Genomic DNA, 144,179 nt, shown 5'->3' with positions numbered 1-144,179 from the left:
CTCTAAATTTTGTTTCGTTTTGGTTTGGTTTTTTTTGTCAAGGCTATCCTCCCTTCTCTATTTGTATCATTACTGTCCTAGTAAATGTCCTCCTCATCTTTCAGTAGTCTCTTACCATCTCCCTGACTGTGGTCTTGCCTGTCTTAAATTTAACCTTCTCACTGCAGCCAGGATGAGTTATCTAAAAAGTAAGTCCAACTCTGATGGTCTAAAAACTGATTATCTATGGAATAAATCTCAATGCTCTTCACATGGCACGACCTGGCCCTATTCTACTTCTCCAGCCTCACTTGTTATGACTTGTTCCAGTTACTATTGCTGTGTGACAAGGTACCCTATAATTTAACAGCTTAAAATAGCCCTCTTATTATGCTTACAGATTCTACGGGTCAGGAATTCAGATAGGACCCAACAGGGACTGCTTTTCTCTGATCCATATTCTGGGGATTCAGTTGGGAAGACTCACTGGCTAAGTTGATGAGAAGGCTGGTGGCTAGAAACTTCTAAAGACTCATCTCATATTTGTTTGAGTGACTCAAATCAGAGTGCCTACATGTGGTTTGATTGGTTTATGGCATGGAGGCCTTGTGGAGTTAGGTTTCTTAGAGTATGGTTCAGGGCTCTGAGTATGAATGGTCCATTGAACAAGGTGGAAGCTGCATGGCCTTTTATGACACAGCTTTGTGCATCACACAGAATCACTTTAGCAGTTCTCTCTTTGTGAAAGCAATCGCAAGGTCTGGTATAATAAAGAATATATCTGGTCTTTGTCCCTGGTTCCTGGCACAGAGTTTCAAGAATCCTTGGAATTTTCTGAGGGATTAGAGTGTCTTTTGTTATTCATAATGACCCCTCTTCAACCATATCTGAATTTATGCAGTGAGGTAACTCATAGTGGGGCCTCTAGATAGCTTTAGCATGGGGGCTGATTGACAGCAAAACCAACCATGTGATGAGAGGGTTGGAAATTTCGGTCTCATCCCCTGACCTCTCTAGTCCCTCTTGGAGGGTAGAGGGACTAGAGAGCTTCTTGGTTGGTGAGCATATTGATGTACTGGGAGGGTGACATACTCTGAATTCATGGGACCAGAAGCTCTAGTGCTTGGGACCTTTGCCCCATGTACCTGTTCAACTGGCTGTTCATTTATATCCTTTATAATAAAATGGTAATTTAAATATAGCACTTCCTTGAGTTTTGTGAGTTGTTCTAGAAAATTATTGAAACTGTAGGGGATCAGGGGAACCCCTGAATTTGTAGCCAAGCCTATTGGTCAAAAGTATAGTAGTCTCTAGCACCTGTAGCTGGGCCCCAAAGTAGGGGCCATCTCATAGCACTGAGCCTTTTAGCCTATGGGGTCTGTGCTATATCTGGGTAGTTAGTATCAGAATTCATTTGAATTGTAGGACACCTCATTGGTTTTAGAAAATTGATGTTGGAAAGTGCAACCCTATCCAGATTCACATTAGGGGACATAGACTCCCACCTTTTGATAAGACGAGAATGAATACTCCTCATATGTTTTTCCAGCTTTATTGACAAATTGTATTACAATTTATAAAGTGTACAATGTGATAATTTGATATACGTATATATTGTAAAAGAATTCCTACCATCACATTAATTAACACATCTATCACCTCACATATTTATTCACTTTTTTTTTCTTTTGGTGAGAACACTTAAGTTCCACTCTCTTAGCAAATTTCAGTTATACAACACTGTGTTATCAACTCTAATCACAATGTTATACATTAGGTCCTCAGATCTTATTCATTTTATAACTGAAAGTTTGTACCCTTTTACCACCTATCCCTCTTTCTCCTATTCCCCATCTCCTGGCAACCACCATTCTACTCTCTGTTTTTATGAGTTCAACTTTTTTTTTTCCAGGTTCTACACATACGTGATACCATGCAGTGTTCATTTTTCTGTTATGGGTTATTTCATTTAGCATAATGACCTTCAGATTCATCCAAATGGCAGGATTCCCTTCTTTTTCAAGGCTGAAGAGTATTCCTCTGTGTGTGTGTGTGTGTGTGTGTGTGTGTGTGTGTGTGTGTATCAGTCACTTTTTCTGTATCCACTGATCTGCTGACAAACTTATGTTGTTTCCATACCTTGGCTATTGTGAGTAATGCTGCAATGAACATTGGAGTACAACTCTCTCTTCAAGATAGTAATTTTGTTTCCTTTGGATATATATCCGGGAGTGGGATTGCTGGATCATGTGGTAGTTTTATTTTTAATTTGAGGAACCTTTATACTGTTTTCCATAGTGGCTATACCAGTTTACATTTCCATCAACAGTGTACAAGCGTTCCCTTTTCTCTACATTCTCACCATGATTTCTCTCTTGTGTTTTTGATGACAGCCATCCTAAGAGGTATGAGGTGATACCATTTGTGGCTTTGATTTGCATTTCCCTGATATTAGTGATGTTGAGCACCTTTTTGTAGCTGTTGGTCATGTTCATGTCTTCCTTGGAAAAATGTCTATTCAGGTCCTTTGCCCATTTTTAAATTAGGTTATTTGTTTTTTCTTGCTGTCAGTTCCAGGTATATTTTGGATATTAACTGCGTATCAGATATGTGGTTTGCAATTTTTTATCCCATTTCATAGGTTGCTTTTTCATTTTGTTGATAATTTCCTTTGCTGTGCAGAAGCTTTTTAGTTTGTTGTAGTCTCACTTGTTTATTTTTGCTTTTGTTGCCTTTGCTTTTAATGTCAAATCAAAATCATTGCTAAGACTAGTATCAAGGAGTATACCCACATGTTTTCTTCTAGTAGTTTTATGGTTTCAGGTCTTATGTTCAAGTCTAATACATTTTGAGTTGGTTTCTGTATATGGTGTGAGACAGGAGTCCAGTTTCATTCTTTTGTATGTGGCTATCTAGTTTTCTCAACACTGTTTATTGCAGAGACTATCCTTTCCCCATTGTACATTCTTGGCTCCTTTGTTGTAGATTAACTGACCATATGTCCATGGTTTATTTCTGGGCTGTCTATTCTGTTCTATTGATCTATGTGTCTGTTTTAATGCCAATACCATACTGTTTTGATTACTATCGCTCTGTAATATAGTTTGAAATCACAAAGCATGATAACCCCAGCTTTGTTCTTCTTTTCAAGGTTGCTTTGGCTATTTGGAGTCTTTTGTGGTTCCATACAAATTTTAGGAATGTTAGCTCTATTTCTGTGAAAAATGTCATTAAGAATTTGTTAGGAATTTCATTGCATCTGTAGATTGTTTTGGGTAGTATGGACATTTTAACAATATTAATTCTTCCAGTCCATGAGCATGGGATATCTTTCTACTTATTTGTGTCTTCTTCAGTTTCTTTCATCAGTGTCTTATAGTTTCCAGTGTACAGATCTTTTACCTCCTTGGTTAAATTTATTCCTAGGTCCTTTATTTATTTGATTGTAAATGTCATTTATTTCTGTAGAATATCTTTTCTATCCTTATTTACCTGGTTAATGGAGGACAAGGACTATGTCATCCCTCTTTATACTCCCAATAAAATTTAATAAGAGGCAAAAGTCAGTCATAATTTAGTTTATATAGTTTGATATTTAGGACTTTGTGATTCAAATGCTGCAAATATCTCTAAGACATGTTAGCCGAGATATCATAACTATATGGTATGCAAGTAACTACTGTCCCCTCCTCTGTCTGTGTAGATATTGTTAACCAATCAGAACACTCTACCCACTTAGGTCCTAACTTGACCTCAGAATATTTTTCAACACAAATTTCAAAAAGATTTTCCCAACTTCTTTCCTCTTTTTAATCAGAAAATAATTTAAATTTTCTTAATGATTTGACTTTTATATCAGTTGATGTACTGCTCTTAAATGTGGTATTGGAGGAAATAGAATTGGTAGGCAAAACAAAGAAGGAAACCATAACTGATTGGATATTAATTACATGCTACACCATTTACCTGCATCATCTTAAATTCTATCAACGGGTTTTTAACGTAAGTTTTGTCCCCATTATACAAATAAGGCGACTGGAATTCAGAGGATCAGAATCATTTGCCCAAAGTCACACAGCTGGCAAATATGATACAGGATTTAAACATGAGCAATTCTGTTTCAAGGGTTCCTCCATTTGTCTTTCTTTGGAACACCACCCTACTCAATCACTGTGCCTCTGAATAAAACAACTATCTCCCCTGCTTCTCACATGACTGCTGGGCACTGGTGCCTTCCTCAGGGTGCATTAGTGACAGTGAGGTTATTAAGAAGCATGTGGTTCCTTTTCTACCCATCTAACTTCCTCCTCTGACTTAGTCCGAGTAAGGACTAATTTTCTAATTTTCACAGAGGCAAAAGTAGAAGTAAGTGGAGCTAAGCTTTAATGCCATCTCCTGTCCTTTTCCTCTTCAGATCTCAATAAGTTAAGAGATGTAGGAATTTAATGGTTACTTTCTCATCCCTTCAGGTAATGGCTAGCAAGGAACTGTCGTATCAGTAGCAGCATTGACCAAGTCCAGGCTCTGTTGCTTTAGGATTCTCCAAAGAGAGAGAAGGTCATTGGGCTTTTGCTTCATGAAGTTCCCTGGATGTTATCCTGACTCTTGTTGGAAGTGCCAGGAAGCAATGACTAAGCTTCCTTACTATATTAAACGTAATTAGAGATTTAGGAGCTGCACCACTCAGGCACAAATCCTTTAAAAATTATGTATTTAAATAAATATATGTTTATATATTTTATATTGGCTAAGCTAACCCTCCCATTTCAAAAACAGTATTGTCACCTCAGCTCGCATTGCTCTATTATGATCAGTGGCACTGAGCAGCTTTATATTCAAGGCTCACGAGTTTCAATTACTTCAGGAGACAATGTGGTAACTGAAGATAGAAAGTCTCACTTCAGAGTGGCATTCACTAAGAATTTCATTCCATGGGGGATAGTCCAGAGGAATCTTACCAATATACTTTCCTTCTCCAAAATATGGGGTGCACATATAGTCAGTGTGTGTGCTTGTGTGTCTGTGTGTGTGTTTAGTGACTAAATATTAAAAAGTGCACGCATTGTACATTTAGACACTCTCTGCTGTGATCATAAAGCATCTTATACAAATATCTATCAGAGCACTTAACTGACTGAGTTGTTACTCCCTATGTATCTACTCATTTTCTAGATCTTAAGCTTTTAGAGCATTTTTGAAGTAGTAGTATTAGTATTAGTAATAATAAGAACAACAACTTATTGAGAATGGATCATGTGCCAGATACTACCCCATCTATACCTATTCATATATTTTGTCCTTACAACTGACCCTTTGATGTAGATACTATAAGATCCCAGCCATTGAGGAAACTATGAGGATAGTGGTAATTCTAATGGACAGAAACTGGGATGGGCATAGAGGAGTATGCCTATGGGAGATTGATTACCCTCCAGTTAAAAACACTCAGACCTAATTAGCTGTATATATAAGCCAAGGACTCAGGTGGCCAGGTCTAGAGCCGAGGTGTAAATAAAGAAGTAGCGTGTATATCTGAAAGAGTATGATCATTTGGGTCAGGCAAATCTGGTTTTAAGTTTTCTTTTGAAGGCTAGGAATAAAACCAATGTGTAAAAGTGGCAAATATTAGAAGCAACTTGGAGAATTGTTGCAAGAATTAGGATACGTGCCATTACTAGTTGATGCTAATTATTAGCGGAATAAGAATTTTTTAAAGTTTCTAGGAATGAAGGTATAAGGGAACATGAGGCCAAGGACTCAGTTGTGTTATGGGGCTCTCCATGTGTGGAATAGTAGGAAGAAGAAGAAATGCCGATGGGGACAAAAGAGTAAAGAGGCAGAAAGAAAAGCAGAACAGGAATTTGTTCTGGGAATCTAATTCTTTGGTCAGGATTATCAAGATTGAGGAATATGCAAACCAAGGTCATTGTGAAGAATGAAGTCACCTCTGAGAGGGAGGACCATTCTGATATAATTGGGACCACAAATACAAACTCAGAAATATTCTGATTTTTCCACAGACCCAATAAAATAAAGACCAGGATTCCTAGGAACCAGGGCTCAGCAAAGTTAACTGAAATATGAAGTTACATAAGGAGTAAATGGCAGAGAGAGAGCTCGGGCCTAGGTTTGTCTGAATTCACGTCCATAAGAATGGGGACTTCCAAAGCAAAACCCACTAGTGAGAGATGTGAAAATGATGATTTTTTTCCCCCTTTTCTTTAGAAGTCATGCCCAGCCATTGAGGCCAGCAGCTATTATGGAACTAACATTTTGGTAAACCCCTAGTTAGATTCTTCTGCATCTTTAAAAAGCCATAGATTAAACAAGGAAGAGATGCTATAGATCAGTAAATTTACACGTTTTATAATTCCTGGGTCCTGCTCAGCTGCAGTGTTCAGTGAATGCAAGTGCAGTAAATACTTGGTCACAGATCCCATTTACATAACTATAGCCTGACAATGCAGGGAGTAAGAAAGTATCATTTTCTGTATCCTTTAGAATTACATGGAAATCAACAAGATCTTTCTTTCTTTTTTAAATAAATTTGTTTATATATTTATTTATTTATTTTATTTTTGGCTATATTGGGTCTTCATTGCTGTGCGTGGACTCTCTCTAGTTGCATTGAGCTGGGGCTTCTCTTCTTGCAGAGCACGGGCTGAAGGCACGCGGGCTTTGGTAGTTGTAGCACGTGGGCTCAGTAGTTGTGGCTCGTGGGTTCTAGAGCACAGGCTCAGTAGTTGTGTCACACAGGCTTAGTTGCTTCACGGCATGTGGGATCTTCCCAGATGAGGGCTTGAACCAGTGTCCCCTGCATTGGCAGGCAGACTCCTAACCACTGCACCACGAGTGAAGTCCCAGCAAGCTTTTCTTTTTTCCTCAACAGTGGTTATGTAAAACAAATATTTGTAATAATTTTAAAAAGCTTGTTTCAGTGCAAATATAAAGCAATTTATAAGACAAAGGAGACAAATAGCTAAATTAAGACAGTTGAATGATTATTACAATGTACACACACATGAGCTCAAAAAGTGTGGTTAAATTGGACACTGAAATCACAATAAAAGATAATTTTATTGCCAAATAATTAAATCTCTTTTTAAGTGTACTTTTTTTTCTATACAAGCAAATTTAAAATCTTAGTAAATCTTTTTTTTTCCTCAGAAAAATATTTGCCAGATTAAGTCTTTATCCTCAGCATGCAGAGTTTTCATAATTGTTTGGCTATTTTTGTTTATAAAAATGTCCAGTAGAGGCCACACCTGATTTTGCAGATCTATCATTTATATGCTGTGGGCAGGCAGGTAAAAGAGTGAAGTCATGAACTTCTGCCGCTTACTGAGTAAGAGTCATAGTTAACATTTACTGAGCATGTACTAAGTGTCAGGGACTCTGTGAATGCTTTAAGTGGATTGTCTACTTCAGTTAACTCAATGAATTAAATATGAGAGAACTGAAATGTAGAGAGACTAATCTAATTTCCCAGAATCAAATAATAAGGAAGTGGGTAGGCTGAGATTCAAAGCAGCTATAGAGTCTGTACTCCTAATCAAGGGGTTACATTCTTCATTTTCTTATCAAATTGAAGACAACTTGTCAGTCCAGGTCTTCACACCCACTGGTTGCTAGACTAATGTAAACTTAACATTGAAAAAAATCTGGTAGCTCTTAAATTTACATCTATGACATTTCTCCCTGATATATTTGGTTTTTCTAACAGTGGAAGATATTTGTTAACGAACTTATATTGTCAGTAACTGACAGCTTTGTAACAAGATGGTTTATTATTATTAACCATCATGGCAACAACAACAACATTAAAGAACAAGGTAGTAACACCTAATATGTACTGAGCATTTACAATATGCCAAGAGTGATATTTAAAGAACATCTGTGGTTTCTGCTTTTTCTTTGGGCATTTGCTACTCCAACCAGTCCATATTTAAAATGCCGGGAGGAGCTTCAAGTGGCGGAAGAGTAAGACACAGAGATCACGTGATCTTCCTCCCCACAAATACATCAGAAATACATCTACATGTGGAACAACTCCTACAGAACACCTACTGAGCACTGGCAGAGGACCTCAGACTGTGACCAGTCTGGCATAGAACCTTCTTTTCTTCCTCCTCAACGTCTTCCATTCCATGTCCTCTAACCCACTGAACAAACGTGGAGCTCTGTGGCTCCTGATGTCACCTCTAGAGGTGGTCAAACAATTCCATTTCGAAAAGTCATTTCCAGAAGACATTTCTTTTCTACGGTTTTTTTAAAGAAACAAATGGGCATTTACAAGACATGTGACTTTAACTATCATACGTCGGTAACCTCTTCACATCTAGAAGGCCTATATGTAGCGAAAAGTTTTCGAAAGGTTGGGGGGAAAGTTGAGAGCAGCTTTTTCATATTATATACACAGGCCTTCTATAAACGGCCAGTAAATCTTCCCAAAGGGTGGCGGGCACTTCCTATTGGCCACATGTGGTACGTGATTCTACCATTTCTATCTTCCAACATCTAGGTCTTGGTAGAACGAAGACCAACCGCCCGATGACCCGCTAATGTTCCACCCGTCGTCGACCGCGGCTCCGCTTACCTTCCGGGCCCGTTAAGGCCTTTGTCTGTCGTTGTCCGGACGAGGTGAGGTCTTGTCCAGCTGGGACAGAGAAGTCACCTCAGGTGCCAGATCGTGCGGGCTCCAAGGCCTAAGGGTGGCTGAGCTGGCGTACACGTAGACCCCCCCTTCCCGGGCCCTCGAGGCTCTAACGTTCCTCCGCAGCGTTCCAGTGGCCGCCATTCTTCTCGCCCTGCCACGCCCGACGCCCAAGAGCGCCACGTTCTCGGTGGCCTGCCGGAGGCTTCGCCTAACCCCTGCAGCGTGAGGTCAAGAGACCCGGCGGTAGGTGGGAACTGGGCTCCGAGGGGCCGCCGCCATTAGGTCGCGGAGGTGGGGGTGGGGGAGCAGTTCGTTGCTGCTTCCGGGCTCGAGCACTGCCAGTGGGCAGCTGAGGCGAGGGCTCTGGGGCTCGGCAAGACGCAGCCTGAGCCTGTCCCGGGGGCTCCCCAGTTCACCCGCCGACCGGAGGCCGGAGGGCCTGGAGGGCCCCGGGCTAGAAGGCAGCGATCCCCTTCTCACCACGTTCTTTGCCAGAACTGTGGCACAACTTTTTTGAGGGCAATTAAAATTTTATATCTAAATAGTCTTCACCCCAACAATCCCATTTCTAAATAACTATTCTATAGAAATTAATGACCAGGCTCACAAAAATGCATGTACAAGGATACTCATTGCAGCAATGCAAGTAACAAGAAAACTGGACATAATCTAAACATCGTTCAATAGGGTCATTATTAAACTGTGATACATTCATACTATGGAATATTATGCAGGAGTTTAAATGAATGGGGTAACCCTCTATGTACTGGGAAGGAAAGAAATCTAAGACGTATCATGAAATGAAGGGATCAAGTTGCAAGGATGTTACTTATGTAAAAAGAAGATAGGAAAAAGCACACAAACCTATTTGGCTATCTGTAAATATGTATGTACTCAAACGTATGGAAAAGAATCTGGAAGGATTAATACTAAACTCAAAGTAGTAGGTGGGGGATTAGGGCACAAGGAGGGTTTTCACTATACCTGTAATTTCATTGTTATATATTGAGAATATAATCATGTATTACTTGTATAATAGAAAATAAGTTTAAATTGTCTCTTACTGGTTTTAAAGAGGTCCTGCCAAACTTGATTTTTAAAATAAACACAGAATTTCAATCATTATCTTGCTTTGGGATATGGAAGGGGAAATACCTTTTCTCACAGGTATTGACCTCAAAATTCTGAACCAAGAAGGATCTTATAATGCAGTTAGCTTTTTTTTTTTAACATCTTTATTGGAGTATAATTGCTTTACAATGGTGTGTTAGTTTCTGCTTTATAACAAAGTGAATCAGTTATACATATACATATGTTCCCATATCTTTTCCCTCTTGTGTCTCCCTCCCTCCCACCTTCCCTATCCCACCCCTCTAGGTGGTCACAAACCACGGAGCTGATCTCCCTGTGCTACGTGGCTGCTTCCCGCTAGCTATCTATTTTACATTTGGTAGTGTATATATGTCCATGCCACTCTGTCACTTTGTCACAGCTTACCCTTCCCCCTCCCCATATCCTCAAGTCCATTCTCTAGTAGGTCTGTGCCTTTATTCCCATCTTACCCCTAGGTTCTTCATGACTTTTTTTTTTCTTGGATTCCATATATATGTGTTAGCATACAGTATTTCTTTTTCTCTTTCTGACTTACTTCACTCTGTATGACAGACTCTAGGTCCATCCACCTCACTACAAATAGCTCAATTTCGTTTCTTTTTATGGCTGAGTAATATTCCATTGTATATATTTGCCACATCTTCTTTATCCGTTCATCTGTCAATGGACACTTCGATTGCTTCCATGTCCTGGCTATTGTAAATAGAGCTGCAATGAATATATTGGTACATGACTCTTTATGAATTATGGTTTGCTCAGGTTATATGCCCAGTAGTGGGATTGCTGGGTTGTATCGTAGTTTTATTTGTAGTTTTTTATTTTTTGCGGTACGCGGCCCTCTCACTGTTGTGGCCTCTCCCGTTGCAGAGCACAGGCTCCGGAGGCACAGGCTCAGCGGCCATGGCTCACGGGCCTAGCCGCTCCGTGGCATGTGGGATTTTCCCAGACCGGGGCACGAACCCGTGTCCCCTGCATCAGCAGGCAGACTCTCAACCACCGCGCCACCAGGGAAGCCCCCCTATCTGTAGTTTGTGAAGGAACCTCCATACTGTTCTCCATAGTGGCTGTATCAACTTACATTCGCACCAACAATGCAAGAGTGTTCCCTTTTCTCCACACCCTCTCCAGCATTTATTGTTTCTAGATTTTTTGATGATGGCCATTCTGACCGGTGTGAGGTGATATCTCATTGTACTTTTGATTTGCATTTCTCTAATGATTAATGATGTTGAGCATTCTTTCATGTGTTTGTTGGCAGTCTGTATATCTTCTTTGGAGAAATGTCTCTTTAGGTCTTCTGCCCATTTTTGGATTGGGTTGTTTGTTTTTTTGTTATTGAGCTGCATGAACTGCTTGTAAATTTTGGAGATTCATCCTTTGTCAGTTGCTCCATTTGCAAATATTTTCTGCCATTCTGAGGGTTGTCTTTTGGTCTTGTTTATGGTTTCCTTTGCTGTGCAAAAGCGTTTTAATTTCATGAGGTCCCATTTGTTTATTTTTGTTTTTATTTCCATTTCTCTAGGAAGTAGGTCAAAAAGGATCTTGCTGTGATTTATGTCATAGAGTGTTCTGCCTACACATTGCAGTATAAAAACCATGTGATCATCTCAATAGGTGCAGAGAAAGCTTTCAACAAAATTCAACACCCATTTATGATAAAAACCCTGCAGAAAGTAGGCATAGAGGGAACTATCCTCAACATAATAAAGGCCATATATGACAAACCCACAGCCAACATTGTCCTCAATGGTGAAAAACTGAAACCATTTCCTCTAAGATAAGGAACAAGACAAGGTTGCCTACTCTCACCACTATTCCATGCTAGAGTTACAGGCCCAAGAATGAAACAGCACAAGTATCCCAGTTCTCAGGGGATTTACAAATATATGGAAATAAGTATGTAAGTATAATAAATAGATATAATTTCAAGCATTGCTAAGTACTTTGGAGAGAAAGAAAGCAGGGAAAGGAGAGTAAATCAGTCCCAGAAAGGCCTATTGTTTGCATTATATATATAGTTAAATCAATAAAACAAACAAACAAACCAACCCTGAGCCCTCTCAATTTCCTAGAAGTTACAGAGGTTGAGAGAAGGATAATTGTCAATAATACAGAATCAGGAATGAATGTGAAATTCAGAAGATTGCCTTAGACCAGAACCCTGGTCAGAAGTTAGACATGGATCATTCTTAAATGTTCATTCACGCCTGGTTTTGATATTTTCATGGTGTGAGAAAGTTTTAGATCTGGCTTTAACTCTGATTCCCCATATTTTTAAAATTTTTTCTTCAGTCAAAATGGATATTTGGAGTTCTACAGATTAATGTATTTTATTTCAGTTATTCAGTTATTGCTTATTTGAAGCTCCTTTTTGGGTAATTTTCTGGTGACTGACTCATTCTCAGTCTAAACTTTACTTCTAGGCTGAACTTACCGTTGTTATTTTTAACATTTCTACTATCCTGTCATCCAAACAACTTCACAGAAAGAAACCCTATTAATTTGAAATACATACTGTTTGGTTACGCCCTGTCCTAGCATGATATTCAAACTCCAACCAGTCTGATATGGGCATCAGCCAATCAGAGAAGACAGTGCCATATAGAGTTGAGGATCAGCCCCATCTCTTTGCTGTACTTACTGAATCCTTGTCAGCGTTCAAAGTTATAGTTAGTATATGTGAGTTCCACTTTTGTGTAGCTTTTTTCATATACCATCATTTCCTGTGACGTTTGTATATCATTTATGGTATATACATACAGTTTTGTTATGCCATATGGGGAGGTAGAGTTTTTTCCTACCTTGGAAGGTATGAAAAGGATTAGCATACATGTCGTTGGACATATTGATTTGTTTTTTTTCTTTGTGGATCATTTGCATGGAAATATGAAACCAGTACTTAGAGGTGAGAAAACAGTCTTAGCACCATCTGTTGACCATTCCCCCTAACATGTATTCTGACAATCACTGGGATTCCTTCTAAAATGGTGAATTTCAAATTGAGGTCAGGGTCTTTGAAGCATGCTCAGGGCTCCAAGAGTTCTTTGTGGGAATTGAAGTCTTTTGTGTTTTTGTTTTAGTGATCTCATACAAATGTGTGTGACTATATTCTGTATAATATGAACCACCTTAATAACTGAGTTGCAGAGTTTCCAGGTAGTAATATTTTAATTCTCATAAGCTATGAGTAAAGAATTAATTTATGAGCTGGAAATAAGCTATGAGATGGAACTAATATAAATATGTGACCAAGAGACACTGTGAGTGAAAAGCAGAACGTTTAAATGCAGAACTCAGTGGAAATAGCTTCACAAGGCAACATAGCCTGTGCTCAGATCCCCAAGGCTTCTGAAGGATGTACCACTGTTAATATCACATGCAAGGAAGGGGATACTTCCAGGCAAGAGAAACCAACCTTTGACATCTTATAGAGTTTCTTCTGTACTGGCTCTCTCTACCACTCCCTCACTCCACTCTTGGGTCACTGGCTATGTGCCTTCCTGCTTATCAGCTTTAAGAAACTGGTGCAAAACACCACCCCCTCCTCCCTGCAGTATGTTCCTAGTCTTTATTGTGAGACCACTTGAAGCAAAGGGGTTAACATTCCTCGGGCAGACCCAGGGGTCAGGCTTGACTGTGAATCGTTTCTGCTCCCTTCATTCTGCATTCTGGAGAAATATTTGGCTGGATCTCTCAGTTTCCTAATTTATTCTTTAACTGTCATTTCTGCTGCTCATATACTGAGTTTTTTAAATTATTGCTAACACTTTTCATTCATATATTCTTGATTAATGGATGCACTATCTGCCTACATCTGTCTGAGGGTAATAATTGTGCTATCCTAAGATCCTCTTGTGCTTTGTTAACTCTGATTCATTGGCTATAAGCTCTTATGTTTGTTTTTGATTTCTGTCCTTAATGGAGTTGGCTTTATCACATTGTTTGGTCATTCCTGAGTGTAATTCATCTTTGTAGTTGAGATTCTACTGCGTTTGTTTCCCAGCTTTAGGGGACAAGTGAAATGAGCTGTTGGGGCTTATTACTCCCAATGGGTTCCCCTGAGAATAAGGCAGAGGTGGGAGGTGCCTTCTTGTGGCTAGTCAGGGAGTGCATACCTTTCTTTCAGGGTTCTGGGACCTTGCCCCCTTTCTAACACCAATTGCTCCTGCCTAGAGGAAGACACCTTTTGCTGCCTTGATCAAGGAGGGAAGATGTGGGGTTGATGTGTGCTGTCGGCTGCTCCTACCGAACTATTCCAACTGATCACCCTGTAGGCAGCTCCGGGACGTTTCTGGTAGGGGAGGTGCTCCCACACATTGAGCTAAGGTTGTGATTTTTAAGTTATATCTTTTCTATCATTCTTAGGGATTTTGGTGGAAGTTGAAGGGGTGGAGACTTGACATGTTTCAATCTGCCAACTTGAAATAGCACAACTTCTTAGGAAACAATTTTGTATCCCTATTACATCCTAGACAAACTCAGGCAAATATGTATCAGGATACAAATATAAGAATGTTCAAAGCAGTATTGTTTTTAATAAATGAAAACTAGAAAAAATCTCAGTATACACCAACTGTTGAATAAATAAAGTGTGATATAATCATAATTAGAAGTCATAGACTTCATCAGAAACATAATGCAAGCCACATAAGTAATCTTAAATTTTCTGGTAGCCACTTAAAAATAAAAGTAAAATGAAACAGATGAAATAAATGTTAATATCTTTTACTTAACCCTTATATCCCAAATATCATTTTAACATGTAATCATTATATACATTATTAATAAGATATTCTATGTTTTTTTCATACTAAGGATTTAAAAATATCCGAAGTATTATCATATTTACATTTAATCAATATAAAAATTAATGAGAGAATCTACATTTTTTTTTCCATACTAACTCTTTGAAATCACAATTTGGTTGCTAAATTTTATTACAAATACTTGATCAATATTTAGATTGCATAAAATTTACAGTTGAAAAAGTAGTATCACATATGCAGATTGTTGCTAACATAAACATTTTCCGATAATTACATTGCGTATCTGTTTTTTAAATTTTAAAATAATTGAAATTAATTAAATTAAAAATTCAACTCCTTAGTGTCATTAGCCACTTTCAAATACTCAGAAGCCTCATGTAGTTGGACATGCAACACTACATACTACAGGCAAAACTAAAATAATTTTACAAAATAATGTTGAATGAAAGAAGCAATGTGGAAAACAATACATATAATATGATTCCACTTATATAAAGTTCAAGAAGAAGGAAGACTAAACTATGTTGTTTATGGCTGATAGAGAAAAGGCAAAAGTAAATTTAAAAAGCAAGGCAATTATTCTTAAAGTCAGGATAGTGGTCCCCTCTAGGAAGTCAGAGAGAGGGTTGTGATTGGAAAAGGGCACATGGGGGGCTTCTGGGATGCTGGCAGGATTCTTTCTTGACATGAATGGTGTTACGTGGGGATCTGTATTGTAATTATTAAACAGTTGAACAGTTGTTCAATTTAATTATTGAACAGTTATGTATATTTTATTCGCATTTTAGTTTTCAAAAATTTGTTATGGGGATAAAACCAGATGGCTTCCTTTGCCCTGATACAGTTGTGTGGGGGACTTCCCAATAAGGTTTGGGGAAAGAGAGGAGGGAAGAGCAGCTCTGCAACGTTGGTGCCACCCAGAGCTGGGTTCTAACAGAGACTTCGTGGTCTAGAGAGTAGGCTTTAACTATATGATTTGGTGGGAAGAGTGGGTGGTGTGTGTGTGTGTGTGTGTGTGTGTGTGTGTGAGACGTGAAAAGAAGGTTTAAATGGAAACAGAGCAGAAATCACCATCCCTAAATCAAATAAGAATTAGTTTGTTTAGGTGGCACCATTACCCAGCTTTCCTCCACATATAGGTGTTAGTCCTATGTAGTATATAGTTGTAGTTATTTTGCATTTTGATCCAGAAATAACCTTTTCATTTTTCAGAATTCTCAGTGAAAATGATTTGACTGAATTACATAAGAACTCATTTGAAGGCTTGCTATCCCTCCGATATTTGTAAGTTAATCATATTTATTTATGAGTTCTTACCTATAAAGTAGATTATCTATAAAGTAATTAAGGGGTTCAAGTTAGATAATCTCTTCAATTTTTTCTAGCAATACAATTCTACAATCCTGTGAGTCTGTGTAGGGCCCCAGCCCATCACTGGCACTAAATATCTCCTATTCATTTTTAATTTTTTAATTATACAGACAAGGTATAGATAGAAAAATACACTTTAGTTGTAGAGGAAAAGTGGTAATGATGTCTGAGCAATTATAGGCTCCCATATGAACCTTGTTATATAAGTGTTCATATAGTCTCCATCTGTATTTACATTTTGTTTATGACCTGTGGATCAAATCTGGCCCACAGTCTGTTTTTATACAGCCCATATGTTAAAACTGATTTTTAAAGGGCTGTAAATGAGAAAAAAAAAGAAACAAAGAAAAATATGTGACAGAGACTGTATGTGACCTGCAAAGCCTAAAATATTTACTTATCTGGCCTTTACAGAAAAGGTTTAAAAAGTTGGTTTAGTGAAATGAGAGGAATTAAAGTTAACCTCAAATTGTCACCTACAAGACAAGAAAATATAGAACACTTAGATTAATATGAATGCCATTAACTCCTAACTTTGATAATTTAATCTAAATTAAATTAACATTTAAGTATTAAATATTTAAGCAGATGAATTATGTAAACTGTATTGCCAAGGGACTTTCCTGGTGGTGTAGTGGTTAAGACTTTGCCTTCCAATGCAGGGGGTGTGGGTTCGATCCCTGGTCAGGGAGCTAAGATTCCACATGCCTCATGGCCAAAAATGAAAACATAAAAATAAAGAAGCAATATTGTAATAAATTCAATAAAGACTTTAAAAATGGTCCACATCAAAAAAAAATCTCTTAAAAAAAATCAGTATTGTCAAGAACACATTAAGTTACCAAAATAACAAACACTTGTTAAGGATTTTAATGCAGGAAGTGTGATATTAATATTAAGAATGTTTAAGATGATGGTTAAGTGGTATATTTAGAAATGCTCACACTAAATAAGCATCTCAGAAATGCCCCTAACAAAAATCTCTCCAGCCTTTTTATTTCTGTTTTTTGTGTTTGTTTGTTTTGTTTTTTGGGCATGCCACACAACTTGTGGGGTCTTATTTCCCTGACCAGGCATTGAACCCAGATCCCCAGCAGTGGAAGCGCCGAGTCCTAACCTCTGGATCACCAGGGAATTCCCTCTCCAGCTTCCTTATCAAAGAGGAAATGCTTGCCTAGTATTTCTTTTAATTTAGGGATAAACAGATAACTGTGTTTTTTGCTATAAAACCTCAGTTTTTGTCCTTTGTCCATGGCATCCAAAGTTGTGTATGTCATTAATCTTTATTAAGTGAATGAATGATCCTCTTTAGCAAATCGATTCTTCTTGCAAATATAAAAGGCTTAAGGGAAATGGGTATAAAGAGCCCCACATGACCCTAAAAATAGTTCGTTTAATTATCAAGGCTTCTAAGCCTTAAGGGACAATCACCTTTATATTAGTCTCTTCTCTGCCATCTGGGCTCCAAACCTTAGAAACACAGTTTGGAGAAGAACAAATAAAATAACTGCTCAGTGGGCTAAGCCCTTCATTACTTCTACTATGAAATACTTTATAATCTGATTATTTCATGTTAGCATAAGTATTCTCATTCTTAAAAAAAATGCCAATCAATAAAAAAGCGAAGAAAGAATATGCTAATACGCACTATGCCTAGTGTTGTAAACATGAAAATGGGTAAGACAGGATTCCTTTTAGCAACTCATGATCTCACAGGGAAAAAAACATATAATAAGCTCAAACCATAATCACAAAATGCTATGGAGGCACAATGAAGTAATAAAACTACATTTATTTTAAAACAGTCATTTCCTCCTTCTCTCCACTCCCCAGCTATTCGTTGATTTTATAAATATTTGAGTTTGCTTTATGTCCACGTGTTGGCTTTAAATATGATAGACGATGCACATAAGCAGGATCTAGTCCATACTTTGAAGGAGTTTATGCTCAGAGGAAATGGGTTGCAAAAATAGCTATATTTAAAGAAAGAAATGAATATGTGCAATGAGTACTATAAGTTGGTACTGGAGCACAAAATAGGGAAAAAATACTTCAAATTGGATCAGGGAATATATTACTAGAGCAATGCTGTTTAAACGGGACCTTGAAGGGCCATTTGGTATCAATGACAGACATCTTGGGAAGAATAAGCTTGCAAAAGGAAAGTGGGAGAAAGACAAAGCACAGGAGAAATACTCTTGAGTACCTGTAGAGTACAAGTGGGAAGAGTAGAAGATTAGAGCCAGAGCATCTAGAGTTTTGGAGGCCAAGCCAAGGATAACATGCCAAGCTAGCATGTTACCACAGCAGTGCTTTAGGACAACCTTTAGCCTGCAACAGAACCAGCCACTTGGAGGGCTTGTGAAAACACAAGCTCCACCCCCGTAGTTACTGATTCAAGAGGTCCAGAGTAGGGCTGAGTATTTGTATCTTCAATAATTCACAAGTGATGCTGGTATTTGAGAACCACTTACAGAGTGTTAATCTGGCGATCACATGTAGGATGGCTTAGAAAGGGAGAGGGTAGAGATGGAAATATCAGTCAGAAGACAGTTATACCCATCCAGGTGAAATGAGCGACGAAGCTGGAATCAATGGAAATAAGATAGTCAGCTATAGTCAAGAGTAGGTATTTTCGAATAAAAGTCCATATGATAGAAAGTGTAATACGGAATTAAATTTACATATTAATCATAGGAGTAACTTCCTTTCAAGTTGTGTGAAAGGGTATCTTTTATTTCTTTTGGTAATGAATTGGCCTAGAAAAACAGAACTATACTGGGAAGTGTGTAAATATAAGAATATTCCTTTTAATATTAGAAATTATAATGATATATAGAGATAAAATCTTTGAGCTCATAATCTAGAATTTGATCAGACCACAAAAGGTGGAATCTAATCAATGCTTCTGCTCTCAGGAAAGGTTACCTCCAAAATTTATTGATCTATAGTTGTATTTTTAATTTATGAACATCCTGAAGGTGAGACACTTAAGAGAGGTGAAAGCAGGGTTAGGGGCTCTGGAAGATTCAAATAGTAATTCCTAAGGTTTGGAGTTTAGACCAAAGCTTCTTATTTATTATTATCATTCTAACCTCTACTAGTTATTCCTACTAATTAGATATCTAATAGCTAATTGAGGCAATATTTTCCTTTTACATTTCCTAGAAATTTTTCCTGCAATAAAATACCGTCTACTGTACAACGTACATTTGAACCACTACCTTTTTTGCAGTTTATGTAAGTTACAAATATAACTTCATTATATTTGAAATTTTTATAAAGCTTAATTATTTATAAAATTAATTTATTACTCATTTTGATTAAAATTGCTGCTAAAATTTTGTAGCAAATCCTTTTTCTCTCTAGCAAAGATTAATGTGAGAAATATTACACAGGTCAGATGAATAATCATAGAGCAGTGGTTCTCAACCAGGGTGATTTGGCACGTAGGTGACATTTGGTAGTGTCTGGAGACATTTTTGCTTGTCAGAACTGTATATGCTACTGGCATCTAGTGGACAGAGGCCAGAGATACTACAAACATCCAACAGTGTACAGGAAAGCCTCCGACAGCAAAGAATTATCCAGCCCAAAATGTTAATAGTGCTGCCTTTCTAGAGATATAAGGATCACTTAACACAAGTATTTAATGAGCATTTACTAGTTTGTATCTAATGCACCCCATATATAATCATGAAAGTATAAATCATAATATCTTCCACAGTGAGATTACTTTAGTGTATGGAGGGAGTACTGATGTTATGTTTCATCATATATAAATTAGAATATTTGCCAAAGGATAAATGTTCTGAAAGAATACATATTTTTCTTCTTCTTTTGCTGGTGTCTTTTTTGGTAGAAATCTTGGTTGCAATTTACTCACAGAACTTAGATTTGGAAAGTTTCAGGCCTGGCATGGAATACAGGTATTATACAAGTTGTAAGTGAAATAGAAGATGAATGCATGTAAAAAACACTGTAAAAAAATCATGCAGTTATTGGTTAGCTGGTGTAAGCTCAGTGTGAATTCTGGAAAATATGTCTTGAGAGCAATTTATTTTCCTTTAAAATTAGGAAACTAAGGTACAAAGAGGCCAAGAGACTTGTTTAACTCATATATATGAAACACCCTGCTTTCCATAGTACTGATCTTTGGTACAGGCAATAAAAGGCACCGAGCAAAAACACTCAAATTAGCATTGTCATGGAATCCAACTGATGCCTCTCCAATATGCGAATGGTCCATGAGGTTCCACTTTTGAATTTAACTTTGATTCCTGCTAATGTGCAAAGTTCCTAACTGCTTAAAATGTATGCAACACAGAGCTGCAAAGAACTAACTATTAGCACCGAATTCTTCAGGGAGCAAAAGATGAGGGTGCTTCTCCAACCATTATTAGCTCTTTTAAATGATAAAGCAGAAAGAATTCCTGAACACCCACCACAGGCTCTCCCCAGCCATCCAGAACATTATTTTTCAAAAAGCATATATCTCTGAAGTGAATTATCTGTGGTCAATAGGAACGTTTGTAGTATGGGAAAAGACATTGTTTGTGTTCAGCTATAGTGTGAAAAATACGAAGAAAATACATTGCTGTAGCCTAATTCAATATACTTTCTTTGCTGACTACTCTTCAATAAGAAGTGTGGGTTTTACACCCCTTCATTTCAAAAATTCTGTGATTTCTCTTGACACAGGGAAATGATAGTGGGTACTTTCAATGGCCTGAAGTTGATTTTAGACTCAAGGAAAAGAGCTCTTCTACACCTGACTTTGGAAAAGACTCTCTTAACCTGTCTTGTGAACAGTTTCACACAGTTCACACATTTTGGGTTAATGAAGGTGTTGAGGCGTGTCTGGAGCTGGATTAGCAATTCCTGCAGATGTCTATCTTTAGCGCCCTCCTTCCTTTCCCTTGTTAGTTTGCTGATGCCTACCTTGGGGAGAGAGTACCAAGGGTCAGTTTTTCTTTTGCCAGCACACAGGGGAGCAGGTTGATGAGGTCCCTTCACCAGGAGGTTTTAGTAGCGTCAATATAACGTCATAACCTCACCACCTTTCCTAAACATCCTATAACATCAAGACTTCCTTATAAGAATCAGAGTTTCACTATAGTTATGTAGGCAACACGGCAAAATACATTGTGGAAATAAAAAAATAATCAATCACAGTTTAAAAATTAATGAATTCATTCAGAAAACATTCACTGAGTGCCATGCCCACTGTGTGTCAGCACTGTCCTAAGTGCTGCGGATACAAACATGCATACGCCAGGGACTTTGTCCCCAAGAAGCTTTCATACTGGGAGGAGAAAGACGGATGTTGATGGGAAGACATATATGAGAGCCATTCTAGCATCTATGCAGCGGGGTAACAAGGTGAGGGAGGGGGTTGATGAAGTAGAAAATGGGTGGTAGGTTAGAAAAGATTTGTAATGGAAGAGGCAGGAACTTGTTCCTTTTGAATTTGTGTTCCTCTTAAATGACAGAAAAAGTTAGTGAAAGAATCAGAACTGTCTGGTGTTGGAAATAAATTAGTACTGTACTCCTAAAACTCGTTCACAGTTACTTTAAAAAGATTGTCACAGTATAGTAGTCTTTGTTTTGGGCTAAGTCTTTCTAATAGACAAAGGTAATTTGCTTCAGGAAATATTTGCCATAGTGATATATAAACTTTATTGCATCTCTTTCCAAAGGCAAGCCACCAAAGGAAGATGCCACCCTCGAGTTAAGTCATTTTACTACCTACTATGACATATTACTGGGGTGTTTATAAGTTGCCTGTATTAAATAAGTTTGAAAAAGGGCCCCAGATGAGGTGGATTTATCATGCATACAATGAGGCTTAGGCTTCAGGGCTCCTCACTTGCATAGGTTCCTTCCAAGATATTGAGCGGGGTCCTAGCAATTTTTGTATTCATAACTTTGCATGTTTTTATTAGATAGAATTTCCCGAAGTACATGAGGTACAGGCCCCACAAAACCTTGATTCATCACCAGTTTTCAGGTAATTATAAGTCTGTAGGTTTCTAGAATCAAGCATCTATGATATTGACAAACATCAGGTGAAGTAGTTAGCAGTGTGGTAGTCTATTTTAAATCCGAAATCTACCTCAAAGATGAGCCAAGAGCTTATTAATTAATAAAGTACCACTTTTTGAATGGTGGTAGTAATCATATCTCTTTCCGATAAAATCAGGAATGAAATATATTATGGAAAACCAGCAGTCGTTGATAATCCTAAATGTTAACTTTACTTTTTTTTCTGACTATAAATTGTTTCTCCTTCATTCACCTATGCAGGTCCCGACTGATGACTTATTTTTAAAAATTCTTTTAGTCACTTCATTGGTTCTAACAATACAAGCTCCATGATTTTAGAAACTGAAGGACTCTACAATGTACAAAGGCTATATAACTTAACCAGACAGAGCACATTCACATGCTTCCTTTTCTGTGGTACATCAATATTGTACCTAGAACATAAGCACTAAGGGAGAATAAGAGGAAGATCAAAGCCTTATCCCTATTAAATTATTTACCCCGTTGTTGAGAATATCAGTGAGGGAGGTGTGGCCACACTATGAAGGCAAATTGAGCTGCGGTCACAGAGCCGCCGTAATGCTCCTCCCGACAACTAGTATTGGTTTCCTTTAGATAGCTATGTACACACAAAAGCTTACACACTTCAGTGTGCTGTCATCACTTTTTGCTATGTACTAGTATCCTGGCAGCTTCTCAAATTTAGAAAGGCATAAACATTAAAAACAAAAATAACTTGGGTCTGCCCTTCGGGGTGATTCAGGGTGGCTGTTTTATTTGTAATAGTTCAAAATTTTGAGATTGTCACACCTAGAAACTACCATACTTTTCTTCTCCCAACTGCATCTTATTCTTCCCACCTGTAGTATTTTCTCCCATTCTATATGTTTATTCACTTTCCTGATAGTGTCCTTTGAAGGACAAACTTTTTAATTTTTATAAAATCCCATTTATCTATATTTCCTTTGGTTGTTTGTGCTTTTGGTATCATATCTAAGAAACTATTGTGTAATGCAAGGTCATAAAGATTTAGCCCTCTGTTTTCTTCTAAGAGTTTTATAGCTTTAGATCTTACATTTGGATATTTGATCCATTTTCAGTTGATTTTCATGTATGGTGTGAAGTGTAGGAATCCAGCTTCATTATTTTGTGTGTGGATGTACTGTTGTCCCAGCATTATTTGAAAAGACTGTTCTTTCCACATTGAATTGTTTTGGCACGCTTGTTGAAAATCAATAGACCATACATATGAGAGTTTATTTCTATACTGCCAATTGTGTTCCATTGATTTACATGTCTGTTCTTATTCCAGTACCACACTGTGATTGCAGTAGTTTTGAACTGAGTTTTGAAACCAGGATGTGTGAGTCCTCCCACTTGTTCTTTACCAACATTGTTTTGGTTATTCTGTTTCCTTGAATTGCCATATGAATTTTAGAATTAGCTTGGCAGTTTCTGTGAAGAAGTCAGCTGGGATTTTGATAGGAATTGCAATGGAACCATAGGTCGATTTGGGAAAGAGTGACATTTTAATAAGATAATCTTCCAGTCCATGAATCCAGTATGCCTTTATATTTATTTAGATCTTCTTCAATTTCTTTCAACAGTTTTGTACATTTCAGAGTGAATCTTGCCCTTACTTGGTTAAATTTTACCCTAAGTATTTTACTTGTTTTGATGCTGTTACACATAGAATTGTTTTCTTAATTTCATTTTTGGATTACTCATTGCTGGTGTCTAGAAATAATATTGATCTTATATCCTACAACCTTGATGAATTCTTTTATTAATGCTAACAGTTATTTTCCTAGTTTCCCAGGAATATGTCTTGTGGTCTTCCAGTTTCCCAGGAATACATTGGAACATTTCAAAGTCTCCATGGACATCTCATTCCTCAGCTTTTCTCTTGAAGCTTCTCGGTTGGGCTGTTTATTGCCCCAAACTGTTATCCATTGCCTCATGCAACCGCCATGTTAAAATATTTGCTTGAAAATGTTTTCCAGAAATGCCACCTGAGGAGCGGCTTTTCTCACCAGACAGCTCTCGGTCAGGTCAAAGGAAAGCCTTTCAAGTGATGTCTTCCAGGGGACCACCAGACATGTAAAACAATGACAGTTCTTTGGGAATGAGGCTTTGACAAAAGGCCCTCCCAGTCCATGCTGCTCCTTCTGGTACCAGGGATGTGGGCTGTTTTTCCAAGGCTACCACTGGTATGGAGAGCAAAGGTCAAGAACAAGTTAAAGCAACACAAATCTCATTGTTTTTACCGAAATTAATTTGTTTTCCTTGAAGAAATTGCTCCCCCATGTGCTGCAAGCCTGTTGGTTAAATTTCCAGAGTTCAGAAGAAGTTGATTCTGATTTTTGCCAGTTTTGTTGTTGTTTTTGTTGTTATTGGTATTGTGACTTCTATGGAGGGATGAATTTTCCGATATCTTTCCTCCATCATTTTTACTGATTTTAGTGCAATATTTTTAAAAATCTCTAAAGTCTCAATGACCATAGGCTAATTAAATATTTATGATGGGAGATGATTAAGGAAAAAATAAATTAAAGGAGAAATAATAAATAAAAAGAGAACATAGAATTCTCATAGAGGCTTTCCCAGATGGGTAGATGAGTTTGAAATGGTATTTATATGTTTAGTGCTCTCAAAGTTAAGGTTCAAGTAACAGATGTATTAACACCCGCCCCTTTTTTTTTCATTCAGGTTAAACACAGGCTTTAGCGTCAGAACTGAGTTCAAATTCCAGCTCTGCTTCTTACTAGCTTGATGACTTAGGACAAGTTATGTAACTTCGCTGGACCTCAGTTTCCTCATTTGTTCAATGGGGTAATATATCTATCACATAAGGTTACTGTGAGGATTAACTGTTAAATGCTGATCACAGATGCCTGGCAACCCAAAATATATTAGTTTTGATAATTATCTTTATAATATTGTGCACAAATATGCTAATAATTCTTGAGTAGTGTTAACCTAAAGTCAGATATTCTTTTCTTTCTTCCTGTTTCTGTTTTCTTCCCCCCCCCCGTATTTGTTGTAAAGAACTACGAAGAAAAAAAAAGAAAGAAAGAACTAAGAAGAAAATGTATTCCAGCATTTTGGAATACAATTTTGTTCCCCACGATTAATTTGTTTATTTTATTGATATATAAACAAAATGTTATTTATTTATTCAGCAAACATTTATTAAATACCTGGTAAATATTAGCCACTATGTCAGGCACAGGAATAATAATGAGAATAATGTGTGGTCCCTGCTTTCAAGTTGCTGACAATCTAGGAGACTGACAAGTAAACAGGTGATTACATACACAGTAACAAAGGGTATGACAAGGATACACGTGGAACTATGTGACGGGAGTATGGCTTTTACCAGTTCCTCTTGGATTTATCTCTGCTTCTTTGGCTCCAGAACCAAGGAATTAGTCCTATTTTTGTCTTTAACTGGGTAGTTTAAATCATGAAATTTTAAAAAATTTGTAGAGATGAAAGAAAAACCCCTTGAATTATGGAGGACACTAGGAATAGTACTTTTTACAGAGCAAGAGCCTCCTACCAGCATAGTCACTTCGAGGCTTTTGAACCTGAAATGTTCTTTGGCATATTTTTTCTTTGCTAGCCATGTTTTTTCTAATTTTTGTTTGTTTGTTTGTTTCTCTTCTCCACTTTATCATCTGGAGACCTGGGTCCTTCCCAATGAAAGAGTGTTTTACAGATTCTAAGGGTGATTTATAGGTAAAGACAGAAAATGATTTTTTTTTTAACCTTCAAGTTCCATACCAAAAAAAATGAATATAAGCTTTCATGGAAGTAAATGAAAATGCAGATAATTTTAATTCCATTCCATTTTTCAGAATTCTCAATCGTAATCCTTTGACAACAGTTGAAGATTCTTATCTTTTTAAATTGCCAGCATTAAAATATTTGTAAGTATTGCAACAGTTTCATGGCTCATGAAATAATTTCTGCTCTTTTTTGCTTTCGTCAAAGACTGAGTACTTTGGCTGAAATGTCATAATTTAGATTTTAACTGGGTTATTGAAAATAAGAGTTATTGGCAAAGAAAAGGATTAAGAAAGACTATATATGAATAAGACAGCCAGCAGAGAATGAGAACAGTGTTGAAGAACACATATAGTTATGGAAGATGTAGGTGCATGTAGGAATATTATTTATCCCAGAAAGCAAAAAGGAATAAGGGGTACATTATTTTTTAAAAAGAGTGATCAAAGAGGTAGATGCAATTGAAAATGAGAAGTTCGGATAAAAAAAATTATTCTGCTGTTCAGCACCAAGGTCATTAATTTGATGATGCAAATTTAAATTTCTTGAATACGAGCTCTTTGGAATTATCATCTATGTCAAGTCAGAAGCCAAAATTGAAGTAATCACATGTTAAGTATCTTTTTAAGTTTAGAATTTTTGTCTTTGGGTTTTATATCAAGCATGTTTGGGCTTCTCCTTCGGAGACATGGGAACAACACAAGTGTCACTTACAACAATTGAAGGCATCCTCATGATGACCCTTGAATTGGAAAAACTGTAAGTTGATTTTTCTGACATTTATTTTCACTCAATTATTTTTTTTTTAGTTTTCTTTTATTATTTTCTTAAGTCAGATTTATTTATAATTTTCATTTAACAAAATTCACTATTTTTAAATGTACAGTGTGATGTGTTTTGACAAACGTATAGTTCTGTAGCCACCACCTCATTTGAGGTAAAGAAAACTTCTGCACTCTCAAAAGACCCCTTATCTCCCTTTCTAGTCAATCCATCCTCCTCCCACTACCACCCCTTGGCAACCACCAATCTGATTTTTGTCTGTATAATGTTGCCTTTTCCAGAATATCTAATAAATGAAATCATGTGGAATGTAGCTTTTTGTTTTTGGCTTTGTTCACTTAGCCAGTCTCTTTGGAAATTCATCTGGTTTGTTGCACCTGTCAGTATTTCATTCCTTTTTATTGCTGAGTAGTATTCTAGTTGTGTGGATACACATTTGTTTATGCATTCATTATTTGATGAACATTTGAGTTGTTTCTAGTTTTTTGGCTATTATAAACAAAGCTTCTGAAAACACTCACATGTGTGTGTGAACATATGTTTTCATTTCTTTGGGGTAAAATACATAAGTGTGGGATTGCTTCACCGTATGCTAAGTGCATATTTAACTTTTTAAGAAACTGCTAAACTTTTTTCTAAAGTGCCTGTGCCATTTTGCTTTCCCACTAGCAGTCTATGAGAGTTGCAGTTTCTCCACTTTGTCACCTGATCATTATATTTGTTTTTTAAAAAAAATTAGCCTTTCTAGTAGGTGTATAGTTCCATCTCGTGGTTTGTGCCACATTTTGCATTTCTGTAATAGCTGATGATGTTGAGTGTCTATTCATGTGCAAACATCTTTTTAAATGAAGTGTCTGTTAAAATACATTTTTTAATTGGATATTTGTATAGAGTTTTAAGAGTGCTTTATATAAAAAGCAATGGAAAAAGTCCTTTCTCTCAGATGTGTTTAGTAAATATCTTCTCCCAGATTATGACTTATCTTCATTGTATTAAAATGTCTCGAAGACTAGAAGTTTTAAATGTTTGATGAACTCTAATTTAGCAATTTTTTTCATATTTATTTAATTTATTTATTTGATTGTGCTGGGTCTTAGTTGCAGCAGATGGACTCCTTAGTTGCGGCTCATGGGCTTCTTAGTTGTGGTATGTGAACTCTTAGTTGCAGCATGCATGTGGGATCTAGTTCCCTGACCAGGGATCGAACCCGGGCTCCTTGCTTTGGGAACTTGGAGTCTTAACCACGAGGGAAGTCCCTTAGCAATTTTTTTTAGATGGTTTGTGCTTTTTTGTGTCTTATCTAAGAAATCTTTTCCTGAGACCCCATTGTGTAACCCAAAGTCACAAAGATTTTCTCCTATGTTTTCTTCCGGAAGTTGTATAGTTCCATTTAGGTCTATGATTCATTTTGAGTTAATTTTCATATATGTTTTGAGGGAAGGGTCAGGTTTCTTTTTTTTGCCATTTAAAAAAAACTATTTATGTAGAACCCTATTGGGACAGTTTATTACACAACTTACTGCACCTTAAATTGTGCCATCCCCCGTCCAGTATGGCAAGCTAATAGAAACTTTCTGTTATGCCAAGGCTAGGTGAGGGGATTGCGTGAGATTAGTATGCGGAAAGAACCCTGCATTTAGCAGTCTGTTCCAACTGTCTTTGTCAGGTCAGCTGACAAATGAGTGTCTTCACCACGCCATCACTCATTGGTCACTGCTCTAGCCTCATCTTCTTCAGCCTCCAACAGCATCTGCCACAATTGCGATCCCTCTCTTGTCACCTAGATGTCCTCCTCTCTGGATATTAAAAATTATTTCCCTATGTAACTACAATACAGTTAACACACAGTATTGAAGAAATTAAATTCCTGCACAATAATATTACCTAATAAAGAGTTGCTGTTCAATTTTCCCCAAGTGTCTCTCTCATATATCATGTCTTTTAACAGCTTTTTGAGGTATAATTGACATACAGTAATCTGTGTTCACACACACACATACATACACACCATGAAGACATCACCAAAATCAAAATGTCCATCACCTCAGAAAGTTTCTTAACGTTTCTTCGTAATTATTGCTTCCCATCGTTCCTTGCCCTTTCCAATCGCCATGCAACCATTGATGTGCTTTCTGTTTTAATTTTCTAGAATTTTATGTAAATGAAATCATGCAGTGTATACTTTTTTCTAACTGGCTTCTAAGCTCAGCATGATTATTTTAATCTTCATCCATATTTTTGTATTTATCAGTAATTCATTTCTGTTTGTTGTTGAATATTATTCCATTATACGGATGTATCCCAGTTTATCTATTCACCATTGATGGACATGTGAATTGTTTCAGTCTTTGTCTATTACAGATAAAGTTGCTATGAATATTTGTGTACAAGTCTTTGTATGGATGTATACTTCCATTTCTCTTGGGTAAATACCTGCAAGTAGATTGGCTGGATCACTGGTAAGTGTATGTTTAAGTTTTTAAAAAATACCTATTTTCCTTAGTGGTTTGATCATTTTACATCTCTTACCAGCAGTGTATGAGAGTTGCATCTTCTTCACGTTGCGGCCAACACTTGCTATGCTCAATATTTTTAATTTTAGATAGTTTAATAGGTTTGTAATTTTTTCTCACTCTAGAATCCCTAATGATTAATCTTGTCAAACATCTTTTCATATGCTTATTTTCCATATGTATATCTTTGAATCTTATCTATATTTTTCTGGAGTTTTGAGAGTTCTTTATTTATATTCTTGAAATTAGTCCTTTATCCAATGTATAAGTTGCTAAGTATTTTCTCCCATTCTGGGACTCATCTTTTCATTCTCTCCGTAGTGTCTTTTGCAGGGTAGAAATTCTTAATTTTGATGGTGGCTAATTTATCTATTTTTTTCTTTTATGGATTATGCTTTTGGTGTTGTATCTAAGAAATCATGCGTAAGTCAAGGTCATAAAATTTTTCACTTGTTTTGCTCTAGAAGTTTTATGTTTTACATTTAGATCTTTGAACCAATTTCAGTTCATTTCTGTATATGGTTTGGATGGAAGTTTTTTTTTGTTTTTTTTGTTTTTGGTTTTTTTTTTTTTGTTTTTTTTTGCACCTGGCTATTCAATTGTTCCAGCATCATTTGCTGAAAAGACTATCGTTTCTCCTCTGAAATGCCTTTGAACGTGAAAGTCAGTTGTCCACGTCTCTGTACTTCTGAACTTTCTATTCTGTTCTTTTGATTTTTTGTGTATCTTTACGCTACTATCACAATGTCTTGAAACTGTAGCTTCATGAGCCTTGAAATCAGTTACTGTTAGTTCTTCAACTTTGTTCTTTTTCAATGTTGTTTTAGTTATTCTAAATTTTATTTCCATATAAAATTTAGAATTAGCTTGTCTATTTCTATAGAAAAGCCTACTGGGATTTTGATCTATAAATCAATTTGGGGAGAATTGATATCTTATCAATATTGAATCTTCTGATGCATGAATACATTATATCTCTCCATTTATTTAGGTCTTCCTTAACTTCCCCCAGCAATATTTTACAGTTTTCACTGTGCAAGTCTTTTACATATTTTATCAGATTTATTCTAAGTATTTTATATGTTTGATTCTATTATAAGTAGTATTTTAAAACTTTGATCTCTGTTTGTTGAGATAACTTAATCTTTTTGAATGTTGATCTTGTACCCTGCAAACTTGATAAACTCATTTATTAGTTCCAGTAGCAATTTTGTAGATTCTATCAGGTTTTCTACATAATCATGTTATCTGCAAATAAAGATCATTTTACTTCTTCCTTTCCATTCTGAATATCTCTTTTTTTTGTTTCCCTGTTGCACTGGCTAGAACCTTCAGTGCAATGTCAAATAGAAGTAATGAGAGCAGACATCCTTGCTTTTGTCGTGATTCTGGAGAGAAAGTACTTTGTCCTTCAGCATTAAATATGATGTTAAGTTTTTTGTAGAAGTCATTTATCAAGTTGAGGAAGTCTCCTTCCATTCCTAGTGTACTGAGGGCTGTTATTTTCCTTAATCAGGAATGAATGTTAGATTATTTCATTCTTTTCCTGCATCTATTACAATGATTATGTGATTTTTCCCTTCTTTTCTTTTCTTAATTTGTTTATTTATTTTTGGCTGCTTTGGGTCTTCATTGCTGCACACAGGCTTTCTCTAGTTGTGGCGAGCAGGGACTAAACTTCGTTGCAGTATGCAGGCTTCTCATTGCAGTGGCTTCTCTTGTTGCAGGACATAGTCTCTTGGTGAATGGGCTTCACTAGTTGTGGCACATGGGCTCAGTAGTTGTGGCTCACAGGCTCTAGAGCGCAGGTTCATTAGTTGTGGTGCACGGGCTTAGTTGCTCCGTGGCATGCGGGATCTTCCCGGACCAGGGCTGAAACCCATGTCCCCTGCACTGGCAGGTGGATTCTTAACCACTGCCCCACTAGAGAAGTCCTGATTTTTCTTTTTTAGTGTACTAAGTTGGGTAAATTGATTTTCAAATATTAAACCAACCTTTCATTCTTGAGATAAACCCAGTTGGTCATGATGTATCATCTTTTTATACAATACTGGATTTGATATGTTAAAATTTTGTTAAAACTGTTTGCCTCTGTGTTCATGAGAGATATTGGTCTATAGTTTTCTTGTAATGTTATTGTCTATTTTTGATACGGTGAAAGTTGGCCTTATAAATAAGTTGGGAAATATTCCCTTCTCTTCAACCTTCTGGTAGAGTTTGTGTAGAATTGACATTATTTTATTCCTTAAATGTTCAGTAGAATTTATCAGTTAAGCCACCTGGATTTGAAGCTTTCTTTGTTGGAAGGTTTTAAACTGCACATCCAATTTCTTTAATAACTGTATTCTTCTTTTTTTGCGGACCTCTCACTGTTGTGGCCTCTCCCGTTGCAGAGCACAGTCTCCGGACGCGCAGGCTCATCGGCCATGGCTCACGGGCCTAGCCACTGTGCGGCATGTGGGATCTTCACAGACCGGAGCACGAACCCATGTACCCTGCGTCGGCAGGTGGACTCTCAAACACTGTGCCACCAGGGAAGCCCTAATATTTATATTCTTGAATAAACTTTAGTAGTGCTTGTCTTTCAAGGAATTTGTCCATTTCATTTTGAATTTATTGGTTTATTCTATATATTCTCTTATTATCCTTTTAATATCTATAGTATTTTTCTGTTTTCCATTTTATTTCTACTTTGATCTTTATTGTGTTCTTTCTTCTTTTACTCCGTGATTAATTTGCTCTCGTTTTCCCAGATTAAGGTGGAAGTTGAGGAAGCTGAGTACAGATTTAGCAATATCCCACATGTTGACATATTATGTTTTCAGGTTCAGTGAGTTCAAAATAGTTTCTGATTTCCCTTTTGATTTCTTCTTTGACCACAAAGTTACTCAGAAGAGTGTTGTTTAGTTTCCAAATATTTGGAGCTTTTTCAGATTTGTTAATTTCTAATTTATTTCCATTGTGTTCAGAGACATATATTGAATGACTAAAATCCTTTAAAAAATTTTTAAGTATCTTTTTAAATTTATTATTTTGCTGCATTGGGTCTTTGTTGCTTCGCCTGGGCTTTCCCTAGTTGCAGCAAGCAGGGGCTGCTCTTCGTTGCAGTGCATTGGCTTCTCATTGGATAACTTCTTTTGTTGCAGAGCACAGTCTCCAGGTGCGTGGGCTTCAGTAGTTGTGGCACACAGGCTTTAGAGTGCAGGCTCAGTAGTTGTGGCATACGGACTCAGTTGCTCCACGGCATGTGGGATCTTCCCGGACCAAGGATCAAACCTGTGTCCCCTGCATTGGCAGGCAGATTCTTAACCATTGAACCACCAGGGAAGTTCCTATTCCTGTATTCTTAATCTTCTGTGTAGATCCATATTCCAATCTGGTGTCATTTTCCTTCTGCTTAAAAATACTTATTTTAAAATTTCTTATAGTGAAATTCTACTAGTAATGAATCTTTCAGCTGTTGTATGTCTGAGATAGTCTTTATTTTGCTTTTGTTTTGACAGATCTGGGTATAGAATTCTAGCTTGATAGAATTCAATTCACTACTTTAAAGATGTTATTCCACTGAGATCTCATTTACATTGTTTCCAACAAAAATTCTGCTGTCTTTGTTTTCTTTCTTCCTCTGCATGTATTGTGTAGTTTTTTCCTCTGGCTGCTTTTAAATTTTTCTCTTTATTGCTGGTTTTGAGCAATTTGATTATTTTTTGTGCCTTTGTGTAGTTTTGTCCATGTTTCTTATGCTTAAAGTTCATTGATCTTCTTGACTTTGAGGCTTTATAGTGTTTACCAATTTGGAAAAATTTTGGCTATTATTTTTTCAAATTTTTGCATTTCTCCTCTCCTTCATGGACTCTAAGTACACATGTATTAGGCCACTTGAAGTTGTTCCACAGCTCACTGATGCTTTATTCAGTTTTGTTGTTGTTGAGTTTTGTTACTCTTTTTGTTTCATTTTGGATAGTTTCTATTACTATGCCTTAATGTTCAGTGACACTTTCTTCTGCAGTGTCTAATCAGCCATCAACCTCGTTCAATATATTTTTAATTTAGACATTGTTTTTAATCGCTAGAAGCTCAATTTTGGTATCTTTTACCTTTTCCATGCCTGTACTTATTTAACATTTTCAGTTTTTAGTCTACGTTTTTTAACATATGAAATACAGTTATAATAACTTTACTTCAGGTATAATAACATTTTAAATGTTCTTTTCTGCCAATTCTAACATCTGTATAGATTATGGGTTAGTTTTGATTGATTGCCTTTTCTCCTCACTATGGGGCATATTTTCCTACTTCTTTGCATGGTTGGCAATTTTTCATATGATCCCGGATATTGTGAGTTTTAGTTTATTGTGTGCTATATATATTTATATTCCTGTAAAATGCTTGGGATTTGTTTTAGGTGAAATTAAGTTACTCAAAACAATTTTATTCTTTTAGGTCTAGCTTTTAAGATTCGTTGGGTAGGAGTCCAAGTAGCCTTCAGTCTGGAGCTCATTATTTGCAACTACTGAGACAAGTCCTTTCTGAGTATCATGAGGTTTTCCAGTCTGACTTGTAAGAACAGGTACTATTCCTACAACCCTGTGTGATATCCAGTTATTCTTATTATTAATCCTTTCATGTGGTTCTTTTCCTGGCATCAAGTAATTCCTCACACAAATGTACTGACAAATACTTTGTTGAATTCTCAAGAGATCCCTCTGCATATCTCCAGAGTTCTTTGTCTGTGCACTTCTTTTGTCTCTGATACTCTGCTTTTTGAACTCTAGTTACCTTGGTTTTCCCAGAATCTCAGCTCCATTTCCTCAGTCAGGGAGTCCACCCGTCTCTGCCTGGACTTCTCTTCCCTGTACTGTGACCTGGAAACTCTCTCAGAGAAGTAAATTAGGGCAATTATAGGGATCATTTCATTTATTTCCCATCTCCTGGGGATTACTGAACTTTATTGCCTGAGGTCCAGTTTCTTGAAAAGTGTTTTTTCATATGTTCTGTCTTATTTTTTCATTGCTTCAGGTGCAAGGTTAAATTGGTCCTTGTTACTTCTTCTTGGCCAGAATCCAATAACATTCTTTAAGTGTGTTTTGCTTTGATACAGGATCCAAATAAGATTAGGCATTGCATGTCTTGTCTTTGTTTCCTTTAATCTACAATATTTCCCTTCTATTTTTGTTCTTGGTCTTTTATGACATTGGCATTCTTGAAGAGTCTAAGCCAGTTGTCTTGTAAATTGCCCCACAGTCTGGATTTGTCCGTTTCCTCATTAAATTCAAAGTAAACTTTTGGGGGAAAAATACTATGTAGGTGATGTAGTCTTCATACTTCATCACTTCAGGTGGCCCAGTGCTAAGTTTGATCACTTGATTAAGGTGGTATCTTCCATATCTCTCCATTGTAAAGTTATTGTTCCCCTTGGTAATTGAAAAATAATATGTGGCGTGATACTTTGGGGTCACTGCAGATCCTACTTTCAAACAACTCTTCACCCAGCTGTGCATCAGTCATAATCCTTGTCTGAATCTATTATTACATTGTTAGATGCAAAATGACACTTTCAAATTCTATCATTCCTTTTGCATTTATTAGCTGACATTATTTTATAAAGAAGAGCACCCCCCACTTTCATTTTGAGTATGATTATGAACTCATGTGCTTTTTTTAAATTAACTATATTATACCTTATTATAATAATAATGTTATTCTTTGGAATGTTCCTTTTGTCCCGATTTGGCCGAAGTGACCTCTGTTATTGTTTAACCACACGATGCTGTTTTATTACTAGAATAATTTCTAATATATTACTAGTCACAAATAGGAACTGAGAAAGGGATTCCAAAAGGAACAGTCTTATTCAGACTCTTCTTAGAAGTCTGCCTTCTTCCTGTGTACTCTCAACCCAAAGTGAGGCTTTCAGGTTGGAAGGAGATACTTTGGATTTAAACTACAGATCAGTGTCACCCAATTCTAATCCCTATTCCCTTTTTTCTAGGCATACTATATGTACTACCATCTTAGTCCTTCTGTTGGGCACCTCTCTCCTCCTCTATATTTATTTACAACAGTCAAGAGCAGCAATTGGCCAACCGGCCCCTATCCAGTTCTCCAGTCCATATGCCCCAAGAACTCCTTTTTGCACTGGTCTGTGGTCTTGGCCTACCTCTTCTACCTACCCAAGTAACTCTTTTACCACGAATTTAATTACCTGTGTTTCCATTTATAGGTTCTTACCTAGCCGTATGGCCTGCTGCCTCTACTAATTTAAAAATATTATTGAGGTTGTCTGAAAGACAGTCAAGCTGCGTTGTGATAGTGGATGCCTGACAGACGTCACACGTTGTGGTGAGTCTCCATTGCGGGATAATAAATTTTTAATTTAATATTTTAATTTTTAATCAATGATGATAAATTTTAAAATTCATGATGTAATTGCATTATTTTAATTCATACATTCAGAGTTCCAGCTCCCTAAGTTTCTAAGAACTACCCCCTTGCTAAAAATCAGATTCTTGTTTACATTATTAAGCTAATAATAGCTCAGTTACATTGTTAGCTTAATAATGTAACTGACCGCATACATAAAGGAACAAGAGAAACGAATGGATGGGGGAAGGGTGTTGTAGTTTCTTAGGACAGGGCCGAAAGTAAGCTCATCACACGAGATGAATTGTGCCAAAGCACAGCAGGAGAGGGCTGCTGCTCCCTCAGGCAAAACAGCGCCGTCTGTCTTGCTGTGGTAACTTTTATTAAAGCATTATCTAGATTTACACTTTAAGACTTGTTTTCTTAACATTTCAGAAGTGCCAAAGCAGCAACCTATGTTTTTATTAATTATACAAGCAATAATTGGCTTTCGTGAGCACCTGCCATGCTTCGTCCTTGAGCGCAAGAACAGCACAAAGTTCCCACCATTATTTTGATTATACTGAAGTAGTACAAGGACATTTCCTTGCGTTCCCACCACTGATTATACTGAGGACATCTCATGGATCAGTGCCCAAAGCACTCAATGCTTCTTTTGCAGGCACCCGGTTTGCCGGGGGGGGCGCTCGAAGCATTCAGAACTGTTCACAACTCTGGCTTATTTGCATGCCCCCTGTTTTCCGGGGGGGGGGTTCAAAGCAATCAGGATTGTTTGCAGTTCTGGCTTATTCGCCAGCCCTCAGTTTGCTTGGGGGGTGGGGCTCATGGGTCACGTCTCCTTTCCATGTCCTCAGTTATCCCGCTACATTTCCCCCTTTTTGTTTTATAGTTTTTGTAGCATCAAGGAGAACACGGCAGCATTACTCTCGGTACTAAACTACATGGAATTATTTGCAGCTTGTGCAGTATCAAGGAAAACACAGCAGCTTGTTGCGATGTTGCATGGCGGGTAGCTTTCACTCGTCGTCGAACTACAATTAAACATATAATTATTATTATAATGAGCATTAGCAATCCTGCAGTAGAAGCTGTCATGGCTATAATACCCATGAGAGCGGCAATCAACATTCCTACAAATCTTTTACTTCTTTTTAATGCATCAACTAAATATTGCAAAACAGCCATAGGAAGAGATTTTTACCATTCCCTTCCAAGACTGACAGGAAGCCAAAGACCTGTCCGAGCTCCTAAGATATACAAACTTTCAGTAGATGTGTTAAAAGATATACTAGAGTTAATACAGGTATACAGAGAGCAATTTTTACACATTATAATACCTTGAGTCTCATTCCATACAGCTGGTCCCTTTAACAATATATAAGGTAATTTCACACAACTACGAGTATACCGAGTAACATCTTTATGAAAAATCAAACTATGATTTTCAGATTTATTAACCATATGTCCTACCCAGGCATTAATCTTTCTCAGAGCTGCCATAAGCTTCCACAAGTTCTTTTGGATAGGATATCCATTTAAATGAGGACCAGGAGGAGAAAACCCTCCAGCATGTCATACTATGGTATCATTAATAGTATCGCTATAAATAGTGTTATCTTCTTTATGCCAGTATAAATCCTTCAAACCCTTTTTTCCTTGGGCGGAGCCAAAAGGGCTCCAATCAGTGACGCTTCCCCAAGAAGTATTAACAAGAACCCGAGCCATTTCTCCTCGGCATTGAGTCCAATGGACCCAGTCCGATAATCGATCCACAAGAGGCACCTGGCATGGAGGCAAGTAAGATGTGGAAACATTTTCATTAAGAGTGAAATTAAAATTTTAAAACTATAAGCACTCAAAAGATATAACCCATGATATCTGCTTTCATTTTTGACAACACTTAACCATGCCTGATGATTCATTTTGAGACAATGATCTCCCTTTCCCATACAAATAGGAGGTCCATTAACACCCACAGTGTAATTTTCTATTATCCTTCCTTCTTCTTCTGGCTTCAAAGGGCCTCTATCATCAAAAGGACCAGGCAACCATCCAGACTCATTTACATACACAAGAATTAGGGCATCCCACCAGGTAACCCCCATATTAAGAGGAGGGTTAGGTATATAAGTCCAATAAGTGTAGTTAGTACAATTTATCTCATTGGCTGATATGCTTATTACCTGTGCAGACAACATTGCCAATATAGCTACAAAAAGATTGGTGCTAGTGAGGGGTTTACCCTGTGAAATGACAAGATTTTCAGCAGTGTCTGCAAACTTTTTCACTTACCCCCAAGTCAATGGAGACGCCCTCTTTGTTTGATCCAACGGCACACGGAATGCTCTCTTGCTCACATCCATCTCCGCACATCCCTTCGTCATTCCCATCACATCAAGGCTACGCTTAGTTGCCATCCCGAAGCTTTATCTTCTTAGCTGGCACCCAATAGGATTCAGCTCCTTTAGAAACAAAAGCATATCCTCGGCCCCAACGAAGAACCTCGCCAGGTTCCCAAGTGTTAGTATTTTCATTTAATATAAAAACAGGCTGTCTAAGTTGTTGTGTACTTGTTTTTGTCCAATGTCTGTCAGCTGCACTAACATCATCTTCTCCATGATTTAAAAAATTAAGAGTAAATAAAGCAAGTCTTTGTACCTCATCTCCCCCTTTTTGTTTTATAAGCATTTTTTTTCAAAGTGTGGTTTTGTCGTTCAATAACCGTTTGTCCCGTACTGTTTCCTGGGATACCTGTAACATGTTGTATATTATGTGTGGCAAAAATGTCTGACATTTTTGAGAATGATATGCAGAAGCATTATCAGTTTTTATGCTGTCGGGAATTCCCATAACAGCAAAAGCTTCTAATAAATGAGTTATTACAGCATCAGCTTTCAGAAGATAATGGAGTTGCCCATGAGAAATGAGAGTAGGTATCTACAGAATTATGAATATATTTTAACTTTCTAAAACCACGATATTGAGTTACATCCATTTGTCAGATAGTATTAGCAGATAAGCCTTTAGGGTTAACTCCAATATTCAAATAAGGTTGATTAATAGCAGCACATTGCAGGCATGTACGGAGAATAGTTTTTGTTTGTTTCCATGTAAGATTAAATTTATTTTTTAATCCTCTGGCATTAGTATGTTATCTATGATGTTCTGCTGTAGCTAATTGTATAGTACTCACTAAAGTATCAATAAAATCATTTCCATCTACCAATGGACCGGGTAAATGAGTATGAGCACGAATATGAGTAATATAAAGTGGTGTAGTACGTAGTCTAATTATATGTTGTATTTGCAAAAATAAAGAATGCAGTTCTGATCCATTATCTGGGATAAAAGCTGTTTTAATACTTTTAACTGTAAATTTCATATATTGAGAATCTGTAATTATATTAAGAGCAATTGGATAATCTTGTAACAATAGTATTATAGCAAATAGTTCTGTTTTTTGAATTGAAACATATGGAGATTGTAACACCTTATGATCATGACTGTTAGCATATCCTGTTTTTCCCGTTTTATTGGCATCAGTAAAAAAAGTTGGTCCTATAACAGGATCTAATTGAACTATGTTTTTCAAAATCCAATTAGTCTTTTTCAAAAACTGTAAACGTTTATCAGAAGGATAATGATTATGTATTTTACCTATATAATGAGCACAGGCAATTTGTCAGTTATCCTCTAGTTGAAAGAGTTTGTATTTTTTTGTTTGAAAAAGGGACTATAAGTTTATGTGGGTCCTGACCACATAGTTGCCTTAATCGTAACCTACCTTTAATAATAATATCAGCTATTTTTGTACATAAGATTGCAATTTCTTTTGAGCTTTATGAGCTAAAAATATCCATTTTATGAGATTATCTTGTTGTTGTAGTAAACCAGTAGGAGAATGAGGAGTATGAAATACAATAAGTCGTAAATGATCCAGAGACTCAATCTGATCCAATTGTGCATCATGTATATGTTTTTCTGTCCATTTAAGTTCTTGTTCAGCCTGGGGAGAAAGTTTACGGTAACTATTTAATGTTGGATCGCCCTCTAAGGTGTGAAATAAATTTTGTAACTTATAAGTAGGAATTCCTACTAGGAATTCCTAGGACGTAACCAATTAATATCTCCTAATAATTTTTGAAAATTATTTAATGTTACAAGAGAATCTCATCTAATTTGTACTTTTTGAGGAATAATCTGAGTATTGGTTACAATTTGTCCAAGATATTGTCAGGGAGCACATTTTTGAATTTTTTCAGGAGCTATCTGTAAACCCCATTCTTTAAATTTTAACTCTGCTTGTTGTAACATCTGCTGTAATGTTTGTTGATGAGGATGAGCAAATAAAATGTCATCCATATAATGAAGAATACGTGCCTCAGGATACATGTGACGTAATTCCTCCAGAGGCTGATTAACAAAAAATTGGCATATAGTTGGACTATTTAACATCCCCTGAGGGAGAACTTTTCATTGAATTCTTTGAGCTGGATGTTCTTGATTTAAGGCTGGTACAGTAAATGCAAATCTTTCACAATCTTGAGATTGTAATGGTATAGTAAAAAAACAGTCTTTTAAATCTATAATTATAAGTTCCCAATTGCGAGGGAGCATTGCAGCAGATGGAATTCTAGATTGCAATGCCCTCATAGGTTGAATAATCTCATTAATTTTTTGTAAATCTGTCAACATTCTCCATTTACCTAATTTTTTCTTAATTATAAAAACAGGTGAATTCCAAGGGCTAGTGGATATTTTAATATGTCCTGCTATTAATTGTTTTTGTATTAATTGGTGTAATGCTTGTAATTTTTCTTGAGTTAAGGGCCACTGCTCCGTCCATATAGGGTTATCTTTCAACCATTTTAATGGTAATGCAAATTTTTGAGCAGTGGCCCCTACACTAAATTTGGATATCCAAGCCCAGTATAATCTTTTCCCATTTTAGTTACATATTGGGGTTCAGTAGCATTTAATTGCGAATAATCATATTCCTTATTTGATATCATTTGCATTGTTTCAGGGGAAATTGTTGGTATGGAGACAGAGGTTCCCCATTGTTGTAGTATATCTCTTCTCTATAAATTAATTCCAATATTGGCCACATATGGTTGCAACACAGCTTTTTGTCCTTCCGGGCCTTTACATCCCAAGAATTCCTTACTGCGCCAAATCATATGCAATGTTCCTATTCCTGTAAAAGTAACTTCCACCTTTTCTAAAGGCCAATATGAAGGCCATTCAGACTGTTTTATTATAGACACATCAGCTACCGTATCAACAAGACCCGTAAATTTTACATTATTATTAAAAGTAATCGTTAATTGAGGACGTTGGTCATTGAGAAAGGATTGCCAAAAAACATTTTTTCCCGTGCTGCCGAACCCCCCTGTACGCTTTACGGGGGCGGCTGCTTGTTTTACATATGGTAACAATAACAATTGAGCAATTCTTTGTCCCTTATTAAATTCTATAGATTTTGAAACAGAAATCATAATAGAAATTTCTCCATTATAATCCTCATCAATAACTCCAGTATGAACTGTTACACCCTGCAGAGTCAAACTACTTCGTCCTAATAATAGTCCCACCGTTCCTGCAGGTATAGGGCCATAAATTCCTGTAGCTAATTTGTGTACTCCTCCTGCTGGCGTAAGGATACAATCTCGAGGAGCAATTAAGTCAACGGCAGCATTGCCGCTGGTAGCGTGCATGAGATCAGTAACTAAGAGCCCAGGTTGAGACTGTCCTGTAATGTCTGATAAAAGCTGGCATTGCTTACTGGATACTGTTGAGAGTTTACTGTCACTTTTCCCGTATTGTTGTTGTGGCCCCGGATTGGGCCTAGCTTCCCGTTTCCCGAGACATTATCTCGTGGAGGCAAAAGATTTCCTAACTTATTCCTTTTTGAACGGCACTTATTAGCCCAGTGTCGTCCTTTACCACATTGGCGACACATACCAGGTAGCTGCTCATTCTTAACCTGTTTTGATATCTGGCCTTGCCCTTTTCGACAATCTCTCATCACATGTCCATACTTTCCACAATTGTAACATTTAATACGATTATCTTTCAACCCTTCATTTATGGCAGCTGCAAGTAAATTGGCCTGATAAGTAGGAGATCCAATATCATGGCAAGCTTTTATATACTCCTCAACTGGAGCGTTTACAGCCCAGTTGTAAAGGCCGCAATGCCTTCTGGAATTCAGAATTTGTATTCTCAAAAGCCAAAGATTGTAATAATAAATCTTGCATGTCTGTTTGTGCTACAGCTCTTTGAATGGCTGCACGCAGTCTAGACAAGAAATCAGTGTAAGGCTCACCAGGCCCTTGCATTAACTTAGTAAAAGATTGTGCTGTTTTTCTAGGGGGTTCCACTCGTAACCATGCTCGTAAAGAACACATACGTATTTGAATGATTCGTAAATCATCAAATTGAGTTTGAGCTTGTAGATTACTAAATGCATCTGCTCCTATTAATTCATCTAAAAGTGGCCCTGGAGGATTGCGGACCGCATTAGTCCTTGCCATGGTTTCAGTTTCCTCTCTCCACCAAGTTTTAAACTGCATATATTGTCCAGGTTCAAGAACAGTTTTGGCAATCGCTTCCCAATCATGAGGAATTAACATGTTTTCAGTAGCATACCCAGACAAAAGTCCTTGAACATAATTAGAATGCATCCCATATGCATTAATGGCTTCTTTTAACATTTTTAAAATTTTTATATCATGATGGTTATAATCAACATTTACACATCCATTCGGAAATTGATCATTAGCAGGCATAGCTTGTCTAACAATAGGGAAAGCAAAAAATGATTTAGAATATTGCTTTTCTTGTTTATTCATCTCTTCTTCCAACAATATTCTATTAGATTCAGGTTTTAGAGGAAAGCGAAACTGACGAGAGGCTCCAACAGGATAAGCTGCTAATTCTAAAGGAGGAGCCGAAGGAATAATAGGACATGGCTCGTGATATGAAGGAGTAGTAGTATTGCTTTTATTTTCTCCCAGTTTAGTCATCAAATTTTTTAAATTTGAAGGTATGTCAGAAATCTCATTCTGTTGAGAAAGTGGCATTTCATTTTGTTTGCTAACCTGCTCCCGATCTTTATTACCATCATAAAAAGCCCCTTCATCACTGGAATCCGAAAAATTCTCTCTCGTCTCAGACACAAGGGGAGGAGAGGGCGGAGGAAGGTCCTCTATAGGAGACTCACGAAACAAAGTACGAAAAGCAGCAGAATGATAGGGATCAGAATTCGGACGCTGAGGACGCGCCCCATTGTCACTTTTCGTTTCCGATTGTAATGGTTTCAGGGCAAGGGAAATTAATTTACAAAGAGACCAAACACGGACAGATATAGGGTCTCCATGTTGATGAGCTCTTCTTAAGGCTCGCATAACCTGTTTCCAAACTTTTAAATTTAACTGGTTGTGACCAGTAGGTTGAAACCAGTAACAATGTTTACGTACCAGTGCAAACAATTCATCAAAAGATTCCTGTTTCACTTTTACTCCTGAACTCCATAATAACTGTTTCAGGAGTTTACTATATTGGAATTCTACTGAATGGGAATTCCCCATTACAGTTACTCTACTGTTGCCGAAGGTTTCGCTTACTCTGAGTAGACCAATTTCCCCTTCGGTCCCGCGATCACGCGATTACTTACTTACCTTCAGGTCCCTGTTCGGGCGTCAAATATTGTAGTTTCTTAGGACAGGGCCGAAAGTAAGCTCATCACACGAGATGAATTGTGCCAAACAGCAGGAGAGGGCTGCTGCTCCCTCAGGCAAAACAGCGCCGTCTGTCTTGCTGTGGTAACTTTTATTAAAGCATTATCTAGATTTACACTTTAAGACTTGTTTTCTTAACATTTCAGAAGTGCCAAAGCAGCAACCTATGTTTTTATTAATTATACAAGCAATAATTGGCTTTCGTGAGCACTTGCCATGCTTCGTCCTTGAGCGCAAGAACAGCACAAAGTTTCCACCATTATTTTGATTATACTGAAGTAGCACAAGGACATTTCCTTGCGTTCCCACCACTGATTATACTGAGGACATCTCATGGATCAGTGCCCAAAGCACTCAATGCTTCTTTTGCAGGCACCCGGTTTGCCGGGGGGGGGGGGGGGGGCGCGCTCGAAGCATTCAGAACTGTTCACAACTCTGGCTTATTTGCATGCCCCCGGTTTGCGGCGGGGATGGGGGGGCGCTCAAAGCAATCAGGACTGTTTGCAGTTCTGGCTTATTCGCCAGCCCTCAGTTTGCTGGGGGGGGGGGGGGGCTCATGGGTCACGTCTCCTTTCCATGTCCTACAGAAGGGAATTAACATTAATGGCCTCATATCCTATGATGTGCTCTCTGCAAATGAGAACTTATTGATATAGTGCATCACAGTTTGTAAACTGATTTTATATACATTAGGTCTCAAGTACCCTTTGTCTTATAGGACAGGTGTAAATATAGTTTTGTTTATTTTGTTTGTTTCTGCAATTTTATAAAGAGTACAAGTGATGCTGTTTTATGTCCTATTTGGAGCCTGAGAGTTTCGGATTCCATAACCAGAAGCTGCTACCTAGCCCTTCTAATGGAATGGAGAGCTAATTTATTCTTAGACAGTCAAGCTCTGAACTTGCTCTGAATCTCAAGCTTTTCTATTCACAAAGCACTCAGGGGCTTTGAACTATTTTTCTATATATTAGATTTATTGCCACTAAGTATTTAAAAAGCACAGGTGCGCGTGCGCAAGCGTAGTCCACTTGCTCCCCGAGCAGCGCACGTGCGGTGACGGTGGGATGGTGCAGTTGGTACCTTTTGCGGTTCCCATCGAGGGTGACAAAACCTTGCTGGTGTGGGAGCTGAGCTCTGGACCCACCCCCGAGGCTTTGCAATTGAGCCGAGCCGGAGGGGAGGGAAGGGTGGAGGAAGACACCCCGCGTGCCCCAGTAACTGGGCGCCCCGGGGTACTGCTTCAGTACCTCATCTGCCTGTGGTCTCTGCTGAGAGGAATCTTAGTCCTAGAGACGACCTGAGCAGTCAGCTCACCCCCATAGATTTTTGAGAGTTAGTCCCCAACAGAAGGAATTGCCTCCTAATACTTCTCAAAGCTTAGGATTTCAGACGGAACCTTGTTCATGAAATGAGAAGTGTTTGGAGTTACAGGCTCACCACAGTTGCCTGTGGTGAAGGGCTGGGGGAATATAAAGGAATGGGCGGTTTGGTTTCCTAGGCCTGAAATTTACTGCACTTACTTAGTGTGAGACCACCCTAAAACATTCTCTGTTTACAGTCTTCTCTCAGTTTGGCCTTCTGTATTCGGTCCGACTCTTCCCAAACGCAGCAGTGGGAGGTCCTGGGTTCTCTGCCATCATCAAGTTTTACTCAGCAAGGGATGCCCACAGAGCCCAAAAGCCATGCGACCAGAAGCAGCTTTTTCACACATCTCCAGTGAAGGTAGGTCCAAATGTGGAATTCTTCGCTCTACTGGGATGAAGTGCTGAATTTAAAACTAATAGGCCATCGGGAATTCCCTGGTGGTCCACTGGTTAGGACTCTGCACTTTCACTGCTGAGGGCCCGGGTTCAACCCCTGGTCTGGGAACTAAGATACCAGGGAAAAAACAAACAAACCGACAAACAAAAATAATGGCCAGCGTTTGTACAGCACTGTGGTGTACAGAATGCTCTCACATGCACTGCTCCACTGTTCCCCCAGTTCCCCAGTTGTTTCTTTCTTTTTTTTTAGATGAAGAAACTCGAACTCAGGATGCTTAAGTGACTTACTTAAGGTTCATGACAGTAAACGTGGAAACTAGAGGCCAAACCCAAACTTAACTGATGTTAAACCCCATGGCATTTTCTGCTGCCCCTTAATTTAAGAAATCTTCACAAGAATCTTACTTATATATACATTTATGTGGATTTTAAATATGTGAAGTTGACAAAAAATTTTCTAATTAATTAATGAATTTATTTATTTATTTTTGTCTGTGTTGGGTCTTGTTGCTGCATGCCGGCTTTCTCTATTTGCGGCGAGCGGAGTTTGTTCTTCGTTGCAGTGCATGGGCTTCTCATCGCGACGGCTTCTCTTGTTGTGGAGCACGGGTTCTAGGCACACGGGCTTCAATAGTTGTGCCTCACGGCCTCTAGAGCACAGGCCCAGTAGTTGTGGCACACGGGCTTAGTTGCTCTGCGGCATGTGAGATTTTTCCGGACAAGGATCGAACCCGTGTCCCCTGCATTGGCACCCAGACTCTTAACCAGTGTGCCAACAGCGAAGTCCCAAGCTTGACAAACTTTTGTCAGATGTAAGATAAAGGAGGCTTCATCATCATCATCACTCTCAAACTGCCTATTAAGAACTCACTTCAGATTCCAGAAAATGGGTAAATATTCTTTAGTGCATTGTAGAAACCTTATTCCATATTAACATGCCGTCCAGTTTTACCTCCCCAGAATTAACATTTCATTATGTTCAGGGCCTTTTCAATTCCTCTGAATAAGGGAGTGAGGCTTAGACTTCCCAGACCTTTCCCTTTATAATTGTGTGTCTTCTCTGATTGGCTTCTTGCTCTGGCTACTTCCTACTGACCTTGCTGCCTCTTCTCACCCATATTTCTGTACTCACTGATTTCACCTTTATTGAATCTGAGAACTCTCCTCAGATGGGACTCCAGGTACACTAACTCTCAGTTCTGTACCCTGTTTAACACCCTCTTCAATCCTGGCTGTACTCCCTGGGATTGAAATGATTTTTGTCAGACATGCTTTTATTTGCAGACCCTGCGACCATTTCACGTACCACTCAGATATGACAGATGGTCCTGGAAAGATTATGAAACAGTTACTTAGTATCAGTTGTGAGTAATGAGTACTTTTCTTATATTGCACATAAAGACCATTCCATAAGCGTAGGTTGTGAGATTTTCACAGCATATAGCCCGTCACTGATAGCGTAATGAAGAAAATGTTCTCCAAGTCACTATAGAGTTGAGAGGAAAGGGCATTCGTATTAGATTTGTATATTTAATGCAGAGCCTTAGTTTACTACCCACAATCCCGAAATTTTTCCCTACTTTACTTATGCGTTCTTTTTCAATTTTATTTATTTATTTGCTTGCACTGGATCTCAGTTGCAGCAGATAGCTCCTTAGGTGCGGCTCAAGGGCTCCCCAGTTGTGGCATGTGGGCTCCCCACTTGCAGTAGGCAGGCTCCTTTTTTTGTGGCTTGCAGGCTCCTGAAATTTGGTGTGCAAACTCTTCGTTGCAGCATACATGTGAGACCTGGTTCACGGACCAGGGATCGAACCCAGGCCCCCTGCATTGGGAGCATGGAGTCTTAACCACTGCACCAGCACGGAAGTTCCAATTATGTGTTCTTTTATTCATTGGCAGGTATACATACTTCTTATCTTACTTCCCCTGTGTTTTTTATAAATACAGAAAAGTGAATAACATCTTAAAATAAAACCAAGGAAAGGTCTAATGTATCTGAGCTTTTCTTAGTAGCATGAAGGGAAAGGTTTGCCAGCAAGACCTGTGGCAAGGTTATCCCAGATGTCAGCTGTCTCTACTACCCAGGGGCTCAAGCCCTTCTGAAGCTTCCTAATTGTCCACGACAGCTCCATTATGACTCACCGTACAGGGCCTAGCATCCCATGCGACACTCAATATTTAAAAATTAATCTTCATTTCTCCTTCCCAGCAGGCAGCTTCAGTTGGAGAAAGTAACTTCATTTTCTTATGTACTCATTCATTCACTCAGTCAACAGACCATCACTCCTCTATTATATGCCAATATGTATTCTTCTTTCTGGTAAGAAGGAAAGAATAATATGTGGTTCCTTCAAGCACTGAGGAGCTCATAAACTAGTGACAGAGGAAGATGCACAAACAAATCAACAAAGAATTAACAATGCTGTGATTTTATTTGTATTATTTGAATTTTTATGACTATATTTATATACTACACTCTGTTCAAAATGGTAATGGACATCTAAGAAAGAACTAGTGATATAAAAACTCCACAGTAATATGTAAGTTCTTTAGAGAGTTAAGACTGGAAATATTTGCACTGTCAAATAAGCCTGTTAATGCAGATGAACCTCTAATTCTTTTCGTTGCTTTATTTACATTTATAGAGGTATACATATTCCCTCTTCTAACAGGGGTTAGTAACTTGGGGAGGGGGTGCTACAGATTAAGGTCCTAATTCAGTGGCAGGTCCGTCTTGTCTCCTCTTCAGGTCATATTCTCAAGCAGGAGCTACAGGATGAGACGAGTAAAACAGTCCATTCCTTTGCTTACCCCCAGGCCCATAATAGGCTTCTGCTGGGCTTCCTTGGATGCCTTCATCATCACTTTCACCACCGGATGTCAGGGAACCTTCTGTTAATCAGGGGCACTGGAAATGATGCAGAAAAGTACTGACTTAAAAATAATAAATAACATTTATTTAGGACTCACTGTGAACTCATTGCTTAAAATGTCCTACTTAATCTTCACAAACACTCTATGAAATTGGAATTAATAAATCTCAGGTATATCCAAAATAAATCTCTATGTAGGGTTGTGATAGTTTTAAGTCTCTTATGTCTTTAGGTTCGTCTTGGCACCAGACATAAGGTGGTTCATCATAATACGCTTGCCGTAAACAGCTCCAGATGCCAAGAATTGGCAAATTACATTTTTGTTTTCCATGAGTGGTCAAAAAGGATCATTAAGGTAAACTCTGTAGACTTTCTTTGACTAAGCAGACTCTTTTCAACATCGAACTCCTAGACTTTACAGAGAAGAATAGAACATGGCTATGGGGAGGAGATGTGAGAGACTTCCACATGGAAGTATCTGAGCATTGGCCTTCCACCTAGAATTAGTGATAATCTCAATGACTTGGATGGTGGTGTCCATAATTTTCTCCAGTATTTGTATGGTATATCATAAAAAATAGTTGTCCATATCTAGTCATTCCTTTGCAAGTCTCAGTTGATTTTGAAGGGATAGCATACCTAAACTATTACCTGGGATTGCTGCAGTTTGGTATTTATTTCTAACAACAGAATATGTTGAAGTCTAGCCTTTAATTCAAAATCCTAACAGCTTCAGGATCTTTCTAACCTTGAAGAAAGGGAAAATGAAGATATTGTGACACCACTTCAGAAGCAAAGCCTGAAGGTCTTCTGTGCTTTAGAGGTGGTGTTGCCCTCCACGAGTGCTGGAGTCCTGGAGTTGGAATGGCTGAGGAACCTTTGGATAAGTTGGAGGAAGGTCTGTTTTCCAGTATGTGTGTGTGGGGGGAGGTGAGGGAGTGGGATTTCTCTTTTTTCCTTTCTTTCTGAAACTCAACTTTTCAGATACATCATCACCTTTTCTAAGCAACTAAAGCCCTGGGCAGAACTTTTCTGCCCGACAATATAGGTTTTTATCTTAGGCAATACCTGACAGCACCTTAAACTTTAGAATTTTAGAACTCACTGCCTGCCAAGAAGCTTAGGAGGGGGGAAAATTAGTTATTATTATTATTTGTTTGGTTAATAATTTGTTTTGTGCTAAAATAATTCTTCAAATACACATGTAATCTGGCCTTCAGTTATCTCAACAAAATCATTGTCTGAAGATTGAAATAAACTCATGTGTAAATGTTCAGTCCTTTGCCTCCTATAAAATGGCCTGAGCGGAAAAAGTAAATGTAGATCCCTAGAAAGGGGATTCCAATTGCTACTGAGTTTTTTCCTAGAATCCATGGCACTTGGGCTTACGGTTTTAAGTCAGAGGCAGGGCTGTTATCGAATGGGGTGGAGGAGGCTCCACCATTCACGTGAGTGGGTGATGGTGGAGGAGAGGCCAGATCATCTGCACTACAACCAAATCTATCTCACTGTATGAGTCCAGCCCTTTACGCAGAGGAGAGCAGTGTCTGTAGCAGTGCAGCCTAAGCTTGTCCATTTGAAATCTGTAATATGAGATTTCTGCCACGATTTTAGTTTGCATTTCCCGTCTAGTATTTTAGGAACTTCCAGAATAGATCTGAGCTGTAAAAATATGCCATGCCAGGGTATACCTGCAACGGAGACATTCACCCGTAGCCCAGTGTTGTGCCTGCCCTTAATCACTAAGGTAATGATCTAAGAATCACAGATGCATTTTTAGTTTTAAACATATAATCTAGAAATCAGTTATTCATATAGGCGTTTTAAATTCATCTGTTTTGGTTGGATTTAGGGTCATTATTGTTCTTTATGAAAAGGAAGATAACCCAGAAGCTTGCTATTCAGAAAGCTATGACAGTTGCATTTCAGAGATTACTGATTGTGCTTTTAGGTAAGACTTTTTTGATTGTCGTTGAAGTGCTTCAGTTTCAGTGAGCAAATAAACTTATCTGAAAAGTTAATTCGATGAATATAATGGTTATCTAAAACATTACATATTCTTTCATTCCCCATATGCTTTCACAGCAACAGTCTTAAATTTGTTCTTCGTGGCATTTATGAGAAGAACGACAGCAAATATTATTGTCCCCAGTGTTTAGATGTAGAATGACTTGCCTCAGTTCATACAGAAAGTGTTTGATCCACTTCTTCCTCAATTGCTTGCTTATCATACAGAGTAGTGTAGTGATTATAAGCCTTGGACACCTGTGTTTGAGTCCTAACATTGTCTCTTAGATTTTGTTGTTGTTGTTGTTGTCCCTATTGTAGGTTTTTCTAGCCAGAGATATTTGAAGGTATTTAATATCTCTAAGCTGCAATTTCTTTATCTGCATATAGGGTTAGTAATTCAGCTTACCACCAAATGGGGGATATTGTAAGAGTAAATGAGATGATGAATGTAAAAAGCTTAGAACTATGCCTGAAACATAGTAAGCAGACAAAGTATGTTGACTATTATTATTACCGTTGTTTTCTTGTTGAAGTGTTTATTAGGCTATCTTTTTGGAATCAGTTGAAGTTCAGTTTTCATTTCTAATGTATTGGGTGAATGTGATTCTTATATAATAATCGGCTATGTTTTTGCGAGCCTTGAAACTGGTCATGCTATTGAATAGCGTTGATTGTGTTCCCTATCGAGTTATACAGCGGTGAGAATGTCACAGGCTGTGCCCAAAGGAAACTTTATGATTAGTTGATTCCCGGAACTGAATTGCTCCCCTGCTTCACAGCCCTGCAGGCTTAGAGACTGAGAAATCCTAGCTAAGTTGTCAGAGACCTTATTGGCTTGTAAGAGTTGACCCTTGATTGGTCTTGGCCTTCCAGCCTGGGCAGTCCTTCCAGTGAAGTTTGACTTCTCTGGTCGTCAGGCAGAATCTCCATCAGCTGTCAACTCTGGGTAACAACCTTTAAGAACCAAACTAAATTCCTGGGTTGTTTGTGCCTAATATGCCAAGGTACTCCTTATATGTACCCAAAACTCCTTAGACCAAAAAGCCTGGTGGCTCTAGCTTGCCTTGAGGAAAGCTGTATTGTCCAAAGGGTACATGGGCCAGTTTCTACCAGTAGAGTGTTCAAATGCTCCCTCTCTCTGTCTCTGTCTCCAAAGCTTTGTTCATTGTATCTGGTAGAATTTTGGTCCCAAGGAGTAGGCACTTGCCTTGCTTCTAATAGGAAGTATCTGTTATAGTCCAGTGGTATCTCTCCCAGGTTTGAACTCACTTTGACTCCCACCTAATGCCTTCCTATTTATTTGTATTTTGATTGAACATTTTTGTTTCCACAGCTTTTAATTTCTATGTCCTTATTCCTTATTTCTTTTTTTTTTTTATAAATTTATTATTTGTTTTTGGCTGTGTTGGGTCTTTGTTGCTGCACATGGGCTTTCTCTAGTTGGGGCGAGTGGGGGCTACTCTGCATTGTGGTGTGCGGGCTCCTCATTGCTGTGGCCTCTCTCGTTGCAGAGCACGGGCTCTAGGTGCTGGGGTTTCAGTAGTTGTGGCACGTGGGCTTCAGTAGTTGTGTCTCATTAGCCCTAGAGCACAGGCTCAGTAGTTGTGGCGCACAGGCCTAGTTGCTCCGTGGCCTGTGGGATCTTCCCAGACCAGGGCTCGAACCCATGTCCCCTGCACTGACAGGCGGATTCCCAACCACTGTGCCACCAGGAAATCCCCTTAGTTCTTATTTCTAAGATCATAAAGTTTTTGAAAACTTTATCATAAAGTTGATACTTCTTATATATGTCTTCACAAATAATTATAATAAAAACTGAAGTGTCAGATGAGGGAACTTCTAGGAAAATGGTCTTATTTTCTGTTTTTAGAAGTCAAAAGAATGTCTAATTAGTCGGTGCTACCATTGTATATAGGAAGTTTTAGAACAAGAAAACTTCTGAATTGATCCTTGTTAACTTTATTACAGAAAGTGGTAAAACGGCTGTGGCATATAGACCCTGTGAAGAGGTCACAGATGCTAGAACCGAAGAGGAACTACAGGATTTAATTCAAGTATGTGGAGATAAAATCTCAAGGGGTACACAGCCAGTGTAGCCATAATTCAAAACAACCAGCAGGATGTGGAAGACTTCAGCATATCTACTCAGTTCTGTCTTACTTAGGAAAAGGTGAAACTGCTTTTGAGGCAGGGAATTTCTAGGACTTTTCCAAGTCCTGGGCCTTGTCTCTGGCCCCTTATTTGAAGTTTGGAGAGCAGGATTGAGGGCCACCAGTGTACGTCTATGGTTGTGGACACAGGAGAAGACACAGGCCTTTTAGAACTCCCCTCAAATAGAATTGCAGGGATTTGGAAACAAAGTAACTATGGTCTTAAGTGTGATTATGCTACACTGTTTAAAAACTATTCATGCCTTTCAAGTAAGGTATATTACCCAGATCTCAGCATCTCATATATATCTTGTGTTAAATATTTTGCCAAAGAACCTTCCTGTAAACCAGTTATATGGATGCGTCAAATTAGGGATTAAGTGGTCAACGTAGTCTCTGAAAGAAAACATTAATGTACTGCATATAGGATTTTTATTTAAAAGGAGCAAAAAATGTGTTTCATGTCACTGAGTGCTTAATTTTTGGCTAGATTTCTGATTATTTAACTCACCCCAATGTTGCAAAGCTTGTTTTGAAGGGAAGAAAGTAGAGAAAGAAAAGGTGGTTATGTTCTGAAAAATGTAAAAATTTTGAAAGTTTTTTCCTGTATAAAATAATTATTTTAATTCAATTTAAATCAGTCAAGGAAACTTGAAACGTATCCATGTTTGTGCTTTAAGAAGTCTAGCTTCCTATGAAATGTGAGAGGAAAGGGTTCTGTATTGATACTAAAGATTCTGCAAACCTGATTATAACAACAGATCCACTCCTAAATGAGGCCAATCTTGGAATCAGTTCCATTTAGAAACCATTATGTGCTAGGCAGTGGAGATAAGGTGAAGCTCCTTCTCTCTTGGAGTTTAGGTGTTAAAGGTGTAGCAGACAATTAAAATTAAATTAAATAGATTATGAAAAGGACTGTGAAGAAATTAAACTGAGTGCTAGTTACAGTATTTCAAGAAAATTACTTAACATGCTGACTTTAACATTCTAAGTATCTTCTCCATATGTGCACACAGGGTAGACCTCTGAAAAGTGACACTGTAGTTTTTTTCTAGATTAATGGCTCTGTTTTGAAAAGTTGGGTTGGGGGATGTTTTCCATAGTAATGTAAAGGGCCGTGGTTTTAGACTCTATTTCCCAGAATGAATTGCTCACCTGCCCAAACTCCTCCTTCAGAAGTTCTGGAGTCATCCCTGATTCAGTGGTGACCCCTAATAATAGAGTGGTGTATGAATAATGAGACGTGAATACTGAGAGTTTGCAGGAAATGTCAACATTTTCGAATAATTGTAAGGTGTGTTCCCCTCCCGCCACCCTAACTGGTGCTCATTTTGCAGGTCAGCTACTTTTCTTGTCAGCCGTGTGGCCAAAGGGAGCAGGAATGTCTCTCAGACTTCAGCTTTGAGGAGGAAGAGTTCAGATTGCCAGAACTGGACTAGCACTTTTGAATTTCCCAGAATGCCAGGTCCTTTGGTTTCCTCGGGAAGCTCTGCATCCTTCCCTCCCCCCTCAACCCCTGGGCTGCTGGAGTTTGGGGCCACTCGGGTCTGCAGCCCAAATCCCGCCTCATTGTTTGGGGCCAGGGAGGGCAGGGCGGGGTTGGGAAGAGGGCCCGGCAGGAGGTAATTGTCGCCTTTGCAAGGGGAAGGATGACTTGAGCCCTGGGGACTCTGGCAGAAAGGCCCCCTCTGGTGGCGCGGATTGGATCTCCACAGGAGCCTAATAACGGTGGCTTAACTAAAGACGTCATAAATAATGGGAGGGACGTTAGGCGGGGGCGGGGCGCGCGGTTGCTAACGTGAGCCGTCGCTTCGGCGCTGGCATAGCAGTTCAGCTCAGATGCAGGTTGTGGCTCCGGCTCCTCACTGGCCTGGGTCACTGCCCCTGGAGCCGCTGCATGTTATGTCCCGGCTGCGCCATTGGTTGCCTCGGCTCTTCCTCACATGGCAAGGACGGTGGCTTCTAGTCCAGGCAGTTCAGCCTCCAAAGTGGGCCCTGGGCCCCGTCCAGGTGACCCCCAACCCCCCGCGGCTGACAGAGGCTTGGTCTTCACAGTCCTCAGAACCTCTTCCCAAATTGCCCCATGCCCTTACACCCCTGGCAGAAGCCGTGGGCTTTAATTACTTAACGTCCTTGTCTCCAGTCCAGATATTTGCCCCCCCTCATCAGAAGTTGACTGAGACTGGGGTTCCATACCCGGACACGGATTCGGTTGGAGAGCTGTCTACAGGGCCAGATCAGTTTGCTGTTCCACATCAGGATCTGAATAACAAGCAAACCCAACATCAAAAGCTCCCAGAGGCAGTTCCAGTGCTAGACTGGGATCAGTATCAGCCCTTGGTTCTCCCTTCTCGACACAAAAGTAAGACTAAACACATAGGTCTAGACGAGGCTGAAGGTCACCAGTCATTTGTTCATACTTGTTCCACCTCTAGGTAGTAACAGCTCAACACCAATGAAGTTTATTGTTTCACCCCAAAACCTGAAGAAAGATCTAGTTCAGCATCAACGGCTTGACAAAATTATTGTTGGAACTATAGGCCAATTTCAAAAAAACACTCAGGGTCTAGAACGACAGTTGCAGGGTGATTATTTAGATCCCAGTATGGATGCCATTTATCCTGAGGACAGCCTACCTAGGGATTTTTTGGGGTGCCCAGATGAACCTACAGAACCCCCTGAGGAAGCTGAAATTTGTCCATCCCAGCAGGATGGCCCAGTGCTAAGTTTGATCACTTGATTAAGGTGGTTTCTTCCATATCTCTCCATGGTAAAGTTATTGTTCCCCTTGGTAATTGATAAATAATCTGTGGAGTGATACTTTGGGATCAGTGAAGATCCTACTTTCAAACAACTCTTCACCCAACTGTGCATCAATGATAATCTTTGTCTGAATCGATTATTACATTGATAGTTGCAAAATGACACTTTCCTACTCTATCATCCATTTTGCATTTATTAGCTGACATTATTCTATACAGAAGAGCTCCCCCACTTCATTTTGAGTATCACCATGAACTCATGTGCTTTTTCAAAAATTAACTATGTTATACCTTATTATAATAATAATGTTATTCTTTGGAATGTTCCTTTTGTCTAGATTTGGCCAATGCGATCTTTGTTATTGTTTAACCACATGATGCTTTTTTATTACTAGAATAACTTCTAATATATTACTACTCACAAATAGGAACTGAGAAAAGGATTCCAGAAGGTGAGGTCTTATTCAGACTCTTCTTAGAAGTGTGCCTTCTTCCTGTATAGTCTCAACCCAAAGTGACGCTTTTGGGTTGGAAGGAGATACTTCTGAATTAAAGTACAGATCAGTGTCACCCAATTCTAATCCGTATTCCGTTTTTTCTAGGCATACCATATCTACTGCCATTCTAATCCTTCTGTTGGGCACCTCTCTCCTCCTCTATATTTATTTACAACAGTCAAGAGCAGCAATTGGCCAACCGGCCCCTATTCAGTTCTCCAGTCCATATGCCCCAAGAACTCCTTTTTTAACTGGTCTGTGGTGGTCTTGGCCTACCTCTTCTACCTACTCAAGTAACTCTTTTACTATGAATTTAATTATCTGTGTTTCCATTTATAGGATCTTAACCTAGCCGTATGGCCTGCTGCCTCTGCCAATTTAAAAATACCATTGAGGTTGTCTGTAAGAGAGTCAAGCTGCATTGTGACAGTGAATGCCTGACAGACTTCACACATTGTGGTGAGTCTCAACTGCGGGATAATAAATTTTTAATTTAATTTTTTTTTAATCAATGATGATAATTTTTAAAATTAATTTAAAATTAAAATCAATGATGTAATTTCATTATTTTAATTCATTCATTCAGAGTTCCAGCTCCCTAAGTTTGTAAGAACTACCCCCTTGGTAAGAATCAGAGTGTTGGTTACATTATTAAGCTAATAGTTGCTCAGTTACATTGTTAGCTTAATAATGTTACTGATCCACATACATAAAGGGACAAGAGAAAGGAATGGAAGCCGGAAGGGAATTAACATTAATGGCCACATATCCTATGCTATGCTCTCTGCAAATGAGAACTTATTGATAGAGTGCATCACAGTTTGTAAACTGATTTTATATACATTAGGTCACAAGTGCCATTTGTGTTATAGGACAGGTGTAAATATGTTTTTGTTTATTTTGTTTGTTTCTGCAATTGTATAAAGAGTACAAGTGATGCTGTTTTATGTCCTATTTGGAGGCTGAGATTTCTGGTTCCATAACCAGAAGCTACTACCTAGCCCTTCTAATGGAATGGAGAGCTAGTTCATTCTTAGACTGTCCAGCTCTGAACTTGCTCTGAATCTCAAGCTTTTCTATCCACAAAACACTTAGGGGCTTTCAACTATTTTTCTATATATTAGATTTATTGGCACTAACTTGGTGACTTCCAAAATGTGCTTTCATGCCCACGTAGCTTGAATACAGGTCTCTATCGCTGATCTAGAGCACATCATAAATAATAACACTTTGCTAGTTATATAAAGACAATATCGCTGATTTTTCAACACAATTTGTTTTTTTCGTCTGTGACACACAGTTGTGGGATCTTAGCTCCACAATCAGGGACTGAACCCAGGCCACAGCAGGGAAAGTGCCGGGTCCTAACCACTTGACCACCAGGGAACTCCCCCAAACAATTTTTTTTTACTAGTTGTATTACTCCCTTCTCCCCCAGAAGTGGGCAGAAAAGGCATTTTTAGTCTCCTTTTACAGGTGAGGAGAAACAAAATGAGAGGTGTTAAGTGCTATTACCCTAGTGCCCCGATCTCCTCCCTCTAGTTTGGGGCTCTCTGCAAGCCCATGCTCCTCCTGTCTCATGACACTTCCCTCCTCCTTTGACCCTTAGGAAAAATACTTTTAATCCTTTTGGAAGAGAATCCCAGCTACACAATGGTACACATTACCTTCACACAGTCAGAAGCTTTGGATGGTTCCCCAAGTAAAGCTGGAAATCTTAGAAGTAAAATGAAATGAAAGCAAAGTAGCCATCTGACAGAAGTTGCTTTTTCCTTTCTGCATTTTGGACCTCAAGTATTATTCCATTGATTTGTTGAACATTCCACATGGGCATACAAGTGGGCAAATCTCTTAACTTATACCCCAGATCCCTGCCCAAATTTTAGCAATGAGCCCAGGCGGACATAGTGTTTTTTTCCTGTATAGAGCCTTCTGTTATGAGGGCTGGGATATATGGAAGCAGGGAGTGAGCAAAGGACTCGGTGGGTGGGTGGAGAAGAAAATGTCCAGATGACGACCTGTTAACAGGGGTCGTTGTCGTGGTCATCTGTGATAGTAGCAAGGACACAATCACACTAAAGAGGTGGATAGAGGAAGCCTCACACTCCTCTGCCTCTGAGGAAGGACAGGATCGGGTATATAAATTTGAGGAGTCACAGTACATCTGCAGAGAGTCCCGCTGAGTAGGGGAATATTTGTCTTCCAGCCTTGGATTTTCTTCAGTACTGGCCCCTGGGAACCAGTGGAGTAATCCTGAATACGGTTAGTATATTTCACGCTACAGAATTTTCTGAGTAGATAGCCACTTTTTCAAGAGATATCATTTTGCTGTTGCCAGTCATAGACTTAAGTGTGTGTTTCTTTTTCTCCTAAGTGGCACTCAAACGTTGACAGATTCCTAATTTATTTGGCTGTGGACTGACTAAAAGCTGTCCCATCAGTCTTCAATGATCAAAAACAGTTATTTTTGACAGATGAAGAAACATCTATAGGGAATGCAAAAGGATCATTGATGAAGGTGTTGCAAGCCTGGAAGAAGAACAGCAGCGAGCTGAATATTGAGTCAGAGAGGGCATCCTCAGATAAAGTGCTGTCAGCTTGTCAGGCTTCATGAATGAGCAGCTGGACTTTAATAATAAAAGTGATATTATCAGTGCACTGAATTACATACTGCCTTTTATCTCAGAGGGAAATCTAGGAGATGTGGAATCAACATTATTACCATTCATTCAACTTCTTTTTTCAGATACACAAGATGGAGATATGCCACTGGGCATTTTGAAAATCAGTACAAGGAGCCCTTCTGTTAAAGCTGTACCCAACAATTCAACTAATAAAAATAAATTGAAGAAACTTCACTTTCTGGAAAATTTGTTAGATGCAGAAACCGAAGAAAAATTTGCTGAGGTTAAAAAGGAAGATAAACCTGCCACGCATACGCGTTCCAACCATTTAGGTGCCATGTTTAAACGCTGCATCTTTCAAAAGAAATTGGAAGCTGCCCAACCAGAGAAAGACAGCCTAGCAAAGATTGAGAGTACAGAGAAAAAGCTGCTGAGAGTGAACAGGGTCCTCAGGGGCCCAAGGGGCACACAGAAAATGCACCTCAAAGCAGTGGGAGATGAGAGCGTGAGGAGGAAACGGAATGCCCAGAAATCTGTGGCGAACACTGCCGAAGAAAGAAGGCTCAGGAGGCCATCCCCAAGAAAGCTGAAACAGCTTCTCATGGTGCAGAGGCCCAGGAAGCTGGTGGGAAAGTCGTCCAATGCAGAGTCTTCATTCATAAAGGAACACAAGGCAGCAGGCTCCTCTTCCCTGAAACAGTACTTCAAGGGCAGGCCTTCTGCCTCCATCCCTCCAAAATCCCCATCTGAGGTTAAAAGCAAATCAAAAGACTTATCCCACACTATTTTTGTTTTAGAAGCTGTAAAGGCTAGAGTTAGAAATATTGAGGCTCCTGAACTAATCTCACCTTCTGGTGAAAAATACATCTTCCATAAAACTCAGTCTCATCGGGTCCACGGAAAACCCAAAGTCAAAAGGAGTCGAAAGTTCAGAAAGAAAAGTTCACTCAATAGAATGATGCTTGCAAGCTCTCCGTTCTCTGTAGCAAGGAGTCTCATAAATTCCCCTCCACGAGAGGCTGTTTCACCTTCAAGAGAAGTGACTTCTCAGGAAAAGCCTTTTCCAGCATTATTTTGTTTTACAGACACTTCTGCAGAAAACACTAGTTCAGAAAACAATACTGCACAAAATGTTTCTGATGAAATTATTTCTAGAGGAAACTCTACTCTGCCAGGAGGAAACGGCCCTGGAAACTACCCATAGGAACGTCTCCACTGCTCATTCTACTGTTGCTGCAGATAATAGTATGCCAACTGTTCAACACACCAACAAAACACAATGGGAGTACCACAACACGGGCACTGAATTATCCTCCGAGCCCACAGGCTTCACTTTCCCAGGGCTCACATCCCCAGGTGATGAAGTTGAAACTCAGCTAAACCAGCAGCTACAGTCCCTCATCCCCAGCAATGACATGCGAAGGCTCATTTCTCATGTTATCCAGACTTTGAAAATGGACTGCTCAGAGGCCCACGTGCAGCTGGCCTGTGCCAACCTCATCTTTAAAACAGGCCTCCTGATGAAACTTCTCAGCAAGCAGCAAGAAGTAAATGTTTCCAAAGAGGAATGGCATACGGACCAGTGGAAAACTGACAACTATATCAGTGAGAGCACAGAAGCCCAGAGTGAGCAGAAAGAGCAGCAGTCAAGTGAGGTGAGGATAACCCCTGACACATGGGAGCTGGACTTTTACTCAGTTTAGGACATGCCATTAACGTGCCCAAGCAGGAATACCATGGGCTCCTAGTCTGTATCTTATCTTCAGCCATGAAACTGGCTAAGACAGTGATCTCCCATTTTGCTCGTTTAGAGAGTGTGCCACTATTCCTAGGGTAGACGAGAAAAGGCATAACACAAGATAAATAATGTGTAGATAAATAAATTGTAGAAGAAAATGCTAATGATAAGATTAATAACACTAAATTTGGCTTGTTCTTATAGAAGCTACTCGCCTGAAAGGATTGTGTTTTATAGTATTTTAAGAACAGTTAACTATCATTTTGAATAGGATTAAAAATAGTTAGCTTTCATCCCTTCCATGTCCTTGTATTTAAAAAATTGTTACTTATTTTTTTTAGCTCACAGAAGAAGTTCCAGGATATGGCTATAACAACAAAGTCATCTTGGCAATATATGTAACTGTAGTAGTGACGATTTTGGTTACAATTCTGTGTCTCATTGAGGTAAGGACAATAATTAATTCAGATTCAGAACCCACAAACTGAGAATCAAAGCCACCTTTCCTCCTCCTACTACCTGATTCTTCTCTTTAATCAGGAGGACTGAATACACTTTGTTCTTTTACTGAAAAGTATATTCCCAGGATTTTTGTTTGTTTGTGTTTTTGTTTGTTTATTTGTCTGCATTGGATCTTCATGGCAGTGGGCGGGATTCTCATTGTGGTGGCTACTCTTGTTGTGGAGTACGGGCTCTAGGCGCGCGGGCTCAGGAATTGTGGCTCATGGACTTAGTTGCTACGCAGCATGTGGGACCTTCCCAGACCAGGGATCAAACCCGAGTCCCCTTCACTGGCAGGCGAATTCTTAACCACTGTGCCACCAGGGAAGTTCACGCAGGATTTTTAAAGGAACTCCACTTCCAGGAGATCTAAATCCTTTCTGGATTTGTATATAGCCTAGAATTTTCCATTTAGTTAATATGAGCAATGCTATGGTGAATTAAATTGGGTCAATTGTGAAAGAATGTTGATTATAAACATATTCTTAGGAAGAGAACTTGAACCAGTGCAGATAAAGGTTTCAGTTTTACATAATTACCGGGCTCTGCCACCATAACAAACCCAGTTTTACAGTAGGGTATGTATAAATTAATTGAATGTAGTTTATATCATCATTTAGTTTGCAGACATTTTGTAAAGTAAGCCATATTGCTCTTGTCCTTTCATACTGGAAGAAATCTGCAATAGACAGAAAGCAACCAAGATGACTCCAGTCTGAACTCAGATCATGTGAGACTTTAATCGTTGAACAAACAGACAATTAATAGCAGTTATACCATTGAAATGTCGTCATCCAGCATCAAGGTCATAAACCATATTGCCGATATGAACTCCAGAATACAATTACACTGCTATCCCTAGTAAAACTCGTTCCGTTGATCAGTGTTTTTAAGAACAGGTGATAAAGCATTTAGACTAGCTGGTCTAAATTTTAATCACTCAGAGGTGGTTTTATTCTCCAAAAAATAAATGGTGCACAGACTGAAGGCGCATCGGCTTCAGTAGTTGTGGTGCACAGGCTCAGTAGTTGTGGCCCACTGACTTAGTTTCTCCGTGGCACGTGGTATCTTCCCGGACTAGGGATCGAACCCGTGTCCCCTGCATTGGCAGGCGAATTCTTAAGCACTGCATCACCAGGGAAGCCCCAGAATCGCTGTCTCCCTTTTTTAATATACCGTAAGCCCAAAGAATCCATGGGATATTGTTACAGAAAATAAGACAATAAAATATTGTAAGGACTATAACAGAAGCATATAGTACACAGTTCATATAGACACATCGCAAGCAGTTACAAAGTATATTAAAAGGGAGGCTGCAATTTTATTTTATTTTTTATTGTTTTTTTAACATCTTTATTGGAGTATAATTGCTTTACAATGATGTGTTATTTTCTGCTTTATAACAAAGGGAATCAGTTATACATATGCATATATTCCCATATTTTTTCCCTCTTGCATCTCCGTCCCTCCCACCATCCCTTTCCAAACCCTGTAGGTGGTCAGAAAACACCCAGCTGCTCTCCCTGTGCTATGTGGTTGAGGGAGGCTGCAATTTTAAAAGCATAAGATAAATTATACCCACCAACTCCCAATATTTCCTGAAACATTGCAATCTGAAACCCTATTGTAGGAAGCAGAAGATTCCAGGAGACATTCTACAAATAAAGGACTCTAAAAGCTGTGGTTGGATAAGGAATTCTGGAAGGAAGATATCCTCACCCAAGGAGAGCAGGTTCCTATACTTCTCTAACATCACATCCCCGTACAATTTCCACTGATGTTGGTCCAGGCACTCTCACTCCTCTTGAGAGAAATGTATGGCCATATCCTGGAATGTCAGCAGTCCCTGAAATTAAAGGTACACATGCCATGTGGTCACGGGAAGAGTTTATAAGGTGACCCAAGAAGAAAACAGCAGGGTAAGAGAACTGGTTTTAATTTAGAAGGGTGTCTTCAATTATCACAAATATATATATATTACAAAGTAACTTTCTCTACCTTATTTCTAACTACAAGAAAAGAGTATGGCATGTGATTCACAAAACCAGTATAGAGACTATACTTATCTGGAAAAGAAATGATAAAATGATGGTTTCAACACAGGCATATACATTTTTGAATGTTTTATTTATATCAAATTGGATAAAATGTGTGTATTTCTCAGACACAAAAGACATGTAGAGGTAGAAATGTACCTTTCAACTATACATGGGTACACAAGTACACTGGGGAGATTGTAGAAGTGCAGATTGTAATTCAGTAGGTCCGGTGGGCCTGAGTTCTATTTTTTTCACAAGCTCATTTTTAACCAGTGATGCCACAGTCTCTGATCCATTAACGACAATTGTGAATAGCAGAGATATAATTAGAAAGGTAAAAATTCATATTTAATTTTGAACTTAAAGTGTTTTATGGATTTCACACCTTAAATAGGATAGTAAGCACAGCAGCAACAATCATTTGTGAATATTTACTATAGACCGTGTAACTTTCTTTTCTGTGTAGGATTCCAGGAAAAAGGCCTGGGCTGCCGTCACAAGGGGGGGGGGGGGGGCCCAGGCCGGGCCGCCCCTTCAGGACCCCCGACGGGGCCCTGCGCTCCTGGCGGCACCCTCCCCCGGCGCCCCCTCCCTCCCGGAAGGCCTCGGGTCAGAGCGGTCCCACCCCCTGCGCCCAGAACGGAGCCCGCGTTTCCTCAGAGCTGGAACTGCCGCAGCTCGGGGTCTCTTCCCTCCGCCGTCATGGAACTCCCCGGAGGCCGAGGGGAGGGCGGCCTCATTGAGGCTGCTGGTTCTGGACGGGCCCCGGCGGCCGAAGCCGCGAGAGTCGTGCGGACCGCAGGCCGGGTAAGTGGGCGCCGACCCTCCGCCTGGTCCGCTGCCCGGGCGGCAGCGCAAGACCAGCTTCTGAGGGGTAGGGGTTCGCTGCCACCCGCCGCTGCTGTGTAGAAAGAGCGGCCCCCAGCGTCTGGTCCCGGGGAACTTCGGTCCCTCCTCTCCCCGCTGCCCTCGGCCTGGTTCGCGGGGCTTGTGGGGCGTGGGGAGGGGGTCGGCCTGAGCGTTCGGAGGGGAAACGGGGCAAGGGAGGAGCAGGGTCCGGCTGCAGCGTCAGCGCCCCTACTCCCGACTGCGGGGAAAGCGAATGAAAACTCCTCCCGAGGCTCGCAGGCCCCTTATTCAGCTGAGTCCCTCGGCGCTCCTTCCTCCCTGAGCTACAGTATCGGGTGGAGGGGACAGGGCAGGGGCCGGGCGCAGGTAATGGGGAACATCAAAAGGTGATTGTTAACTAAGGAAAACCAGCTCTCCCAAGGTGAGGAATGTAGCGCTTTTCTTTGTATACGAAGATGCCAGAGTCTGGGCTCACTGAAATCCTTCCTTTGATATGCACCTCAGCTCTCTGGGCCTGTATTCTGTATTTGCATGTCCTGAATTCCTCATCGCCCGTGGCTCACACTGGAGGGCTGCAGGTGCTAATGACTGTGACATCCTTTGTTTACTGAGCTGGCAAGAAATATTCCATTTCTCACAGGCTTGAGGGGCAGGCAGTGAAAAAGAGTCAGAGAATCTCATTCAGCATGTACTTTGGTTTACATATAGATTATATTTATACTTAACTGTGCTAATAGAGGTTCTCAAGTCCCATCAACTTGTACTGCTGCCCTCTATGTATTCATTTCATCGATATTCATAAGAAATACCTATAGATTTGACTTAATCCATTTAAATAGGATAATGATTTTTAAAGGAAACATAATAGAAATATAACAACAAAACCTTTTCCACTAAAGGCTGGGTGTGGAACAACCTACATAAATGTTCCATTGTGAAAATATTGAAAGATGTATTCAATAGAAATATCAACAAAAATGACAAATAATAAGGGCAGCAGAATGTTGAAATGTTCTATGTTTATCATTAAAGTGGCAGAAAATCATTTATTAGTAGGCACTGGGGGCAGAAGATGCCTGATTTTATATCTTTGTCATATTTGTACAGTTGTTTCAACAAGTTACTTAAAGACAAAATGGAAAAACAAGGAGGTTTGTGCCTGAGCTCACGTTGATGTGAAACTGGAGATGACCACCTTGTGCCAGGTGAGTTAAGTTTACCTGGCAGGTAGACCGCAGAGCTCCTTAGAAGCAAGGGTTGGAATTTTTCTGCTGGGTGCCCCTTAGGTTCTGTGACTTGACTGATTGTGAGTCATGTTTCAGGAAAGACCTGGTCACAGGAAAAGGGTGGGAATAGAGTGATTTGGGGAGCAGCTAACAACATTCATCACGGCTCATGGCCTGAATGAATTTTAAAGAAACAGGAAAACAAATGCTTCTTATGGAATCAGAGAATGTGAGGGCTGGAGAATCCCAGAAAATGAGGAACACCCGTCCCATTTTCCAGATGAGAAAACAGAGGCCCAGCAAGGTGAAATCCCTCACCCAAGTTGCACCCGTCTCTCCTCCCCACTACATGGTCCATGAAAGCAGGACTCTTCCTGTCGTGATCACTGCTGAACCCCAAAAAGGGCCAGGCATCTAGCAGCTGCTCCAAAAATTTTGGTTGACTGTAGGAACAATGCTATTTCTTTCTTTTTCACTCTTATTCAGGACTGTGCCAAGAACTCCCCAGTCTTCAATGTAATTCGATAAATGTAAATATGAATTGAGTTTTGTTGTGATGAGGACTTAGGCTTTGAAGGTAACAGACTTGGTTCAGATCCTGGTTCTGCCACTCAATAGCTATTTGGCTTTGGGAAAATTACGAAACCTCTCTGAGCTTATTTCCTCCTTTGTAAAGTGGGGATAAATGTATCTGAGCCAGCAGAGCACTTGCATGAGAGATGTGCACTAAATATTGGTCTTTCTCACTCTCCCACACCATCTCTCTGTTCTTCCCAGAGAAGTTGTACAGACGGATATAGTACTTTAAAAAAATTAATTAATTAATTTTTGGCTGTGTTGGGTCTTGTTTGCTATGCGCGGGCATCTCTAGTTGTGGCAAGCGGGGGCTACTCTTTGTTGCGGTGCGCGGGCTTCTCATTTCGGTGGCTTGTCTTGCTGCGCTTGCTGTGGAGCACCGGCTCTAGGCGCGCGAGCTTCAATAGTTGTGGCCTGCAGGCTCAGTAGTTGTGGCGCATGGGCATAGCTGCTCCGCGGCATGTCGGAACTTCCCTGACCAGGGCTCGAACCCATGTCCCGTGCGTTGGCAGGCAGATTCTTAACCATTGCGCCACCAGGGAAGTCCGATATAGTACTTTATAAAGAGGGGTTTTAATTTATGTCAGATAGTGTACATGATTCTTGTAGAAAAGATTATTCCACTATAGAAACATTAACACGCGATACCAGTACAAATGCAGTATTCTATGGGCTAGATCTTATCAGTAAATTTTATAAGTATTTGGGCAAAGGCCAAAGCACTAGGTACTGGGGAGTAAGAAGACTCAAATCTTGGGTGCCCCCCCACGCCAATTTCAAGAGCAGGGTGTGTTTTTCAAATCCATATTTCATCTGGTCTTTGTTTCTCATCCATCCTCTGTGTCTGCCTTTCTCAAGAAGGCTCAGATCCTCCGCTTTCACACCCTCCCAGCTGGCTGTGCTCCAGCTCCCGTCCTGGACCCTCTGCATGCATGGGTGTGCCTGCTCTCCCTGTGCATCACCAGCTTTGCCAGGGAGCTGCTGTATCGTGCACTGCTCGCTGTACCCCAGAGTGCCTAGACCCTTCTGGTCCATGAAGTACACCCTCATCACCATGAGTGCACGCCCATCCCCTTACCTTATATCCTGCCTCTAAGCCAGGCTTGGGGCTGACTACAGTGTGCGTTCAGCTCGGTGAGCTGCTGGGATCAAAGTGAAGTTCCCAACTTTTGAAGTTGCAGGCATGAGGGGCACACAGTGACTTAAAGTCGGGTCACCTGACTTAAAGGGGGGGGCTGATTGATTTAAAGCAGGGCAGCTGACTTAAACCCTGCGTCCCTCAGCTGCAGGATGAGAACAACTTTGGGGGTGCACGGGTTCGCTCCAAGCCAGCACTGCTGTTCAGGAAGAGCTTCCAGTAGCGCCTTAGTGCAGGGGGACTTGGTGAGTTGTCTTGCCCCTGCCCTCAGAGGGGGGCCACCTGCTCTTCTGGAGGAGAATCAGGGAGGGGGAAGTGCAGAGTCCCGGCTGGAGTTGTGGCACCCCTTCTCTGATGGCAGGGAAGGTGGGGCGGGGCTGTGTGCTGTTCTGGGGCTGGACTCACCAGGTCGACTCAGCCTCCTAACCTACCCACACACACCCCACAAGAGTTTCCAATAATATGTAATTGCGCCTTAGGTTCTCGGTCTTCAAACTCATACCCAGTCTCCCAGGTCCCTTGATTCATCCAATTCCTCTGTGCTCTTTCTTCTATTAGATACAGTCCATGAGGGAGGGGCTGGGGGATGGGACTGGAGGGACCCCGGCAGCACTGGCCTCAGCTGACTAAAGAGATCCGGGGCCTGTGCTCTCACATATGTCTGAGGACCCTTAAGGCGGAATCGAGGGGGCCAGTTAGAGGCAGTCCTTGCTGCCTCAAGTGAGTATGAATCACTGTCGGGTGGGGAGCACGCTGATCCCTGAGAAGTACTGTTAGGAGCATGTGTTCCTCCCTCGGCTTCAAGGACGTGGGTGGACTTCAGGGCTCCAGTTTCCCTCCAGGCCTCCAGGTCCAACTTCATCCCAGCGGCCTTGCAGACCTGGCTTCCTGTCCCAGAACTTTCCAGGCTCCAGGAAGAATCCAGACTGCAGAGATGGTGCCTGAGGGCTCCCGCTTAAGAAGTGCTGCCCCTTGGGACCCTACAGTGGAGGGAGGAAGGGTGAAGGGAGTAGGGGGGTTGGGTAGGGAGGGGTGGCTGCCCTGGGAGTTGTTGAGAGAGAAATATCGCCTCCCACACCCCTTGCCCCCTGCAGCTGACCCATTGATGCCATAGGATCTCAGGTCCTTTTAGTCAGAGATGCCTCTGCTTCTTTACTCCTGTGTTCAAAACTACGCAAAACCAACTCTTCATCCTCTTGCTGCCTTGCCAGGACTTTTAAAGCACTGTTCTTTTGAAACACTCGTTCCCTAAACTGCAGTTTGGAGCTGTCCCAGCTATTTAAAAGTGTTCTCCTTAAACTGAGACTAAATCCTACTCTTTTGGAAAAACGACCTTCACTTCAGAGGAGATCGTCTTTTCTGCCCATTCCTTCCTTCTACTTCCCTCTTAAGCACCCGTGTGCTCAAAGAGCTTGGTGATTTATTTTCTGCTTGATGTCAAAAAGAAACCTTCCTCATGTACCCCAAAAAGCTTTCCTTGAACATAGATGTTTCAAAACCATGACAGTGTTTTGCAGTTAGTATACACTGGGTAGACTGCCTAGCAATCACTCCAAGAGCCAGAGGTGAGCGACACCTTTACTTATTTGATTGGATGCCCTTCAAGTTTAGGAAGATCCCATTCTTATGCCCCAGCGGATAAGACAGAGCCCTGGATGGCTGTGGCTGTGATTAGATAACTTCTGATGATTTTATTTCCCTTACTGAGCTGCTGCTTCTAGGTTAAATTCATTTTATTACCTGTCCTTTTTTTTTTTGCAGTACGCGGGCCTCTCACTGTCGTGGTCTCTCCCGTTGCAGAGCACAGGCTCTGGACGCACAGGCTCAGCGGCCATGGCTCACGGGCCTAACCGCTCCACGGCATGTGGCATCATCCCGGACCGGGGCGCGAACCCGTGTCCCCTGCATTGGCAGGCGGACTCTCAACCACTGCACCACCTGGGAAGCCCTACCTGTCCATTTTTAAAGGAAGGCTGACAAAGTCACTGTAATAGGTCAGGAGTCTGAGCTCAGGGTTGGTCAAAGGTACTCACAGGGAAGAAGGTGGATAAAAATAGGTGGGTAAAATAGGAGGGTTGGCAAGTACAGCCAGGACCACCGTGTTCACCGTGCATACTAATAAAGGCCAGAATCTCCTCATTTATCTCTGGTGGGAATTTCTGATGATTTCACAGGATCAAACTGAAATCGTATTCAAACTAGGGGGCTTCCCTGGTGGCACAGTGGTTGGGAATCCGCCTGCCAATGGAGGGGATGCGGGTTCGTGCCCCGGTCCGGGAAGATCCCACATGCCACGGGGCGGCTGGGCCCGTGAGCCATGGCCACTGAACCTGCGCGTCCGGAGCCTGTGCTCCACAGGGGGAGAGGTCACAACAGTGAGAAGCCCGCGTACTGCAAAAAAAAAAAAGAAATACAAACTAGGGGATTTCTCCTGAGCATAAAAGTAAGTATCCACCCCTCGCAGGAGTCGCTGCTGAGGAATAAAGAAGCAGATGTAGAGAACTGACTTGAGGACACATAGAGGGGGAAGGGTAAGCTGGGATGAAGTGATAGAGTGGCATAGACATGTATACACTACCAAAGGTGAAATAGATAGCTAGTGGGAAGCAGCTGCATATAGCATAGGGAGATCAGCTCAGTGCTTTGTGACCACCTAGAGGTGGATAGGGAGGATGGGAGGGAGACGCAAGAGGGCGGGGATATGGGGATGTATGTATATGAATAGCTGATTCACTTTGTTATACAGCAGAAGCTAACACAACATGGTAAAACAATTATACTCCAATAAAGATGTTAACAACAACAACAAAATCCCAAAAAACTAAGTCAGTCAAGCCAGCGGAGACATTGTATGTGTTTACAGCTCAAGAAATCCAGAAGAGAATCCTTTACTCTGTATGCAATGAATGGTCCATTTGAAAAGAAAAGAACTTTCTAAAATGTTGTTTTTCCATTTATTGTTCAGAACATTTTTATACCTCTGCATTTCTTACTATTTAAAGCCAAGTCACATGAGTTATAGGGAAGGAGTGATTGATTTAAAGTTGGGTCATGTGATTTAAAAACCATTGGCAGTTGATTGATTTAAATCCCGGTCATATGACATGAGGAGGGGGTGCTAAAAACTGCTTTTTCATCTCTGGCTCAGAATATCATATTTACCTTGGTTTTTCTTATGATTTAGAAAACTTGAGCTGTCTCTCCTTGGAATCATTAGGAGAAAAATACAGTATTTCAGGTTCATTCTTGAAACCAACTTCTCACGGTAAAGGTGTATTGACTAAAAGACCTTCCTTCAAGAGGTTCCAGACCTCTGTAGGAAACTTCAGTGTAATTGGAGAAAAAATCAGAATGAAGTCAGGCCAGCAGCTGCAGAGGGCAAGGCAGCCCCCAGGACTAGGGAAGGAGGAGGAGGAAGGGCTGAGAGTTGCCATTAGAGCAGACAACCTCCAGAGGGCGCTGAAGCACCGGCAGAGCCCACTTGCATTCCCACTTTGGCACTCCAGGATCAGAGTTGGGTTTGGAGATGGGGTTGTTGTAACCCCAAGGAGGTGAGCAGAGAGGAGTTGTTGATTACCGGTCTCCTCTGACTCTCTGGCCCACATTACCTAGCTTCACAGCGGGGACAGAGTTTTGCTTTCAGCAACTGATGGGGGCACTTCCAGGCTGGTGTGGTTGCCCAGTGGCCCGACAGCCTGACAGGCTGACTGCGGTGTGACTGCCCTTTGTTTCTCCAGAATCTGTACATCAGGAGGTGCATGGCTGTGGGAGCCCATTCACCGACCCTCCCCCCAAGGGGGATGGCACCTTTCCTGGCTGTACCCTATGATCACCAGGTACTTGAAATGAATGCAAGTTTTTTTTACTTCAAGGAAGAGCTCACATAACCCCTTCTGCCTCATAATGTCTGGGATTTACTATAATGGAAGGATGTTACAAAGAACAGGTAGAAAACTCACCTGTTGGTCTCCATGTAGGAGTTTATTTTGCGTGAATCCCTCCTACATGAGTAGATAGCAGAGGTTTATTTTTGTTCCCGTGTGTGTAGTTGTGGCGGAGGATGTAGGTATGGTGATTTGAAGCCCTGAAAGAAATATTCTCAGAATTCTCAAGACTTCTCTTGATTGGAATCGAAAGAGACCTGGAAAAGGAGGAGGGAGAACGAACGACTGTTTCTCAGTAAATTCACCTTCTTGGTTGATTGTTCTGTCTTCTCATTTCTTTTAACTTCTGTATATGTCTAATGGAATAATGCAGAAAGGCTGATTTTTATGCTTTAAAAGATTTTACATCACAAAGAAACTAGAAGTGGCTAACAGAACTTATTCAAATCAATGTTACATAGAGACTTTGATATTAAATTTGTATACTAAAATGGGTTAATCCAAATTTTGTCTTTCTTTTTGAGTGAATATTTAACATATTTTTGTAGCTAATAATTTATGCTAGATATACAAATTTGTGAGAATGGGTTCCATTTTTCACCACTTAAATGATTTCTTTTAAATGAATAGATTGTACACTTTAAATGCCAATGTTGTGTCTTACATGTTGTTTTTTAATTCCTTGATTTCCAAAATTTGTGTTTATTTAATTGATTTCTATCTAATAATCTCCTCTTTATTGTTTCTTACTTTATATTTTATTGATCTATAGTTAATTTACATTGTTATATTAGTTTCCGAGGTACAACATAGTGCTTCATAAATGTTTAGCTTGTTCTCCATTTATATTTATTATAAAAGAGTGGCTCTATCCCCCATGCTATACAGTACGTCACTGTAGATTATTGATTTTATACATAGTGGATTCTTCCTCAGAATCTCCTACCACTATTTTGCTCCTCCACCCTGTCTCTCCCTGCTGGTAACCACTAGTCTGTTCTTTAAGCTGGGAGTCTGTTTTGTTGTTGTTGTTGTTGTATTCAATTTTTTAGATGCCACGTGTAAGTGATGACCTACCAGACTTGTTTTCTCTGCGGCTTATTTTACTAAGCATAATACCCTCCCAGTCCATCCATGTTCTTGCAAATGGCAAAATTTCATCTTTTGCTGAAGTCATCATAGAAAATCTTTTTTATCCCCTAACCTATTGATGAACACTTAGTTTGACTCTGTATCTTGGCTATGGCAAATAACACTGTTATGAACATTGGTGTGCAGTTATTTTTTTGAAATAGTGGTTTTGTTTTCTTCTGATATACCCAAGAGTGAAATTGCTGGATGTTATGGTAGTTCTATTTTTAGTTTTTTGTGGAACCTCCATTCTGCTTTCCACAGTAGCTGCACTACTTCACATTCACATCAAGAGTGTACAAGAGTTTCTCTTTCTCCACATCCTCACTAACCTTTGTTATTTGTGACCTTTTTGATGACAGCCATTCTGACAAGCCTGAGGTGATACATCTCATTGTTTTGATTTGCATTTTATTGCCGGATTAGCTATGTTTAGCATCTTTGTGAGTTCTGGCTGGCTGGCTGTATTTTTTCCTTGGAAAAATGACTATTTAGGTCTTCTCATATTTTTAAAAATGATTTTGGGTGTTGTTCTGATATTGAGTTTTATGTGCTGTTTCTGTAGTTTAGATATGAATCCTTGCTTGGTCATCATTTTGGTGTTAACCTCTTATCATGTGCAAATATTGTCTCTCCTTCAGCAGGTGGTCTTTTCATTTTGTCTTTGGTTTCCTTTGCTGTGCAAAATCTTTTAAGTTTAGTGAAGTCCCATTTGTTTATTTTTGCTTTTGTTTCATTTGCCTTAGTAGACTGAACCCAAAACTGTTGGCTATCATTTATGTTGAAGAATGTTCTGTATTTTCCTCTATGGGTTTTATGGTCCTATATTTAAGTATTTATTCAGTTTTGCATTGATTTTATATATGGTGTGCTAAAATACTCTAATTTTATTCTTTTCCATGTAGCTGACCAGTTTTCTGAGTACCACTTATTGAAGAGACAGTTTTTTCTCCATATTGCCTGCTTTGTCATAAATCAGTTAAATATACGTGTGTGGGCTTCTTTCTGGGATCTCTATTCTATTCCAGTGATCTTTGTGTCTGTTTTTGCTCCGGTCCAGTTCTCTTTGATTACTGTCGCTTTGCAGTATAATCTGAAGTCAAGGTGCGTGATGCTTCCAGCTGTGTTCTTTCTCCACATTGTTTGGCTATTTGGGGTCTTTGTGTTTCTATACAAATTTTAAAATTACTTTTTTAAGTTCTGTGAAAATGCTTTGGTATTCTGGTAGGGATTGCATTAAATCTGTAGGTTGTCTTTGGTCGTATGGTTATTTTAATAGTATTAATTCTTCCAGTCCATGCACCTGCTATATTTTCCCATCTTTTTCTGTTGCCTTCAACTTCTTTCACCAGTGGCTGATAGATTTCTGAATACATGTCTTTTACCTGCCTAGGGGTGTTTGTTCCTAAGTATCTTATTCTTTTTGGTGCGATTACATATGGTATTGTTTTCTTAATTTTTTTCTTTCTGGCAGATTTGAGTTTTGTTTTTTCTTCCTTTTCTAATTCCTTCAGGTGTAATGTTAGGTTGTCTATTTGATATTTTTCTTGTTTCCTAAGAATAAGCTTGTATCACTATAACTTCCCCCTGTGAACTGCGTTGGCTGTGTCCCATAGATTTTGTATCATTGTGTGTTCATTTTCATTTGTCTTGGGTATTTTTAGAATCCCTCTTTAATTTCTTCAGTGTTCCCTTCTTCCCCTTTTATTCCCTTCATCTGTGATGTGAGGACTATCTTTAATGTTATGTTTGGATTTCTTTCAGTTTTGTGTGTGTGTGTGTGATTATTTAAGCTGCTGAGCTCTTAATTTCACATGGACACTAACAACCCTGCACTGTTACTCTGCTCCCCCACAGTCACTGAATTTGACCTTATATTTTACATCTGCTTGTTTTGTGTGTCCCTGAACTTCTTATTGTGAATATAGATGACTTTATTACTGTTTTCTTTCATCCTTCCCATTAGCTATGTACATGGTTGATTTACTGCCTTTGTTGAATGTTTGTCTTATCCAATGAGGTTTTTCCTTTATTAAGTTTCCTTTCCTAATTTTTATGTTTCAGTCGTGGCCTTTCCTTTTTCACTGAGAAAAGCCCCTTTAAGATTTCTCATAAACCTGGTTTGGCGTTGCTGAGCTCTTTTAGTTTTGCTTCTCTGTAAAACTTTAGATCTCACCATCAGATCTGAAGGAGAGCCTTGCTGGGTAGAGTATTTTTGGTTATAGGCTTTTCCTTTTCATGACTTTAAATATACCATGTCACTCCTTTCTGGCATGCAGAGGTTATCCTGAAAAGTCAGCTGATAACTTTATGCAAGTTCCCATGTTTGTAACTTGTCGCTTTTCCTTTGCTCCTTTTAATAGTGTCTTTTTATCTTTATTTTTTTGCCATTTTAATTACAATGAGTCTTGGTGTGGTCCTCTTTGGGTTGATCCTGTTTTGCCCTTACTGTGTGTACTGGACTTTGTTGTCTGTTTTCTCTCCCAGGTTATGGAAGTTTTCAGCTCTTACGTCTTCAGGTATGTTCTACACTGCTTTCTCTTTCCTTTTTTGGTTCTGGGACCAGTAGAATGCAAATATTAGTACACTTGATGTTGTTTCCCAAGTCTGTTCAACTTTCCTTATTTCACTTTAATCTATTGTTTTACCGTTCATCTTCAGTGATTGCCAGTACTCTGTCCTTCAGTTTTCTGATTCATTCCTCTGTATCATTTAGTCTACAGTATTTTCCTTTTAGTATATTTTTCATTTCAGTGATTGTATTCCTCATCTCTGTTTTGTTTTTCTTCAATGGTCTAACTCTTTTAAAAAAATTCTAACTTCTTGCTCTGGTCGTCCATTCTTCTCCTGAGTTTTTTGATCATCTTTATAGTCATTACCTTGAACTCGTTGTTGAGGAGATTGGCTATCTCCACTTCACTTGGATCTTCTTCTGAGTTCTTATCTCGTTCCTTCATTTGGATTGTGTTTCTGCGTCACCTCATTTTACTTACCTTGCTGTTTTTATTGCTATGTATGTAGTAGGCTCGTTACATTTCCTGACCTTGGAGAAGTGGCCTTTTGTAGGAGAGGTCCTATGTGTCCCAGCAGCCCACTGCCCCTGGTCACTAGAACTATATGTTCAAGGTGTACCCCCTATGTGGGCTGCTTGGGCTCTTCTGTTGTGGTGGACTGACTACTGGGGGTCGTCTGGTAGCCTTGGCTGCCCCCAGAGTGCATGTTTGCCAGACTCTGCCTAGTATGGAAGCTGTCTGTGCTGCTTGGTAAGGCTAAATCATAAGGCAGCTGGCTGTACAACTCTGGGGGACACCAAATCTAGTGCTGGATCACTTATGGGTTGAACTGCAGTCCAGATGATTTCAGGGCTAGTGCCCAGTCACTGGTCCTGGGGCTATGCTGGCTACTGGGAGGAAGACACAGGTCCTGAGCTCTGGCTGCAGGGCCCAGGAGTCACAGAGTTGGTGTTGGATCACTGTCCCTGACACAGCTATCTGCAGGGTCTGGGGTATCCCTAATCTTGTATTGGCATTCTTATGGGCAGGGTCAGGACCCAGCTGAGTCCATGACTGCTTCTGGCCTGCAAGTGAGTGTTCTGGTCACACACGCTGCTGGAATGTGGTATTCCTGGAGCTGGTGTGTGCCTGTTGGTGTATGAGGCTGATCCCACTGCTAGAGCAGGTTTGCTGTTGGGTAGGTCCAAGCTCCATGCAGTCCCTGTGCAGTAATCACCTGCTGACGGTGAGGCTGATTCCAAGGCCAGAGCAGTTAACCTGGTGATCCTGTGGAGCATATTTTAGAAAGGGAGAGGGTAGAGATGGAAACACCAGTCAGAAGACAGTTATACCCATCCAGATGAAATGAGAGACTAAGCTGGAATCAATGGAAAAAAGATAGTCAGCTATCATCAAAAGTAGGTATTTTCGAATAAAAGTCAATATGATAGAAAGTGTAATCCTGAATTAACATTACATATTAATGATAGGAATAACTTCCTTTCAAGTTGTGTGAAAGGGTATCTTTTATTTCTTCTGGTAATGAATTGGCCTAGAAAAACAGAACTATACTGGGAAATTTGTAAATATAAGAATATTCCTTCTAATATTAGAAATTATAATGATATATAGAGATAAAAACTTTGAGCTCATAATCTAGAATTTGATAAGACCACAAAAGTTGGAATCTAATCAATGCCTCTGCTCTCAGGAAAGATTACCTCCAAAATCTATAAAGATCTATAGTTGTATATTTAATTTATGAAGATCCTGAAGGTGAGACTCTTAAGAGAGGTGAAGGCAGGGTTAGGGGCTCTGGAAGGTTCAAATAGTAATTCGTAAGGTTTGGAGTTTAGAACAAAGCTTCTTATTTATTATTATCATTCTAACTTCTACTAGTTATTCCTACTAATTAGATATCTAATAGCTAATTGAGGCAATATTTTCCTTTTACATTTCCTAGAGATTTATCCTACAATAAAATATAGACTATCGAAAGACGTACATGTGAACCACTACCTTTTTTGCAGTTTATGTAAGTTACAAATATAACTTCATTATATTTGGAATTTTTATAAAGCTTAATTTTTTATAAGATTAGTTTGTTACCCAATTTGAAATAAGAATAAATTACTACTAAAATTATGTAGCAAATCCTTTTTGTCTCTAGCAAAGATTAGTGTGAGAATTATTACACAGATCAGAGGAATCTTTATGGAGCAGTGGTTCTCAACCAGGGTGATTTTTGCACTCAGGTGACATTTGGTAGTGTCTGGAGATATTTTTCCTTGTCAGAACTGTATATGCTACTGGCATCTAGTGAACAGAGGTCAGAGATGCTACTAAACACCCAACTGTTCAGGGAAGCCTCCCACGGCAAAGAATTATCCAGCCAAAAATGCCAAGAGTGCTGCCTTTCTAGAGAAATAAAGATCACTTAACACAAGTATTTAATGAACATTTACTATTTTCTATCTAATGCACCACATATATAATCATGAAAGTATAAATCATAATATCTTCCACAGTGAGATTTCTTTACTGTATGGAGGGAGTAGTGATGTTATGTTTCATCATATATAAATTAGAATTATTGCCGAAGGATAAATGTTCTGAAAGAATATATATTTTTATTCTTCTTTTGCTTCTGTCTTTTTTTGTAGAAATCTTGGTTGCAATTTACTTACAGAACTGAGCTTTGGAACATCCAGGCCTGGCATGGAATGCAGTTTTTCCACAAGTAGTAAGTGAAAGAGAAGATGAATACATGTAAGAAACTGTGTATAAAAACATCATGCCGTCATTGGTTAGCTGGGTGTAAGACCAGTATGAATTCTGGAAAACATGTCTTGAGAGCCATTTATTTTATTTTTTCAAATGAGGAAACTAAGGAACAAAGAGGCCAAGAGACTTGTTTAACTCATATATATGAAACGCTCTGCTTTCCATAGTACTGATCTTTGGCACGGGCAATAAAAGGCACCAAGCAAAAACACTCAAATTAGCATTGTCATGGAATCCCACTGATGCCTCTCCAATATGCGAATAGTCCATGAAGTTACACTTTTCAATTTAACTTTGAATCCTCCTCATGTGCAGTGTTCCAAACTGCTTAAAATGTATGCAACACAGAGCTGCAAAGAACTAAGTTTAGCACCGAATTCTTCAGAGAGAAAAAGCTGTGCGTGCTTCCCCAACCATTATTAGCTCTTTTAAATGGTAAAGCAGAAAGAATTCCTGAAGGCACACCACATGGCTCTCCCCAGCCAACCAGAACATTATTTTTCAAAAAGCATATATCTCTGAAGTGAATTATCTGTGGCCAATAGGAACCTTTGAGGTATGGAAAAAGATGTTGTTTGTGTTCAGCTGTAGTGTGAAAAATATAAAGAAAATACATTGCTGTAGCCTAATACAATATACTTTCTTTGCTGACTACTCTTCAATAGGAAGTGTGGGTTGTACACCCCTTCAGCTCAAAACTTCTGTGATTTCTCTTGACACAAGGAAATGATAGTGGGTACGTTCAGTGGCCCGAAGGTGATTTCAGACTCAAGGTAAAAAAGAGCTCTTCTACACCTGACTTTGGAAACGACTCTCTTACCTGTCTTGTGGTTCAGAAATCCAGTTTCACACAGTTCACACATTTTGGGTGAATGAAGGTGTTGAGGCTGTGTCTGGAGCTGGATTAGCAATTCCTGCAGATGCCTATCTTTAGCGCCCTCCTTCCTTTCCCTTGTTAGTTTGCTGATGCCTACCTTGGGGAGATAGCACCAAGGGTCAGTTTTTCTTTTCCAGCGCACTGGAGAGCAGGCTCATGAGGTCCCTTCACCAGGAGGTTTTAGTAGCGACAGTACAACGTCTTAAACTCACCACCTTTCCTAAACATCCTATAACAGCAAGAGTTCCTTATAAGAATCAGAGTTTCACTGTAGTTATGTAGGCAACACGGGAAAATACATTGTGGTAATAAATAAATCAATCACAGTTTAAAAATTAATGAATTCATTCAAAAACGTTCACTGAGTGCCATGCCCACTGTGTGTCAGCACGGTACTAAGTGCTGGGGATACAAAGACGCGTAGGACAGGGACTTTCTCCCCAAGAAACTTTCATACTGGAAGCAGAAAGATGGATGTTGATGGCAAAACATATATGAGAGCTATTCGAGCATCTATGCAGCAGAGTAACAAGGTGTGGGACGGGGGTGATGAAGTAGAAAATGCGTGGTAGGTTAGAAAAGATTTGTAATGGAAGAGGCACCAACTTGTTCCTTTTGAATTTGTGTTCCTCTTAAATGACAGAAAGAGGTAGTGAAAGAATTAGATCTATCTGATGTTGTAAATAAATTAGTACTGTACTCCGAAAACTCGTTCACAGTTACTTTCAAAAGATTGTCACAGGGCTTCCCTGGTGGCGCAGTGGGTGGGAGTCCGCCTGCCGTCGCAGGGGACACGGGTTTATGCCCCAGTCCGGGAAGATCCTACAGGCCGTGGAGCAGCTAGGCCCGTGAGCCATGGCTGCTGAGCCTCTGCGTCCGGAGCCTGTGCTCCGCAACGGTAGAGGCCACAACGGTGAGAGGCCCGCGTACAGCAAAAGAAAAGAAAAAAAAAAAAAGATTGTCACAGTATAGTAAGTCTTTGTTTTGGGATAAGTCTTTCTAATAGACATAGCTAATTTGCTTCAGGAAGCATTTGCCATGGTGAGATATAAACTTTATTGCATCTCTTTCCAAAGGCAAGCCACCAAGGGAAGATGTCACCCTCGAGTTAAGTCATTTTACTACCTATAATGACATATTACTGGGCTGTTTATAATTTGCCTGTATTAAATAAGTTTGGAAAAGGGCCCCAGCTGAGGTGAATTCACCATGAATTCAATGAAGCTTAGGCTTCAGGGCTCCTCACTTGCAGAGGTCCCTTCCAAGGTCTTGAGAGGGGTGCTAGCGATTTTTGTATTCATAATTTTGCATGTTTTTATTAGATAGGATTTTCCAAAGTAGGTGAGCTTCAGGCCCCACAAAACCTTGATTCATCTGCAGGTTTCAGGTAATTATATAAGTCAGTAGGTTTCTTGAATGAAGCCTCTATGTTATTGACAAACATCAGGTGAAGCAGTTAGCAGTGTGGTAGTCTATTTTAAATCCGAAATCAACCTCAAAAATGAGGCAAGAGCATATTAATTAATAAAGTACCACTTTTTGAAAGCTGGTAGTAATCATATCTCTTTCCGATAAAATCAGGAATGAAATATATTATGGAAAACCAGCATTGGTTGATAATCCTAAATGTTAAGTATACTTTTTTTTCTGACCATAAATTGTTTCTCCTTCATTCACCTATGAAGGTCCAGAATGATGGCTTATTTTTAAAAATTCTTTTAGTCACTTCATTGGTTCTAACAATACAAGCTCCATGATTTTAGAAACTGTGGGACTGTTCAATGTAGAAAGGCTATATAACTTAACCAGACAGAGCACATTTACATGCTGCCTTCTCTGGGATACATTAATATGGTACCAAGGGCTTCCCTGGTGGTGCAGTGGTTGAGAGTCCGCATGCCGATGCGGGGGACGCGGGTTCATGCCCCAGTCCGGGAGGATCCCGCATGCCTCGGAGCGGCTGGGCCCGTGGGCCATGGTCGCTGGGCCTGCGTGTCCGGAGCCTGTGCTCTGCAGCGGGAGAGGCCGCAACAGTGAGAGGCCCGTGTACCGCAAAAAAAAAAAAAAAAGGAAAAAAAAAAAGTAAAAGTAATATGGTACCAGGAACATAAGCACTAAGAGAGAATAAGGGGAAAATCAAAGCCTTATCCCTATTGAATTATTTACCTCATTGTTGAGAATATCAGTAAGGGAGGTGTGGCCACACTCTGAAGGCAAATTGAGCCCTAATGCTCCCCCAGTCAGCTAGCGCTGGTTTCCTTTAGATAGCTATGTACACACAAAAGTTTACACACTTCAGGGTGCTGTCATCACTTTTTGCTGTGTACTAGAATCCTGGCACCTTCTCAGATTAGGAAAAGCATTAACGCTAAAAACAAAAATAACTTGGGTCTGCCCTTTGGGGTGATTCAGGGTGGCTGTTTTATTTGTAGTAGTTCAAAATTTTGAGATTGTCACACCTAGCAACTACTATGCTTTTCTTCTCCCAACTGCCTCTTATTCTTTACACCTGTAGTATTTTCTTCCATTCTATATGTTTTTTCACTTGTTTGATAGTGTTCTTTGAAGCACAAACTTTTTAAGTTTTATAAAATCCAATTCATCTATTTTTTCTTTGGTTGTTTGTACTTCTGGTATCATAGCTAAGAAACTATTGTCTAATGCAAGGTCATAAAGATTTACTCCTGTGTTTTCTTCTACGAGTTTTATAGCCTTAGCTCTTATATTTGGATATTTGATCCATTGGGAGTTTATTTTCATATATGGTGTGAAATGTAGGAGTCCAGCTTCATTATATTGTGTGGGGATGTACGGTTGTCCCAGTATCATTTGAAAAGACTGTTCTTTCCACATTGAATTGTTTTGGTACGCTTGTTGAAAATCAATAGACCATAAATATGAGGGTTTATTTCTATAATGTCTATTCTGTTCCATTGATTTACATGTCTGTTCTTATTCCAGTACCACACTGTGATTGCAGTAGCTTTGAACTGAGTATTGAAACCAGGATGTGTGAGTCCCTCACTTTGTTCTTTACCAACATTGTTTTGGTTATTCTGTTTCCTTGAATTGCCTTATGAATTTTAGAATTAGCTTGGCAATATCTGGAAAGATATCAGCTGAGATTTTGATAGGAATTTCAATGGAACCAGAAGTCGATTTGGGAAGTAGTGACATTTTAATAAGATTATCTTCCAGTCCATGAATCCGGCATGTCTTTATATTTATTTAGGTCTTCTTCAATTTCTTTCAACAGCTTTGTGCATTTCACAGTGAATCTTGCCCTTACTTGGTTAAATTTTTCCCTAAGTATTTTATTTCTTTTGGTGCTGTTACAGATGGAATTGTTTTCTTAATTTCATTTTTGGATTACTCATTGCTGGTGTGTAGAAATAATATTTATCTTATATCCTACAACCTTGATGAATTCTTTTATTAATGCTAACAGTTATTTTCCTAGATTCCCAGGAATATGTCTTGTGGTCTTCCAGTTTCCCAGGAATACATTGGCACATTTCAAAGTCTCTGTGGACATCTCATTCCTCAGCTTTTCTTTTTAAGCTTTTTGTTTGGGCTGTTTATGGCCCCAAACTGTTATCCATCGCCTCATGCAACCGCCATGTTAAAATATTTCTTGAAAATGTTTTCCAGAAATGCAACCTGAGTAATGACTTTTCTCACTAGACAGCTTTCAGTCAGGTCAAAGGGCAAGCCTTTCAAGTGATGTCTTCCAGGGGACCACCAGACATGTTAAACAATGACAGTTCTTTGGGAATGAGGCTTTGAAGGAACTCCCAGTCCATGCTGCTCCTTCTGGTACCAGGGATGTGGGCTGTTTTTCAAGGCTACCACTGGCATGGAGAGCAAAGGTCAAGGACAAGTTCAAGCAACACAGATCTCATTGTTCTTACAGAAATTACTTTGTTTTCCTTGAATAAATTGCTCCCCAATGTGCAGTAAGCCTGTTGGTTAAATTTCCAGAGTTCCGACGAAGTTGATTCTGACCATTTTTGCCAGTTTTGTTGTTGTTGCTGTTGTTACTGGTATTGTTGCTTTTATGGAGGGATGAATTTTCAGACGCCCTTCCTCCATCATTTTTACTGATTTTCCTGCAATATTTTTTAAAAGTCTCTAAAGTCTCAATGACCATAGGCTAATTAAATATTTGTCATGGGAGATGATTAAGGAAAAAATAAAAGATAAATACTAACTAAAAAGAGAAAATAGAATTCTCATAGAGGCTTTGCCAGATGGGTAGATGAAGGTTGAAAAGGTATTTCTATATTTAGTGCTCTGAAAATTAAGGTTAAATTCACAGATGTTCAACACACCCCCACTTTTTTTTTCAGGTTAAACACAGGCTTTATGTCAGAACTGAGTTCAAATTCCAGCTCTGCTTCTTACTAGCTTGATGACTTAGGACAAGTTATGTAACTTCTCTGTGCCTCAGTTTCCTCATTTGTACAATGGGGTAATATATCTATCACATAAGGTTACTGTGAGGATTGACTGTTAAATGCTGATCACAGATGCCTGGCAACACAAAAGATATTAGTTTTGATAATTATCTTTATAATATTCTCCAAAAATACACTAATAATTCTTGAGTAGATTTAACCTAAAGTTAGATATTCTTTTCTTTCTTCCTGTTTATTTTGGTCTTTTTTCCCCTATTTGTTTTAAAGAACTAAGAAGAAAAAAAAAAAAAAGAACTAAGAAGAAAATCTATTCGAGCATTTTGGAATAAAATTTTGTTTCCCCAAATTAATTCGTTTATTTTATTGATATATAAAGAAAATGTTATTTATTTATTCAGCAAACATTTATTAAACACCTAGTAAATATTAGGCACTGTGTCAGGCACAGGAATAATAATGACAATAAAGTGTGGTCCCTGCTCTCAAGTTGCTCACAATCTAGGGGACTGACAAGTAAACAGGTTATTACATACACAGTAACAAAGGCTATGATAGAAGAATACACATGGTACTATGTGATGGAAGTATGGGTTTCACCAGTTCCTGTTGGATTTATCTTTCCTTCTTTTGCTCCAGAACCAAGGAATTAGCCTTATTTTTGCCTTTAACTGGGTAGTTTAAATCATGAAATTTTAAAAAATTTGTAGAGATGAAAGAAAAAGACCTTGAATTATGGAGGACACTAGAAATAGTACTGTTTTACAGAGCAAGGGCTTCCTACCAGCATAGTTACTTTGAGGGTTTTTAAACTGAAAAGTTCTTTGGCATATTTTTTCCTTGCTAGCTACTTTTTTTCTATTTTGTTGTTTGTTTCTCTTCTCCACTTTATCATCTAGAGACCTGGGTGGTTCCCAATGAAAGAGTGTTTTACAGATTCTTAGAGTGATTTATAGGTAAAGAAAGAAAATGATTTTTTTTAACCTTCAAGTTTCATACCAAAAAAAATGAATATAATCTTTCATGGAAGTAATTGAAAAGGCAGATTTTAATTCCATTCCATTTTTCAGAATTCTCAATCGTAATCCTTTGACAACAGTTAAAGATTCTTATCTTGTTAAATTGCCAGCATTAAAATATTTGTAAGTATTGCAACAGTTTCATGGCTCATGAAATAATTTCTGCTCTTTTTTGCTTTCATCAAAGATTGAGTACTTTGGCTGAAATGTCATAATTTAGATTTTAACTGGGTTATTGAAAATAAGAGTTATTGGCAAAGAAGAGGATTAAGAAAGAATATATATGGGTAAGACAGCCAGCAGAGAATGAGAACAGTGTTGAAGAACACATATAGTTATGGAAGATGTAGGTGCATGTAGGAATATTATTTATCCCAGAAAGCAAAAAGGAATAAGGAGTACATTATTTTTTTAAAAAAGAATGATCAAAGAGGTAGATGCAATTGAAAATGAGAAGTTCGGATAATAAAAAATGATTGTGCTGTTCAGCACCATGGTCATTCATTTGATGATGCAAATTTAAATTTCTTGAATAAGAGCTCTTTGGAATTATCATCTATGGCAAGTAGAAGCCAGAATTGAAGTAATCACGTTAAGTATCTTTTTATGTTTAGAATTTTTGTCTTTGGGTTTTATATCAAGCATATTTGGGCTTCTCCTTCAGAGACATGGGTACAACACAAGTGTCACTTACAACTATTGAAAGCATCCTCATGATGACCCTTGAATTGGAAAAACTGTAAATTGATTTTTCTTACATTTATTTTCACTCAGTTGTTTCTCTTTTAGTTTTCTTTTATTATTTTCTTAAGTCAGATTTATTTATGTATAATTTTCATTTAACAAAATTCACTATTTGTAAATATACATTGTGATGTGTTTTGACAAACGTATAATTCTGTAGCCACCACCATATTTGAGGTAAAGAAACCTTCTGAACTCCCAAAAGACCCCTCATGTCCCTTTGTAGTCAATCCATCCTCCTCCCACTACCAGACCCTGGTAACCAACAATCTGATTTTTGTCCGTATAATGTTGTCTTTTCCAGAATATCTTATAACTGAAATCATGTGGTATGTAGCCATTTGTTTTTGGCTTCTTTCACTTACCAGTCTCTTTGGAGATTCATGTGTTTTGTTGCACCTGTCAGTATTTCATTCCTTTTTATTGCTGAGTAGTATTCTAGTTGTGTGGATACACAGTTTGTTTACACATTCATCGTTTGATGAACATTTGAGTTTTTCCTAGTTTTCTGGCTATTATGAATAAAGCCTCTGAAAACATTCACGTGTGTGGGAACATATGTTTTGTGCGAGCATATGTTTTCATTTCTTTGGGGTAAAATACCTAAGTGTGGGATTGCTTCATCATATGCTAAGTGCATATTTAACTTTTTAAGAAACTGCTGAACTGTCTTCTAAAGTGCCTGTGCCATTTTGCTTTCCCACTAGCAGTCTATGAGAGTTGCAGTTGATCCACATCGTCACCTGATCATTATATTTGTTTTTAAAAAAAATTTAGCCTTTCTAGTAGGTGTGTAGTTGCATCTCGTGGTGTTTGCCACATTTTGCATTTCTGTAATAGCTGATGATGTTGAGTATCTATTCATGTGCAAATATCTTTTAAAATAAAGTGTCTGTTAAAGTCCATTTTTAATTGGATATTTGTATAGAGTTTTAAGAGTGCTTTATATAAAAAGCAATGGAAAAAGTCCTTTCTCTCAGATATGTGTTTAGTAAATATCTTCTCCCAGATTGTGACTTATCTTCATTGTATTAAAGTGTCTCTGAAGACCAGAAGTTTTAAATGTTTGATGAACTCTAATTTAGCAATTTTTTTTCGTATTTATTTAATTTATTTATTTGGTTGTGCTGGGTCTTAGTTGCAGCAGATGGACTCCTTAGTTGCGGCTAATTGGGTTCTTAGTTGTGGCATGTGAACTCTTAGTTGCGGCATGCCTGTGGGAACTAGTTCCCTGACCAGGGATCGAACCTGGGCCCCCTGCATTGGGAACTTGGAGTCTTAACCACCAGGGATTCCCTTAGCAATTTTTCTTAGATGGTTTGTGCTTTTTTGTGTCTTATCTAAGAAATCTTTTTCTGAGACCCCATTGTGTGACCCAAAATCACAGAGATTTTCTCCTGTGTTTTCTTCTGGAAGTTGTATAGTTCCATTTAGGTCTATGATTTATTTTGAGTTAATTTTCATGTATGTTTTGAGGGAAGGGTCAAGTTTCTTTTTTTGCCATTAAAAAAAAACTATTTCTGTAGGACCCTATTGTGACATTTTATTACACAACTTACTGCACCTTAAATTGTGCCATCCCCCCTCCAGTATGGCAAACTAATAGAAACTTTCTGTTATGCCAAGGCTAGTTGAGGGTATTGCATGAGATTAGTATGTGGAAAGAACCCTGCACTTAGCAGTCTGTTCCAACCGTCTTTATCAGGTCAGCTGACAAATGACTGTCTTCACCACGCCATCACACATCGGTCACTGCTCTAGCCTCATCTTCCTCAGCCTCCAACAGCATCTGCCACAATTGTGATCCCTCTCTTGTCAGTAAGATGCCTTCCTCTCTGGATATTAAAAATTATTTCCCAGGGCTTCCCTGGTGGCGCAGTGGTTGAGAGTCTGCCTGCCAATGCAGGGGACGCAGGTTCGTGCCGCGGTCCGGCAAGATCCCACATGCCGTTGAGCGGCTGGACCCGTGAGCCATGGGCGCTGGGCCTGCGCCTCCAGAGCCTGTGGTCCCCAACGGGAGAGGCCACAACAGTGAGAGGCCCGCGTACCGCACAAAAAAAAAAAAAAAAAAATTCCCTATGTAACTACAATACTGTTAACACACAGTATTGAAGAAATTAAATTCCTGCACAATAATATTACCTAATAAATAGTTGCTATTCAATTTTCCCCAATTGTGTCTCTCATATAATATCATGTCTTTTAACATCTTTTTGAGGTATAATTGACATACAGTAATTCACACACACACATACATACACACCATGAAGACATCACCAAAATCAAAATGTCTATCACCTCAGAAAGTTTCTTAACGTTTCTTTGTAATTATTGCTTCCTATCGTTCCTTGCCCTTTCCAATCGCCATGCAACCATTGATCTGCTTTCTGTTTGCATTTTCTAGAATTTTATGTAAATGAAATCATGCAGTGTATACTTTTTTCTAACTGGCTTCTAAGATCAGCGTGATTATTTTAATCTTCATCCATATTGTTGTATATATCAGTAATTCATTTCTGTTTATTGTTGAATAGTATTCCATTATATGGATGTACCCCAATTAATCTATTCACCATTGATGGACATGTGAGTTGTTTCAGTCTTTGTTTATTACAGATAAAGTTGCTATGAATATTTGTGTACAAGTCTTTGTATGGATGTATACTTCCATTTCTCTTGGGTAAATACCTGCAAGTAGAATGGCTGGATCACTGGTAAGTGTATGTTTAAGTTTTTAAAAAATACCTATTTTCCATAGTGGTTTGATCATTTTACATCTCTACCAGCAGTGTATGAGAGTTGCATCTTCTTCATGTTGCAGCCAACACTTGCTATGCTCAGTATTTTTAATTTTAGATAGTTTAATAGGTGTGTAATTTTTTCTCACTCTAGCATCCCTAACGATTAATCTTGTCAAGCATCTTTTCATATGCTTATTTTCCATATGTATATCTTTGAATCTTTTATCTATATTTTTCTGGAGTTTTGTGAGTTCTTTATATATTCTTAAAATTAGTCCTTTATCCAATGTGTAAGTTGCTAAGTATTTTCTCCCATTCTGGGACTCATCTTTTCATTCTCTCCGTAGTGTCTTTTGCAGGGCAGAAATTCTTAATTTTGATGGTGGCTAATTTATCTATTTTTTTTCTTTTATGGATTATGCTTTTGGTGTTGTATCTAAGAAATCTTGCCTAACTCAAGGTCATAAAATTTTGCACTTCTTTTGCTCTAGAAGTTTTATAGTTTTGTGTTACACATTTAGATCTTTGAACCAATTTGAGTTTATTTCTGTATATGGTATCGATGGAAGTTTTTTTTTTTTTGCACCTGGATATTCAATTGTTCCAGCATCATTTGGTGAAAAGACTATCGTTTCTCCTCTCAAATGCCTTTGAACGTGAAAGTCAGTTGTCCACATCTCTGTACTTCTGAACTTTCTATTCTGTTCCTTTGATTTTTTGTGTATCTTTACACTACTATCACCTTGTCTTGGAAGTGTAGCTTCATGAGCCTTGAAATCAGTTGCTGTTAGTTCTTCAACTTTGTTCATTTTCAACATTGTTTTAGTTATTTTAAATTTTATTTCCATATGAATTTTAGAATTAGCTTGTCAATTTCTATAGAAAAGCCTACTTGGATTTTGATCTATAAATCAGTTTGGGGAGAATTGATGTCTTAACAATATTGAATCTTCTGATCCATGAATACATTTTATCTCTCCATTTATTTAGGTCTTCCTTAATTTCCCCCAGCAATAGTTTTCAGTTTTCAGTGTGCAAGTCTTTTACATCTTTTTTCAGATTTATTTAAGTATTTTATATGTTTGATTCTATTATAAGTAGTATTTAAAACTTTTGATCTCTGATTGTTGGTTGAGATAAATTAATCTTTTTGTATGTTGATCTTGTACCCTGCAAACTTGATAAACTCATTTATTAGTTCCAGTAGCAATTTTGTAGATTGTCAGGTTTTCTACATAATCATGTTATCTGCAAATAAAGTAGTTCTACTTCTTCCTTTCCATTCTGAATATCTCTTTTTTTTTGTTTCCCTATTGCACTGGCTAGAACCTTCAGTGCAATGTCAAATAGAAGTAATGTGAGTAGACATCCTTGCTTTTGTCCTGATCCTGGAGTTGTGCCTCACGGGCTCTAGAGCACAGGCCCAGTAGTTGTGGCACAAGGGCTTAGTTGCTCTGCGGCACGTGGGATCTTCGCGGAGAAGGATCGAACCCATGTCCCCTGCGTTGGCACCCAGACTCTTAACCAGTGTGCCAACAAGGAAGTCCCGAGCTGACAAACTTTTGTCAGATGTAAGATAAAGGAGGCTTCATCATCATCACTCTCAAACTGCCTATTAAGAACTCACTTCAGATTCCAGAAAATGGGTAAATATTCTTTAGTGCATTGTAGAAACCTTATTTCATATTAACTTGCCATCCAAATTTACTTCCGCAGAATTAACATTTCATTATGTTAAGGACCTTTACAATTCCTCTGAATAAGGGAGTGAGGCTTAGACTTCCCAGACCTTTCCCTTTATAATTGTGTGTCTTCTCTGATTGGCTTCTTGCTCTGGCTACTTCCTACTGACCTTGCTGCCTCTTCTCACCCATATTTCTGTACTCACTGATTTCACCTTTATTGAATCTGAGAACTCTCCTCAGATGTGACTCTAGGTACACTACCTCCCACTTCTTTACCCTGTTTAACACCCTCTTCAATCCTGGCAGTACTCCCTGGGATTGAAATGATTTTGTGTCAGACATTCTTTACTTTGCGGACCCTGTGACCATTTCACTTATCACTCAGATATTACAGATGGTCCTGGAAAGATTGTGAAACAGTTACTTGGTATCAGTTGTGAGTAATGAGTTCTTTTCTTATATTGGACATTAAGACCATTCCATAAGCGTAGGTTGTGAGATTTTCACAGCATAAAGCCTGGTCACTGATGGCATAATGAAGAAAATGTTCTCCAAGTCACTATAGAGTTGAGAGGAAAGGGCATTCGTATTAGATTTGTTTATTTAATGCAGAGCCTTAGTTTACTACCCACAATCCCGAAATTTTTCCCTACTTTACTTATGCGTTCTTTTTCAATTTTATTTATTTATTTGCTTACACCGGGTCTCAGTTGCAGCAGGCGTGCTCCTTAGTTGCAGCTCAAGGGCTCCCCAGTTGTGGAATGTGGGCTCCCCATTTGCAGCAGGCAGGCTCCTTTTTTTTGTGGCTTGCAGGCTCCTTAAATGTGGCGTGCGAACTCTTAGTTGCAGCATGCATGTGAGACCTAGTTCCCTGAACAGGGATTGAACCTGGGCTCCCTGCATTGGGTTATCGGAATCTTAACCACTGCACCAGCACGGATGTTCCAATTGTGTGTTATTTTATTCATTGGCAGGTATCTTCCTATCATTTTTCCCCTGTGTTTTTTATAAATACAGAAAAGAGAATAGCATCTTAAAATAAAACCAAGGAAAGGCCTAATGTATCTGAGTTTTTCTCAGTAGCACGAAGAGAAAGTTTTGCCAGCAAGAACTGTGGCAAGGTTATCCCAGATGTCAACTGTCTCTACTACCCAGTGGCTCAGAGCCCTTCTGAAGCTTCCTACTTGTCCCGGACAGCTCCATTATAACTCACCGCACAGGACCTATCCTCCCATGTGACACTCAACATTTAAAAATTACTCTTCATTTCTCCTTCCCTGCAGGCAGCTTCAGTTGGAGAAAGTAATTTCATTTTCTTATGTACTCAGTCATTCACTCAGTCAACAGACCATCACTCCTCTATTATATGCCAATATGTATTCTTCTTTCTGGTAACAAGGAAAGAATAATATATGGTTCCTTCAAGCACTTAAGGAGCTCATAAACTAGTGACAGAAGAAGATGCACAAACAAATCAAAAAATAATTAACATTGCTTTGACTTTATTTGTATTATTTGAATTTTTATGATTAAATTTATATACTACACCCTGTTCAAATGGAAATAGACGTTTCAGAAAGAAGTAGTGATGTATAAAATCCACAGTAATATGGAAGTTCTTTAGAATTTAGAGAGCTAAGATTGGAAATATTTGCGCTCTCAAAGAAGCTTGTTAATGCAGATGAACCTCTAATTCTTTTGGTTGCTTCATTTACATTTATAGAGGTATACATATTCCCTCTTCTAACAGGGGTTAGTAACTTGGGGAGGGGGTGCTACAGATTCAGGTCCTAATTCAGTGGCAGGTCCGTCTTATCTCCTCTTCAGGTCATATTCTCAAGCAGGAGCTACAGGATGAGACGAGTAAAACAGTCCATTCCTTTGCTTACCCCCAGGCCCATAATAGGCTTCTGCTGGGCTTCCTTGGATGCCTTCATCATCACTTTCACCACCGGATGTCAGGGAACCTTCTGTTAATCAGGGGCACTGGAAATGATGCAGAAAAGTACTGACTTAAAAATAATAAATAACATTTATTTAGGACTCACTGTGAACTCATTGCTTAAAATGTCCTACTTAATCTTCACAAACACTCTATGAAATTGGAATTAATAAATCTCAGGTATATCCAAAATAAATCTCTATGTAGGGTTGTGATATTTTTAGGTCTTTTATGTCTTTAGGTTCATCTCGGCACCAGACATAAGGAGGTTCATCATAATACACTTGCCCTAAACAGCTCCAGATGCCAAGAATTGGCAAATTAATTCTTTGGTTTCCATGGGTGGTGAAAAAGGATCATCAAGGTAAACTCTGTAGACTTTCTTTGACTAACCAGACTCCTTTCAACATTGAACTCCTAGACTTTACAGAGAAGAATAGAACAGGGCTATGGGGAGGAGATGTGGGAGGCTTCCACATGGAAGTATCTGAGCATTGGCCTGCCATCTAGAATTAGTGACAAACTCAATGACTTGGATGGTGGTGTCCATAACTTTCTCCAGTATTTCTATGGTATATCATAAAAAATAGTTGTCCATATCTAGTCATTCCTTTGCAAGTCTCAGTTGATTTTGAAGGGATAGCATACCTAAACTATTACCTGGGATTGCTGCAGTTTGGTATTTATTTCTAACAACAGAATATGTTGAAGTCTAGCCTTTAATTCAAAATCCTAACAGCTTCGGGATCTTTCTAACCTTGAAGAAAGGGAAAATGAAGATATTGTGACACCACTTCAGAAGCAAAGCCTGAAGGTCTTCTGTGCTTTAGAGGTGGTGTTGCCCTCCCACGAGTGCTGGAGTCCTGGAGTTCGCATGGCTGAGGAACCTTTGGATAAGTTGGTAGAAGGTCTGTTTTCCAGTATGTGTGTTGTGTGGGGGGAGGTGAGTGAGTGGGATTTCTCTTTTTCCCTTTCTTTCCGAAACGCAACTTTTCAGATACACAATCACCTTTCTAAGCAACTAAAGCCCTGGGCAGAATTATTCTGCCCGACACTATAGGTTTTTATCTTAGGCAATACCTGATAGAAAGCTTAGGAGCTTGCTGCCAAGAAGCTTAGGAGGAGGGAAAATTAGTTACGAATTTTTTTTTTTTTTTGGTTAATCATTATTTTTGTGCTAAAATAGTCATTCAAATACACATATCTTCTGGCCTTCAGTTATCCCAACAAAATCATTGTCTAAAGGTTGAAATAAACTCTTGTGTAAATGTTCAGTCCTTTGCCTCCTATAAAAGGGCCTGAGCAGAATAAGTAAATGGAGATCCCTAGACAGGGGATTCCGATTAGTACTGAGTTTTTTCCTAGAATCCATGGCAGTTGGGCTTAGGGTTTTAAGTCAGAGGCAGGGCTGTTAGCGAATGAGGTGGAGGAGGCTCCACCATCCACCTGAGTGGGTGATGGTTGAGGAGAGGCCAGATCATCTGCACTACAACCAAATCTATCTCACTGTATGATTCCAGCCCTTTACGCAGAGGAGAGCAGTGTCTGTAGCAGTGCAGCCTCAGCTTGTCCATTTGAAATCTGTGAGTAATACGAGATTTCTGCCACGTTTTTGGTTTGCATTTCTCATCTAGTATTTTAGGAACTTCCAGAATAGATCTGAGCAGTAAAAATATGCCATGCCAGGGTATACCTGCAACGGAGACATTCACCCGTAGCCCAGTGTTGTGCCTGCTCTTAATCACTAAGGTAATGATCTAAGGATCACAGATGCATTTTTAGTTTTAAACGTATAACCTAGAAATCAGTTATTCATATAGGCATTTTAAATTCATCTGTTTTGGTTGGATTTAGGGTCATTATTGTTCTTTATGAAAAGGAAGATAACCCAGAAGCTTGCTATTCAGAAAGCTATGACAGATGCATTTCAGAAATTGCTGATTGTGGTTTTAGGTAAGACCTTTTTGATTGTCGTTGAAGTGCTTCAGTTTCAGTGAGCAAATAAACTTATTTGAAAAGTTAATTGGATGAAAATAATGGTTATCTAAAATATTACATATTCTTTCATTCACCCTATGCTTTCACAGCAACAGTCTTAAATTTGTTCTTCGTGGCATTTATGAGAAGAACGACAGCAAATATTATTGTCCCCAGTGTTTAGATGTAGAATGACTTGCCTCAGTTCATACAGAAAGTATTTGATCCAATTCTTCCTCAATTGCTTGCTTATCATACAGAATAGTGTAGTGATTATCAGCCTTGGACACCTGTGTTTGAGTCCTAACATTGTCTCTTAAATTTTGTTGTTCTTGTTGTTGCAATTTTAGGTTTTTCTAGCCAGAGATATTTTCAGGTATTTAACATCTCTAAGCTGCAATTCCTTTATCTGCATATAGGGTTAGTAATTCAGCTTACCACCAAATGAGGGATATTGTAGGCAGACAAAATATATTGACTATTATTATTACCGTTGTTTTCTTGTTGAAGTGTTTATTTCTGATATATTGGGTGAATATGATTCTTATGTAATAATCGGCTATGTTTTTGTGAGCCTTGAAACTGGTCATGCTATTGAATAGCGTTGATTGTGTTCCCTATCGAGTTATACAGCGGTGAGATTGTCACAGGCTGTGCCCAAAGGAAACTTTATGATTAGTAGATTCCCGGAACAGAACTGCTCCCCTGCTTCACAGCCCTGCAGGCTTAGAGCCTGAGAAATCCTAGCTAAGTTGTCAGAGAGCTTATTTGCTTGTAAGAGTTGACCCTGGATTGGTCTTGGCCTTCCAGCCTGGGCAGTCGTTCCAGTGAAGTTTGACTTCCCTGGTCATCAGGCAGAATCTCCATCAGCTATAAACTCTGGGTAACAACCTTTAAGAACCAAACTAAATGCCTGAGTTGTTTGTGCCTAATATGCCAAGGTACTCCTTATATGTACCCAAAACTCCTTAGACCAAAAAGCCTGGTGGCTCTAGCTTGCCTTGAGGAAAGCTGTATTGTCCAAAGGGTACATGAGCCAGTTTCTGACAGTAGAGTGTTCAAATGCTCTCTCTCTCTGTCTCTGTCTCCAAAGCTTTGTTCATTTTATCTGGTAGAATTTTTGTTCCAGGGAGTAGGCACTTGCCTTGCTTCTAATAGGAAGTATCTGTTATAGTCCAGTGGTATCTCTCCCAGGTTTGAACTCACTTTGACTCCCACCTAATGCCTTCCTGTTTAATTGTATTGTGATTGAACGTTTTTGTTTCCACAGCTTTTAATTTCAATGTCCTTATTCCTTAGTTCTCATTTCTAAGATCATAAATTTTTGAACCAAAGTTGATACTTCTTATATATGTTTTCACAAATAATTATGATAAAAACTGAAGTGTCAGATGAAGGAACTTCTAGGAAAATGCTATTATTTTCTGCTTTTAGAAATCAAAAGTATGTCTAATTATTCTGTGCTACCATTGTATATAGGAAGTTTTAGAACAAGAAAACTTCTGAATTGATCCTTGTTAACTTTATTACAGAAAGTGGTAAAACAGCTGTGGCACATAGTTCTTGTGAAGAGGTCACAGATGCTAGAATCGAAGAGGAACTACAGGATTTAATTCAAGTATGTGGAGATAAAAGCTCAAGGGGTACACAGCCAGTGTAGCCATAATTCAAAACAACCAGCAGGATATGGAAGACTTCAGCATATCTACTAAGTTCTATCTTTCTTAGGAAATGGTGAAAATCTGAAAGTGCTTTTGAGGCAGGGAATTTCTAGGACTTTTCCAAGTCCCGGGCCTTGTCTCTGGCCCCTTATTTGAAGTTTGGAGAGCAGCATTGAGGACCACCAGTGTACGTCTATGGTTGTGGACACAGGAGAAGACACAGGCCTTTTAGAACTGCCCTCAAATAGAATTGCAAGGATTTGGGAACAAAGTAACTATGGTCTTAAGTGTGATTATGCTACACTGTTTAAAAACTATTCATGCCTTTCAAGTAAGGTATATTACCCAGATCTCAGCATCTCATATGTATCTTGTGTTAAATATTTTGCCAAAGAACCTTTCTGTAAACCAGTTATATGGATGCCTCGAATTAGGGATTAAGTTGTCAACCTAATTTCTGAAAGAAAACATTAATGTACTGCATATAGGATTTTCATTTAAAAGGAGCAAAAAATGTGTTTCATGTCACTGAGAGCTTAATTTTTGGCTAGATTTCTGATTATTTAACTCACCCCAATGTTGCAAAGCTTGTTTTGAAGGGAAGAAAGTAGAGAAAGAAAAGGTGGTTTTGTTCTGAAAAATGAAAAATTTTTGAAAGTTTTTCCCGTACACAATAATTATTTAAATTCAATTTAAATCAGTCAAGGAAACTTGAAACGTATCCATGTTTGGGCTTTAAGAAGTCTAGCTTCCTATGAAATGTGAGAGGAAAGGGTTCTGTATTGATACTAAAGATTCTGCAAACCTGATTATAACAACAGATCCACTCCTAAATGAGGCCAATCTTGGAATCAGTTCCATTTAGAAACCATCATGTGCTAGGCACTGGAAATAAGGTGAAGCTCCTTCTCTCTTGGAGTTTAGGTGTTAAAGGTGTAGCAGACAATTAAAATTAAATTAAATAGATTATGAAAAGGACTGTGAAGAAATTAAACTGAGTGCTAGTTACAGTATTTCAAGAAAATTACTTAACATGCTGACTTTAACATTCTAAGTGTCTTCTCCATATGTGCACACAGGGTAGACCTCTGAAAAGTGACACTGTAGTTTTTTCTAGATTAATGGCTCTGTTGGGACAAGTTGGGATGGGCGAAGTTTTCCCATGCTAATGTAAAGGGCCATTCACTTGGTTTTAGACTCTCTTTCCCAGAATGAATTGCTCACCTGCCCCAAATCCCTCCTACAGAAGTTCTGGAGTCATCACTGATTCAGTGGTGACCCCCTAATAATAGAGTGGTGTATGAATCATGAGACGTGAATACTGAGAGTTTGGAGGAAATGGCAACATTTTAGCATAATTGTAAGGAGTGTTCCCTTCCCGCCACCCTAACTGGTGCTCATTTTGCAGGTCAGCTACTTTTCTTGTCAGCCGTGTGGCCAAAGGGAGCAGGAATGTCTCTCAGACTTCAGCTTTGAGGAGGAAGAGTTCAGATTGCCAGAACTGGACTAGCACTTTTGAATTTCCCAGAATGCCAGGTCCTTTGGTTTCCTCGGGAAGCTCTGCATCCTTCCCTCCCCCCTCAACCCCTGGGCTGCTGGAGTTTGGGGCCACTCGGGTCTGCAGCCCACATCCCGCCTCATTGTTTGGGGCCAGGGAGGGCAGGGCGGGGTTGGGAAGAGGGCCCTGCGGAAGGTAATTGTCACCTTTGCAGGGGGAAAGATGGCTTGCGTCCTGGGGACTCTTGGAGAAAGTCCCACTATGTCGGCACGGATTGGATCTCCGCATGAGCCTAATAACGGTGGCGTAACTAAAGACGTCATAAATAACGGGTGGGACGTTAGGCGGGGGTGGGGCGCGCGGTTGCTAACGTGAGCCGTCGCTTTGGCGCTGGCATAGCGGTTCAGCTCGGACGCAGGATTTGGCTCCGGCTCCTCACTGGCCTGGGTCACTGCCCCTGGAGCCGCTGCATGTTATGTCCCGGCTGTGCCATTGGTTGTCACGGCTCTTCCTCACATGGCAAGGACGGTGGCTTCTAGTCCAGGCAGTTCAGCCTCCGGAGTGGGACCTTTGGCCCGTCCAGGTGACCCCCAACCTCCCGCGGCTGACAGAGGCTTGGTCTTCACAGGCCTCAGACCCTCCTCCCAAATTGCCCCATGCCCTTACACCCCTGGCAGAAGCCGGGGGCTTTAATTACTTAACGTCCTTGTCTCCAGTCCAGATGTTGGCCCTGCCTCATCAGAAGTTGACTGAGACTGGGGTTCCATACCCGGACACGGATTCGGTTGGAGAGCTGTCTACAGGGCCAGATCAGTTTCCTGTTCCACATCAGGATCTGAATAACAAGCAAACCCAACATCAAAAGCTCCCAGAGGCAGTTCCAGTGCTAGACTGGGATCAGAATCAGCCCTTGGTTCTCCCTTCTCGACACAAAAGTAAGACTAAACACATAGGTCTAGAGGAGGCTGAAGGTCACCAATGATTTGAAATACTTGTTCCACCTCTAGGTAGTAACAGCTCAACACCAATGAAGTTTATTGTTTCACCCCAAAACCTGAAGAAAGATCTAGTTCAGCATCAACGGCTTGACAAAATTATTGTTGGAACTATAGGCCAATTTCAAAAAAACACTCAGGGTCTAGAACGACAGTTGCAGGGTGATTATTTAGATCCCAGTATGGATGCCATTTATCCTGAGGACAGCCTACCTAGGGATTTTTTTGGGTGCCCAGATGAACCTACGGAACCCCCTGAGGAAGCTGAAATTTGTCCATCCCAGCAGGATGGCCCAGTGCTAAGTTTGATCACTTGATTAAGGTGGTTTCTTCCATATCTCTCCATGGTAAAGTTATTGTTCCCCTTGGTAATTGATAAATCATATGTGGGTTGATACTTTGGGATCAGTGAAGATCCTACTTTCAAACAACTCTTCACCCAACTGTGCATCAATGATAATCTCTGTCTGAATCCATTATTACATTGATAGTTGCAAGATGACAGTTTCCTATTCTATCATCCATTTTGCATTTATTAGCTGACATTATTCTATACAGAAGAGCTCCCCCACTTCATTTTGAGTATCACTATGAACTCATGTGCTTTTTTAAAATTAACTATGTTATACCTTATTATAATGATAATGTTATTCTTTGGAATGTTCCTTTTGTCTGGATTTGGCCAATGCGATCTCTGTTATTGTTTAACCACACGATGCTTTTTTTATTACTAGAATAACTTCTAATATATTACTACTCACAAATGGGAACTGAGAAAGGGATTCCAGAAGGTGCGGTCTTATTCAGACTCTTCTTAGAAGTTTGCCTACTTCCTGTGTACTCTCAACCCAAAGTGAGGCTTTTGGGTTGGAAGGAGATAATTCTGAATTAAACTACGGATCAGTGTCACCCAATTGTAATCCCTATTCCCTTTTTTCTAGGCATACCATACCTACTGCCATCCTAATCCTTCTGTTGGGCACCTCTCTCCTCCTCTATATTTATTTACAACAGTCAAGAGCAGCAATTGGCCAACCGGCCCCTATTCAGTTCTCCAGTCCATATGCCCCAAGAACTCCTTTTTTAACTGGTCTATGGTGGTCTTGGCCTACCTCTTCTACCTACTCAAGTAACTCTTTTTTTTTTTTTTTTTTTTTTTTGGTACACGGGCCACTCACTGTTGTGGCCTCTCCCGTCGCGGAGCACAGGCTCCAGACGTGCAGGCTCAGCGGCCATGGCTCACGGCCCCAGCAGCTCCGCGGCATGTGGGATCTTCCCGGACCGGGGCACGAACCCGCATCCCCTGCATTGGCAGGCGGACTCTCAACCACTGCGCCACCAGGGAAGCCCTCAAGTAACTCTTTTACCACGAATTTAATTATCTGTGTTTCCGTTTATAGGATCTTACCTAGCCGTATGGCCTGCTGCCTCTGCCAATTTAAAAATACCATTGAGGTTGTCTGTAAGACAGTCAAGATGCATTGTGACAGTGAATGCCTGACAGAAGTCACACATTGTGGTGAGTCTCAATTGTGGGATAATAAATGTTTAATTTAATTTTATTTGTAATCAATGATGATAATTTTTAAAATTAATTTAAAATTAAAATTAATGATATAATTTCATTATTTCAATTCATTCATTCAGAGTTCCAGCTCCCTAAGTTTCTAAGAACTACCCCCTTGGTAAGAATCAGAGTGTTGATTACATTATTAAGCTAATAGTTGCTCAGTTACATTGTTAGCTTAATAATGTTACTGATCCACATACATAAAGGGACAAGAGAAAGGAATGGAAGCGGGAAGGGAATTAACATTAATGGCCACATATCTTATGCTGTGCTCTCTGCAAATGAGAACTTATTCATAGAGTGCATCACAGTTTGTAAACTGATTTTATATACATTAGGTCTCAAGTACCATTTGTGTTATAGGACAGGTGTAAATATATTTTTGTTTATTTTGTTTGTTTCTGCAATTGTATAAAGAGTACAAGTGATGCTGTTTTATGTCCTATTTGGAGGCTGAGATTTCTGGTTCCATAACCAGAAGCTGCTACCTAGCCCTTCTAATGGAATGGAGAGCTAGTTCATTCTTAGACTGTCCAGCTCTGAACTTGCTCTGAATATCAAGCTTTTCTATCCACAAAACACTTAGGGGCTTTCAACTATTTTTCTATATATTAGATTTATTGGCACTAACTTGGTGACTTCCAAAATGTGCTTTCATGCCCACGTAGCTTGAATACAGGTCTCTATCGCTGATCTAGAGCACATCATAAATAATAACACTTTGCTAGTTATATAAAGACAATATCGCTGATTTTTCAACACAATTTGTTCTTTTCGTCTGTGACACACAGCTTGTGGGATCTTAGCTCCACAATCAGGGATTGAACCCAGGCCACAGCAGGGAAAGTGCCGGGTCCTAACCACTTGACCACCAGGGAACTCCCCCAAACAATTTTTTTACTAGTTGTATTACTCCCTTGTCCCCCAGAAGTGGGCAGAAAAGGCATTTTTAATCTCCTTTTACAGGTGAGGAGAAACAAGGTGAGAGGTGTTAAGTGCTATGATCCTAGTGCCCCGGTCTCCTCTCCCCAGTTTGGGGCTCTCTGCAAGCCCATGCTCCTCCTTTCTCATGACCCTTCCCTCCTCCTTTGACCCTTAGGAAAAATACTTTTAATCCTTTTGGAAGAGAATCCCAGCTACACAATGGTACACATTACCTTCCCACAGTCAGAAGCTTTGGATGGTTCCCCAAGTAAAGCTGGAAATATTAGAAGTAAAATGAAATGAAAGCAAAGTAGCCATCTGACAGAAGTTGCTTTTTCCTTTCTGCATTTTGGACCTCAAGTATTATTCCATTGATTTGTTGAACATTCCACGTTGGCCTGAAATTGGGCAAATCTCTTATACCCCAGATCCCTGCCCAAATTTTAGCAATGAGCCCAGGCGGACATAGTGTTTTTTTCCTGTATAGAGCCTTCTGTTATGAGGGCTGGGACATATGGAAGCAGGGAGTGATCAAAGGACTCGGTGGGTGGGTGGAGAAGAAAATGTCCAGATGACGACCTGTTAACAGGGGTCGTTGTCGTGGTCATCTGTGATAGTAGCAAGGACACAAGCACACTAAAGAGGTGGATAGAGGAAGCCTCACACTCCTCTGCCTCTGAGGAAGGACAGGATCGGGTATATAAATTTGAGGAGTCACAGTACATCTGCAGAGAGTCCCGCTGAGTAGGGGAATATTTGTCTTCCAGCCTTGGATTTTCTTCAGTACTGGCCCCTGGGAACCAGTGGAGTAATCCTGAATACGGTTAGTATATTTCACGCTACAGAATTTTCTGAGTAGATAGCCACTTTTTCAAGAGATATCATTTTGCTGTTGCCAGTCATAGACTTAAGTGTGTGTTTCTTTTTCTCCTAAGTGGCACTCAAACGTTGAGTGATTCCTAATTTATTTGGCTGTGGACTGACTAAAAGCTGTCCCATCAGTCTTCAATGATCAAAAACAGTTATTTTTGACAGATGAAGAAACATCTATAGGGAATGCAAAAGGATCGTTGATGAAGATGTTGCAAGCCTGGAAGAAGAACAGCAGCGAGCTGAGTATTGAGTCAGAGAGGGCATCCTCAGATAAAGTGCTGTCAGCTTGTCAGGCTTCATGAATGAGCAGCTGGACTTTAATAATAAAAGTGATATTATCAGTGCACTGAATTACATACTGCCTTTTATCTCAGAGGGAAATCTAGGAGATGTGGAATCAACATTATTACCATTCATTCAACTTCTTTTTTCAAATACACAAGATGGAGATATGCCACTGGGCATTCTGAAAATCAGTACAAGGAGCCCTTCTGTTAAAGCTGTACCCAACAATTCAACTAATAAAAATAAATTGAAGAAACTTCACTTTCTGGAAAATTTGTTAGATGCAGAAACCGAAGAAAAATTTGCTGAGGTTAAAAAGGAAGATAAACCTGCCACGCATACGCGTTCCAACCATTTAGGTGCCATGTTTAAACTCTACATCTTTCAAAAGAAATTGGAAGCTGCCCAACCAGAGAAAGACAGCCTAGCAAAGATTGAGAGTACAGAGAAAAAGCTGCTGAGAGTGAACAGGGTCCTCAGGGGCCCAAGGGGCATACAGAAAATGCACCTCAAAGCAGTGGGAGATGAGAGCGTCAGGAGGAAACGGAATGCCCAGAAATCTGTGGCGAACACTGCCGAAGAAAGAAGGCTCAGGAGGCCATCCCCAAGAAAGCTGAAACAGCTTCTCATGGTGCAGAGGCCCAGGAAGCTGGTGGGAAAGTCGTCCAATGCAGAGTCTTCATTCATAAAGGAACACAAGGCAGCAGGCTCCTCTTCCCTGAAACAGTACTTCAAGGGCAGGCCTTTTGCCTCCATCCGTCCAAAATCCCCATCTGAGGTTAAAAGCAAATCAAAAGACTTATCCCACACTATTTTTGTTTTAGAAGCTGTAAAGTCTAGAGTTAGAAATATTGAGGCTCCTGAACTAATCTCACCTTCTGGTGAAAAATATATCTTGCATAAAACTCAGTCTCATCGGGTCCACGGAAAACCCAAAGTCAAAAGGAGTCGAAAGTTCAGAAAGAAAAGTTCACTCAGTAGAATGATGCTTGCAAGCTCTCCGTTCTCTGTAGCAAGGAGTCTCATAAATTCCCCTCCACGAGAGGCTGTTTCACCTTCAAGAGAAGTGACTTCTCAGGAAAATCCTTTTCCAGCATTATTTTGTTTTACAGACACTTCTGCAGAAAACACTAGTTCAGAAAACAATACTGCACAAAATGTTTCTGATGAAATTATTTCTAGAGGAAACTCTACTCTGCCAGAAGGAAACGGCCCTGGAAACACTACCCATAGGAACGTCTCCACTGCACATTCTACTGTTGCTGCAGATAACAGTATGCCAACTGTTCAACACACCAACAAACACAATGGGAGTACCACAACACGGGCACTGAATTATCCTCCGAGCCCACAGGCTTCACTTTCCCAGGGCTCACATCCCCAGGTGATGAAGTTGAAACTCAGCTAAACCAGCAGCTCTGGTCCCTCATCCCCAATAATGACATGCGAAGGCTCATTTCTCATGTTATCCAGACTTTGAAAATGGACTGCTCAGAGGCCCACGTGCAGCTGGCCTGTGCCAGCCTCATCTCTAAAACAGGCCTCCTGATGAAACTTCTCAGCAAGCAGCAAGAAGTAAATGTTTCCAAAGAGGAATGGCATACGGACCAGTGGAAAACTGACAACTATATCAGTGAGAGCACAGAAGCCCAGAGTGAGCAGAAAGAGCAGCAGTCAAGTGAGGTGAGGATAACACCTGACACATGGGAGCTGGACTTTCACTCAGTTTAGGACATGCCATTAACATGCCCAGGCAGGAATACCACGGGCTCCTAGTCTGTATCTTTTCTTCAGCCATGAAACTGCCTACGACAGTGATCTCCCACTTTGCTCGTTTAGAGTGTGTGCCACTATTCCTAGGGTAGACGAGAAAAGGCATAACACAAGATAAATAATGTGTAGATAAATAAATTTTAGAAGAAAATGCTAATGGTAAGATTAATAACATTCATTTTGGCTTGTTCTTATAGAAGCTACTCAACTGAAAGGATTGGGTTTTATAGTATTTTAAGAATAGTTAACTATCATTTAGAATAGGATTAAAAGTAGCTTTCATCCCTTCCATCTCCTTGTGTTTAAAAAATTGTTATTTATTTTTTTTAGCACACAGAAGAAGTTTCAGGATATGGCTATAACAACAAACTCATCTTGGCAATATCTGTAACTGTAGTAATGACGATTTTGGTTACAATTCTCTGTCTCATTGAGGTAAGGACAATAATTAATTCAGATTCAGAACCCACAAACTGAGAATCAAAGCCACCTTTCCTCCTCCTACTACCTGATTCTTCTCTTTAATCAGGAGGACTGAATACACTTTGTTCTTTTACTGAAAAGTATATTCCCAGGATTTTTGTTTGTTTGTTTGTGTTTTTGTTTGTTTTTTCTCTGCGTTGGGTCTTCATGGCGGTGTGCGGGCTTCTCATTGTGGTGGCTACTCTTGTTGTGGAGTACGGGCTCTAGGCACGCGGGCTTAGGAATTGTGGCTCATGGACTTAGTTGCTACGCAGCATGTGGGACCTTCCCAGACCAGGGATCAAACCCGCGTCCCCTTCACTGGCAGGCGAATTCTAACCACTGTGCCACCAGGGAAGTCTCCACAGAATTTTTAAAGGAACTCCACTCCCAGGAGATCTCTATGGAATTGGATCCATGGTGACAAGCCATTGGACTATTTTGACAAGGGAAGTTTATAAGAAGGCCAGAGTTGACATGATAGTAAAATTTCTTCAACACAAAAAACTATGCTGATTTGTTGTACTCACCAGTCACTCTCATTCTACTGTTGATTTCTTTACTTGTTGGCTGAAATGATGAGAGATATAGGATCTCCATACTCATGGAGCGATCAGTCACCCTGGGAGGGCTAAAAGGATGTGCCTAAAAGATAAAAGTGTGATCTCTTCAATTCCTCAGGTTTACTTAGCAGCTTTCTTCTCCGGTGTATTAGGAATTGTGTAGATAGCTTCCATTAAAACACTGCAAATAAAATCCTGCAGCAGGCTACCCTGAAGTTTGTCATATTTATAGTAGCCTATTCCTGGAGCTAGCCTGTTTACCTTTATGTTCAGTTACATAATGGTTTATTACTTTTCCCAACAGGCAGTTGCTAACATTAAAAGAGTGACTTTAATAAGCTGACAGTCTTGATTCTACCCTACCAATCCAACCTACTTTATTGACCTTTTCTCTTGTAATGGCAGCCCCGCATTCCAGCCAAAGCAGCTCCTCACTATACGCTAGTTACACCAAACCCATTCCTACTTTTGTCTGTGCCTTTGACCATCTAAAATTCCTTTATTTTGCTTTGCCTGTGGAAGTCCTATGAATCTCTCACAAACCAACTCAAGTTCAGTTATCTTTCTTCATAAAGTGTTCCCTGAATACTCCAGCCCTCCTGATCCTTGTCCTGTGATGTTTGTCACCATTTCTTAGGGGCCATAGCAAAGCAGTCCCCTCCCCTCAGAACTGACAACAGTGGTAAACAGTTTTTAAAAGGCAGCCCCCCAAGAGAGAAACACCAATGTTAGCACATCACGGAGCTGAGCAGAGATGTGTAAGGACCAATGGCTTCCTGGCCTATCAGACTTGAATAAAACCTGACATGATGTACTAACTTCTCAATAGAAATGTGTCTATCTGCAGGAGGGTTGGTCAGTAGTGAAAGCATAGAAAAGGTGAGGAGAGACCAAGGTGAGGAGATGAGAGCGTCAGGAGGAAACGGAATGCCCAGCAATCTGTGGCAAACACTGCTGAAGAAAGAAGGCTCAGGAGGCCATCCCCAAGAAAGCTGAAACAGCTTCTCATGGTGCAGAGGCCCAGGAAGCTGGTGGGAAAGTCGTTCAATGCAGAGTCTTTATTCATAAAGGAGGAGAGCAGTGCCCATCCTCACATTGCCCGAGAGTAGAGATGGCACCTTAGGCAGCATAACTGAAGAGTCAGGCCCACTAGCCAGGCTGTGCCTGTTGAGGAGATGGGCCGATCCAGCTACCTCAGGCCTTCCCATTAAATTCTCGATTCAGCTGATTCCTTTTCTAATTCTGTTCTCACCAAGTAGCCTTCGATTTTGTGACTGTGCTTGAGTGTGCCACTGAGGCCTGTATCTACAAAAGGTAATTCACTGATTGTGCTGACACGGATGCCCTGTGTGTAGAACAGATTTATTTCTCATTGTTAAGTAATAATTTGGCATTCTGATTTTTGATCAATCCTGTGATATTGATAAAGTGAGACTGCTACAACAGGAAGACATGAGTTCTCTCTTGGTGAGGAAGAGTATGATTTCTGAGCCTAGGAGGCTGGGGACTAGTATGGGGTCAGCTTGCTAGTCATTTGCCATTGCCCAGACTGTACCCTCTACATCTCCAGGTGGCATATGGCTTTTTGCTTTTTGACAATTTCTGTAAAGTCCCCTTTTTATTGTTTTTAACTTCTATGTAGTTTAACCTTGCATTTGTTTTCTTTTGTTTTGATTTCGCCTGCGAGATCTTAGTTCCCCAAGTAGGGATTAAACCTGTAGCCTCTGCAGTGAAACCGAGGAGTCGTAACCATTATTTCCTCTCCCCACTTATATGATAAGCCTTTTGAGGACAGGGACCATGCAGTGCTCTTCCTATGGTAGCCAATAATGGTGTTCAGCGGAAGGGAGATGAGGCGTTATGTCAATTCCACAGTGAGGAAAAATGCAGCCGAATATTTATCTGAAGTAGCATAGAGTCAAGCAATAGACCCATGTTTTCTTAAGACTTTTGAGATGTCATGTTTTAATATTCGAATCAGTGAAAAAAAATGAACTAATGGTGATAGAATAGCTGCCTAACTCTTTGGGGGGTAAATAATAGCAGATCCCCATTTTTCATCTTAAAGAAACATATTTCCATAAATGTGAAGAAAGACCACATAAAGGTATTAGAAGAAAATAAAAGCAATATTTTTATAATCTTATGGTGGGAAAGAGCCTTCAGAGCCTGATGCCACAAGCAGAGCCTTTGATATATTCCACCATCTTGTCTGTGACACCAGCTTAGCACTGATTCATGCCAAGCGTAGGAGGAAGAGTTTTCCATATATTGTCTGATTTAATGCCCACAGTCCTGTAAGGTTGATATTACTATCCCTCCTTCATAGATGAATGAGATCAATGTAAGGCCCCAGTGGCCAAACCAAAAGCAGAAGCCAGTTTCACCCGACTGCAAAGCTTGTGCTCCCTACTCCACTCTTTTGTCTTGTCTCCTCAGAGACAAAAAAACTGGAAAGATTCGAAACACTGAAATTCAATGAAAGCCAGTATTTCTTTACTCTAAGGAGTTTGTTGTTTGTTTGTTTGGTTGTTTGGGCGTGGGGGGTTTGGCCATGCTGTGCAGCTTGCGGGATCTTAGTTCCCTGACCAGGGATTGAACCTCGGGCCACAGCAGTGAAAGAGCCAAGGCCTAACCACTGGACCACCAGGGAACTCCCAAGAGTTTCATAAGTCAACAAGAAGAAGACAAACAGTCCAGGGAAAAAGGGGGCAAGGGCTGTGAAGAGTAGGATGTGTGTTGACAGTCAGCCACCATATCTGCCCGACCTCTCCTCATGGCTCATGTGCGGTGGGTTTTGTTAGCCAGGCCTTTGTCACCTCATGACATAAAAATAATCCATAATATTTTCTTCAAGTACTTTAATAATCTGTCTAGAATTTGTTGTATTTGTTTTTTTCGTGTGGTTGAGGTAGGGGATCTAACATTTTCCCCCTATATGAACATCTCATTGTTTTCAAACATTTCACTGAATGGTTTAGTCTTTCTTCCCTGGTCTAATATCCTATCTTTATCTGGACTCTATTCTGTGATCCAGTTATCTTGTCCTGTACCAGTACCAATATCACAGTGCTTAATTCCAGTTGCTCTATAACATATGTTATATCTGGTAGGGCAAGGTCCTACTCTTTGACCTTCTTTTTCATACATTTCATAACTATTCTTACATATATTCTCTACCAAATGTCTGCTGGCCAGGTTTCATTTAAAAATTATTTTGGCTATAAATGGATTGCATTGAATTCGGAGGTTAATGTGAGGAGAATTGATGTCTTTTCAACCTTCTAGGAGGATGGTATCTCATGCCATGTAAGTACATCTTCTTAATGTCCTTCAGAAAAGTTTTAATATTTTCATCACATAAGTCTTACAAATTTTTGGTTAAGTTTATCCCTAGGTACTTTATGCATTTCAGTTGATATAGTAAATGGGATGTTTCTTCTGTTTCTTCGTTAGTTATTTGTGTTATATGGGAAAGCTATCGAGGCTTATATGTGGATCTCTTGATTTTGTATGGAGCCATCTTACTCATGTTGTTTCCAATAAAATTTCGGTTGATTCTTTTGGTCTTTTTAGGTCCCTCATTTCATGTGGAAATATTTTTGTCTCTTCCTTTCCAATACTTCCTTTTTCTTATCGTACTGATTAAGACCTCCTCCACAATGATCAATAGTAGCAGTAATCATGGGCATCCTACTCTTGGTCTTGACTTTAAAACAATGCTTAGGTTTCTGCTAGATACTTTTATTTTCTTTTCCTACTTCTAAGAGATTTACTAGGAATTATCTGTTGAACGTTATCTAAAACAGTCAATAAAATATATCGCCTGCTGCATGCAAGTCCCTATGTTAGGTACTGTGGAAGAGTCAAAGGATTATTAAACAGGGTAGATTTCCTTTCCTTAAAAACGTTATCATCTCACTGGGTAGATAAGATTTAAAGTAAAAAGGAATGAATAAGGATTTGGAAATACTTGTAATGGCTAATCATGATCACGTTTTCTTTCAAAACAGATTTATTCTCATAGAATTGCAAAAGAGGAAGTGAAAAAGAGAAGCAGAAGGTAAATATTGGTTTTGAAAGCAGAATTTTACAACTAGAGGAGAACTTAGAACTCATCTATTTCAATTTCCTGACCAAAGGCAGGAAGAATGTTTAATTACCCTAATGGTTTACCCTAATTTATTTATTAGCAGAATTAGCTCCCCAGCCCAAGCTGACTTAGAACAGGACTGGCACCGATTCATCTCCTTTCACTAGTCCTTTAAGGAAAGAGGGTGGACGGGGAGAGGTTTTGGTTGTACCTGTTCCTGCTGGCCTGATGCCTGGTTCCTAGGCATCAGGCCAGGCCAGAGGCCTTCTAGGAGGCTCCGGGGTAGGGAAGGCCACATGGTTGGGGATGTAGGGGCTGGCCTCACTCAAAGCTGACAAAAGGTAGAACATATGAGTCCCTTTTGTAATTTGGCAAGGAAACTTCGCTTCTCATCCTACTGTTTTTTATGCCCCTACTCTATTCCCTTTATCCAAACCTCATAGAATTTTAACCGGGAGAAAGGTTAGACAGTAGTTTGTCTCTTCCTTTTATAATAAGGAAATGGAGAAGGAGAAAGGGAAAATATATTGCCCCATGGTCATACTGCTAGTGATTATCAAAAAGAAGGGGGTCCCTTTCCACTGAGGACTTCTCTACTGATCGCACTGTGCTTGGGCTGTGAGCTACGTTTTATGTCACGATTCAGTATACACATACTATATGGACATAAGTAGTTTCTGAAACAACCTTATTTTGCACTCTGATTTTTTTCTCTTCTATTTGTATTCAGAAAGAGTATTTTGTGTTTCCCTGCTGGTCATGGCCTTTAAACTGATCCCACAATTCACTGACACCACAGTGACAGCCTGCAGTATGAAAGTCAGAGAGGTATAGATAACTTTGCTCGTTGGTTTCAGGTGTTTACTTGGTGTGATTCAACTTATAGGATAGAGCAGCCAGGAAAATAAAAGCGCTTTCTGCCCACACCCCAACCCCAGCAAATGTTGCATGTGTGACTAAGTCCGAAAGGGACTGGTGTGAAGCGCATCTAGAGAGTAACGTGTTTCTGCCCTGCGCCGTTGTGCAGTGTTTTCTCTGCACGATGGCACTTGGCCAAGGACCAAGAAAGGTGAGTGGGGCTGAAAATCCTGCCTATATTCCATGCTAAGCTACATGTAAAGGTCTCCCCAGAGACACTAGAGGGCCATTTTGGACAGACACAGAGAACTTCTGGAAGGTCAGCATGCATGCAATGATTTTCAGGATCCCGGATCTGTGGTGATTTTGCTCATTGTGATTATGGACTGAGGTACCCATTTAGTCCTAATAAGACCAGAGGTAACACATTGTGAGACAGATGCAAAAAGGACATGTAACACTAACTGTGTGGTGTGCCTCCAAGGGGCTTTTTTCGATTTCTGCTGCGTAAGAGAAGCTCAGGGCAAAGTGAGAGTCAGGTAAATTTGAGGAGGAGAAAGTACTGTGGCCAGAGAAAGCAGGGGAGATGCAGAATTAATATCCCTTTCTGTTCCTAGGAGGACCCTTTCGGGAGAAGGCGGCCACTTTGACATAGGGATACGTATAGGCCTCTCAACGCCACACTCAAGGAAAATATGGCACAAAAGCTACACGACAGGGAGTCTTCTGATGAGGATGAGATATTTCTCCATCCCAGCAGAAGGCCGAAACTCGTAATCCTGAGCTCACTGAGGAGGCTGAATCTTTTCCCCAGGAGGGCCCTGCTCAGCATCCGCAGACCCCTGAGGAGGTTGAATCTTTTTCACCCCAGGCAGAGGCCCAGACTCAGCATCCAGAGCCCACTGAAGAGGTAGAACCACCTCCACTTCAGCAGGAGGCTCCATCTCAGCCTTCAGAGGCCCCTGAGGAACTAGAAACTTCAAGTTCTCAGGAGGCCCTCGCCCAGCCTTTGGAGACACTTAAGGAGCTTGTAGTTCGACCAGTAGCACATCATGGGGTAAATGAAGCTCAGCAGTCAAACTTGTACAATGTCACTGATAAAACTCTGGATCTGGCACTTACCATAACTCCACAGGTCACTAAATAGGTTGATCCTTCTCCAGTCTAGCAGGAGACCCCATCTCAGCTTCCAGAGAGCCCTGAGGAGGTGAACCTTCTCTACTCCATCAAGATGCCCCAACTCAGGCTCCAGGTCTCCCTACTGAGTATGTACATGAAATTCCAGTGAGTGAAGAGGTAGCACCTCTACCTGGCATTCAGCGTCACGCTCATTCCAACTTGCCCAGTGTTACACCTCAACCTCTGAATTTGGAACTTAACCATCACTCCAGAGCCCACTATGGAAGCTGAATTTCCTGCAGCTCAGCAGGAGGACCTGACTCCACCGCTTGAGCATCCTGAGGGGACAGAATCTTCTCCAACCCAACAAGAGACCTCAGCTATGCCTCCAGAGCCTCCTGGAGAGGTTGAGCCTTCAAGGGAGCAGGAGCAACCAGCTCAGCCTTCTGAGCCTCCTGGGGAAGTTGAACCTTCTCCAACCCAGCAGGAGCCCACAGGTCAGCCCCCAGGGCCTCTTGGGGAAGCTGAGCCTTCTCCTAGTGCACAGAAGCAACCGACTCAGCCTTCTGAGCCTACACAGCCTCCCGAGGAGGTGAAACCAGCAACCCAGCAGGACATTCCAGCTCAGCTTTCAGAGTCTTTTGGAGAACCTGAAACCTCTGCAACCAAGGAGGAAGCCTCAGCTCAGTATCCAGAGACCCCTAATGAGGCAGAATCTTCTGCAACCCAGCAGGAGATCCCAGCTCTGTCTCCAGCGGAGCTAGAAACTTCTGCAACCCTGCAGGAGCAACCAGCTCAGCCTTCAGAGCCTCCTTCAGGGGAGGTGGAACCTTCTCCGACTCAACAGGAACAGCCAGCTCAACCTCCAGAGCATCATGAAATGACAGTTTCACCTCCAAGTCACCCTCATGCTCAGCATTCAGACTTATCCAGTGTCATTGTCAAACATGCAGATGTGGAGCTTACCATAACAAAAGAACCCACTCCAGAGGTGGGACCTTCTCCAAATCAGCGCAAGCCTTCAGCTCAGCCTCAGTGCCCCTTACTAATGCAGAATTTTCTACGGTGCAACATGAGGCCCCCACACTGCCTTCACAGCCACCTGAGGAGGTTGAACTTTTGCCAGTTCAGCAGGAGGCTCCAGCCGCACTCTAGAAGACAGTACACATAATAAACCTTCAGTACAAGCGGAGACCCCAGCTCAGTATCCGGAGCATCGTGGAGAAGAGGTTATACCTGCCACAAGCCAGCAATAGACTCCAGATCAGCTTTCACAGGCTCCTGACGTTGTACCTGCTCCACCTCAGCAGGAAGCCACAGCTCAGCATCCAGAGTCCCATGGTGAGGTGGAATCCTCTCCAACTCAGTCTCCAGAGCTCTCTAATGTGACTGTAGTTTTCTCTGCAGAGCATCCTGTGACAACAGTTTCTCCTCTAGGTCAGGATCAAGCTCAGCTTCTGCAGCGGCCTGATGTCACTGTTAAACCTGTGGATCTTGCACTTATCGTAACTCCAGCGTTCACTAATGAGGTTGAAACTTCTCCACCCCAACAAGAAACGTCGGCTCAGTCTACAGTCTTCCCTCAGCAGTTGGAACCATTGTCAGTCCAGCAAGAATTTTCAGATCAGCATCCAACCCCCTCTGAAAATGATGAACCTTCTGCAGTTCAGCAGGGAGCCCCAACTCAACCTGAAGAGCTTCCTCAGGAAACTGACCCTTCTCCAATCCAGCAGGAGAGCTCAGCTCAGCATCCAAAGCCCACTGAGTGGGTTGGACCTTCTCCAGTCCAGCATCAGCACCCAACTCAGCCTCCAGGGGCCTCTACAGATGGTGCAGCTCAACCTTCAGTACATAATGAAGTGACATTCTCACCTCTAGGTCCAGGTGAAGTTGAACATCCAGTGTTGCCTAATATCACAGTTAAACCCATGGATCTGGAGGTTGTCTTAACTCTAGAGCCCAGTAAGAGGTTGAACATCCTCCAGTGCAGCAGGAGGACCCTACTCAGACTCCAGAACCCCCTGGAGGGATAGAGCTTTCTTTAATCCAGGAGGAGGCCCCAGCTCAGTCTCCGGTTCCCCAGGGGAGCTCAGCTCTATGTCCGTAGCCCCCTAAGGAGGTGGTACCTTCTCCCACAGAGCAGGAGCTTCAGGCTCAGTCACCAGAACTCCCTGCAAAGGTGGAACCATTTCCAGTCCCTCAAGGGACCCTTCCTCACCTTCTACAGCCCCCTGAGAACATGGAATCTTCTCCAGTCCAACAGGCGTTCCCAGGCCTACCTCTGGAACCCCTTAAAGCGACAGAACCTGCTCCAGCCAAGCAGGAGGCCCCATCTCAGCCTCCGGCGCCACCTAAGGAGGTTGTAGCACAAACTCCAGTGCATTATGAGATGACAATTCCAACACTAGGACAGGATCAAGCTCAGCATTCAAACTTGCCCAGAGTCACATTTAAACCTTTGGACCAGGGTCTTCCCACAGCTCCAGAACCTACAACGGAGGCTGGATATTCTGCAGCCCTGCAGCAGACTGCATTTCCTCCAACATAGCCCGAGGTGACATTTCCAAATGCAGAGCAAGTTCAGGCTCAGCATCCCACCTTGACAGAGGTCACAATTCAACCTTTGGACCTTGAACTGACCATAAGGCAACAACCCAGTAAGGAGGATGAACCTTCTCCATCCATGTAGGATAACTTAACACAGCCTCCAGAACCACCTAAGGAGGTTTTTGTAGCTCAGCTTCCAGTATATCAGAACCCAATCGTTCCAACACCAGATCGGGATCACACTGAGCGTCCAGCATCACCCAGTGTCACAGTTCAACCTTTAGACCAGGGGCTTACCACAACTCCAGAACCTACTATGGAGGTGAACATTCCACACCCCTGCAGGAGACTATAGTTCTTCCAACATACCACGAGGTGACACTTCCAAACGAGAGCAAGTTCAGGCTCAGCATCCAACCTTAACTGAGGTCACAGTTCAACCTTTGGACCTGGAACTTACGTTAACTCTGGAATCCAGTTTAGAGGTTGAACCTTCTCCAACCGTGCAGCAGACCCAAACTCAGCCTCCAGAGCTCATTAAGGAAGTTGTAGCTCAGTTTCCATTGTATCCCGAGGTGCCAGTTCCAGCCCCAGATCAGGATCATGCTGAGCATCCAGTATCACCCAGTATCACAGTTAAACCTTTGGACCTGGAGCTTAGCAGAACTCCACAATCTACTACAGAGTCTGAATATTCTACAGCCCGGCAGCAGACTACAGCTCCCCCTCCAAAACACCCTGAGATGACACTTGCACAGCCAAACCACACTCAACTCACAAGTCAACCTATGGATGTGGAAACTACCATTACTGCAGGACGCAATATGGAGACTGTACCTTATCCAATCATGCAGGACACACCAACACAGCCTCCAGAGGCACCTCAGGACGCTGTATTTCAATCTCCATTCCAGCAGGAGGTGACAGTTCCAACTTGAAGTAAGGATCAAGGTCAGTATTCAACATCATCCAGTGTCACAGTTCATCATGTGGACCTAGAGCAAACCACAATTCCAGAACCCACTATGGAGGCTTGTCATTCTACATCCCTACAGCAGACTACAGCTTCCCCTCCGAAACACCCTGAGGTGACACTTGCACAACCAAACCTGACTCAAGTCACAGTTCTACCTGTGGGCCTGGGAGTTAACATATCTCAGCAACCAATGCCATCTGAGACAGTTCTTTTTCCTTCGACTCAGTATTCAGTATCCACAGGTGTTCCTGGTGTAAAATAAACCCCAGAAAAGAAGCAGCCGGAACAGAATGCCACCATAAACTTTAGCATATGTGAGCTCTGTACCTGCAAAAATGAGGCGCTGTCATGTAATGGTCTCAGCCCAAAGCAGAAGCTCCACAGAGTGCCTGAGCCAGAGCCTAACGCCTACAACGGCACCTTCACCATCAGGTAAGGATCGCCTCTCCTCAATTGTTCTGTGCATTGTGCCTGACATGGCAGCCTTTCTTCAGGCCTTCCTGGGTCCTCCTTTTCTCCCCAATCCACATTGACTGAGTTTGTGTTTCCACCTTTTGTTTGTCAATGATTCCTAAGTAGAGATTCTGGAGCCAGACTACCTGGGTTTGAGCCCAGATCTGTCATTTATTAGCTTTATGACTCAATTTCCTCATCTGTAAAATGGGGATTATGGTAGTCATCATCTCATAGGATGACTCCTATGAGTCCTCAATCTCCCAATGACTCCAATCTCATTGGGAGATTTAGATGAGTTAATATAGGTAAAGCTCTTCTGTCAGTGCCTAGCATATATTTTAGTGTAGCTATTATTATTATTCCATCCCTCAGTTATATCTAGAACTCAAGTTTGTCCCCTGGCTTTCTATATGTAGCACCCATTCTGTGCCCAACCCAGGGCTAAGTACTTAGGGAGCCACAGAAGTATATGGCATTGTCTCCAGAAATGACAATGACAAGTTGGAAGAAAGGGGATATGCCTTAAAAGGGAGGTAATATATAATTAAGTATGAAGAGAAATACAGATAGGTGCTGTAATTCACCAGAACCTGCAATCACAGGGGTGTGGAGGTCATGGAAGCCTTCATGGATAAGCTCAATGTTTAGCTGGGACTTAAAGATTGGCTGTGATTTGTCAGAAAAATAATAGGCAGTACAGTCTAGGCAAAGGTGTGACTGCAGGGATGATCAGAATTTAATAGATTAGTCTGGCTGTAAATAATTGGGTTAGGTAACAATGGAAGATAGGATTATGAAAAACCTTGGCTATCGGCAATGCAGGTTTGAAAGTTCCGCTGTAAGATATGGGGAGCCCGTGCAAGGTTTCAAGCAAGAGAGACAAATGATGAAAACAAGAGGTTTATTTTAAACACGAAGATGGGTAAGACAGGATTCCTTTTAGCAACTCATGATCTCATAGGCAAAATAAGCATATAAGCTCAAACCATGATGACAAAGTGCTGTGGAGGCACCATGAAGTAATAAAACTACATTTGTTTTAAAACAGTCATTTCCTCCTTCTATCCATTCCCCAGCTATTTGTTGATTTTATAAATATTTGAGTTTGCTTTATGTCCACGCGTTGGCTTTAAATATGATAGACGATGCACATAAGCAGGACCTAGTCCATAGTTTGAAGGAGTTTATACTCAGAGGAAATGGGTTGCAAAAAGAGCTATATTTAAAGAAAGAAATGAATACGGGCAATGAGAGCTACAAGTTGGTACTGGAGCACAAAAGAAGGAAAAAAGACTTCAAATTGGATCAGGGAAGATGTTACTAGAGCAATGCTGTTTAAACGGGACCTCGAAGGGCCATTGGGTATCAATGACAGACATCTTGGGAAGAATAAGGTTGCAAAAGGAAAGTAGGAGAAAGGCAAAACACAGGAAAAATACTCTGAGTACCTGAAGAGTACAAGTGGGAAGAGTAGGGGATTAGAGCCAGATCATCTAGGGCTTTGGAGGCCAAGCCAAGGATAACATGCCAAGCTAGCATGTTACCACAGCAGTGCTTTAGGACAAGCATTAGCCTGCAACAGAACCAACCACTTGGAGGGCTTGTGAAAACACAAGTTCCACCCCCACAGTTACTGATTCAAGAGGTCCAGAGTAGGGCTGAGTATTTGTATCTTCATTAATTCACAAGTGATGCTGGTATTTCAGAACCACTTCCGGAGAGTTAATCTGGGGATCGCGTGGAGGATGACTTAGAAAGGGAGAGGGTAGAGATGGAAACACCAGTCAGAAGACAGTTATACCCATCCAGGTGAAATGAGAGACTAAGCTGGAATCAATGGAAATAAGATGGTCAGCTATAGTCAAGAGTAGGTATTTTCAAATAAAAGTCAAAATGATAGAAAGTGTCATCCTGAATTAACATTACATATTAATGATAGGAATAACTTCCTTTCAAGTTGTGTGAAAGGTTATCTTTTATTTCTTCTGGTAATGAATTGGCGTAGAAAAGCAGAACTATACTGGGAAGTGCGTAAATGTAAGAATATTCCTTTTAATAGAAGAAATTATAATGATATATAGAGATAAAAACTTTGGGTTCATAATCTAGAATTTGATTAGACCACAAAAGGTGGAATCTAATCAATGCTTCTTCTCTCAGGAAAGATTACCTCCAAAATCTATCAAGATCTATAGTTGTATATTTAAGTTATGAAGATCCTGAAGGTGAGACGTGAAGGCAGGGTTAGGGGCTCTGGAAGGTTCAAATAGTAATTCCTAAGGTTTGGAGTTTAGACCAAAGTGTCTTATTTATTATTATCATTCTAACTTCTACTAGTTATTCCTACTAATTAGATATCTAAAAGCAAATTTAAGCAATATATTCCTTTCAATGTTCCTAGAGATTTTTCCTGCAATAAAATACCATGTATCGAAAGCATTACATTTGAAACACTACCTTTTTTGCAGTTTATGTAAGTTACAAATATAACTTCATTATATTTGGAATTTTTATAAAGCTTAATTTTTTATAAGATGAGTTTTTACTCAATTTGAAGTAAGAATAAATTACTACTAAAATTATGTAGCAAATCCTTTTTGTCTCTAGCAAAGATTAGTGTGAGAATTATTACACAGATCAGAGGAATCTTTATGGAGCAATGGTTCTCAACCAGGGTGATTTTTGCTCGCAGGTGACATTTGGTAGTGTCTGGAGATATTTTTCCTTGTCAGAACTGTATATGCTACTGGCATCTAGTGAACAGAGGTCAGAGATGCTACTAAACACCCAACTGTTCAGGGAAGCCTCCCACAGCAAAGAATTATCCAGCCAAAAATGCCAAGAGTGCTGCCTTTCTAGAGAAATAAAGATCACTTAACACAAGTATTTAATGAACATTTACTATTTTCTATCTAATGCACCACATATATATTCATGAAAGTATAAATCATAATATCTTCCACAGTGAGATTTCTTTAGTGCATGGAGGGAGTAGTGATGTTATGTTTCATCGTATATAAATTAGAATTATTGCCAAAGGATAAATATTCTGAAAGTATATATATTTTTCTTTTTATTTTGCTTGTGTCTTTCTTTGTAGAAATCTTGGTTGCAGTTTACTCACAGAACTGAGCTTTGGAACGTTTCAGGCCTGGCATGGAATGAAGTTTTTACACAAGTAGTAAGTGAAATAGAAGATGAATACATGTAAGAAACTGTGTATAAAAACATCATGCCGTTATTGGTTAGCTGGGTGTAAGCCCAGTATGAATTCTAGTAAGGATGTCTTGAGAGCCATTTATTTTTTATTTTTTTCAAATGAGGAAACTTAGGTACAAAGAGGCCAAGAGACTTGTTTAACTCATATATGAAACCCTCTGCTTTCTATAGTACTGAACTTTGGCTCGGGCAATAAAAGGCACCAAGCCAAAACACTCAAATTAGCATTGTCATGGAATCCCACTGATGCCTCTCCAACATGCGAATGGCCCATGAAGTTCCACTTTTGAATTTAACTTTGATTCCTGCTCATGTGCAAAGTTCCTAACTGCTTAAAATGTATGCAACACAGAGCTGCAAAGAACTAAGTTTAGCAGCGAATTCTTCAGGGAGCAAATGGTGTGGGTGCTTCCCCAACCATTATTAGCTCTTTTAAATGGTAAAGCAGAAAGAATTCCTGAAGGCACACCACAGGGCATTCCCCAGTCACCCAGAACATTATTTTTCAAAAAGCATATATCTCTGAAGTGTAATGTTTGTGGCCAATAGGAACCTTTGAGATATGGAAAAAGACGTTGTTTGTGTTCAGCTGCAGTGTGAAAAATATAAAGAAAATACATTGCTGTAGCCTAATACAATATACGTTCTTTGCTGACTACTCTTCAATAAGAAGTGTGAGTTTTACACCCCTTCAGCTCAAAAATTCTGTGATTTCTCATGACACAAGGAAATGATAGTGGGTACGTTCAATGGACCGAAGGCGATTTTAGACTCAAGGCAAAAAAGAGCTCTTCTACACCTGACTTTGGAAACGACTCTCTTACCTGTCTTGTGGTTCAGAAATCCAGTTTCACACAGTTCACACATTTTGGGTTAATGAAGGTGTTGAGGCTGTGTCTGGAGCTGGATTAGCAATTCCTGCAGATGCCTATCTTTAGCGCCCTCCTTCCTTTCCCTTGTTAGTTTGCTGATGCCTACCTTGGGGAGATAGCACCAAGGGTCAGTTTTTCTTTTCCAGCGCACTGGAGAGCAGGCTCATGAGGTCCCTTCACCAGGAGGTTTTAGTAGCGACAGTACAACGTCTTAAACTCACCACCTTTCCTAAACATCCTATAACAGCAAGAGTTCCTTATAAGAATCAGAGTTTCACTGTAGTTATGTAGGCAACACGGGAAAATACATTGTGGTAATAAATAAATCAATCACAGTTTAAAAATTAATGAATTCATTCAAAAACGTTCACTGAGTGCCATGCCCACTGTGTGTCAGCAGTGTACTACGTGCTGGGGATACAAAGACACATAGGGCAAGGACATTGTCCCCAAGAAGCTTTCATACTGGGAGGAGAAAGATGAAAGTTGATGGGAAAACATAGATGAGAGCCATTTTAGCACCTATGCAGCAGGGTGACAAGATGAGGGAGGGGGGTGATGAAGTAGAAAATGGGTGGTAGGTTAGAAAAGATTTGTAATGGAAGAGGCACCAACTTGTTCCTTTTGAATTTGTTTTCCTCTCTAATGACCGAAAAAGTTAGTGAAAGAATCAGAACTATCTGGAGTTGTAAATAAATTAGTACTGTACTCCTAAAACTCATTCACAGTTACTTTCAAAAGATTGTCACACTATAGTAAGTCTTTGTCTTGGGCTAAGTCTTTCTAATAGACAAAGCTAATTTGATTCAGGAAACATTTGCCATGGTGAGATAAAAACTTTATTGCATCTCTTTCCAAAGGCAAGCCACCAAGGGAAGATGCCACCCTCGAGTTAAGTCATTTTACTACCTATAATGACGTATTATTGGGGTGTTTATAAGTTGCCTGCATTAAATAAGTTTGGAAAAGGGCCTCAGCTGAGGTGGATTTATCATGAATTCAATGAAGCTTAGGCTTCAGGGCTCCTCACTTGCAGAGGTCCCTTCCAAAGTATTGAGAGGGGTCCTAGCGATTTTTGTATTCACAACTTTGCATGTTTTTATTAGATAGGATTTCCCAAAGTAGATGAGCTTCAGGCCCCACAAAACCTTGATTCATCACCGGGTTTCAGGTAGTTATAAGTCAGTAGGTTTCTTGAATGAAGCGTCTATGTTATTGACAAACATCAGGTGAAGTAGTTAGCAGTGTGGTAGTCTATTTTAAATCCGAAATCTACCTCAAAGATGAACCAAGAGTTTATTAATTACTAAAGTACCACTTTTTGACTGGTGGTAGTAATCATATCTCTTTCAGATAAAATCAGGAATGAAATATATTATGGAAAAGGAGCAGTGGTTGATAATCCTAAATGTTAAGTATACTTTTTCTTTCTGATTTTATAGTGTTTCTCCTTTATTCACCTAGGCAGGTCCAGACTGATGGCTTATTTTTAAAAATTCTTTTAGTCACTTCATTGGTTCTAACAATACAAGCTCCATGATTTTAGAAACTGAAGGACTCTACAATATATACAGGCTATATAACTTAACCAGACAGAGTGCATTCACATGCTGTCTTGTCTGGTACACCAATATTGAACCAAGAACAAGAGAGAATAAGAGGAAAATCAAAGCCTTATCCCTTTTAAATTATTTACCCCATTTTGGAGAATATCAGTGAGGGAGGGGGGCCACACTATGAAGGCAAACTGAGCTGTGGTCACAGAGCTGCCCTAATGCTCCCCCAGTCAACTAGCATTGGTTTCCTTTAGATAGCTATGTACACGCAAAAGCTTACACACGTCAGGGTGTTGTCATCACTTTTTGCTATGTACTAGAATCCTGGCAGCTTCTCAGATTTAGAAAGGCGTAAAACAAAAATAACTTCGGTCTGCCCTTTGCCATGATTTAGGGTGGCTGTTTTATTTGTAATAGTTCAAAATTTTGAGACTGTCACACCTAGCAACTACTATATTTTCTTCTCCCAACTGCATCTTATTCTTCCCACCTGTAGTATTTTCTCCCATTCTATATGTTTTTTTCACTTTTTTGATAGTGTCCTTTGAAGCACAAACTTTTTAATTTTTATAAAATCCCATTCATCTATTTTTCCTTTGGTTGTTTGTGCTTCGGGCATTACATCTAAGAAACTGTTGTCTAATGCAAGGACTACTCCTGTGTTTTCTTTTAAGAGTTTTATAGCCTTTGCTCTTACATTTGGATATTTGATCCATTTGGAGTTAATTTTCATATATGGTGTGAAGTGTAGGAGTGCAGCTTCATTATTTTGTGTGTGGATGTACAGTTGTCCCAGCATCATTTGAAAAGACTCTTCTTACCACATAGAATTGTTTTGGCATGCTTGTTGAAAATCAATAGACCATAAATATGAGGGTTCATTTCTATACTGTCATTTCTGTTCCATTGATTTACATGTCCTGTCTTATTCCAGTATCACACTGTGATTGCAGTAGCTTTGAACTGAGTTTTGAAACCAGGATGTGTGAGTCCCCCACTTTGTTCTTTACGAACATTGTTTTGGTTATTCTGTTTCCTTGAATTGCCATATGAATTTTAGAATTAGCTTGGCAATTTCTGGAAAGAGGCCAGGTGGGATTTTGATAGGATTTGCAATGTAACCATGGGTCGATTTGGGAAGTAGTGACATTTTAATATGACTATCTTCCAGTCCATGAATCCAGCATGTCTTTTTATTTATTTAGATCTTCTTCAATTTCTTTCAGCAGTTTTGTACTTTTCAGTGTGAATCTTGTACTTACTTGGTTAAATTTTTCCCTAAGTATTTTATTTGTTTTGATGCTGTTACACATGGAATTGTTTTCTTAATTTCACTTTTGGATTACTCATTGCTGGTGTGTAGAAATCTTTTTTTTTTTTTTTTTTTTTTTTGTGGTATGCTGCCTCTCACTGTTGTGGCCTCACCCGTTGCGGAGCACAGGCTCCAGACGTTCAGGGTCAGCGGCCATGGCTAACGGGCCCAGCCGCTCCACGGCACGTGGGATCTTCCCGGACCGGGGCACGAACCTGTGTCCGCTGCATCGGCAGGCGGACTCTCAACCACTGCGCCACCAGGGAAGCCCTCGAAATAATATTGATCTTATATCCTGAAACCTCGCTGAATTCATTTATTAATGCTAACAGTTATTTTCCTACATTCCCAGGAATATGTCTTGTGGTCTTCCAGTTTCCCAGGAATACATTGGAACATTTCAGTCTCTGTGGACATCTCATTCCTCAGCTTTTGTTTTTAAGCTTTTCGGTGGGCTGTTTTTTGCCCCAAACTGTTATCCATTGTCTCATGCAAGTGCCATGTTAAAATATTTGCTTGAAAATGTTTTCCGAAATGCCACCTGAGGAGCGGCTTTTCTCACTAGACTGCTGATGGTCAGGTCAAAGACAAGCCTTTCACGTGAGGTCTTCCAGGGGACCACCAGACATGTAAAACAATGACAGTTCTTTGGGAATGAGGCTTTGAAGGACCTCCCAGACTATGCTGCTCCTTCTGATACCAGGGATGTGGGCTGTTTTTCAAGGCTACCACTGGCATGGAGAGCAAAGGTCAAGGACAAGTTCAAGCAACACAGATCTCATTGTTCTTACAGAAATTAATTTGTTTTCCTTGAATAAATTGCTCCCCACTGTGTTGCGAGCCTGTTGGTTAAATTTCCAGAGTTCAGAAGAAGTTGATTCTGACCATTTTTGCCAGTTTTGTTGTTGTTGTTATTGTTATTGTTGCTTCTATGGAGGGATGAATTTTTAGATGTCCTTCCTCCATCATTTTATTACTGATTTTCCTGCAATGTTTTTTAAAATCTCTAAAGTCTCAATGACCATAGGCGAATTAAATATTTATTATGGGAGATGATTAAGGAAAAAATAAAAAGAAAAATAAATAAATAAATAAAAAGAGAAAATAGAATTCTCATAGAGGCTTTCCCAGATGGGTAGATGAAGGTTGAAAAGGTATTTCTATATTTAGTGCTCTGAAAATTAAGGTTAAAATGACAGATATTTTTAAAAAAACCCTTTATTTTTTTCATTCATGTTAAACACAGGCTTTAGAGTCAGAACTGAGTTCAAATTCCAGCTCTGCTTCTTACTAGCTTGATGACTTAGGACAAGTTATGTAACTTCTCTGTGCCTCAGTTTCCTCATTTGTACAATGGGGTAATATATCTATCACATAAGGTTACTGTGAGGATTAAATGTTAAATGCTGATCACAGAAGCCTGGCAACCCAAAAGATATTAGTTTTGATGATTATCTTTATCATATTCTGCAAAAGTACACTAATAATTCTTGAGTAGAGTTAACCTAAAGTCATATATTCTCTTCTTTCTTCCTGTTTCTTTTGGGGTTTTTTTCCCTTATTTGTTTTACAGAGCAAAGGAAGAAAAAAAAAAAAGAAAGAACTAAGAAGAAAATCTATTCCAGCATTTTGGAATAAAATTTTGTTCCCGAAAATTAATTTGTTTATTTTATGATATATAAACAAAATGTTATTTATTTATTCAGCAAAGATTTATTAAATACCTAGTAAATATATAGCCACTATGTCAGGCACAGTAATAATATTGACACTAAAGTGTGGTCCTTGCTCTGAAGTTGCTGACAATCTAGGACACTGACAAGTAAACCAGTGATTACATACACAGTAACAAAGGCTATGATACTAGAATAGACATGGGACTGTGTGATGGTAATATGGCTTTCACCAGTTCCTCTTGGATTTATCTCTTCTTTGGCTCCAGAACCAAGGAATTAGACCTATTTTTGTCTTTAATTAGGTAGTTTAAATCATGAAATTTTCAAAAAATTTGTAGAGATGAAAGAAAAACTCCTTGAATTATGGAGGACACTAGGAATAGTACTGTTTTACAGAGCAAGGGCTTCCTGCCAGCATAGTCACTTCGAGGGTTTTGAACCTGAAAAGCTCTTTGGCATATTTTTTCTATGCTAGCCACTTTTTTTCTATTTTTTTGTTTGTTTCTCTTCTCCACTTTATCATCTAGAGACCTGCCTAGTTCCCAATGAAAGGGTGTTTTACAAATTCTAATGGTGATTTATAGGTAACGTGAGAAAATGGGGTTTTTTTGACCTTCAAGTTCCATACCAAAAAAATTGAATATAAGCTTTCATGGAAGTAATTGAAAATGCAGATAATTTTAATTCCATTCCATTTTTCAGAATTCTCAATTGTAATCCTTTGACAGCAGTTGAAGATTCTTATCTTTTTACATTGCCAGCATTAAAATATTTGTAAGTATTGCAACAGTTTCATGGCTCATGAGCTAATTTCTGCTCCTTCTTTCTTTCGTCAAAGATTGAGTACTTTGGCTAAAAAGTCATAATTTAGATTTTAACTGGGTTATTGAAAATAAGAGTTATTGGCAAAGAAAAGGATTAAGAAAGAATATATATGGGTAAGACAGCCAGCAGAGAATGAGAACAGTGTTGAAGAACACATATAGTTATGGAAGATGTAGGTGCATGTAGGAATATTATTTATCCCAGAAAGCAAAAAGGAATAAGGGGTACATTATTTTTTTAAAAAAGAGTGATCAAAGAGGTAGATGCAATTGAAAATGAGAAGCTAGGATAATAAAAAATGATTGTGCTGTTCAGCACCAAGGTCATTCATTTGATGATGCAAATTTAAATTTCTTCAATAAGAGCTCTTTGGAATTATCATCTATGGCAAGTCAGAAGCCAGAATTGAAGTAATCACATGTTAAGTATCTTTTTAAGTGTAGAATTTTTGTCTTTGGGTTTTATATCATGCATGTTTGGGCTTCTCCTTCAGAGACATGGGAACAACACAAGTGTCACAGCAATTGAAAGCATCCTCATGATGACCCTTGAATTGGAAAAACTGTAAGTTGATTTTTCTTACATTTATTTTCACTCATTTGTTTTTTTTATGTTTGTTTTATTATTTTCTTAAGTCAGGTTTACTCATGTACAATTTTCATTTCACAAAATTCACTGTTTTTAAATATACAGTGTGATGTGTTTTGACAAACGTATAGTTAGTTCTGTAGCCACCACCACATTTGAGGTAAAGAACATTTCTGAACTCCCAAAAGACCCCTCATGTCCCTTTGTAGTCAATCCACCCTCCTCCCACTACAAGCCCCTGGCAAAAACCAGTCTGATTTTTGTCCATGTAATGTTGCCTTTTCCAGAAAGTCTTATAACAAATCATGTGGAATGTAGCCATTTGTTTTTGGCTTCTTTCACTTACCAGTCTCTTTGGAGATTTATCTGTTTTGTTGCACCTGTCAGTATTTCATTCCTTTTTATTGCTGAGCAGTATTCTAGTTGGGTGGATACACAGTTTGTTTACGCATTCAGTGACTGATGAACATTTGAGTTTTTTCTAGATTTTTGGTAGTTTTGAACAAAGCCTCTGAAAACACACGTGTGTGTGAACGTGTGTTTTGTGCGAGCATATGTTTTCATTTCTTTGGGGTAAAATACTTAAGGGTGGGATTGCTTCATCATATGCCAAGCGCATATTTAACTTTTTAAGAAACTGCTAAACTGTTTTCTAAAGTGCCTGTGCCTTTTTGCTTTCCCACTAGCAGTTTATGCGAGCTTCAGTTGCTCCACATCGTCACCTGATCCTTATATTTGTTTTTTAAAAAAATTTAGCCTTTCTCGTAGGTGTGTAGTTGCATCTCGTGGTTTTTGCCACATTTTGCATTTCTGTAATAGCTGATGATGTTGAGTGTCTATTGATGTGAAACATCTTTTTAAATGAAGTGTCTGTTCAAATCCATTTTTAAATTGTATATTTATATTGAGTTTTAAGAGTGCTTTATATAAAAAGCAATGGAAAAAGTCCTTTCTCTCAGATATGTGTTTAGTAAATATCTTCTCCCAGATTGTGACTTATCTTCATTGTATTACAGTGTCTCTGAAGACTAGAAGTTTTAAATTTTTGATGATCTCTAATTTAGCAATTTTTCTTGTTTTTCATATTTGTTTATTTGGCTGTTCTGGGTCTTAGTTGCGGCAGATGGACTCCTTAGTTGCGGCTCATGGGCTTCTTAGTTGTGGCATGCGAACTCTTAGTTGCAGCATGCATGTGGGAACTAGTTCCCTGACCAGGGATCGAACCCGGGTCCCTGCATTGGGAACTCAGAGTCTTAACCACCAGGGAAGTCCCTTAGCAATTTTTCTTAGATGGTTTGTGCTTTTCTGTGTCTTATCTAAGAAATCTTTGTCTGAGACCCCATTGTCTAACCCAAAATCACAAAGATTTTCTCCTATGTTTTCTTCCAGAAGTTGTATAGTTCCATTTAGGGCTATGATTCATTTTGAGTTAATTTTCATATATGTTGTGAGGGAAGGGTCAAGTTTCTTTTCTTTGTCATTTAAAAAAAACTATTTCTGTAGGACCCTATTGTGACAGTTTATTACACAACTTACTGCACCTTAAACTGTACCATCCCCCCTCCAATATGGCAAGCTAATAGAAACTTTCTGTTATGCCAAGGCTAGGTGAGGGGATTGCATGAGATTAGTATGCAGAAAGGGCCCTGCGTTTAGCAGTCTGTTCCAACCGTCTTTGTCAGGTCATTTGACAAATGAGTGTCTTCACCACGCCATCACACATTGTTCACTGCTCTAGCCTCATCTTCCTCAGCCTCCAACAGCATCTGCCACAATTGCGATCCCTCTCTTGTCAGCTAGATGCCTTCCTCTCTGGAGATTAAAAATTATTTCCCTATGTAACTACAATACTGTTAACACACAGTATTGAAGAAATTAAATTCCTACACAATGATATTACCTTATAAAAAGTTGCTATTCAAATTTCCCCAATTGTCTCTCTCATATAACATCGTTTCTTTTAACAGCTTTTTGAGGTATAATTGACATACAATAATCTGTGTTCACACACACGCATATATAAACACCATGAAGACACCACCAAAATCAAAATGTCCATCTCCTCAGAAAGTTTCTTAACATCTCTTTGTAATTCTTCCTTCCCATTGTTCCTGCCCTTCCCAATCACCATGCAACCATTGCTCTGCTTTCTGTTTGCATTTTCTAGAATTGTATGTAGAGGGAATCATACAGTGTATACTTTCTTCTAACTGGTTTCTAACTCGGCATGATCATTTTAATTTTCATCCATATTGTTGTATATATCAGTAATTCATTTCTGTTTATTGCCGAATAGTATTGCATTATACTGATGAACCAGTATTTATCTATTCACCATTGATGAACATTTGAGTTGTTTCAGACTTTGTCTATTACAGATAAAGTCGCTATGAATATTTGTATAGAAGTCTTTGTATGGATGTATACTTCCATTTCCCTTGGGCAAATACCTGCAAGTAGAATGGCTGGATCATTGGTAAGTGTATGTTTAAGTTTTTAAAAAATACCTATTTTCTACAGTGGTTTGATCATTTTACATCTCTACCAGCAGTGTATGAGAATTGCATTTTCTTCACGTTGCGGCCAGCACTTGCTATGCTCGGTATTTTTAATTTCAGATAGTTTAATAGGTGTGTAGTTTTATCTCACTGTAGCATTCCTAATGATTAATCATGTCAAACGTCTTTTCATACGCTTATTTTCCATCTGTATATCTTTTTATCTTTTATCTATATTTTTCTGGAGTTTTGAGAGTTCTTTATATATTCTATATATATTTTATATATATATCAAGAATATATATTCTTTATATATATATTTTTATCTTTTATCTATATTTTTCTGGAGTTTTGAGAGTTCTTTATATATTTGAGAGTTCTTTATATATTCTTTATATATTCTTTATATATTTCCAGAATATATAACCCAGAAGGGATGGGTTCAATCCCTTCTCGGACCAGGGATTGAACCCATATCCCCTGCATTGGCAGGCAGGTTGTTAACCACTGAACCACCAGGGAAGTCCCTATTCCTGTATTCTTAATCTTTGTGTAGACTACTACTTAATACTTAAGTTGCTAAGTATTTTCTCCCATTCTGTGACTCATCTTTCTGTTCTCTCAGTAGTGTCTTTTGCAGGGCACAAATTCTTAATTTAGATAGTGTCTAATTTATCTATTTTTTTCTTTCATGGATTATGCTTTTGGTGTTGTATCTAAGAAATCTTGCCTAACTCAAGGTCATAAAATTTTCACCTGTTTTGTTCTAGAAGTTTTATACTTTTATGTTTTACATTTAGATCTTTGAACCAATTTGAGTTCATTTCCGTATATGGTTTGGATGGAAGTTCTTTTTTTTTGTTTGGTTTTTGCACCTGTATATTCAATTGTTCCAGCATCATTTGGTGAAAAGACTATCATCTCTCCACTTAAATGCCTTTGAACCTGAAAGTCAGTTGTCCACATCTCTCTACTTCTGAACATTCTATTCTCTTCCTTTGATCCTTTTGTGTATCTTTACACTACTATCACAGTGTCTTGAAAGTGTTACTTCATAAGCCTTGAAATCAGTTACTGTTAGTTCTTCAACTTTGTTCTTTTTCAATGTTGTTTTAGTTATCCTAAATTTTATTTCCACATGAATTTTAGAATTAGGTTTTCAATTTCTATAGAAAAGCCTACTGGTATTTTGATCTATAAATCAGTTTGGGGAGAAATGATGTCTTAACAATATTGAATCTTCTGATCCATGAATACATTTTATCTCTTCATTTATTTAGGTCTTCCTTAATTTCCCCCAGCAATATTTTACAGTTTTCACTTTGCAAGTCTTTTACATGTTTTGTCAGATTTATTCTAAGTATTTTATATGTTTGATTCTATTATAAGTAGTATTTTAAAACTTTGATCTCTGATTGTTTGTTGAGATAAATTAATCTTTTTGTATGTTCATCTTGTACCCTGCAAACTTGAGAAACTCATTGATGAGTTCCAGTAGCAATTTTGTAGATTCTATCAGGTTTTCTCTATCATCATGTTATGTGGAAATAAACATAGGTTTAGTTCTTCCTCTCCTTTCTGAATATCTCTTATTTTTGTTGCCCTATTGCACTGGCTAGAACCTTCAGTGCAATGTAAAATAGAAATAATGAGAGCAGACATCCTTGCCTTTGTCCTGATACTGGCGAGCAAGTTCTTTGTCCTTCACCATTAAATATGATGGTAAGTTTTTTGTAGAAGTCATTTATCAAGTTGAGGAAGTGTCCTTCCATTCCTCGTCTGCTGAGGGCTGTTTTTTTTCTTTAATCAGGAATGGATATAGATTTTTTCATTCTTTTCCTGCATCTATTGCAATGATTATGTGATTTTTCCCTTCTTTTCTTAATTTGTTTATTTATTTTTGGGCTGTATTGGGCCTCCATTCCTGCACGCAGGCTTTCTCTAGTTGTGGCGAGCAGGGACTACTCTCATTGCAGTATGCAGGCTTCTCATTGCGGTGGCTTCTCTTGTTGCAGAGAATGGGCTCTAGGAGCACGCGCTTCACTAGTTGTGGCACATCGGCTCAGTAGTTGTGACTCACGGGCTCTAGAGCTCAGGCTCAGTAGTTCTGGTGCACGGGCTTAGTTGCTCCATGGCATGTGGGATCTTCACTGACCAGGGGTCAAAGTCATGTCCCCTGCAGTGGCAGGTGGATTCTTAACCACTGCCCCACCAGAGATGTCCTGATTTTTCTTTTTTTAGTGTAGTAAGTTGGTAAATTGATTTTCAAATATTAGCCCAACCTTTCATTCCTGAGATAAACCCCACTTGATCATGATGTATCATCTTTTTATATATTATTGGATTTGATATGCTAAAATTTTGTTAAGATTTTTTGCCTCTGTGTTCATGAGAGATATTGGTCTATAGTTTTCTTGTAATGTCATTGTCTAATCTTGATACGGTGAAAGTTGGCCTTATAAATAAGTTGGGAAATATTCCCTTCTCTTCAACTTTCTGGTAGAGTTTGTGTAGACTTGGCATTATTTTATTCCTTAAATGTTCAGTAGAATTTATCAGCTAAGCCACCTGGACTTGAAGCTTTCTTTGTTGGAAGGTTTTAAACTGCACACCCAATTTCTTTAATATCTGTATTCTTGAATAAACTTTGGTAGTGCATGTGTTTCAAGGAATTTGTCCATTTCATCTTGAATTTATTGGTATAAAGTATTCTATATATTCTCTTATTATCCTTTTAATATCAATAGTATTTTTCTGTTTTCCATTTTATTTATTTCTACTTTGATCTTTATTGTGTTCTTTCTTCTCTTACTCTGATTAATTTGCTCTTGTTTTTCCAGTTTAAGGTGGAAGTTGAGGAAGCTGAGTACCGCATTAGCAATAACCCACATGTTGACATATTATGTTTTCAGTTTCAGTGAGTTCAAAATAGTTTCTGATTTCCCTTTTGATTTCTTCTTTGACCACAAAGTTACTCAGAAGAGTGTTGTTTAGTTTCCAAATATTTGGAACTTTTTCGGATTTGTTAATTTCTAATTTAATTCCACTGTGGTCAGAGACATATATTGAATGAGTAAAATCCTTTCAAAAATTTTTTTAAGTATTTTTTTTTAATTAATTTTTTCTGCGTTGGGTCTTTATTCCTTCACCTGGGCTTTCTCTAGTTGCGGCAAGCAGGGGCTGCTCTTCGTTGCAGTGCATTGGCTTCTCATTGGATGACTTCTCTTTTTGCAGAGCACAGGCTCTAGGTGCGTGGCCTTCAGTAGTCGTGGCACACAGGCTCTAGAGTAGAGGCTCAGTAGTTGTGCCGTACGGGCTTAGTTGCTCGGCGACATGTGGGATCTTCTCGGACCAGGGATTGAACCCATATCCCCTGCATTGGCAGGCAGGTTGTTAACCACTGAACCACCAGGGAAGTCCCTATTCCTGTATTCTTAATCTTTGTGTAGATCCATATTCCAATCTGGTGTCATTTTCCTTTTGCTTAAAAATACTTCTTTTAACATTTCTTATAGTGAAATGCTACTTGTAAAGAATTCTTGCAGCCTTTGTATGTCTGAGACAGTCTTTATTTTGCTTTTGTTTTGATACATCTGGGTATAGAATTCTAGCTTGATAGAATTCAATTCACTACTTTAAAGATGTTATTCCACTGAGTTCTCATTTACATTGTTTCCAGCAAAAATTCTGCTGTCATTGATATCTTTGTTCCTCTGTATGTAGTGTATAGGTTCTTCCTCTGGCTGCTTTTAAATTTTTCTCTTTATTCCTGGTTCTGGGCAATTTGATAATTTTTTTGCATTGGTGTAGTTTTGTCCATGTTTCTTATGCTTAAAGTTCATTGATCTTCTTGACTTTGTGGCTTTATAGTGTTTACCAGTTTGGAAAAATTTTGGCTATCATTTCTTCAAATGTTTGTATTTCTCTTCTCCTTCATGGACTCTAAGTTCACATGTATTAGGCCACTTGAAGTTGTTGCCCAGCTCACTGATGCTGTATTCTTTTTTGTTGTTGTTTTGTTTTGTTACTCTTTTTGTTTCATTTTGGATAGTTTCTATTACTATGCCTTAATGTTCAGTGACCCTTTCTTCTGCAGTGTCTAATCTGCAATTAACCTCATTCAATGTCTTTTTCATTTAACCATTGTTTTTAATTGCTAGAAGCTCAATTTGGGACTGCTTTACATTTTCCGTGCCTGTACTTAACATTTTCAGTGTTTTGTCTGGGTTTTTGAACATATGAAATACAGTTATAATAACTTTTCTTCATGTATAAAAACTTTTAAAATGTCCTTTTTTGCCAATTCTAACATCTGTATAGATTATGGGTTAGTTTTGATCGGTTGCCTTTTCTCCTCACTATGGGGCATATTTTCCTACTTCTTTGCATGCTTGCCAATATTTCATATGATCCCCGATACTGTGCGTTTTTGTTTCTTGTGTACTATATATATTTAAATTCTTGTAAAATGCTTGGGCTTTGTTTTGGGTGGAATTAAGTTACTCAAAACAATTTTATTCTTTTAGGTCTAGCTTTTAAGATTCGTTGGGTAGGAGTCCAAGTAGCCTTTAGTCTGGAGCTCATTATTTGCAACTACTGAGACAAGTCTTTTCTGAGTATCATGAGGTTTTCCAGTTTGACTTGTAGGAACAGGTACTATTCCTACAACCCTGTGTGATATCCAGATATTCTTATTGTTAATCCTTTCATGTGGTTCTTTTCCTGGCATCAAGTAATTCCTCACACAAATGTACTGACAAATACTTTGTTGAATTCTCAAGAGATCCCTCTGCATATCTCCAGAGTTCTTTGTCTGTGCACTTCTTTTCTCTCTGATAGTCTGCTTTGTGAACTCTAGTTACCTTGATTTTCCCAGACTCTCAGCTCCATTTCCTCAGTCAGGGAATCCACCAGTCTCTGCCTGCACTTCTCTTCCCTGTACCATGACCTGGAAACTCTCTCAGAGAAGTAAGTTAGGGCAATTATAGGGATCACTTCATTTATTTCCCATCTCCTGGGGATCACTGAACTTTATTGCCTGAGGTCCAGTTCTTGAAAACTGTTGTTTCATATGTTCTGTCTGATGATTTCATTGTTTCAGGTGGGAGGTTAAATTGGTCCTTGTTACTTCATCTTGGTCAGAAGCCAATAACATTCAAGTCTGTTTTATTTTGATACAGGGTCCAATTAAAGATTAGGCATTGCGTGTCATGACTTTGTTTCCTTTAATCTACAATATTTCCCTACTATGTTTTTTTTTTGGTCTTTTATGACATTGGTATTTTTGAAGACTCTAAGCCAGTTAGCTTGTAAATTGCCTGACAATCTGGATTTGTCTATTTCCTCATTAGATTCAAAATAAATATTTTGGGGAAGAATACTATGTAGGTGATGTATTCTTCATACTTCATCAGTTCAGCTGGCCCAGTGCTAAGTTTGATCACTTGATTAAGGTGGTATCTTCCATATCTCTCCATTGTAAAATTATTTTTCCCCTTGGTAATTGATAAATCATATGTGGGGTGGTACTTTGGGATCAGTAAAGATCCTACTTTCAAACAGCTCTTCACCCAGCTGTGCATCAATGATAATCCTTGTCTGAATCGATTATTACATTGATAGATGCAAAATGACACTTTCCTAATTCTATCATTCCTTTTGCATTTATTAGTTGACATTATTTTATAAAGAAGAGCTCCCCCACTTTTCATTTTGAGTATCATTATGAACTCATGTGCTTTTTTTTAAGTTAACTATGTTATACCTTATTATAATGATAATTTTATTGTTTGGGATGTTCCTTTTGTCCAGATTTGGCCAATGCAATCTCTGTTATTGTTTAACCTCAGGATGCTTTTTTATTACTAGAATAATTTCTAATATATTACTACTCATAAATAGGACCTGAGAAAGGGACTCCAGAAGGTACAATATTATTCAGACTATTATTACATGTCTGCCTTCTTCCTGTGTACTCTCAACCCAAAGTGAGGCTTTTGGGTTGGAAGGAGATACTTCTGAATTAAAGTACAGATCAATGTCACCCAATTCTAATCCCTATTCCCTTTTTTCTAGGCATACCGTACCTACTGCCATCCTAATCCTTCTGTTGGGCACCTCTCTCCTCCTCTATATTTATTTACAACAGTCAAGAGCAGCAATTGGCCAACCGGCCCCTATCCAGTTCTGCAGTCCATATGCCCCAAGAACTCCTTTTTGCACTGGTCTGTGGTGGCCTTGGCCTACCTCTTCTACCTTCTCAAGTAACTCTTTTACCACGAATTTAATTACCTGTGTTTCCATTTATAGGATCTTACCTAGCCGTATGGCCTGCTGCCTCTGCCAAGTTAAAAATACCATTGAGGTTGTCTGTAAGACATTCAAGCTACGTTGTGACAGGGAATGCCTGACAGACGTAACACATTGTGGTGAGTCTCAATTGCAGGATAATAAATTTTTAATTTTTAATTTAATATTTTAATTTTTAATCGATGATGATAAATTTTAAAATTAATGATGTAACTGAGTTTTTTTAATTCATTCATTCAGAGTTCCAGCTCCCTAAGTTTCTAAGAACTACCCCTTTGCTAAAAATCAGATTCTAGGTTACATTATTAAGCTAATAATAGCTCAGTTACATTGTTAGCTTAATAATGTAACGGATCCGCATAGTTAAAGGAACAAGAGAAAGGAATCCAAGGGGGAAGGGAATTAACATTAATGGCCCCATATCCTATGCTGTGCTCTCTGCAAATGAGAACTTATTGATATAGCGCATCACAGTTTGTTAACTGATTTTATATACGTTAGGTCTCAGTTACCCTTTGTCTTATAGGACAGGTGTAAATATGTTTTAGTTTATTTTGTTTGTTTCTGCAATTTTATAAAGAGTACAAGTGATGCTGTTTTATGTCCTATATGGAGCCTGAGAGTTTCTGGTTCCATAACCAGAAGCTGCTACCTAGTCCTTCTAATGGAATGGAGAGCTAGTTTATTCTTAGACTCTCAAGCTCTGAACTTGCTCTGAATCTCATGCTTTTCTATCCACAAAACACTCAGGGGCTTTCAACTATTTTTCTATATATTAGATTTATTGGCACTAACTTTTTAAAAAGCGCGGGTGGCCGTTCGCTGGTGCAGTCCTCTTGCGCCCCGAGCAGCGCATGCGCGGTGATGTTAGGATGCTGCATTTGGTACCTTTTGCAGTTCCCATCGGGGGTGACAAAACCTTGCTTGTGTGGGAGCTGAGCTCTGGATCCACGGCCGAGGCCTTGCAAGTGAGAGGAGCCGGAGTGGAGGGAGGGGTTGAGGAAGCCGCCCCGCACCCCAATAACTGGGCGCCCCGGGGTACTGCTTCAGCACCTCATCTGCCTGTGGTCTCTGCTGAGAGGAATCTTAGTTCTAGAGACGACCTGAGCAGTCACCTCGCCCCCATAGATTTTTGAGGCATAGTTCCCAACAGAAGGCATTGCCTCCTAATGCTTCTCGAAGCTTAGGATTTCAGAGGGAACTTGTTCATGAAATGAGAAGTGTTTGGAGTAGCAGACTCACCACAGTTACCTGTGGCGAAGGGCTGGGGGAATATAAGGGAATGGGCGGTTTGGTTTCCTGGGCCTGAAATTTACTGCACTTTCTTAGTGTGAGACCACCCTAGAGCATTCTCTGTTCACAGTCTTCTCCTGATTTGGCCTTCTGTATTCTGTCTGAGTCTTCCCAAACGCAGCAGTGGGTGGTCCTGGGTTCTATGCCATCATCAAGTTTTATTCAGCAAGGGATGCCCATAGAGCCCAAAAGGCATGTGACCAGAAGCAGCTTTTTCACACATCTCCAGTGAAGGTGGGTCCAAATGTGCAGACTGTGCACTTTCACTGCTGAGGGCCCGGGTTGAATCCCTAGTCTGGGAACTAAGATTCCAGGGGTAAAAAAAAAAAAAAAAACGGCCAGCGTTTGTACAGCACTGTGGTGTACAGAATGCTCTCAGATGCACTGCTCCACTGATCCCCCAGTTCCCTAGTGGTTTCTTCCTTTTTTTTAGGTGAAGAAACACGAACTCAGGATGGTTAAGTGGCTTACTTAAGGTTCATGGCAGTAAATGTGGAAACTAGAGGCCAAACCCAAACTTAACTGATGTTAAACCCCATGTCATTTTCTGCTGCCCCTTAATTTAAGAAATCTTCACAAGAGTCTTCCTTATATTTACTTTTATGTGGATTTTAAATGTGTGAGGTTGACAATTTATTTTAATTAATTAATTTATTTATTTTTGGCTGCGTTGGGTCTTGTTGCTGCACGCCGGCTTTCTCTAGATGCATGAGCAGGGGTTGCTCATCGTTGCGGTGTGTGGGCTTCTCATCGCAATGGCTTCTCTTGGTGCGGAGCACAGTTTCCAGGCACGCAGGCTTCAGTAGTTTTGGCTTACAGGCTCTAGAGCACAGGCTCAGTAGATGTGGCACACGGGCTTAGTTGCTCTGCGGCATGTGAGATCTTCCTGGACCAGAGATTGAACCCGTGCCCCCTGCACTGGCAGGCGGACTCTTAACAACTGTGCCACCAGGGAAGTCCCGAGCTTGACAAACTTTTGTCAGATGTAACATAAAGGAGGCTTCATCATCATCATTACTGTTAAACTGCCTATTCAGAACTCCCTTCAGATTCCAGAAAATGGTTAAAATATTCTTTAATGCATTGTAGAAACCTTATTCCATATCAAAATGCCATCCAATTTTACTTCCGCAGAATTAACATTTCATTATGTACTTCCATTCAGCCACCATTCCTTTTTCAAGGACCTTTTCAATTCCTCTGAATAAGTGAGTGAGGCTTAGATTTCCCAGACCTTTCCCTTTATAATTGTGTGTCTTCTCTGATTGGCTTCTTGCTCTGGCTACTTCCTACTGACCTTGCTGCCTCTTCTCACCCATATTTCTGTACTCACTGATTTCACCTTTATTGAATCTGAGAACTCTCCTCAGATGTGACTCCAGGTACACTACCTCCCACTTCTTTACCCTGTTTAACACCCTCTTCAATCCTGGCAGTACTCCCTGGGATTGAAATGATTTTGTGTCAGACATTCTTTAATTTGCACACCCTGTGACCATTTCACATAACCACTCAGATATTACAGATGGTCCTGGAAAGATTATGAAACAGTTACTTGGTATCAGTTGTGAGTAATGAGTTCTTTTCTTATATTGGACATTAAGACCATTCCATAAGCATAGGTTGTGAGATTTTCACAGCATAAAGCCCGTCACTGATAGCATAATGAAGAAAATGTTCTCCAAGTCACTATAGAGTTGAGAGGAAAGGGCATTCGTATTAGATTTGTATATTTAATGCAGAGCCTTAGTTTACTACCCACAATCCCGAAATTTTTCCCTACTTTACTTATGCGTTCTTTTTCAATTTTATTTATTTATTTGCTTGCACTGGATCTCAGTTGCAGCAGATAGCTCCTTAGTTGTGGCTCAAGGGCTCCCCAGTTGTGGCATGTGGGCTCCCCATTTGCAGTAGGCAGGCTCCTTTTTTTGTGGCTTGCAGGCTCCTGAAATTTGGCGTGCAAACTCTTCATTGCAGCATACGTGTGAGACCTGGTTCACTGACCTGGGATCGAACCCAGGCCCCCTGCATTGGGAGCATGGAGTCTTAACCACTGCACCAGCACGGAAGTTCCAATTATGTGTTCTTTTATTCAGGTATACATACTTCTTATCTTACTTCCCCTGTGTTTTTTATAAATACAGAAAAGTGAATAACATCTTAAATTAAAACCAAGGAAAGGCCTAATGTATCTGAGCTTTTCTTAGTAGCACGAAGGGAAAGGTTTGCCAGCAAGAACTGTGGCAAGGTTATCCCAGATGTCAGCTGTCTCTACTACCCAGGAGCTCAAGCCCTTCTGAAGCTTCCTAATTGTCCAGGACAGTTCCATTTTGACTCACCGTACAGGGCCTAGCATCCCATGCGACACTCAATATTTAAAAATTAATCTTCATTTCTCCTTCCCAGCAGGCAGCTTCAGTTGGAGAAAGTAACTTCATTTTCTTATGTACTCATTCATTCACTCAGTCAACAGACCATCACTCCTCTATTATATGCCAATATGTATTCTTCTTTCTGGTAACAAGGAAAGAATAATACATGGTTCCTTCAAGCACTGAAGGAGCTCATAAACTAGTGACAGAGGAAGATGCACAAACAAATCCATAAAGAATTAACAATGCTGTGATTTTATTTGTATTATTTGAATTTTTATGACTATATTTATATACTACACTCTGTTCAAAATGGTAATGGACATCTAAGAAAGAACTAGTGATATAAAAACTCCACAGTAATATGTAAGTTCTTTAGAGAGTTAAGACTGGAAATATTTGCACTGTCAAATAAGCCTGTTAATGCAGATGAACCTCTAATTCTTTTCGTTGCTTCATTTACATTTATAGAGGTATACATATTCCCTCTTCTAACAGGAGTTAGTAACTTGGGGAGGGGGTGCTACAGATTCAGGTCCTAATTCAGTGGCAGGTCCGTCTTATCTCCTCTTCAGGTCATATTCTCAAGCAGGAGATACAGGATGAGGTGAGTAAAACAGTTCACTTCCTTTGCTTACCCCCAGCCCCATAATAGGCTTCTCCTGGGCTTCCTTGGTTCTTTCATCATCAGTTTCACCACCAGAGGTCAGGGAACCTTCCGGTTAATCAGGGGTCCTGGAAATGGTGCAGAAAAATACTGACTGAAAAATAATAAATAACCTTTATTTAGGGATCACTGTGAACTCATTGCTTAAAATGTCCTACTTAATCTTCACAACCACTCTATAAAATTGGTATTGATAAATCTCAGGTATATCGAAAATGAGTCGCTATGTAGGGTCGTGATATTTTTAGGTCTTTTATGTCTTTAGGTTCATCTCGGCACCAGACATAAGGTGGTTCAACATAATACGCTTGCCCTAAACAGCTCCAGATGCCAAGAATTGGCAAATTACTACTTTGGTTTCCGTGGGTGGTCAAAAAGGATCATCAAGGTAAACTCTGTAGATTTTCTTTGACTAACCAGACTCCTTTCAACATTGAACTCCCAGACTTTAGAGAGCAGAATAGAACAGGGGTGTGGGGAGGAGATGTGGGAGGGTTCCACAAGGAAGTATCTGAGCATTGGCCTGCCACCTAGAATTAGTGACAAACTCAATGACTTGGATGGTGGTGTCCATAACTTTCTCCAGTATTTGTATGGTATATCATAAAAAATAGTTGTCCATATCTAGTCATTCCTTTGCAAGTCTCAGTTGATTTTGAAGGGATAGCATACCTAAACTATTACCTGGGATTGCTGCAGTTTAGTTTTTATTTCTAACAACAGAATATGTTGAAGTCTAGCCTTTAATTCAAAATCCTAACAGCTTCAGGATCTTTCTAACCTTGAAGAAAGGGAAAATGAAGATACTGTGACACCACTTCAGAAGCAAAGCCTGAAGGTCTTCTGTGCTTTAGAGGTGGTGTTGCCCTCCCACGAGTGCTGGAGTCCTGGAGTTGGAATGGCTGAGGAACCTTTGGATAAGTTGGAGGAAGGTCTGTTTTCCAGTATGTGTGTGTAGGGGGAGGTGAGGCAGTGGGATTTCTCTTTTTTCCTTTCTTTCTGAAACTCAACTTTTCAGATACATCATCACCTTCTCTAAGCAACTAAAGCCCTGGGCAGAATTTTTCTGCCCGACACTATAGGTTTTTATCTTAGGGAATACCTGACAGCACCTTAATCTTCAGAAATTTGGAACTCCTGCCTGCCAAGAACCTTAGGAGGAGGGAAAATTAGGATTTTTTTTTTTTTTTTGGTTAATAATTATTTTTGGGCTAAAATAGTCCTTCAAATGCATATGTCTTCTGGGCTTCAGTTATCCCAACAAAATCATTGTCTAAAGATTGAAATAAACTCTTGTGTAAATGTTCAGGCCTTTGCCTGCTATAAAAGGGCCTGAGCAGAATAAGTAAATGTAGATCCCTAGAAAGGGGATTCCGATTGGTACTGAGTTTTTTCGTAGAATCCATGGCACTTGGGCTTAGGGTTTTAAGTCAGAGGCAGGGCTGTTATCGAATGGGGTGGAGGAGGCTCCACCATCCACCTGAGTGGGTGATGGTTGAGGAGAGGCCAGATCATCTGCACTACAACCAAATCTATCTCACTGTATGAGTCCAGCCCTTTACGCAGAGGAGAGCAGTGTCTGTAGCAGTGCAGCCTCAGCTTCTCCATTTGAAATCTGTGAGTAATATGAGATTTGTGCCACGCTCTTGGTTTGCATTTCCCATCTAGTATTTTAGGAACTTCCAGAATAGATCCGAGCAGTAAGCATGTGCCATGCCAGGGTATACCTGCAACGGAGACATTCACCCGTAGCCCAGTGTTGTGCCTGCCCTTAATCACTAAGGTAATGATCTAAGAATCACAGATGCATTTTTAGTTTTAAACATATAATCTAGAAATCAGTTATTCATATAGGCATTTTAAATTCATCTGTTTTGGTTGGATTTTGGGTCATTATCATTCCTTATGAGAAGGAAGGTAACCCAGAAGCTTGCTATTCAGAAAGCTATGACAGATGCATTCCAGAAATTGCTGAATGTGGTTTTAGGTAGGACCTTTTTGATTGTCGTTGAAGTACTTCAGTTTCAGTGAGCAAATAAACTTATTTGAAAAGTTAATTGGATGAAAATAGTGGTTATCTAAAACATTACATATTCTTTCATTCGCCAGATGCTTTCACAGCAGCAGTCTTACATTTGTGCTTTGTGGCGTTTATGAGAAAAACGACAGCAAATATTATTGTCCCCAGTGTTTAGATGTAGAATGACTTGCCTCAGTTCATACAGAAAGTGTTTGATCCACTTCTTCCTCAATTGCTTGCTTCTCATACAGAATAGTGTAGTAATTATAAGCCTTGGACACCGGTGTTTGAGTCCTAATTTTGTCTCTTAGATTTTCTTGTTCTTGCAATTTTAGATTTTTGTAGCCAGAGACATTTGTAGGTATTTAATATATCTAAGCTGCAATTTCTTTATCTGCAAATAGGGTTAGTAATTAAGCTTACCACCAAATGGGGGATATTGTAAGAGTAAACGGGATGATGAACCTAACAATCTTAGAGCTATGCCTGAAACATAGTAAGCAGACAAAATATATTGACTATTATTATTACTGCTGTTTTCTTGTTGAAGAGTTTATTAGATTATGTTTTTGGAATCAGTTTAATTTCAGTTTTCAATTCTGATGTAGTGGGTGAATATGATTCTTATATAATAATCGGCTACATTTTTGTAAACCTTGAAAGTGGTCATGCGAATGAATAGCGTTGGTTTTGTTCCCTATCGAGTTATGCAGCGGTGAGAATGGCACAAGCTGTGCCCAAAGGAAACTTTATGATTAGTAGATCCCCGGAACAGAACTGCTCCCCTGCTTCACAGCCCTGCAGGCTTAGAGACTGAGAAATCCTAGCTAAGTTGTCAGAGACCTTATTTGCTTGTGAGAGTTGACCCTGGATTGGTCTTGGCTTTCCACCCTGGGCAATCTTTCCAGTGAAGTTTGATTTTCCTGGTCATCAGGCAGAATCTCCATCAGCTGTCAACTCTGGGTAACAACCTTTAAGAACCAAACTAAATGCCTGGGTTGTTTGTGCCTAATATGCCAAGGTACTCCTTATATGTACCCAAAACTTAGACCAAAAAGCCTGGTGGCCCTAACTTGCCTTGAGGAAAGCTGTATTGTGCAAAATGTACATGGGCCAGTTTCTGCCAGTAGAGTGTTCAAATGCTCACTCTCTCTCTCTGTCTCTAAAGCTATGTTCATTGTATCTGGTAGAATTTTGGTCCCAAGGAACAGGCACTTGCCTTGCTTCTAATAGGAAGTATCTATTATAGTCTAGTGGTATCTCTCCCAGGTTTGAACTCACTTTGACTCCCACCTAATGCCTTCCTATTTAATTGTATTGTGATTGAACATGTTTTTTCCACAGCTTTTAATTTCTATGTCCTTATTCCTTATTTCTAAGATCATAAATTTTTGAACCAAAGTTGATACTTCTTATATATGTTTTCACAAATAATTATGATAAAAACTGAAGTGTCAGATGAGGCAACTTCTAGGAAAATGCTCTTATTTTCTGCTTTTAGAAGTCAAAAGAATGTCTAATTATTCGGTGCTACCATTGTATATAGGAAGTTTAAGAACAAGAAAACTTCTGAATTGATCCTTGTTAATTTTATTACAGAAAGTGGTAAAACAGCTGTGGCATATAGACCCTGTGAAGAGGTCACAGATGCTAGAACCGAAGAGGAACTACAGGATTTAATTCAAGTATGTGGAGATAAAAGCTGAAGGGGTACACAGCCAGTGTAGCCATAATTCAAAACAACCAGCAGGATGTGGAAGACTTCAGCATATCTACTCAATTCTGTGTTCCTTAGGAAAAGGTGAAACTCTGAAACTGCTTTTGAGGCAGGAAATTTCTGGCCTTTTCCAAGTTCTGAGCCTTGTCTCTGGCCCCTTATTTGAAGTTTGGAGAGCAGGATTGAGGGCCACCAGTGTACGTCTACAGTTGCGGACACAGGACCTTTAGAACTCCCCTCAATTAGAATTGCAGGGATTTGGGAACAAAGTAACTATGGTCTTAAGTGTGATTATGCTACACTGTTTAAAAACAATTCATGCCTTTCAAGTAAGGTGTATTACCCAGATCTCATATATATCTTGTGTTAAATAATTTGCCAAAGAACCTTTCTGTAAAGAAGTTATATGGATGCCTCGAATTAGGGATTAAGTTGTCAACGTAATTTCTAAAAGAAAACATTAATGTACTGCATATAGGATTTTTATTTAAAATGAGCAAAAAATGTATTTCATGCCATTGAGAGCTTAATTTTTGCCTAGATTTCTGATTATTTAACTCACCCCAATGTCGCAAAGTTTGTTTTGAAGGGAAGAAAGTAGAGAAAGAAAAGGTGGTTATGTTGTGAAAAATGAAAAATTTTTTAAAGTTTTTCCCGTACAAAATAATTATTTCAATTCAATTTAAATCAGTCAAGGAAACTTGAAACGTATCCATGTTTGTGCTTTAAGAAGTCTAGCTTCCTATGAAATGTGAGAGGAAAGGATTCCGTATTGATACTAAAGATTTTGGAAACCTGATTATAACAACAGATCCACTCCTAAATGAGGCCAATCTTGGAATCAGTTCCATTTAGAAACCATTATGTGCTAGGCAGTGGAGATAAGATGAAGCTCCTTCTCTCTTGGAATTTAGGTGTTAAAGGTGTAACAGGCAATTAAAAAGGACTAAAATTAAATAGATTATGAAAAGGCCTGTGAAGAAAGTAAACTGGATGCTAGTTACAGTATTTCAAGAAAATTACTTAACATGCTGACTTTAACATTCTAAGTGTCTTCTCCATGTGTGCACACAGGGTAGACCTCTGAAAAGTGGCACTGTAGTTTTTTCTAGATTAATGGCTCTGTTGAGACAAGATGGGATTTGGGACATTTTCCCATGCTAATGTAAAGGGCCATTCACTTGGTTTTAAACTCTTTCCCAGAATGAATTGCTCACCTGCCCCAGACCCCTCCTACAGAAATTCTGGAGTCATCACTGATTCAGTGGTGACCCCCTAATAATAGAGTGGTGAATGAATCATGAGACGTGAATACTGAGAGTTTGGAGGAAATGGCAACATTTTAGCATAATTGTAAGGAGTGTTCCCATCCCGCCACCCTAACTGGTGCTCATTTTGCAGGTCAGCTACTTTTCATGTCAGCCGTTTGGCCAAAGGGAGCAAGAATGTCTCTCAGACTTCAGCTTTGAGGAGGAAGAGTTCAGATTGCCAGAACTGGACTAGCACTTTTGAATTTCCCAGAATGCCAGGTCCTTTGGTTTCCACGGGAAGCTCTGCATCGTTCCCAACCCCCCTCAACCCCAGGGCTGTCAGAGTTTGGGGCCACTCGGGTCTGCAGCCCAAATCCCGCCTCATTGTTTGCGGCCCGGGTGCGCAGGGCGGATTTGGGAAGAGGGCCCAGCAGGAGGTAATTGTCACCTTTGCAAGGGGAAGGATGGCTTGCGCCCTGTGGACTCTGGGAGAAAGTCCCACTCTGGTGGCGCGGACTGGATCTCCGCACGAGCCTAATAAGGGTGGCGTAACTAAAGACGTCATAAATAACGGGTGGGACGTTTTGCGGGGCCGTGCCGCGAGGTTGCTAACGTGAGCCCTCAAGTCGCGGCACTGGCATAGCAGTTCGGTTTGGCTCTGGAGGAAGATGTGGCTCCGGCTCCTCACTGGCCTCGATCACTGTGCCTGGGAGCCGCCGCATGTTATGTCGCGGCTGCGCCTCTGTGTCGTGGCTGCACCCCACGGCTCTTCCTCACATGGCAACAACGGTCGCTTCTAGTCCAGGCAGTTCAGCCTCCGGAGTGGGCCATGGGCCCCGTCCAGGTGATCCCCAACCCCGCACGGCTGACCGAGGCTTTGTCTTCACATGCCTAAGAACCCTTCCCAAACTGCCCCATGCCCTTACATCCCTGGCAGAAGCCGGAGGCTTTAACTACTTGACGTCCTAGTCTCCAGTGCAGATGTTGGCCCCACCTCATCAGGATTTGACTGAGTCTGAGGTTCCATACCTGGACATGGATTCGGTTGGAGAGCTGCCTATAGAGCCAGATCAGTTTGCTGTTCCACATCAGGATCTGAATAACAAGCAAACCCAACATCACAAGATCCCAGAGGCAGTTCCAGTGCAAAACCTCCCAGAGGCAGTTCCAGTGCTAGACTGGGATCAGAATTACCCTTGGTTCTGCCTTCTGGACACAAAAGTAAGACTAAAAACATAGGTCTAGATCACGCTGAAGGTCACCAGTCATTTGAAATACTTGTTCCACCTCTAGGTAGTAAGAGCTCAAAACCAATGAAGTTTATTGTTTCACCCCCAAACCTGAAGAAAGATCTAGTTCAGCATCAACGGCTTGCCAAAGTTGTTGTTGGAACTACAGGCCAATTTCGAAAAAAACACTCGGTCTAGAACGACAGTTGCAGGGTTGTTTGGATACCAGTATGTATGCCATTTAACCTGAGGAGAGGCGACCTAGGGATTTTTTTAGGAGCCCAGATAAAACTATGGAGCCTGCAGAGGAAGCTGAAAATTCTCCATCCCAGCAGGAGGCCCAAGCGCCTCATCCAGAGTTCATTGAGGAGGTTGAAACTTTACCCCAGCAGGAGCCCCCAGCTTAGCATCCACAAAGCCCTGAGGAGGTTGGATCTTTTTTCAATCTTTCAATCTTTTGAAGTTCTGTAGCTTGTCCTGTGCTTTAAAGGAGACTCCAATGTACCTGTTGAAACCTGTTTCTTGCAATTCTGCCTTGATTTCGAATCCTCTTCGTTGCCTTACCTCAATATACTTTTAGAGGAAAGTTGCTCTTCTTAACTCTGCAGGTTTGTGAATTTCAGTGCCCCTGAGCTCCATTTTCAACTCGCTTTTTTGTGAGCTGGCCGCAAAACCACAGGACTGCTTCAGGCCCTGTTCTTTTTCCGGGGCAGCAGGCTGAGCCTTTGGTTAATTCTTCCTCCTGATGGGAAATTAGAGTGGCATGAGCCTGTCCAAACACCTACAGCTATTCTCTCATTGGTTCCCCCTCATACCTTTCATGCTTCGCACTATCTGCAGACTGTACGAAACAGGAGGTTAAATGCGCTGATTCTCCAAATGGGGAGATTGTTAGTAAAGTGGCTGGAATGGCGAACCCTACCACCAGGAGAGGAAAAATGAGGTGCCTTTTAGAAACCTTTCCTGATCACACGCTGTACCATCCTCTGGGTTTCCTATGCATGTTTTAGCTGTTTTAGCTGTTTCCTATGCATGTTTAGCGTTTTCTAAATGTGTGACTCTGTTCTGTTTTGTAATTCAGCTCATGTGCAGCCATGTTTACATTCCGTCTATAAGTGATATCTTATGATAAGTTTCTTTTTCTGTGTGACTTCTTTCACTTAGAATCATCGTACCTAAATCCACTCATTTTGCTGCTGCTGGCCTTCTGACATTGATTTCATGGCTGAGTGATATAACATTGCACATAAGTACCAGAACTCCTTTATCCATTTTTCTCTTTCCCGGGATATTTAAGGTGTTCCGAAGTCGAGGATTTTGTAAACAGAAGAGCCCTAAACTTTGCGGTGTCTCTGTCGTGTTGATTTTTCATTTTACCAAGATACATGCCCATGAGTGGGAGTGCCCTATGCTCTGTAGCTTTGTTTTTTACATATTTCAGGAGACACCATACACTTCTCCAGAGTGGCTGTTGACAATTTACATCCCACCCATCAGGGTAACAAGGCTTCCTGTTCTCCATGGCCTGTCCTGCCTCTCTGGTTTTTACACTTTTTTCCGATGGCCCTTTGGACCGGTTGGAAGAGAGACTTCCTTGTTCGGATTTGCATTGCCCGCTTGCTTGGTTGGTCAAAAAGAGTGTATGCGTTTTCTCCTGAATATATTGAGAAAAAAACGCATACGCCCTTTTTGGCCAACCGCATGATTGTCGAAGTTCTGCCGCTTTTCATGTGCTTTAAAGAGACTCCAATCTACCTGTTGAAACCTGTTTCCTGCAATTCTGCCTTGGTTTCAAATCCTCGTCGTTGCCTTACCTCAATATATTTTTCGACGAAAGTTGCCCTTTTTAACTCTGCAGGTTTGTAAATTACAGTGCCCGTGAGCTCCATTTTTCAACTCGCTTTTTTGTGAACTGGCCGCAAAACCACAGGATTGCTTTAGGCCCTATTCTGCTTCCGGGGCGGCAGGCTGAGCTTTTGGTTAATTCTTCCTCATGATGGGAAATTAGAGTGGCATGTGCCCGTCCAAACACCTACAGCTATTCTCTCATTGGTTCCCCCTCATACCGGTCATCCTCCGCACTAATTGCCGACTGTGCGAAATAGGAGGTTAAATGCGCTGACTCTCCAAATGTGGAGATTGTTAGTGAAGCGGCTGGAATGGCGAACCCGAGCACCAGGAGAGGAAAAATGAGGTGGGTTTTAAGAAACCTTTCCCGATCACACGTTGTACCATCCTCTTTGTTTCCCATGCATGTTTGAGGCGTAGGAAGATTCCCTTAAACCTGGAGAGTTGGGACCCATGGCATGGGTGGCGCGCAGTATTTCTTTAATGGGTCTGCATTTCCTCACACAACCTCACCAATCTGCTCAGCTCCAAGTGTTCAGCCTTAGGTCTCATCCAGCAGTGTGTGTAGATAAGTTCAATTCACGGTGCATTACAGCGCCTGGACGAATTTTGTAAGAATTTCTCTCTCCATCACTCTGTGTTTTTTTGCTTTTTGAAATTTCTTTTTATAATGGGGTTTAGCTGATTTTCAGTGCAGTGTTTATGCCCGTCTACA

General features: G+C 39.8%; 1 protein-coding gene across 1 annotated transcript; it reads left to right on the top strand.

Annotated features, from left to right (window-relative positions):
• Positions 1-44,184: 44,184 nt before the first annotated feature.
• Positions 44,185-137,431, top strand: LOC309817789 (RAD52 motif-containing protein 1-like; the record flags this gene model as incomplete). Its single annotated transcript, XM_082682089.1, has 6 exons — positions 44,185-44,271; positions 44,654-44,738; positions 132,486-132,595; positions 135,666-135,788; positions 136,164-136,354; positions 137,311-137,431. 6 exons carry the CDS (start codon positions 44,185-44,187, stop codon positions 137,429-137,431), a joined length of 717 nt encoding a protein of 238 aa, XP_082538215.1.
• Between the last annotated feature and the right edge of the window lie 6,748 nt (positions 137,432-144,179).

The sequence above is a fragment of the Grampus griseus genome (assembly GCF_964374135.1).
Source record: "Grampus griseus genome assembly, contig: HAP1_SCAFFOLD_212, whole genome shotgun sequence".
Lineage (NCBI taxonomy): Eukaryota > Metazoa > Chordata > Mammalia > Artiodactyla > Delphinidae > Grampus > Grampus griseus.
This window is presented reverse-complemented; position numbering and strand designations above follow the sequence as displayed.